Here is a 144,179-nt window from a genome sequence, read left to right as displayed (position 1 = left end):
TTAGTCAAAACAGAAAATCATCACAGACCCACAAAACCAAATACGATACCTCAACTGAAGCTAATGAATAAAGTCAAACTCCAAGGTCAAAGTCACGAATTCATGTCATTTGACAAATTTGGAAAAGTGAAACTAACTCAAATACTTGTCCTATTTTCTAGGAAAATTGGCTTAAGTTAGAATTTGGACTCGAGAGTTATCTCCCCACTTATACCATTGAAATATTGTGATAGGGTTCGCTCATCCCGACAATTTAGGGAAGTCGATACCTAGTACCTACAAATTTGCATAAAATCCACGAGATCATCGCCTGGGGGTCCCTACTATCAATGTACAAACACATGTATTCTAAACTAAATAGGCAATGGTAGGAAGTGGTACATCGTGTAGACCCTGAATAACAAGTGACTATGACTCACTTCCTCAACCACATCAGAAACGTCAAATATAAAGAAGACATACACGTACACCATACACTTTCAAGTATGGGGTAAGTAACCATAGAAACTACATATAAATCATTCCTCTAACTATAATCATGAAATCATTGAAAGCCATTAAATGAACATATATATCATCATCAAAATAATCCTAAAATAATTGAAATAACTAGTACCAAGGTAACTCATCATATAATCAACTGAGTATGAAATAATATCCAACAATCTGGAAAATAATGTCACTAATCATCAAGCTTAAACATAAAGCTGGCCTAAAAGAGTTCGGCAATATAGTCAAAAAAGTCAACTAGGGGTAGAAATTACATCCACTCCCCCTAGACTTAGGCTTACTCCTGGAAGCCTACAAGAAAAATAAAGCTAAACTAGGGGTAGGCATTACAGCTTCTAATTGAGTCAAGCATCTGACCATAAAATAACTCTTGCAAGCCTAAATAGGTGAACACATCCAAAATACCAAAAATGATGTATTGAGTTGCATTAGAAACCTTGATCTTTGATCATTGATTTAGAATGAATCTTCCACAAATCAATCACTCATAAAGAAAATACTTATAGAAGAACCCAACCTTTGAGATCGAGAACTAAACTTTCTTGCCTCTTGTATACTCACGTCAAAAGATTTAACTTCCTCTATCTTGAATGAAATTAGAAATCAAATTTAGTGTTTCTATCTATGGTTGATAATCTTACTTGTGACATTTTCTCTAGTGCACTATTTGTCACTTTCTAGAGAAGTATCCCACAGTCTTGCATCTAGATTAACATTTGGTTGTCAAACCAAAAAAGTTAGTTCACTAGTTAAGGCTATCAACCGTGCTACTAGAATTACCATGATCAAGTGTAGTAGCTTCAACTTCAATACTCCCTACTTCTTTTGTTGCTAATTCTAGTAACTTCCAAATCTTGACCATCCTAGATGCTATAATATTCTATTTTATGAACAACATGCTAACAATAAGAGGAATCACTACCAAGGATAGAAGAAAAGGGTGAAATTTTAAGGTGCATTTATTATACTCCTCATAAGACTACTAAATCCAAAGAGGCATTCAATCAAAAGAACTAATGCAGTCAATTGTGGTCGTAAATGAGAAACCAACACTAATATGGATTAATTGGCATAGTTTAAGTTCATCCTAAATGTTAAATTAGTATAACACAAAACATATTCAACATAAAAGCTACAAGAATCAAACCTCACCATTCACCATAAACTAAATATCATTTCTAAATAAAAATACATGTAAAATCCAAGGGTTTAAATTATTCATAGCAGAATTATGGAGTTTGTTTCAATTTCTTTTTTGTTGAAGGTGACAAAGATCAGTCCCTACTATTTATCTTTTGAAAAGTCTAGCTAACAGAACTCTAGTGGCCACACATCAGTCCTTTGGAACCCAATTTCAAGTAACTTCCATCAAGGTGATTCAAATTCAAATAATTACCAATGATAGAGCTAAATTTCAGACCTTCACCATAACTAAAAATTCTAATTTTTGGACCTCTAGAAGTCTTTACAATTGATTGTAGGTCTCATTATGACCATTTATCAATAAGACATGATCTTGATCTCTTGTTGGATTTTTTTATAATGATTAAAATCTAATTACAACCTTCAGATCCAAGGAAGATAGCTAGATTTTATCCTTTCGTCACCATTTATCGAGGTCTATATTCATTTATAGAATTTGTTTTAACTTCATATCAGACCTCATTCTCATAATTTACTCATGTCTTTTGGGATAACAATAGGATGAAATCAGTTAGGCATAAGTAATAAGGAACTACAAATGAGAATGTATCTGTTCTTTGAATATATTAGAGTATCTCACATCTAATATAATTATGCTTTTCAATAAAAAATGCTACTTAGTATCATGTTAGGTGCACATTATTATTACTAGAATACATTTATGGCACCTATTTTGATCTTTGTTGTCCCTTGACTACAATGTACACTTTGTTGACATCTATGGAGGGCTTCATCCAATTCTACATTACTCAAGATATAAACTTAAAAACTCATGGCTGTAGTCCTGATATCAAGCTTATATTGATATGACAAATTTACAAATAAATTTGATAAAATATATGATATGACATATTGATATCAAGCTTATATTGATATGATATCATCCTTAATCCTTGAATACCACATAAATAGCCTTCTTTAGAATGACATATATATTCCACTTGCAAATTTTTGCAACAAAAACTTGGACAATCTAAGTTACTAGATTGGTACAAGGTATTTTATGCCAGTGCATCTTTGTTCTGAAGAGGAATATAGTAAGAGCAATAGCCATGGTCACAGCTAGAAGAGCAAAACCCAAACCCCACTCAACGTTTTCTTGAATGTCATGATCACAGGAACCAATACAAATAAACCATTGCATAAACCAAAACACCACCAGTTGAAGAAGGAGCTCTCACTTTTCCTCTCTTTTGGGTCTCTCTCATCAAATTGCTCTACCCCAAATCACTTCCAAAAGGCCAGACATAAATTTAGCTATGCATTGAACCACATGACTTTCTTTTGTATCTTAGTTTTAATTTATTGAACCTATTAGACTACAAATATTGGTTCTAATTTGGACTTTCCTCCATGATTCCTTTGTATGGTTCCAATATTTTAGTTCCTTGAATTTCATTTGAAAGTAAAGTTAGTTAAACAAGGTGATAAAATTGCATATACAGATGTATGTAGTATGTATGTGTATATATATATGTATGTATGTATATGTATGTGTGTATACATGTATGTATGTATATGTTACGGTGGGATGAAGACCAGATTAGCAAGAGTAAGGATTTTCCCACCAAAAGGATTGCTATTTCATTCCAAATCCATACAATACTATTCCAACCCCAGACTAGGTTGAAGATAATCAATTTATAGGTCATAAATCTTGACCTTACAACTTCATCCTTCCATATTTGATCAAAATAATGATTTGACTGTTACATTTCCAGATTGTAATAAAAATTGCAAAAAGTTGTTTGACAACTTTTACTGCAATTTTTGCATTTTTTACAATTTTTACACAAACTTCAAATTAAAAGATTCCACATGCCTTCAAAACTATACCACAATATGCAAAAAGATTAAAAACATAAAAATGGAGATTTTTGACCAATCATTGACCAACCTTTGACTTGCCTATAACCTTATTACAATATGTAAACAACTTGCCTAAATGCATGTTTGAGATTGTCTAACTTATCTTGTGTCAAATTGGATGCTTATTGATCACCTTCTATACTATCCCACCTAGGGTTTGACCACCTTATTTAGGACCTAGGGCCCTTGGACCAAGATTTAGGATTTTTTTGCTCTGCCCTTTTGATTGATGTATACGTATGTATGTATGTATATACATATATAAACATGTGTGTGTGTGTGTGTACATAAATATAAAATAAAAGTCACTCAACAGGTAGCATGGACACAAGCTTTTAAACATAGTTATATAAGGAATGAGGTAGGACATATATAAGTCAATCGGTCTAGTTGGCGATTAGCTGGGTTGATTACAAATTCCTATAGAACTGTCATTAGATTAGGTACAATAAAATGAACAATGAATGGTTCCCAACTAGTATTAACATGACTACTCTATTTATACCCATTGATTATTGTCACAAGCTTTAAAACATAACTATATAAGGAGTGAGTTAGGACGTATATAGGTTAACCCTATATTAATTATAAACTACAAAATAAATGTTGCACTAGGGTATTATAAGATTGTAATTATAGAGAACTTCCTAATTCACTCGAGGGGGTGTATGATGCCGAAGAGCCGTATTAGGTGAGTAAAGCTCACTAGTGGTTATAGGAATACAACTACATCAAAACAATTAGAAACTAGAACTACATATTCATCAGAGTGAGTAGTTCAAGGGTCTTGATCCCATGTATACGGGTATGTAGGCAACCTATAGGCAGAGTATGCCTCTAGTGTGCAGACACCTTGGACATAGTTAGGTAGCCTTGGAAATAGTTAGGTAGCATGGATTGTCACAATGTAGTATGCACTTTCTCTGGCCTTTCCTCATGGATGTAAAGTTCAAAAGCTTTCTACCAAGTTGAATGAAGTCTAGAATCAATGCTAATGCTATATCGTTCAAAATCAAAGCCAATATTTATATTTTTTAATTTATTTGATTTGTTTAGATGCCATACGTACTAAAGATATAGTAATATTTAATTATTTAATTATTATTGATTATATACAACAAACTACTAATGCTTGTATGTTTATATTTGTTATAATTTTATAGCTTGAATATTTGCTTCTAAACAAAGTCGATGCCTAACAATATGTACCTAGAACAAAATAAGTTGACAATTACTAGATTGTGATCTCAGTTCAAAAGAAATGGTGATGGATAATGTTATTGTCCTTGCAAAAAATGCAAGGGCATAAAGAATTGAAGGATTCTAATCACAATAGCTCAAAGACATTGTAGGCAACATGATCACATTGAAGGGGAAAGGATTTTTGTCCTTTGGTGAATGTGAATTTCGAATTGGTGGAACATGGAGGTGTGAATATCAAAGCAGAAGGTAATGCTCCCATGGAAGATGATCATGAGGTAGAGAACATAATTGAATATGTTGGTATTGGTGCAGCTAATAATGTGCCAAAGAATAGGATTGTAGAAGATGCTACTGGCACAACTAATGAAAATGATGAAGATGATGATAGTCATGCATCTAATGATGACAATGAAGACAACCTTGATATTCCTGCAATTGAAAAGGCATACAAGCCCTTGTACCAAGGCTCCCAAACAACACTTCTCTCTGCTATATTATTGCTGGTAAACTTCAAGGTTATGAATGGTATATTTAATGTAGCAATCTCATGTGTGCTAAGGTATAGTGTCATTTTTGTCATCTTCTATTTTAGTGTACCATTAATGTTCTTTATATTAATATCAATATTTTTTCCATAGGTTTACAGGTGAGTGTTTCTTACCACCATTAAACATTCTAGCTCACTCTCACCAAGAATTATCAACCATTGTGAAAGATATTGGAATAGTGTCAAACAATACATGCATGTCCCAATGATCATATTATATAACATGAATTTGCAATATAATTCCCTAATTGTCACATTAGTAGATATGGATAAGATCAAATAATGAAAAAAGTTGCCTTACAAGGTTTTTCGGTACATTCCCATTATTCCATGCCTATAATGATTATTCAATTGTACTAGCTTGACACAATTTATGGATTACCATGCATGCAATAGAAGTGAAGATGACATTATGTGAGTGCCTGCGAATGGTTCTACATTCAAGTACATAGAAGATAGGGGGCCAATATTCAAATAAGAACCTCATAATTTGAAGCTTTCATTGGAAGCAGAGGGTGCCAATCCATTTGGAGAGATAAGATCTATTTACTCGGTCTGACCTATTTTTGTTATTAACAATAATATTCCTCCTTGGATGTTCATAAAGAGGGAGCACGTAATGTTGGCAATGATTGTACCAGGTATTTTTCCATTTAGTAGTCATCTAAATTAATTTATAAATACAATACCAAATTGACCATAATAATTATGTTTTGTTTATATTCATTCAACTAGGTAAGTACCAAGTGAAAAATATGAATGAATATATTGAGCCCTTGATTGATGAGTTATTGGAGTTATGGAATTCAGTCACAATGTGCGACATCTCTAGACCAATTGGTGAAAGGCAATTTCAATTCCGTGCAATGTTGTATGGACTATACATGATGCCACTGGACTAACACAATTTTTTTCTATGTAAAATTGTTAATGCATATTTCTCATTGTATGTTTAAGTTGCGTGTGATAATTATAACTATGAATCTTACACTACACATATCATCCACTTATACACGATCTTGTAGGTCTTCAAAAAAGGTAAAATTTGCATGTCCAATTTGTGGTCCAAAGATGAAATCTTGACATTTAAAAAGTTTAGGAAAGTAGGTGTTTGATGAGCATAGACACTTTCTCCACAGAAATCATAAGTATCAAATTGTCAGAAAACATATTTTCAATGGGAAAGAAGAGACAATGTCAAAGCCACAAAGAATGACACCTCACATATGGAAGTTGGAATACAAAAGAATGAATCATCGAAGTAATGTCATTCCATCTAATGTAGGTTTTCATATAAAAATTAAATTTGGATACTATCTTTTGTTCACTAATGATATAATTGATGTTCATGAAGGTTTTAAAGGCACCGATGAGAAACTTCCAAAAGGACTTAAAAGCTATCCTAGAAAATTTAGCAGGTTGTTGTACTACAAGCACCTCCCAATGATGAATTTATTTGATGCTATGCATATTGGAAAGAATGTAACATAGACACTATGGAAAATATTGGATGGAAGGTGTGACAAAGAAAAATTGGTTAAAATTTGCATTAACATTGATGAATCCAATCATGCGTTGAAGTTTTTTGTTGAATTAGATAGAGATGGAAACTAGATTAATATGAGTGCCATTCCTTGGTTATTAACACAACAACAACCTGATGCCATAAAAAAAATTCCCACATAATTTGTTGCAAACATAAGCAATCTTATATCAAAGAAAGGTGATTTTGGGTCAAGGTTGAAAATGCATGATTCACGTACCTTCATCAAGGTAAGTCATGATTGAAAACATCGTGTACTTTTGATTATTTAATTTTATAATATATTGAAAAGATCATTTTATTATTACTACAATACATTCTACCTTTATCTCTCCCACACAAATTTGACAACATAAGTGTCAAACATGTTACATATGATCTTGGGAAATACATGAGGTTAGAAGTGTTATTTGTTAGATTTGTTGTATAGAAGTGTTATTAGTCTTGTTAATATATTTTTGTGTGATGGATATCTTCTAGGTGGTTGTCATCTAAAGAAATTGATAAAAAATACATAAAGCAATGGAAGAGAAAAATTCCTCAACTTTTGTGTGACATGCAAAAGTGTCTACCTTCAACATTTTTCAATGCATAAGCATATTACCTCATGCATCTAGTTAAGGAAATCAAAGTGTGTGGACCTACACCGACTAGGTCAATGTGGATGGTTGAGAAGCAATTAAAATTTTTGAAGGGTTTGGTTCAACAGAGAGCACATCCTGAGGGTTCCATGGTAAAGGGATATATGGTCTACTAGACCATGGTTTACATTAGTGAATATCTTAGGTCCATGTAGATCACATTGGGATCCCAACTCCATGAACAGATTCGAAGGGGAGTACTTAACGAGGAAAGGTAGATTGAGGAAAGTGAGAGGTAATCATAAGATGTTATAGTAGTTCGTTAATTCTTATCCATCATCAATGCAAGTTGTTTCTAACTAGTCTATTTATTTTATATAGTTGCTCATGATTAGGATGCACTTCATTTGTGTATTGTAAACAATCTTGATTGGATGATGCTATGGAATGAAAAATCTCAACAAAATGGACACTCATTAAAATGGGAAGATGTTGCTTCATTGGTTAAAGAAGCTCATCATAATGGAGATCCCAATGTTACACTAACGGTAATTGATCTAGCAAATGGTTTAAGAGGTGGAAAAGTGTGTATAGATTAATCTATCACGACCCATTTGATTAATTTCAACTCAAGGATGGATGCATAATTTTGACATGTTTGAAAAATAATAGGTCGAGCACCACAAAGCTATGTACTACAATGATCATAAATTTTGCATAAAAAATGTAGACAAGACTAAGAGAACTTGCAATTCTAGGTTAACTACAATGTTCGAGGTCACCAATATTTCATCTAGAAATGACATGCATCCTCAACAATTGAAAAATAGATACTATGGCATTTTGGATGATATAATTAAGTGCGACTTCAATTCCTTCAAACAAGTGTTTGGTGTCAAATGGTGCAGGCTACGATTGAATCAAAATGATCTTGAGAGAACTGTTATTGAATTGATAATGGATTTACAATGATTAATACGAGGTCATTTGAGCCAGTTGGAAATGAGCCCTATGTTCTTCCAAGCCAATGTGAGGAAGTGTTTTATGTTGGCATTCCACATAAATTAGGTTGGTCATTTTTTGTTAGACACGATCCAAGAGGAAAATCAGTAAAGTATAATGTGATTAAAGAAGAAGATGAAAGAGGAGATGATGATGATGATGATGAAACTTTTTTATAAAATTTTTTATAATATAACATTGAAGATATTTGGGCCCACATTACCTAAAAGGTACGTAGCTTGATATAATTGGTTGCTACATTTTTCCTTTCATCCTTGAACTAATTTTTTTATCTAACAATTTTATTTTTTTGTTAAAATTTGGACTGGCCAAGCCCCTAAATTAAAAGATCATCTCATAAAACTATGGAGGAGTTCTTTGGTCAAAATATTTTGAATAGAGCCCAACTTCTTAAAAATGTTTGCAAACATCTAAAGATTGTGAGAGACCAGTACAAAAGGGCTCTAAAGCTCAACCCAAAGTATGAGCATCCTCCTATGGTGCCACAGCTAAACTGGAATGAAATCATTGAAGATTTAATAGAGAAGAGACTAAGGGATAAAGGAATGAATCCACCACAAGGAAAAAATAGGTACATGTCTCATAAACTTTAGTCACATTTTTTTTCAAGAATGTTGATTCACTGCTTTTGCTTCCAACAATAGTTAACATGTTGATTCATGGTCAATTCTTCAAAAGGAGTGATAGTTATGATTCAAACCCATAAGATAATAATCAAGAAAACCAAGAAAATAATTAACACCTTCCCTAATCCTCGTATAGTGAGAATCATACAATCAATGTATTTTTCATTCTGAATTTGCACAATATTTGTTGTTTAACAGTGAGCAGTGATGCCTTTTTCCATTACATGTTATTTTTTAAGAAGGTTAGTGCATTGTCCTAAAACAAGTGCCATGATGAACATATGCAAATACAATGGGAGGAGGCAAGAGAAAACTTTAGTGTGACACATTTTCTACCACAACTACAAATCATTTTGAAGGTATTTCTTATCATGTTTTCTCGTTCTCTTTTCAACATACTATTAACTCATCCCAATGTGAAGTGATGGAAGCCATTAACATATTTGTTTTAGGAAAAACTTAAAACTTCCTTCATCAATGTTCAAAAGCTAATCATCTCTCTAATCCATACACATCAAACTTTGCACTAACTCATCGTACATGCATCGTGGTTGGAAAACTCAAAAATTGGAAACTTCAAATGTCCCACTATGGATTCCCTTTTATCAAAACAACCTTAACTTTCTTCTACAAGAAACATTTAAAACTCTTCAATTTATGTATTTTATTTATGCGAAGAGTGGCACTTCTCATCAACTCTAGATTTTATCTATACCTTTTCTCACATCCACCCACCACACCTACTTGGAGTTGTAAAATGCAAATGGGTTGTTGGAGGCTATCTTGGGCTTCGAATTTCAAACCAAGACTACTTAGCCTTGTGTAAATTCAATAGACCATGCCTCTTGGTTTTACATGAGCATTTTAGTAGGAAGATGCTTTAATGGCATAAATCATTATCAAATATTGTCAAAAAAAATTACACCACAACTTCATCTAATATCACTAAAACAAAAGAATCCTAACTCTATGATTGCTATCTCTGTATAAAAAATGGTTAGATTCACGTATTAATGTCTTCATTGGAAGTTAATGTTTTCAATTGGATCGCTAATGCTCATGATGTTGCATAGCACAAGAAAGGTCACCTTTGTGTCTCATCACACATCATGCTTTGATAAAAGATCACCTCTTACAATTCGCATATCAAACATGTTTAATTCATTTGTGGGTTTATATAATCTAACCTATTATTGTGGATTTATATAATCTAAAATTTTTATAATATATTTCAAAATTTACATATACAGGTTGCAGGACACATCAAAGGCAACATAAGCTCGGAAAGAGAAGGTTGGTCAACACCAACTTGGCTCTGGTCAATATATGAAAATTCGCTCACACCTCGTAAGCAGCATTAAATGAAATTTCATATCAAAAATTTAATATAAAATTACAAATAAGAAATACATCAATTATTGATGATATTAAGAAAAAAATTGCAGGGCATTGAATTTAATCTAGCACCCACAAAAGAAGGCAAAGAAATTGGCTTCAACCAAGGCTACAAAGCAGTGGTTGCTTGCCACCACACAAATTCTAGTGCCCAAATAGGTGTAGAAGATTTTGATGTAGCAGTTGACACACATGTAAATGGGCCAAATGAATAATAAAAATAATTGAGAACTTCATGACAAATAATATATATCATGTTAATTTTGAACAATGATAATAATGTGTGCATGAATTTTCACTGCAGCCTACTACTCCCATCACAGATCTTACTCATGATGACAGAAGCATGGATCTTACACATGACGAAGAACTTTATGTGCATCACAATGATGCAGGTACATATTCAATTTCTATTGAAGATTAATCATGTAACTATTAATAAAATTTAACATCTTAAATTGCATTTAGTGTAACCTTTATGTGATATTTTTTGAGTATACACAGCATGATGTCAATGTTAAGCATGTTGAGTTTGGGGTTAAATAAAATGTGATGGTAGATGATGTGGCACTATCAGGTAAATTAAAATTCCTATTATGTTCTTTAGATTAATGAAATACTTAGAACATTAAAAAAAAGTTTAGGATTAAACCAATTTATTTCTTATTGCAGGGGCACATTAGTCTTGTCCTTAGTGAAAGAAGAGGAAGCCTTGTATTGTAAGATCACAGCCACAAGAGCCATAGGATGCTGAAGATAGTTAGGATGTGCCTGTTAGTCTTTATCTTCAAAAAAAGAAAAAAGAAATGAATGTTAAAAACCTTGTTTGATGATTAATGTGTTGATGGATATTTATGAATGTTGCTTATTAATGGATTTTTATGAATTTTTCTTATTGATGACGAATGTTGATGGATTTTTATGAATATTGATGAATTTAATGTCATATTATTGAATATTGTTATGTGATTATAATGATTGTCATGCTCACAAATTATTGATGAATGTTTATATGTATGTTATGTGATTATAATGATTCAATGATATACTTCTAAAATGAATGAATGAAACATTTATTTAGTTGTTAATGAGGAATTTAGAGTGATTATGGGGGGGGGGGGGGGGGGGAATGAGCTTCCATCTTCATGTGCTTGGCCTTGTTAAGTAGATAATATGAAAGGATTCTTGAAACCATGTGAAGCTCAAACTAAACTCGTTAAAAGCATTTTAGTTACAACTTTTTTTTATATCATGTCGTTATTGACACTCACATGCATTATTGTCATTATTGTAGATCATGGGGCTGCTTGAACTTTGAAGTCTCCAACATGATACTTACACAAGAGATTGTATATCACACTTGTCCACCAAGGGGGAGAAAGTATTTGATTGTCAATATTAAGGTATATTAATCTTCTAAGTTTAGTGAAAATTCAGTCACGCCTTGTCGGTATAATGTTTACTTCATAGATATCAAGTGGTGAGTTAATAATAATACTTGAATCTATTTATATGTTTTATGTGCTAGACTGAAAGTTATCAACATCAATATGGTCTTGGATGATTAGTAGCTTAATGTGCAGGAAATGTTTGTGAAGTTTTGATGCTTATTTTATTTGTTGTATGGCATTTAAGAAATATGCTACATTTGTAATGCTTCATAGTATTATGTTGCAGGCAGATCTTATTAATATTATCCGAGATTGAGGTTGTGGGATCTTTCCAGCTAGATCAACCCATTATGAATGCATTGTATTAGATTTTTGAGCATTTCCAACATGGGATATAGTTTTCATTTGGTTGTTTGTTCCATATCTCAATGCACATGATCTATTAAGAGCAACAAGAGAGTTTTCAACATTTCTGGTTGGTGCAACAACTAGCTCATTTTGATATTCTTGTGATTAGTAATCATACTATAGGAAAGTAAATGAAGTTCCTAAATTAGGGATATGAAATGGCCATGCAAATGAAGGCGAAGTATGCTGGTGAATGCCATTGGAATAGATTGAGGATGACTGAGCCATTGAAGCATTGGCGACTCAAGTATCAAGCAATTTTAGTCAGGACCATGAAGGAATGTATCAATAACAATACTATAGTAGAGACTATTCATTCAGGTTTAGTTTATTTGATATATGACTATTCATTCATGTTTAGTTGACCATGGTGTGGTTTGGAGTCGATTTTCTAATAGTACTTAAATTTTCCTATTAGATTTTTATAGAGATTTTTTTTTTTTTTGTGGTGAATTTCATCTTCTACAATACCACCCAACTTTATATTTGATTATCTAAAGTATGCCAAAGGCCAATACAGTGGCCACCTATTCGTCATTCAAAATCTAGTTTTTACTATGGATCATCTGTAAGTATAAGTTTTTGTTCATTGGGGTGCAGTATAAAGGTGGCTAGATTTCAATGTCATTGTATCTAATTCAATAAAAATATATACTATATTCACATAGGAAGTCTAAATGTCTTGCTATTAATTACTTTTTACAATTTCACCAGCCTTAAATAAAACAAGCATTTTTCAAATTATCACAATGGTTAGAAGTTGATTGCACATCTTACTTACTGATTAATAAAATAAAGGCATATTGCAATACTTGTTCAAGTAGTTGCACCAAACAAGACATAATGTTAGAAAATAGATGAAATATAATGTTAATATAAATTTAATGTAAAAGTTTTTCCAATGCTTCATCTATGGCTCGTGACTATTGTTTTTTTTTCTAGAAACTTGGCTGTACCATATATCCATATTATGTCCAAAATATTTTAAGATCAAATTAATCTATATAATCATATCACAAAGATATTATTTGTTTTCCTTAGTCTAATATTTATATTACTCAGAAAAGGATTACATCAAAATAAGGAGCATATTCTCCAATACAAAACCACTTCAACAAACAAACCCATCCTACTATCTTAATGAAACAGATAACCTATCTCAAGCCAATAGAGATAAGCCTTTCTAACACTTCTAATGACAACAGGTTCTTTTTTGAAGAATAAAAAACCTTAAAATTTCTCATGTCGAACTCCTCCACCACACATTTCTGAAACACCTTCCAAGCTTTTTTCATCAATTTTTTCTTACTTGCCTCTTCCATACAAAATAAACTCAGAATCATGCCACCTAATAATCTTGTATCAATCAATTACATTGAAATAGATATTGTCTCATAAATATCTTCCACCAACATTTTATGAATCATACCATTAATAGGCACTGGGTGACCAAACACTTGCACAATAGGATGAAAAAGCTCAAAAATTAGTTTCCCATCATTCACATACCCAACCGACCAATAATCCACCACCAAAAGATCAATAATGGTAACTTTCTCTTGATCATTAGCTTTCTTAAAAAGTCTCACAATTTGCTCCTCTAGAGCCTCCTCCGAGTTTACAACTTGCATATATTTGCACCTTATCCCTAAAAATGACATGAGCAAAAGAAAGTCAACAAAAGAAAGAAAGAGCATAATTTATTTAAAAAGGAAACAAACCAACTGACTATCACAAGCTCTTAAGACAAAAGAAAGAGCACAATTCCTTTAAAAAGGAAACAAATCGACTGTCACTAGCTCTTAAGCCAAGATTCAATAAGGTATTCAGCCAAACTTATTATCGGGATGCTGAAACCTTCTAGAAAAGTAGTGGTCTAAAACTGCAAAAGGACTAAGTTCAAGAGAAACACTCCTTTCAACATATGATGTGACTTCTTTTGCATCAGAGAGTTGGCAAGAGAACAAGAGGAAAATATTACTATGAATATTTGGTGAAGTGGAAGAACATACCTATTGAAGATGCTTCATGGATTTCCCAATCTAAGTTGGATTCAGCTCAAGTTGTGACATCTCAATGATTTAGGGGAATCATTTCTTTCAACCCTGATTATATGATGCAGAAGCATCCTGTTTTGCCTTGTTGTGCTACTCATCTTTGTTCATTCTACATGTTAGATGTCAAGTTACTGTAGCTCTAGTAGATACCAAGTTACTGTAGCTCTAGTGGATTCCAAGTTTCTGTAGCAATTTAGTGTTGACTAGGTGTTGTTTCATGTGCTGAATGAATTTTTTGGTGTCGAGTGTTACTATTGATGTTAAGTGTTCTTGTTGGTGCCGAGTGCCAGTATTTGTCTTGGTCCTTCTTTGACCGAGTTGTCTGTGTCTAGTTCTGGTTTGGGCTAACCTTACACATATTTAATTTTGATATTGGTAGTCAATATTTGATGTGAGTCAACTTGTGGTTGTGCATGCATTTAATTTAAGGTTTAATTTTGTGATAGGTTGACTTGTGGCCGCATAAGAATTTAAGGAGGTCTAGGATTGAGTTTTTTAAAGAACTTGGAGGATGTGAAAGTTGGAAGCATTTGTGTCTAGAAATCTGAATTTGAAGTTGGATGGAAAATTTGAATGTATTTTGTATCTGGTCATAACCCAAAAGTCCTTACAGTTGGGCATGTATGCTAATTATTTGGTGAATCAATAAAGTGTTTGCTCTTATTCCTTCTCTGGTTATTTTTCTTTGTGTTGTGTTAAATCTTGCATGGGGGTTTGGATAGTTATTCATCCCTTCCTACATCAAGTGGTACTAGACTAGAGGTTTGTCCTTGTAGTGATTGGATCATGTATAACCCTGAGAGAATTGGGTTGTAAGGTTACAAATTTGCAAATTTGACCTATAACTTGTAGAAGGTTATGATCTTGCAGGAACCTGATTTATAAAGATGGTTCGAGGTAGAGGAAATGTTGATAATGCAATGTTGGACACATTGAGACAAATTGTAGCCAGATTAGATGCTATAGAGATCACCCAAAGGAGAGGAGAACTTCTTGATAATGTAAGTGATGATGAAGCATTAGCACCAAACCCTAATCCATAACCTAAAGAAGACCAAGATGAAGCAAGGTTGGTGAGAGTGTTGTCTCGGGAAAATTCAAAGCCTATTGTAGAAGTTATTCATTATGATGGAAAATCGAACACCAATGTTGTGTTGGATTAGATCTTTGATATGGAGAAGTTCTTTGAGTATGAAAATACTCTTGATAATAAGATGAAGAAAATTTATGTTACAAGGTTAAAGGGTCATGCCTCACTGTGGTGGGAGCATTTGCAAATTGACAAACAAAGGAGAGGAAAGGAAAAGATCAAGACTTGGCCAAAGATGGTAAAAAAATTCCTTCCTACTAATTAGCAAGTTAGTTTGTTGAGAAAGATGCAAAATTTGAGGCAAAAAGACATGAGTGTGAAGGAGTATACTAAGGAATTCTAGAGGTTGGACATCAAATCTAACATGTGGATGATGATGTTGAAAAAATTGCAAGATACATAAATGGATTAACATCTAGAATTCAAGATGAAATAAGTTTTATAAAGTTGGAAAGTGTGGAAGAAGCATACCAATATGCCTTGAAAGTTGAGGAGATCTTGACAAAGAAGCATGAACGAAGACAAAGACGTAGAGGTGGTAGATTCTAGAGAGGCAAAGGTAGATCTTATGGTGAAGGTGGCAAATCTGATAATTATATACAAGATAAGGACAAGTCTGAATGGAAGAATGATGACAAAGGAAAGACCGAATGGAAAGGTGTAATTCTTATTGAGGAAGAGGTAATTCTTATTCTAGAGGTAGTTTTCATGGTAATTGTTTCAGATGTGGTAAAGAGGAACATATATCTTTTGAATGTAGATCCTTTGAAAGTGGGCAAGGTAACATAAATGTTGTGATTCAAGGAGATGACAAGGCTTCACCAAGTGGACTTGAGGTTGGAGAAAAATTGACTATGAAAAGAACCATATGTAATAAGGGAAGTGATGAGGAATCTATTTAAGGAGAAGTCTTTTCAAGACAGGATGTAAGATGGCTGAAAAATGTTGAAAAGTGATCATTGATAGTGAAAGTTCTACAAATCTGGCATCAAAAGAGTTAGTTACAAAGTTTCAATTGCAAAGGCTAAAGAATCCTAAACCCTATCATGTTGCATGGATCAAAGATGAGCATAAGATATTGGTAAGTGAGCAATGCCTTGTGAAGTTCAAGATTGGACATTACTTTGATGAAGTTTTGTGTCATATTATGCCTACAAATTGTTGTCATATTATGTTGGGTAAACCTTGGAAATATGATAGATATGCTATACATGATGGAATATTTAATCAATATACTTTTTGGGTAAATGGGAAGAAGCAAATATTGTTGCCTTTGATTGAAAGTTCAGCTGAGGTTAATTGTACTACTATAAAAATTTGCATGGTTAATGGGAAATAATTTTAAAAGGAAATGAAAAAGAATCAAGTTTGTTTTACTATAATTCCAAGGAGACCGAGTTGTGTCAATAGTAACTGATGCCAAAAAATAGTGTTAACCAAGTGCTAGTCAGTGGTGACCGAGTGACAACTAGCAGTATTGATCAAGTACTAGAAGAAACTGTAGAATTATTGAATAAGTATAAAGAGATTGTTGCAGAGGATATACCTGATGGTTTACCTCTAATGAGAAGTATAATTTATTGTATGGATCTGATTCTTGGAGCTAGTTGGTGGAACAAAGCACCACATAGATTGACACCTACAAAGAATGAAGAACTTAATAGACAAGTGCATGAGTTATTGCAGATAGGTTTGATCAAAGAAAGCTTGAGTCCATGTGTTGTACCTACTATATTAGCACCTAAAAAGAATGGAGAAAATATATTGATTCCAGAGCTATTAACAAGATCACAATGAAATATAGGTTTCCTATGCCGAGGATGGATGACATAATGAATTCTTTAAGTGGAGAAAATTATTTTACAAAGATTGATTTAGAGAGTGGTTATCATCACAACTAAATTAGAGAAGGTGATGAATGTAATACTTCTTTCAAGACAAAAGATGGTTTGTTTGAATGGTTGGTTATGCCTTTTGGTTTGATTAATGTACCTAGTACTTTCATGAGGTCAATAAATGAAGTTATGAAAATATTTTTGGTAAGTTTGTGATTGTTTATATGGATGACATTTAGATACTCGATAAGACTAAGGAAGAACATCTTGAGCATGTTAGATAGGTATTGCAGAGATTGAAAGAGGAGAAGTTGATGATTGATTTGAAGAAGTGTTCTTTTATGCAAGAGGAGATTGTATATTTGGGATTTGTGATTTTAGCTAATGGTTTGAAGATGGATCCTAAGAAGGTATAAGAAATTTTGGAATGACCTACACTTGAGAATGTGGGTGAGGTAAGATTATTTCATGCTTTGTCTAGTTTCTACAGAGAGTTCATAGGAAATTTCAATTCTATTTGTAATGCTATGACCAAGACGATAGGAGGAGATAAAGAGGAATTTAAGTGGAAACATGAAGCTTATAAGAATTTTTAGACTTCCAAACAAAAGGTTGTTGAGTCACCTTTATTGGCTTTACCTAATTTCAATAAGGTATTTCAAGTTGAATGTGATGCAAGTGGTAGTGCAACATGAGTTGTATTAAGTCAAGAAGGTAAACATGTTGCTTTCTTTAGTAAAAAGTTGGATGATGCTAAAAGGAAGTATTTTGTGTATGATCAAGAGTTTTATGCTATTGTTCAAGCATTAAAGAAGTGGAGACATTATTTTATTCCTAAGGAGTTTGTGTTGTATATTGATCATAAAGCTTTACGGTACTTGGGAAGTCAACATAAATTGAACCAGAGACATATGAAGTGGTTTGAGTACTTGTAGAGTTTCACATTTTTCATTAAGCATAAGAGTGGAGTTACTAACAGAGTTGTTGATGCATTGAGTAGAAGATGTTCTTTATTGACTGAGATGATGGTTGAAGTTCTTGGTTTTGAAGATATGACATTGACCCTAATTTTTATGAGGTGTGGAGAGAGTGTAGAGCACCAAATCTAACAAATCACATAAGTATGCTGAGTATTTAATTCAAGAAAATATGTTGTTCCATGGTATTCAGTTGTGTATTCTTGGAAGTCCTATGAGTTTGAATTTGATTAAGGAAAAATATAGTGGTGGATTGACTAGACATTTTGGAATTGATAAGACATTGAGTTTGCTAAAGGATAAGTATTATTGGCCACATATGTATAAGGATGTTCATAAATTTGTAAAGAGTTGTGGGGTTTGACAAGTTGCAAAAGGAGTGAGTCAAAATAATGGTTTTCATACACCTATTACTACTCCTAAGAAACCTTGGAGTGACATCAGTATGGATTTTGTTCTTGGATTACCTAAGATAGTGAAAGGGTATGATTCTATATTTGTTGTGGCAGATAGATTTTCTAAGATGGCTCATTTCATACCATGCAAGAAGACATCAGATGCTAAGCATGTTGCTGAAATTTTCTTTAAAGAGATTGTGTGATTGCATGGATTACCAAGAAGTATCATTTATGACAGAGATAGTAAGTTTATTGGTCATTTTTTGGAAGACTTTGTGGAAGAAGATGGTTACCGAGTAAAACTTTAGTTCCACCTTCCATCCACAGATAGATGGAAAGACAAAGGATGTGAATAGAAGCTTGGGTAATTTACTGAGATGTTTAGAGGGAGATAAGCCAAGTAATTGAGAAGTAGTGTTGGCACAAGCTGAGTTTGTATATAATAATTCTATGAATAGGAGTATAAGGAAAACACCTTTTGAGATTGTTACTGGAATGTAGCCTAGAGGTATATCAGATTTGAGAGACATTGCTGGTGAAGAAAAGAGAAGTGCTGTAGGGGAAGAATTTGTTGATCTTATGGAATCTTTGCATAAGGAAGTGAAGTTGAGGATGGAATAGAGTAATCAACAGTATAAGGAGAATGTTGATGAATCTAAAAGACATCATGATTTTGAAGTTGGTGATGAGGTGATGGTTCATTTGAAGAAAGAAATATATCCTATTGGAACATATAGTAAGATGACAATGAAGAAGTTTGGACCTTGTAAGATGTTGAAGAAGTTTGAGAGTGGTAATGCATGAAGTTGAGTTATTGATGACATGGATATATCTCCTATATTAAATATTGCTGATTTGTATAAGTATCATTAGTCAGATGATGAGGTTGTTGTATCAGAATATTATCTTAAAAAGTAGATTGAAGAAGTTGAACAGATATTAGATCAAAGAGTTGGCAAGAGAACAAGAGGAAAAGATTACTATGAATATTTGGTGAAGTGGAAGAACAGACCTATTGAAGATGCTTCATGGATTTCTCAATCTGAGTTGGATTCAACTCAGATTGTGACATCTCAATGATTTAGGGGAATCATTTCTTTAAACCCTAGTATTCTGATGTAGGAGCATCATTAGTTACCTTGTTATCTTGCTCATCTTTGTTCATTCTACATGTTGGATGCTGAGTTATTGTAGCTTTAATGGATTATGAGTTACTATAGCTCTAGTGGATGTCGAGTTACTGAAGCTCTAGTGGATGTCGAGTTACTGTAGCTCTAGTGGATGTCCAGTTACTATAGCTCTAGTGGATGCCAAGTTTCTTTAGCAATCTAGTGTTGACAGGGTGTTCTTTTATGTGCCAAGTGAATCTATTGATGCCAAGTGTTACTGTTGACGCCGAGTGTTCCTATTGGTGCCAAGTGCATGTATTTGTCTTGGTCCATCTTTTACTGAGTTGTCTGTGTCTAGTTCTAGTTTGGGTCGACCTTGCACATATTTAATTTCAATATTGGTAGTTAATATTTGATGTGAGGCGACTTGTGTTTGTGCATGCATTTAATGTAAGGTTTAATTTTGTGATAGGCTGACCTTTGGTCGCACAAGTATAAGCCAGAGGTTTAGGATTGAATTTTAGGATAGAACTTAGAGGATGTGAAAGTTGGAAGTATATATGTCTAGAAATCTGAATTTGAAGCTAGATAATTGATTTGAATGTACTTTGTATGTAACCATAACCTATAAGGGCTTACAGCTGAGCATGTATGCTAATTATTTGGTGAATCAATAAAAGTGTTTGCTCTTTTTCCTCCTTTAATTTTTGTTCTTTGTGTTGTGCTTCTATTGTGTTAACTCTTGCATTGTGGTTTGGAGAGTTGGGTGTGCCCTTTGGCCCTAGTTATTCATCCCTCCTTATGTCAATAATTTCCAACATTTTTTTTGGTCAATATATCGACACTAGTCTTGGCTATCAAATGTTTGACTGAGGTTTAGGATTGAATTTTAGGTTTAATTTTGTGATAGGCCAACCTTTGTTTGCACATGATTGTAAAATAATTAAACCAACTTTATATTTTCAATGTACAACTCATTCAAGTGCCCGTTGAAAACCAATCATGACTATCATCATCATACTTTCTTCAAATCCTCTTCATCCATCAAATGATATGTCACTCTGCTGAATTAGTATAATGTCTAATCAACTAAGACTTTAACATCAATGACAACATAACAATTGATATGACTCTTTCACATATATTCATAGCGTTCTCAATGGCATCATTAGTTGGGTCTAATACACACACACATATGCATGTATGTGTATATATATATGTATGTATATGTATATATAGATATACATACATCTATACATACATACATACATATATATGTGTGTGTGTGTACATATAAATGTATATGCACACACACACACACACACACACACACACACACACAAATATATGTTGACAGTGTGTGTGTGTCTGAGAGAGAGAGAGAGAGAGAGAGAGAGAGAGAGAGAGAGAGAGAGAGAGAGAGAGAGAGAGATCTTACACATATATAGTGTTCAACCCTCTTATTTTTATATGTATATAAATATTTATGAACATGTGTTATATGTATACTCTTATCATAAAACCTTAAAATGCTTTATCATAAAATGGTATCCTTGTAATTCATCGAAATAGGTATAACCATTAAAAATTTGCCTAAATTAAGTCCTAAGATTTACTCAATAAATGAAATGCTTATGAACCTTGAAATGTTTTATCATAAAATGATATCCTCATAATTCATCAAAAATGGCATAATCATTAAAATTTTGGCCAAATTTAGTCCTAAGTTTTACTTATTAAATGAAATGCATTATGAACCTTGAAATGCTTTATCATAAAATGATATCCTTGTAATTCATTGAAATAGAATAGCATCTTGGTAAACTAGTAAAGAAACTAGATATAGCATAATAATTAATATCTTGGCTAAATTTAGTCCTAAACTTTACCCATTAAATGAAATGCATTAAAAACTTATAAAATCCATATCTCTACATTGATGACATCAAAGTAATAAAAAACTCCCACACATGAATTACCAAATCCAGTTACATATCTTTAATATAATTTAGCCTTTGAACAAAATTAGAAATTCATATTAAGGAAAACAAGGGTGTCATATGTGAAGTAATGGAACATTTATATAGTAATTTGAGTGGGAGTTAACAAGTATTTAATAACTTGACCTCTTTCTAGCACTTAATATTAAACTACAACTTGGATTATTTAACATTCTAAATTTTGGAGACATTGCTTATTGGTATACAATGGATACCCCTATCAAGCTCACTTTTAGAAATTGATAAGCCTCTTTCTGACACTCAGTATTAAACTACAGTTGGTAACCTTTAGCATTCTAAATTTTTGAGACATTTCTTATTGGTACAAAATGGATACCCCTATCAAGCTCACTTGTAGAAATTGATAAATGACTATCATTGACATTGTGAGGGAAGAGTGACTAGATGGTATTGTTAATTCACTCATAAATTATTTATAGGATATATAATGAACATGTTTGGTGATGACTACATTTTGAATTGGGATAGAACTAGGGATAATACTAATGTTTCATCTGTATTTCTAGCACTGGCCATCTATCTAAGCATGATAGATAGGTTGTTGAGGATCTCTATAAGAGTATATTTAAAATATTCTATCTGGATAGCTTGGATATAGTTATGTTGAATATACATGATAATATTAGAATACCCAAAGCTAGGCATTATGTAATATTATGTGGAGAAACCACTCAATTCCTAGAGTTGCTATTTTGACAATAGCAGAATGAGAGTAGTTTGAAAACTAAATTCCAATAATCAAAAGGAATTTAAACTTCCTACTTTAGCTTCACCATGTCAAGAGGGCAAGCCACTTAAACTTGTTTGGACAATACCTAAAACAGGAGGACATTGAAGGGTACAAGGAGGTTTTGGATATTTCCAACACTACCATCTTTGAAGATGAGGAATATTTTGGAGAGAGGCCTGAAGGTGTAGGGTGTGGCTCTAAACGAAACAAGAAAGGTAAGAGAAAAAAAAAGATACAAGGGGAGGTACAAAAAATAATGGTAAAATATTCCTCTAGTCAAGCGAGGTAGTGTAAAGGAGTAGTCATTAACTAAGGCAATAATATCTAGGTTTTTTTGGCTTAAGACACCATGTTTATAAACTTATTATATACGACTTCATTTTTGTCCTTTTATAGACACTTCTAGATAATATGGTTACCAGGATTTTAATAAAATATGCCAACAATATAGTTGGTTAGTCTATGATTTCTCTTAGGTAGGTTGTTCATTTGGTGGCTAGACTAACCTCAACTTTACAATGTTGAAGATTATGATGCTTTCTCTCTATTTCCACGAGGTAGGTATATACATATATACACACACTCCCCTCTCCCCCCCTCTCTATATGTGTGTATGTATGTATACAAACATAAACATATACATGTGTATATATATGTACATACATACATATATAGATACACACACATAAACATGCACATACACATACACATACGCATACGCATACGAATGCACATGCGCGCCACACACATACATGTTATAAGGTAGGGTTATTGTTGCACCAAATGATCATCTTGTTAATGTCCAATAAAACCACATGAATTGTAGAACACAAAAGGTGGTTAAGCCATATAACGAATCTTGAAAGGGAACATTGGCAGTTAGTCCAACAATTCTCCCTTAGTTATCCTAGGAGATTCAAATCTATAGCAAAGCTGTAATACCACTTGTTACAAGCTAGGGTTGTCGTTGCACTGAAAGATCAATCTATCAATGCCTAATACAATCACTAGACTTATAGAACATATGAGGCATTTTGGAAATGTCACAAATATTGAAGGGGTACTTTAGTGGTTAGTCCAACACACACACACACACACACACACAATTCTTTGCAGCCATATTTATTGATATCCATTGAGGTCTTTTCTTTGTTGTTTTCTTATAATTTTGACAAATAGATGTTTTCTCAAGTTATACTGGACTATTATGGTTTTATATTTTCAAAATTATTCTCTTGAGATGTTATAATTAGCAATGATTGAAATGTGATGTAATGTATCACTTTAATAATCAAGCTTTACATGGATAATTATCCATTATTTCTAATTTATAATTAGGAGTGATCTTGACTCCAGATATAGATACATAATGCTTGGGCAAGTAGGTTTGATTAAAAAATGGCTAGATTTTTATAAGCTAATAAGGTAGAATCGAAATATATCTTGTTAGACTTTTGCCTAAACTTATGACAAAGCCTATGCTTGTTGTCTTTCTATATATTTGTCAGCTAGGCATGACTATGATTTGATATAACTATTATGGTTTAATATTGCAAGACTGAATAAATGACAACTCATATAACGTGGTGAAACTGAATAATTAACTAATACTAGAGTTAGTTACACTTGGCCTCTAATCATTAATTAGAAGGTAATTACTATGATTTAGAATGAATAAATAATCACTGTTGTTTAAAGATGGAAGACCTGATTTATGCTGACAACTAAAGGTGAAGAAGTGATAAAATAATGAGGGAATAAAAAGGCGTATGTTTGTTATTACATTGTAGGTATGAAAATAGGGAATGAGCAAAGCTTTGAAGCCAAAATATCAATGATGGGTTAATTTGGTAATGGATTATACAAATATACTTTGAAGGTTTATCCAAAAACATTAAAGATTTTGATCAATATTGTAATCATCATTGTAATTGTATTCTCTTGGCAAAATGGTAAGGGTTCTAGAATTGTAATAAGTCATGTATATAATCTAACTTCTAAAAGCAAAAGTTAGGAGATAAAATTGCATACTTTATAAAATACAAATAAAATTGGAAATGAGGGCATCCTCATATGACAAACCCACAATATTAAGTCAAGACGTGTAATCTTTTAAGGTGCAAATTGACTTGAGGTTTTCTTATTTCTAATTTGTTATTTTCAATCTGTTTAGTTGGACCAAACTAAAATTGGAATTGTAGGTTTTTTTTGTTTTTGCTTTTTTAAGATCTGGGCATAGATCTACCTGATCTAATAAAGCTTGAAAATGTTAAAAATGTTGGGTCCAAGGAAAATAAGAATGCATTTTTTTAATTGATCTAAATTAACCATTTAAATTTCATTAGCTGCCTTCTCTCTATTTATTTGTACGACGATGACAATGAATATGAGGTGACCCTTGTATTTGTCTAATTTTTGTTTCCATAGATTTTGATCCATTTTGCTTTGGCAGAAGATTACGTAACATATTGCTTTGGTAGAAGGCCCCTTCATCTTCTATGGTTATTTTTGTAATGGTAGTTTCATTGGATTGTCATGTTGTTGATAATAGAGTTCCTAGTTGTTTGTAATCAATTTTTTTGCAATTGACAATTTGATTTTCACACAATTTCCCTTCATGTACAAATCTGGAATGCTATAAAAAAAAATTTCTACTAAACTTTATCCATACTCAATAGTGAAGAGACTATTTCCTTCTTGCTCCACACTCTCACTATATTGAAACCAAATTTGCAAAAATAATCGTCGTTCTGCTATATTTCAAGGGAACCGTAATCATAATCATTCACAAGCAAGAGCTCAGATTCGATTGCTTCTCATTTTTTTGACCACAAACACTTGTTAACTCTATTATCTTCATTGCTAAGAATGATGTTCATTCGAAATTTGTGACCACATAACTTTTGTGAAAATTCGTGCCTCTACTATTTTTGCAATCGAAAATGAATGGAGTTCATATGAAATTGCAGGCTTATGCAACCTATGATCTCTGTCATAATAATGGATTTGAATTTTTTATCAAATTGGAAAAAAGAAAATGGGAATAGGAATGGGCATTTGCTATTCCACCTATTCTACATATTTGGGTGGAATAGAAATTGCTCATTTTGAGGTTAAAATTGGAATACATATCCCTATTTTCAATTCCTATTTGACGCACCTAAACAAAGGATTACATTTTTTAGATATTTACAAATGCCTATTCGATCTAATTCCCATTGCCAAATAGACTCTTAGCTCTAAGTCAAAGGAGTTTCAGGTTGGTACTGGGAGGCCTGGTGCCTTCACTATGTTGCTTGGGAATCCTCTTTAAAAAAGTAAAAAGAGAAAAAATAATATTATATTATACTTATAGAATTCTATATACGCAGGCTTGGTGCCTTCACTCGATTGCTTGGGAATCCTCTTTAAAAAAGTAAAAACAAAAAAAAGAGTATTATATTATATTTAAAGAAGTCTATATAATTGAAAAGAGATAAACAACCAATATAGTCATCACACTCTAAGCCTAAGCTGTGGCTTCGAGGGGGAGCTGGCATTTTGTATTTGATGCTCCTGCCAAATTGATTTGACCTTGAACTCAGCTCCACAAAATAGAGCGGTTGTCTCTTATCTGGCGAGTACATATTGTTTTATGATAATTCGGCGCTCCACTCGATTCATTCTCCAGACTTAGCACTTGGAGCTTCTGCAGCTTTGATAAAATTGGTGAGTCCAGTTTCTTGTTTGCTATCTAGAAAATATTAAATATCCAACTGATACTATAGTTTATGTAGAAAATTTGGTGTTTCATTTTGATCGTCTACAGTAGGATCAAATAATTTCAATTTTAGTGTTTCGATACATGGGTCTTTACTTTTCCATGGGAAGCTGACAACTGAGATTGGGCATGAAAAACCTTAACAAATAGCTGACGAAAGCACTTATTTCTCTTGTGATATAATTTCAGACAAACTAAGTTAGGAAATATTCCTTATAATGATATAGGTTATTCAACTACTGTGGTTTCAATGCTATAATCATGATGTGTGGTACAGAAATATTAGAAATTGGTCGTAGAAAGCTTGGTCACATTCTGGTCGACGTAAGTTTGAAATCTTGCTTGGCTTCTTGAGCTCTGTTTCAGCTATGCAAATTGAGGGTAGACAGATTCTATTTCTAGTAAAAAAGCTCTAATGAAATATGTGACTCGTCAAACACACGGTTGGAGGTAAAGCATAGCAAGCCATTCTAAGATTCAAAGTTTTGAGAATTAATTTCTACCCATGTTTTTTATAATAATTGTTATTGCCTTCAATCTAGAAATTTCATTGAGAGGATGATGTATGTGTTACAAACTTACAAGCTAGGGTTGTTGTTGCACCAAAAGATTGACTTGTTAATGCCCAAGACAATCAATAGTCTTATAGAACCATAGGAGGTGGCTAAGCCATGTTGTGAATCTTGTGAAGAATGTTGGCCCATTGCCAACAATCCTCCTCTGAGCATCACTCACTACATCTTGAATGGAATCAAACAAGTGAGCAAGCTTTGATACCACTTGTTAGTAGCTAGGGTTGCTATTACACCAAAATATTGAATTGTCAATGTCCGATACAACCAATAGTTTTATAGAGCCACAGGAGGTGGTAATGCCATGCCGCAAACTTTGTGAGGGATGTGGGCGCATTGCCAATAATACTAGGTTCAAATCCTACCAATAGGGCAGTGCACAACTTAGAAAAGATGCCACATAGTTGATGAAATTGAGGCCAAGGACAGTGGAGTTGGGTAGTAACGAAGGGTACTTTGTAATGTCAAAGATGGGTTACCTTGGGTATGCATGTGGCATAGGCTCAATTCTATACTATATGAAGTGGAACTTCAATCTTTAAATTTCATCGATGAGGAGGATGTGCAATGGGCGATTTAGGTTCAAACCTGTTACATCCTAGTTTTTGACCTAATTTAAAATGTTCATATAGCTGCTAAGGTTCACATGAAGTTAGTTGACAGATAAATTTGTTATAACCTTGTGAAATGGTAAGATGGTTAGTCGTTATAATTTCATATGAAGATAACATACTAGTTGATAATTTATCACAAATTCATGGAATTGAAAAGGTGGTTAGCCATTATGATTATTTATGATTAAATAACTTGTTATGGTAATATGATTTAATTGTGGAGAATTTTCCTATAGGAAGCACTTTAAAGGGGTGAAAGCATTGTCAAAAAAGAATTGGGCATAGGAGCATCGCCATCTCTAGGAAAATTGGTATGAATTGTGAATCACCATAGTTGAGGACCTAGCGAGTTGAACATCAAGATAAAATCGATGGAACCACATGAGCTATTAAATAATTATTTAAAAAATTAATTATTTTAATTAAAAAATTATAGGTACCTTAAAGGTTTTGAATGATCTTTCACCATATTATTTTAATAAATGTTCACTGATAACAATATATACCTATGTACATACACATAGATATAAATATAAAGTGACACCATAATATTATTTTGTTTATAATATAATGATGCCACCTCGCCAATATATCTACATGTATGTAGATAGATATAAACCATAATTATTTTCGAATTATAACCTTCAAATCTTTTTCCATCCTTTTTATTCTTTTCTTGTTTACTGATTAAACACTTGGGACATTTATTTGGCATCCAAGAGCCAGGACATTTCTTTTATGTTATGGCTTCTTAGAAGCCAAAGAGACTTATTATCTCATTATATATAATGAAGTCAAGGAAGGTGGAATACATTCATATATTTCAAGCACTCGACTCCCATTTTATTACCCGTCTTCTTCCATAAATCCAATCACATTTATCTTAACACCGATATGTAGTGTTCCTTTACATGATTTCTTGGTTATACTGATGTTTTGTAATTAAACGTGAGAAATCTTTATATTGGTAATTGTGTTCAGGATCTCTCCTACAAGGAGTGAGGCAAAATGAGTAAGCGTCTAGCAAGACATCATCTTTCTTCCATATTATATCAGATTATGTGGATAACTGGAACCCAAGTAATGTAATATGTTTTCCTTTATTAGTTGTTATTGCATTCTAATTATACAATAGTAAGCTATAATTTACAACATGATGCAAATCATTTTACTTAACATCATATGATTGACCTTCTCTAATTAGAGTTGTTTATGGAAAGTAAATGCCAAGTAACCATGTTATGAAATCTTGATTTGTTATGCCATCAGAGATTAAAATTTAAAAGATATTTTTTTGCAAGAACACATTATTCAAATCATAGATTGTGATAAGTTGGAACCATATAATATTCATAAATCAGTTGAAGATCAGTGGACAGAGTCGATTTCTTTGAGATTTGAACACGTAGGACTCACTCGACTATATAGCCAAGGAAAAGGGTGAAGAGGTGAGAGAAATGAATCTGCATAACATGAAACAAAATTAGACGTGATATAAAAATGTTTGTTTTTAAACTGAATCATTTAAAAGCTCATGCATGATTATGTTTATTGCATTCTCCTGCTGTCAAGTTGAGTGGTGTGATTAGATACTAGGATGCTCAGTGGCCAGTAAGGTGTTCCATGTCTATTTTGAGTAGGGAGGGACTTTCTCATTAGAGATTGTGTGGGGATAAGTTTTGGTCCAAGGTTGGGTGGTTAAGCCCTTGACAATGTTTTCCCTCTCCACAAGATGTCAGGACGTGCATTTGATAACGATAAGTTGAGCATTCAAACATTTATTGGTAACTAGTATTTTTACTTTTATGATATTTATACAAATAGAAGGTATGATGGATTAAGTTATATTGTCGAATTCAATTATTTCTTCTGATGTAAGCAACCTTTCTCATCAATGTAATTGGTGACCAATAGTTTGGATGAATTTCCAATTAAATATAGAATATATCTATAGGATTGTTATTTCAGTCTTTCTTTTATATGGATAGTGAATAGGAACATATCTTCTAATCTTATGTTATTGCCACAATTAGCAACAGGAAGAAAAAGAATGATCCAATGGTAATTGATGCCCTAAATGAAATAGTGGTATTTGAAGCCCTAAATGATATAGTAGTATTGACACCTCAAATGATACAATGGTATATGATGCCCAAAATGATCTAATGGTAATTGATGCCTTAATTGATACAATGGAATGTGATGCCCTAAACGATATAGTGGTATTTGATGGTAATTGTGATTTGATTGTGATATAGTGGTATTTGATGGTAATTGTCAATTTATCCTAAGTGATATTTGTGGACTAATCTGGGTGATTGCAAAAGTACCCCTACATTGATTTTTCGGTTCAAATTCCATGGTCTGTAGATTTTAATTTCCATAGCAAATTTATTGATGGTATTTTCAGATGTTGGTTATGAGTTTTCCATTTAAGTATTTATAACTGCTAATCTCATTCACATGAACATAACTGATATAATTATCTTCCTATCAAAATGAAGTAATAACAGTATTTCTTTGATATGTTAGTTGTTAGTTAAGATCTGGGAAAAGTGGATGTTACAAAATCCCTAATCATGCTAAAGTGATATGTAACCCATAATGCATGACATGACATAGAGTTTGTGAAATTAATGCCAAGGACACAGTGGTGTTGGGGAGTATTGAAGATGGAGTATTTTGGAAACATGTGATATGGATTCAACTCCATCCTTTTCCATGTGTTTTTGTAGTCTTGGGTTTAGCCGTAGTAAGGTGATCCATGGTTTCATTCAACATCTAAGGAAGCCTATAGTATGGTGTTGGACCCTGTGCAAGTATACTACAGACAACTTTTGAAAATTTATTCAATTGTTTTTATAGACAAAATCAGTTCCTATTTTTCTTTTCCAAAAAAGTTTTCTTGCACTAGAGTCAAAGTTTTCATATCTAGACAAAATCGAGGTTGATCTAGTTATGTTAAGTTACAATGGAACTTATTAATTATTAGTCTTCATGTGTTAATTCCTTTGAGTCATTTCATCTGCAAAACTTTACATTTACATACAGCTGTAAAGAGTTTGTGATTTCACTAGTTTTAGAAAGACAATTGGAACATTTCTTCCATTTTGTTCATATCATAACATATTTGTTAACTTTTTAAATTTAGCCACTATGGACAATGTCTGTGTTGATATTCCAATTGTAGAATCTCTGTGTATGTATTTGGAGGAAGTGAATGCCCGCAGAGTGTTTCTCATACACCTTTTTAATTCTTTTCTAGATGGACCATGTGTTGATGCAAAAGCTTAAAGTGCAAGACCTTCGTCATGAGCTGGCTAAATGCGGTCTTGATACTTCCCGATATAAGCTTGATTTGGTAAGTATTTTCATCAACTGTAATTACAAGTAGGTGGAGCTGATGCAGTTGTTAGGTCATCTATCTAGTTGGTTGTAAGATATAGTCACCCAAGATATAGGTCATTTTTTTTTTCACAATATATTATACAGATTAATCTAGACTTGGATCAGAAACTCTAGAAAGTGAAGACACATTTAGACAGAATTTATTTTGAGATTAAAAATAACCTAATCAATTTGTAGGTAATCAGACTTAATGAAGCTATTCGAAATGACTTAAAGGATGACAACATGTCTAGTTCCAATATTAATATTGCTATTGTTACAAAAGCAAATGACACAGACCCATACAAACAGTACGAAGATATATATAACAAAGTTGGTACAAGGGCTACCGCTAAAAGAGACTCAAGTATTTGCTCCCTAGATAAAGAGAACAAAGATGGAGCTATTCCTAAAAAACATAAACTTGAAGATGTTGGGGGCACGACAAGTCAAGGTGCTGACAACAAGAGATTACAGGGGATAACTAGAAAAAATTGACTTCCACATTGAAAGATGAAGATTGTAACATCAGGTTATTCTACAAGTACAAATCAGCTGAATTTAATCTTCTAATTATTAGATGAGATATATCTAAACTAATATTGAAGTAAATCTAAAGTTCTGAATCTATTTTAATTACTGAATATCAAATTTATTCTAATGTTTTAGAATACTGAATTTTAACCCTAATCTAAATTATTGTAAGAAAAAATCCATCTAATCAATTTATGTTACATCTAAATACATGGAAAGAATCTTTCAGTTATATACATATATAAAGAAACTTAAATAAACAAAGATACGTACTGATTTTTGTGAGAGACTCTTCCAATTAATTGACCAAGCTCTGACTTTGGTGAGGGGAGAAGCATTAACATAGGCTTAACTTCCCAACTGCGAACCTTTTTACTTATCCCCACAAGTTCTAATTAAATAGAATGGCCCTCCCTACCCTGAGGTCAGGCTTACGACGTTCATTGATCCAGTCATCGAAGTACTCAAGTGGGTTGAGGTCCCAATAGCTATTCGATTGAATAGTTGAAGTATCAAGACAACAACGCGATCATTTTGTTGTGGCATGAATGCCCTTTTATTGCCCTGGCCAGGGATTTCAGAGGTGGGTTTTTATAACCCGATCTCCACCGCTCAGCTTGATAATTAATTATCAAAGTGGATTTACATGAGCTAATCAGATTATTTTGATTAAAATTAATTATTGATATCTTTCTTTTTTTTCTTGTGTCATGTTCATCTACACCTCACACCATCAACAGATCTTTAGATCTGTGATTCCTCGGTGCCTAAACTCGTTATATCTTATTCATAAGTTTATGATTCTGCATTCTAGGACTTTCCTTGGTTTTTAGAGTTGATCATTATTACTAATTTTGGTTGATTGAGGCAGAATAGTTCATGACACAATTCTACAGATTCATGACACGGGCTGATAATGGTATAGTTCTATATTCAAAGTATTGTTGATTGAAGTGGTAATATCAGACAAAAATGAGATCAGAAGTCTTAATACTATCGTTGTTAAACAAATATTTACAAACTTTGTTGGTTTTTCTACAATTATGATGAGCACAAGTGTAATATTATGACTCCATCTTTACACATAACTCCTTCACTCCGTTTCAGCCCAACTCATAAGGAAAGAAGACATAAAAAGATAGAAAATCATGAGCAAAGGAAAATAATAACATTTTTAATACACCCTTACTTGTCTTTAGTTTACTGAGCGCCCTGCTTGTGAAGTCTTCAACGTAAGTTGAATCTCGACTCTCAAAAAATGTGTAACATTGGCTTCACGTCTGCTCAGATAAATGATTTTGTGGTTAATCAAAACGAGGTTGTAGGCGGTGAATGTTTGGCAGGAAGATCGAGGGATCTAAAAAGGAAATCTAGAATGGATAACTGATGGTAGAGAGAGACTTTCACTTATCACCAACTTAGATTATTGATAGACAATAGCTGAGACCATGGCGAGAGCATGAACAGGTGGGAACATTTGTTACTGTCCTTTGAAAATGACAAAGGCAGTATATTAAAGATATTGGTCGACCTTTCATCTCCTGCCATTACAAGATTGAAAAACGATTGAGATTCCCATCGATTGAAAATACGAAACGTTGGGATAAGGGGTGAAATTTTTTATTAATATAATTTAATGTTATATTATTATTTTGGTTAGATTATAGTTAGATATATTCAAAGTGACATTATTGTATTATAGATCCCAATATAATAGTGCCACTTTGCAATAATTTAATTGTGATTCTTATCAAAATAATGATATAATATTAAATGATATTACTTATTTAATAAATAAAGGTAAGAATTCTTTTTATTTAAATTAATAATCTTGTATTATTTTAGCTCATGTAACTTTCCACTTTGAACTTTAATTGTCAAGCTTAATAAACTTGCCATGGTGTCTTTTTGATCAGATATTCCTGATAACTAGGTCACATGATAATCCCATTCTAAATGACCTCATTTTGTAATGCGTCCCCTCCTTCTCTAGTCTTTATCCTGCAACCTTCAAAACAATCATTCTCGCCAAAAAACATCAATTTCATAATTCATAATTTGCTCAAATAATATTCATTTCATATGAACACAACAGCTATATTCATTTCATATGAGCACAACGGCTATAAACTATATTCATTTCACATGAACACAATAGCTATAAACTATATTCATTTCATATGAACACAACGACTATAAACTATATTCATTTCACATGAACACAACGGCTATAACTACCATGATGGAACAACAACTAACTTCACATGAACATGAAAATTTATTCTGGTTCAATGTCTATTTTTAACTAAAGAGAAATTAGGGCAAAAATTGGGATGTAACAAAGATGAACTAGATTCTTCCAAGCACAAAGAAAAAAGAGATATCAATGAGATGACTATTGACGAGCTTCGACAGGAGCTTTCTATGCATGGATTATCAACTTCTGGAACTAAAAAGGTTCTTATTGGAAGACTTGGTAAAGCTATGGACAAAATGCCATTTATAACCACAACAGATGATTCAAGCACTTCACAAGATGTGAAAGGTAAGGGCAAATTTTTAAAAGTTGAATTAATGAATTTAGTTCAAAAACAAGTTTTAAATCTCTATAATGTTCTTATTAGCTATTTTTTATGTATGATTATTATTTCAAGGATGTTTGTTTTGATGATGACATCAAATTTCTGTTGGTCAGGTAAGAGTTGCGTGTTGGATATTTATATGATCTTTGAAGTGTTTTTGCTATCTGTAATGGAGTAGTAAAGAACCTAGACAGAGACTTGTCATGTTTGCTACTGCAAAATTGAATTATTTTTAACTGAGTATAGACCTCAGAACTCTAAATCAGGAAGGGTAGCATTAAAGTTTCAACCATCACGTACTTCCATATATAAATGAAGGATTGATGTGCCCCTATTTTAAGCATTGTTATCTATGGAAACACAGTAATGGTTGGATGTTTTTGTGGATGAGTGGCACAAAAATCTCAATTGTGATCAGACAGACTTAGCTGATGGTTAGTAGTGTTCCTGAATATTCATTGTGTGTTCTTGTAAGTGCTGATCTGTCCAAAATTAGCTCAGAAAATATGAGACTGTAATGCAAGATATATAGAGTGCTAAGATGACATATCTATGTATAGAAGAAGATAGGCTTGATTTTAATCTATTCATAAGCTCTTCAAATAAGTAGCAAATACAAAATGACCTCTGGTAGAGATATGCTGAGGACATGATTAATTAATGGAATATATATTGTAAAGCTGCCCATTTCATGGTCTCGCTAGGTTTTTTGTTTGTTGCATTTGATTTGTTTATATATTCTAGGGAGTTCCAATACCTAAGGGTAATGTATTATGCATGGGTCAGTGATCTTGCCATCTCATTTTTCTTTTACTTGTAAAAGTAAATTGGCTGTATCTCCTGTACACATGAGAAGATTATATATTGATTCTTTCTTAGTATTGATTATATTGCTGCGCAGCATTTGTAATTTCAGAGACTCTCTTGATTGCCATCATAAGACTTTAAAAGACAGTGGATGGTTGCCTCAAGATCTCTCAGGGGATGTTAGATTTCATTCATAGTATAGTTGGGGTGAAGAAGGGCTGCCCTCTGTCTCCTACTTTGTTTGGATTCTACATTGAAGGGCTAGAACAGTTCCTTCAAGTGCACTCCCTCCTTTGGGACGATTGTTTCTTATACCAAGTTTTTATTTCTATCTTTCTCTTCATAGATGATGTGGTCCTAATGGCCTCTTCGTAAGGCTCACAAAGAGCCCTTGATGGCCTCACTTCTTTCTACGATTTACAACAATTGATGACGAATTTGAGTAAGACTAAGGTAATGTCTTTAGTTGTCTCAAGACCTCTCACTGCCACTTCTTGTTTTAGGGTGAGGAGATTGGGATTGCTTCTTCATACACTTATTTAGGAGTCAAGTTTTCAAATTGGCAGGTCAACCTCATATCAAAAAGGTTTATGGCTCCTTGACACTTGTTTAAAGACAATACTTCAAACATCAGTTCTAGGACAACATGTCTAACCTAACTCTTATGGACATTTTGATTATACTGATTACGCTCTATACTTCAATTGTTTGGGGGTCGTCCTTAATGGAGTAAGATTGGGCTTTAGTGGAGCATGTCCAAACTCTTTTCCTTAGGTGTATTATCAAATATATTGAGTCTATTCGACACAACCTTGTTAAGTTCATCTGCGATGCTTCACTGACTCCTTCGAGGGACATTAAAAATATTCATACCTAGCCTATTGCTCTTTTGAGGGTATTGCATGTTCTGATTCCACTGATTGGGCTTGTTAGTTCACTCACTCCTTGACTCTTCTTGGCTCTATTGGGATTGATATCGATTACCTTCCCCCTTTCCACTATTCCCTAGATGTCCTATCTCATCTATTGCCACCCCGACAAGAGTTGGACATCCATATCAAGATGGACATCTATAAATGACATATCCTTTCTTTTCTTGCACTATTGTCTTTAGGGGCCTCACTCGAGAATGATATTCTATGTAGAGCACTTTCTTGAGTTATTGGACACGATCATTGTTTGCTATCGTACCCATCTCATGGTTGGTCTCATGCACATCGTAACACGCTTGGCTCTTTTGGAGTGGCTTCACATAGACTTTGTATCCAGATTGACCATTATTTGGTGATGCAGGAGCATCCAGAGGTATATGGGCAATCCTGTGTCACCCAAAAAAATGTACTTAGACTTAGTTTCTATTTTATGTCTTTGCATTTTTGGATACCCATTTGGCTCAAATAAAGGTTCCAACTCTCATAGTTCAACTATCAGTGCATTTAAAAATCCCGAAAAAATAGGAGCATGTAATTTGACCATCATTTTGGTGACCTAGAAGGTGTGACTTGGCCAGATGAATGTAATCAGGATTTACAGCATTCCAGAAAAAGAATCAGGTCAAAAGGCCCCACGGTTTGAAAGTTATTGCAGTTTTTCGGGTTTTGGAGACCCCCTAAGAATGCTTCAGAGTCAAGTTTGGGGCATTAAATGACCTCGAAAAGGGTCGAAAAATGGGGGACGAGCGAAGCTCGTCCATAGGGCTATAGAGCGCTTCGAGAGCTTTCCGAAAATGTAAACGGTTCGTCAATCGGAGTTACGGTTCAAAAGTTATGCCTCCCGGAAGTTCGGCTACCGTTTCTGGATTCTTCTAGAATTGCACCGACTTCTAACGCAGCTTCCGGAACCTTCCATTTTGTCGGTGGATGCCTACTAGCACTTTCTAGAATGTACTCCTAGTCCTTAACCCTCCAGGGTCTATTTAAGGAGATTTCTGGCATTGTAAAAGGCAGTTCGGATTGGAGCTTGAGAGGAGGTGCTATCTGGAGAAATATTCTCCAGATTTATGCTATTGTAAGCCCGCAGGGCATGTTTTGAGTTTATTTTCTCTGCACTATTTGTACCAGCTTATTTTCTTAGTTAATGAAATTCCCCCTTTCTATTGTGTCTATTCTGGTTATTGGGTTGTGTTCCCATCATTTGGCTAGGGAGGATACAATTTTCCAAATTTGTCATTAGTGGGAGGTTAAGACATAAACTTCATTTTTTTGTGCCCCATGTACTATGAGATCAGAGGGAGTCTCTATTCCTTATTTAGGTTGGGTTAGTCTTTCCCAACCTTTTTCAGATATAAAGACTAGACATGCCTTGTAATCTATCTTTAGGAGACATGGAGGCTCTGGGACCTTAATTGAGCAACAACTTTTCCCCTTGAGTTTGCATTTTGATCAACTCATCACCTCATTCTTCATAATGGTTTCCCCCATATGGGGTAGCAATTAGGCGATGGATATTTGGGTCTCTTAGGGATGTGAGACCTCATAGACCTTCTAGTTATCAATATCCTTCTAGTGGTTTTAGGGCCCCTCGAAGTTGGCATGGGATTTTCTCTCCTAGGGCTTATTTGTAGGTTCTAGACTTTTTCTTGGTTTGCTCAGAGTAGCTAGATGGGTTGTTTGGTTTAGTGGGTTCTTCTTACTCTAGTTCTTTGCTTTCTGTTCTATCTTTTTTTTTGGATACAGTTTGGTGTTCCAGCTATACGCTATGTTACTTCTTTGTTTCAAGTAGTTCCTTGGCCCCTTTTTTTGGACATTAATAAATTTATCTTTTTATTTTTCTTATCTTTGTGCTCAATGCACTTAATATATTGTAGTGTAATTTTCATTATCTAGACTAGAAATTTTCTAAAAGTCAAATAGTTGGCTTTCCATTTATATACATCTTTTTCCCAAATCAATAATGTGGGGGGTGACAAGGTTCAAACTCATGCCCGTGGATGATAAAATTAACGATTAAATATTTAACCATGAATTTTGTAATTAAATATTTATAAAATTTCATATATTATATCATAATCTTAAATATATTAAATCAATAATCTCATTGTGATATTGCTATCAAGATTTAAATGTGATATTTTTGAGTCAAACTCATTGACCCATATTTCATGAGTAGTGACTCAACATGAATCCATCTCTCATGAGTTTGACTCAAAAATCACATAATTAAATGGATAGCAATATCACAATTTGACTTGCTGTGGAAATTATCTCCTACTTATCTAATAATCTCATATTTAATTTAAGTTTTTGACTATTAATTATTTTAAACATATCTTAAGTTTTTATTATTAAATAAAAAATATTATAATTATAAATTTAATATGGTAGTTTTCAAATATTTAACTATTGAAACAAAAAGGAGTCAAGAAATAATGTTTAAATTTAAATATATAATATAACATGTATATATATATATATATATATATATATATATATACTTTTAAGGCCACTAAATTTAAAATTCAAACATTCATTGGAGGATCCATTTCTGAGAGAGGGAGATAGCGAAAAATGATTCTAAGACTTTGGATATTTGATAGCTAGAATGAGGCTTAGTTTTGTAGGTTCTGCTTGTAGATTGATATATTTTGATCTTTGAGACTTTTGGATACATGTTTGAGATGTATTGATTTGGATATTTATATTGAGAGACCATGGTTTTGATGTTTGAGACAATTGTTATATAGTTGGAAAACTCACAAAGGGCAAGAACTCACCAATGCTTGAAAATAATCGGGAAAAACTTGATCATTTTTTGTGAAAAGCTTGGTAAAAAACTTTGGATCTGAAAGAAATTGCATAAATTTGATTAGAAATACATTTTCTTTCCAAAATTTAATCATAAGATGCATCCAATGAATTAGTAACTATAAATTAATGATAAATAAAAGAAATAAGTTGAGTTTAGATATATTAATGCAAAGTGGGTACAAATCGCATTCTCATGAGGAATGCTGACAACAAGAGGCGTGGAAACAAAGTAGTAAATAGTTTCTATATAATTAAAAGTAAATACATCATTATATTTATATCTTCCTCTTCCCAACTCTAGTAACAAATAATGGAGAGGGTCTAGTCCTAGAAGCTTACTATGGGCGTGACTATTCCTCCTCACTCGATATCTCTGGTGATGTATGCGGCTTGTTCTCCATCTTGGATTTAGCTCCTCCTAGAATTGGTGATGACTCATTCTCCTCATTGTCCTCAATGTCATCCCATGTGAAACCAAATCCACCACCCTCCTCCATAACCCCCCTCTCCAAATTGGTGATGTCATTCTCTGTAAACAATGGTGGCTACTCTCATTGTAAGGGTCTATATCGTCCAAATCGATTAGACTTGCTGCTGCTCCTTGGGCCTTTCTTATGCACAATTGAAGATTATATTGCACAAATAAAAGGTCATTAAGACATTTTGGGTTACTTGTTTTTGTTCTTTGTGTGGATAGCCACACATAAGCTCCAATTGTGTGCACAATGCGATAAGCTACAAGGTTGGCATTAGCTTATGAGGGAAAATATTTTGAGATGGACGGGGGAGGGGTATTTCCACCCCGATGTTGCCACTAGCATTTGGAAAATAAAATATTGAGAAGTTAGAAAACAAAGAGAAAAAAAAACTATAATTTATCAATTACTTCAGATCTAAGTTGTCTGTTTGGATTTGAGCTTGGATGTGGGTTTGAGATTCAAGTTCTAAATTTGTTCAATTTTTTTGGGGCAGGTTCAATTTTGTTTAGGGTTCGTTCGTACAAAAAAGGTTTATATATATGTATGCATTTGTTGTGTATGTATATGTATATGTTTATGATATAGATGTATATACATGTAGTAGCAAATAAGTGCATACACCACTATGCTAATAGTAAAGCAACATAGAAAAACACACCACCATATATATTAATGTTCTACTCCAAATAACATATGTTTTACCTTTTTGGCCTTTTAAGTGGTCTTTTTTAGGGTTGGATGGTTGGATTGACTAAAATAGACCCCACAAATTTTTAAAAATGTAAAAAAATCCATTTTTCGGCCAAATTCAACCTGGTTCTTGTTGCAGATTTGTATATTCATGATAAAAATGGAAAGAGTTGTGCCAAATTCATTTGCTATAATTTGGATAGACTTTGAAAGTATTTGACAAACTTTTGCAATGATTGGATTAAAATTTGAGGTTGATGTTGATGTTAGTTTTGTACCACTACTTAACATATAGCAATTAAACACTGGATATGGAATATTGAGTCCTCAATTCCTCTCTTGAAAAGATAATATTTATGAAGACATAAGAAAAAAATCCAATGTTCCTCACACTTGTGGATACTAACAAAGTATATCAATGTGATTTTTTGGTAATCACGTAGGCGGCCTTACGCTATTTCTTTATGGATAGCTTGGACTTTTGATGAGATGGTGGTGATGATGATGGTTTGGTATGAGTTCCAAATGATGTTGATGGAGATGGTGATGGTAATGGGAGGTGTGTATACCAATGATGTTTTTCTTTACTTCCCTCTTCAAAGCTCCAATCACTTAACTTTCTGCTATTGAGAAGATGCCACCTCATCAAGGGACCAATGAAAAAAGTGAAAATGGAAACCAATGAGAAGGCACCAAAATGGTTGCCAATCAGAATAAGACACTTGTCCTATCCAAGAAGAAAGAGAAATTTCCACTTGGGCTTACATCAAATGGTCTTCTAATATAAATCTACCCTTTTCTTTCATCTTTTTAGCCAAGGCAATGAACTTGGCTAGCCTTTTGTTGACTTCCTTCATGGGATGACAAGGTGAATGTTTCATCTTGAGCTTAGCTGAATTCATCATGCTACTTGTTGCTTGTAGTGTCTTCTCATGGTCCTTCTCATACTCTCTTGCGTATTTGATAAAGGCATTGAGGGAGGCAAGGGTGCCCAAATGTTTCTTTTTGATGGCAACCTTCCTCAACTCATCCAACCTTGATCCCAACTCTATCTCATTGATGCTCTCCTCTTTGATATCTTCAAAATCAAGTGCCGCCCCAACATCACTCATCATGGTTGAAATGGAAGTGTCCACGCCTGGGCTATGTTGTGCAATCACATTCTATATTTCCTCAAATGTTCTCAATCTGGTAGTCAAGGCAACAAACCAAGACTCTACTATACTCAAACCTCCTTCATTAACCAACTTGGCTCTTTCCAAATATTTTTTTGGTAGCTCAATGAATGCCTGTAACTTTAGAATAGCTAAATACTTGACTGGAAGGAAATCCTTCCACTCCTCTTCAAATAATCTAAATTTATCTCTTGTAGCCACTAATGACTTGAATGTTGAGATAAAAGAAGGCAATAAATTTTGCCTATCTTGGATTGTATCATGGATCCAATCCTTGAGTTCATGCAGATGAGCTAGTATCTCTTCTATGTTACTCCCGTTGTCTTAAGGAAGGGCTGCCTGGTGCAACTATTGGATAGGCTGGAAATCTCTCCAATATTTGTTCTCAACTTCTAACTTTATGATCCTTTCATTTTCCTTTCTCATCCTTTATCTGATTGAAACTATGCCCTCCTGGATCTCCTCACATTCCATGTCATCCGTGTTTCTTCTCAATTTATGCTCTACTATTCCATATTCCTAAGTTGCAATCTCATCCAATGCCTTGCTAATCATTGGTATAGCAATTTCAACCTTTCGGTGACCATCACTGTTGCTCCTAATCACCTTTTCCATTTTTTTTTAGTTCTTGCTATCACCCTTTTCCATTAATCCTTGGATGTCCTCAATGGTTCAGGCATTTACTACCTCGCCTATTGGCATAAGTATTTTCCTTAACCATAGTGGTGCAGTGCATCTCCCTAAATTTGAATTTGGTTCAACTAGCAAAGCATCACCAACGGCCTCGCATGCCTAACTTATTTCCTCAATATCAATCGGCCCATCTGTTGGATACAATTAGTTAATTGAGTGTTGTCTTTGATGTTACACAAATGTCATATCAGTCATTAGACAGAGTCTACCGAGCTCAGAAGGTAAGCATAGTAGTTTATAGAGTCTACCGAGTGTTGCTATATATTACACTGTAAAGATAGCTTCTACCGAGCTAACTTGGTTAATGAAGGAAGTCCAGTACTTACCAAGCTCACTTGGTGATCGAAGGAAACTGTGACAGAGTATTTATCAAGCTAGGAAGGTAAGTGAAGAAAAGTTAGTGTTTACCAAGCTGGGAAGGTAAGCGAAGAAAAGTTAGTGTTTACCGAGTTGGGAAGGTAAGCGAAGGAAAGTTAGTGTTTACCGAGTTCACTCAGTGTCCAAAGGATTTTTGCACAATTCGCAGTGCTTACCAAGCCTCACTTGGTTAACACTAAAGATCATTATGGTACAGTGTTTACTGAGCTGGGTTGGTTAGCGAAGGATTTTTGAAAAGTGTGGAATTAAGGCTAAAATTGATTTATGTGATGAATGTAGCTGACTCACAATATAATTATTAATAATTTTAACTTGTATTTAAGGCCGACTTGATAATCAGAAAGGTATATATGAAGGATCAAGTTGTGAATTCAAGTGTGCATGTGTGGATAAGATGTATGTGTGAATTGTGAAGGTGCAAGCAAATTTTTGAAGGATCAGATATCCTTGTGGAGCTACAAAGCTTTTATGTGATCAGAGAGGATCTAGTGAAGTAGAACAAAGATCTGTATCAGCAAAGATAACTTGCATTATATTCAGATCATTCATTGTTACTTTCCAACAATTGGTATCAGAGCTTTTTGGTGCTTGCAGGAAAGGATTTCAAGGTTCTAAGAAAAAGATCAAGATGTCTTACAAAAGAGAAATTCCAAAACTTAACAAAGATAACTTCTCAGCATGGCAAGAATTGATGAAACTTTATCTGGCTACTGTTGGTGATACTGGACTAAAATACCTTGAAGAAAAATATGAAGAACCTTCTGGCACATTGTCAGTTAATGATATTGCTAAAAAGAAGACTCACAAAAATATGATGATAGACATAGCATCTGCTCTCAGCTATGAAGAATTTGATGACATTAAGGACTGCAAAACTGCCTTTAACATGTTGAACAAGCTAAACAAGATCTATGGAGGGGATGATAATGTGAGAAGAGCAAAAGCAGAAAGTCTAAGAGGACAATTTGATCAAATGAGGATGAGAGAGGATGAAAACATTACAAAGTATGTTGAAAGAGTTAAAGCATGTGTAAGTACAATCAGGGCAGTTGGAGGTGACATCAAAGGAGAAACAGTTGTAAGAAAAGTTCTCAGAACCTTGCTTCTTGTTTATGCAATCAGAGTCTTTGCAATACAGGAAAGAAGGTGTGAAGCAAATCATAACATAAATCTTGATGCCATAGTTGGAAGACTAACTGCATTTGAACTAGATAACTTTGACAACTATGTTCCAGCCTCCAAAAACATTGAATTAGCATTTCAAGCCAAGCTCTCACTCAAAGAGAAAAGAAAAAAGAAGATAGAATCATAGTCAGAAAGTGAAAATGAATCAAGCCAAAGTTCAGACAGTGATCTCGAAGTGATCGAAGCTCTACTAGCCAAGAAATATTCTAGAGGTAGAGGAAAATACAAAGGTAAAGTTCCTCTAATCTATTTTTCTTGTGATGAAATTGGTCATATTGCAGCAAGGTGCTCAAACAAGCAAAAAAATGATGAAAAGAAAGATCACAAATGGAATGGCAAGAAAGACTTTAAATCATCCAAGAACAAAGGTAAGAAATCATTTTTCATGGCTGAAAATTCTAAGGATTCTGATAATAGTGAGGATGAAATTATTTATATTGCTGTTAAAGATGACTCTGATAGTGATGACGAAGATAAAATGGCTCTTATCTCTCATGTAAGTAAGAATGATACATGGATTATAGACAGCGGTTTCTCACATCATATGGCTGGTGATAAAATTAAGTTTGATCAGTTTGAAGACTATGATGGTGGCAGTGTGAGGTTTGTTAATAATGAACCTCGTTTCATAAAAGAAAGAGGAAGAATCTGTCTATCTAAAGAACTTATATGTAATAATGCCTACTGGGTTGAAGGTCTCAAACATAATATGCTAAGTGTTGCACAGTTACTAAATACTAGATTCAAGGTAGAATTCATGCATGGAAAGGCGAGACTGTTGAATGAGCAAAGAAAACTGATAGGATCTGGGACCCAAACTAAAGGTAACTTGTTCTATCTAGAACTTGGTGAATGCTCATGTTTTATTGCTCAAATTGAAGAGAGTTGGTTATGGCATAAAAGGTTGTGTCATGTCAATTTTGATAATTTGGTAAAAATAAGCAAATTCAAGAAAGTAAGAGGCATTCCTAACATTAAGAAACCTAAGGCTGGTCTATGCAAGAATTGTCAGATTGGTAAAATGGGAAAAACTAGTTTTAAAGGTAAAAACTATCAGTCTGAAGATATATTAGAAATTGTGCATACTGATTTATGTGGACGCATTGGAATAGAAAGCTATAATGGAGAAAAGTTTTTCATTCTTTTTGTTGATGACTATTCAAGAATGATTACTATCATGTATCTAAGGAATAAATCAGAATCATTTGAGAAATTCAAATGGTATTTGGCAAGAGTTGAAAAAGAAACAGGGAAAAGGCTGAAATGTTTAAGGTCAGACAGAGGTGGTGAATTCATTTCACATGAATTCAATAACTTTTGCATTGAAAGAGGTATTAAAAGACAGGTTTCAGCACCAGGAACTCCAGAACAAAATGGAATAGCTGAAAGAAGAAACAGATCCATTATGGATTGTGCAAGAACCCTGATGATAGAAAAAAACATTGCTATCAAATACTGGAAGGAAGCTATCAACACTGCCGTTTATACCTTAAATTGAGTACAGTTGAAGAAGGACTCATTCAAGACTCCCTATGAATTATGGTATGGCTACAAACCCAATGTAAGTTATCTGAAAGTATTTGGAAGCAAATGTTATATTTTGAAAGAATCTAGAAAAGGAAAATTTGATGTAAAAGGTGATGAAGGAATATTTTTAGGTTATTCTTGCAAAAGCAAAGCATATAGATGTTTAAATCTATTCACTCACAAAGTCATAGAAAGTGCACATGTGAAAGTTGATGAGTTTGCAGACAAATCAGAAGAAGAAAGCAAAAAGATACCTGAAGACTACAAGAGATGTGTTTACATTGAACCTGATACTATACCAAGTATACCATTCACTCAAGAATCCTCAACTCCTAAGTCTTCAGTAACCGAGTTGCAAATAGTTCAAATCGAGCCACAACAGCATTCAAACACTACCGAGCAAGTGCCTACCGAGTCTAAAGCAACCAAGCTAGAACAACCTGAATATGAAATTGAAGCACAAGTAGATATCAATGAAACTCATTCAAGAGGTAAAGAACCTGTATTAGCTAAATATGTCAGAAGACATCATACACCAGATCAGATCATTAGAGACAAATATGAAGGAACCCTGACAAGAAGTAAGTTGAAAAATACTTGTTTACTTGCTAATTTTGAACCTAGAAGTATTAAAGACGCATTGGCAAATGATAGTTGGATTGAGGCAATGAATGAGGAAATAGAACAAATAGAGAAGAACAAGACATGGACTCTTGTACCCAGGCCTAAAGATAAGAATATAATAGGAACCAAGTGGGTATTCAAAAAAAAGTTGACTGAAGATGGTAAGGTATCCAGAAACAAAGCTAGATTGGTATGCAAAAGATACTCTCAAGAAGAAGGCATAGATTATGGGGAAACTTTTACTCCTATTGCAAGATTGGAAGGAGTCTGAACCTTACTTGCATATGCTGCTCACAAAGGATTCAAAGTTTATCAGATGGATGTCAAGTCAGCATTCCTCAATGGAATACTGGATGAAGAGGTTTACATTGAACAACCTGAAGGTTTTGTTGATCTAGATAAAAGGAACATGGTTTGCAAATTACACAAGGCACTATATGGTTTGAAACAAGCCCCTAGAGCATGGTATGAAAGATTGCATAACTATCTTATTCAGATTGGTTTTCAAAGAACTAATGATAATAATAGCTTGTATATAAAGGAAGGACCAGATACAGTTGTTATGTTCTGTGACAATAGTAGTGTAATCAATATATCTAAGAATCCAGTGATGCATTCCAAAACCAAGCACATAGAAATAAAATATCATTTTGTCAGAGAACTGGTGCAGGACAAGGAGATCAGACTGGAATATGTGCATACAAAGGAACAAATTGCTGACATATTCACAAAGCCATTACCTAAGGATACATTCTTGTATCTCAGAGGTAAGTTAGGGGTCACTCCCCTATCTGAAGTTCACTAAAATAAAGTTTTAAGTGATGCATCAACCTATGACAAGTTGAAAATCTATAATGTTGATGCAACAGAGTATTGAAGTCATTGCATATGAATCTATACATAAGGTACATTGTAATCCAGTTGAGAGTACTTTTGGCCTACGAGAAGAACTTTTACTGTGTTTTATTATCTTTGGCATGTGTTGTCAAAGAGGGAGAGTAAAACTATAATATCTATTCTAAAATTTGTAAGCATTTGTAAAGGGAGAATAAAACTGTCATATCTTTCTGTTATACAATTCCTTCACAGAGGGAGATTACTAAAAGAGGGAGAAGTTTCTATCTAAGAGCAATAAGTGTTATGTTGACATATTGTGCTGCACTATAAGAGAAAGACTTGTTTTCAAATTTCATTCTGCTATGACATGTTGTGTTGCCATCAATGCCAAAGAGGGAGATTGTTGGATACAATTAGTTAATTGAGTGTTGTCTTTGATGTTACACAAATGTCATATCAGTCATCAGACAGAGTCTACCGAGCTCAGAAGGTAAGCATAGTAGTTTACAGAGTCTACCAAGTGTTGTTGTATATTACACTGTAAAGATAGCTTCTACCGAGCTAACTTCCTTAACGAAGGAAGTTCAGTACTTACCGAGCTCACTCAGTGATCAAAGGAAACTATGATAGAGTATTTACCGAGCTAGGAAGGTAAGCGAAGAAAAGTTAGTGTTTACCGAGCTAGGAGGTAAGCGAAGAAAAGTTAGTGTTTACCGGGCTGGGAAGGTAAGCGAAGGAAAGTCAGTGTTTACTGAGTTCACTCGGTGTCCAAAGGATTTTTGCACAATTCGCAGTGCTTACCAAGCCTCACTTGGTTAACACTAAAGATCATTATGGTACAGTGTTTACTGAGCTGGGTGGGTTAGGGAAGGATTTTTGAAAAGTGTGGAATTGAGGCTAAAATTGATTTATGTGATGAATGTAGCCGACTCACGGTATAATTATTAATAATTTTAACTTGTATTTAAGGCCAACTTGATAATCAAAAAGGTATAAATGAAGGATCAAGTTGTGAATTCAAGTGTGCATGTGTGGATAAGATGTATGTGCAAATTGTGAAGGTGCAAGCAAATTTTTGAAGGATCAGATATCCTTGTGGAGCTACAAAGCTTTTATGTGATCAGAGAGGATCTAGTGAAGCAGAACAAAGATCTATATCAGCAAAGATAAGTTGCATTATATTCAGATCATTCATTGTTACTTTCTAACAATTGTAGCCGTGATTTCAAATCTCTTAATAGAGTGGGTTTAATAGCCTTATTGTAAATCCTCTAACAAGGTAACAGTTCAGTTGAATTGTTCTAAAGACCTCTAGCAAGGCCACTCCTAACAGGGTGATTAAATCCTCTAATAGGGTCACACCTAACAATGTGTTTTTTAACCTTTAACAGGGTTGGCTCCTAACAGGGCTCACTTCAGAAGAGTGAAAAATAGTAACTAGTTACATTGGTGGTTTTTCCCATATTGGGTTTCCACGTTAAATCTGGTGTCTCTAGTGTTCATGATTGCTGAATTGTTTTGGTTATCAGTTCTTAATAATTATTAGTATTTGCTGCATTATCAAGTTTTAGTAATCTGTAACTAAGATCAAAATTTTAGACATCTAAGGGACTGTGAAATGTTTTTGTGGTAACTAATTCACCCCCTCCCCCTCTCAGTTACTCCATTCTCATTTTCAACACCATCTTCTTCTCCACTAGTAACTGCCATGTCGTCCCCACATTCGTTCTTTTAGAGAGGAGAGTACTCGGTGCTATCACTATAACCACTTGATTCTAAATAAGAGCTCACCTCTACCACGACCCATTTTTCACTTGTGTTATCTTCTTGGCCTCTAGCCTCAATTATGCTTTCCCTTGATGGTGCTGCATTTTGTCTCTTTGCTGGAGGTTCCTATTGTTTGTTACTTTTCTTAACCTCCAAGGCTCTCTTCTTGCTTCTAACTATTTTTTGCTACCGGCTACTTCACCCTTCTGTCCGACTCACTCTGCTGGACCTTCCTTTGGCTTTATCTTCTCATAAGTAAGGTGTATTCTCTGAATTTTTAATTTTCTTAACTTTCCATTGTACCATGACTCGATGTGTAGATCAACTGTCCTTGTAACTACCTCCAAGGAAGGATCTTGATGATTGTTCCAATCCACTGGATTTAACTTCATTCCCTCCACTCTATCATATTCTTCTCTTAGCACATTTCCATCATCCTCCAGTTGATTGAGAATATCAAGGCCTCTCCATCTAATATATTTCATCATGTTCACTAAAAATCTTGAGAAACCTAGCTTTCTCACATGAAAGTCATCCTGGGCATTAGCTCGAAAATCTTTTATATTAGGAACATGTTTAAATGCATTTTCGTGAGATACCTTGATAAGACCGTTAGGATCAAATTCTTGCCTTGCTTTATACTATCCTAGATGATACCATTCCAATTCTTTCTCTGCAGCTACAAAGGTGACAAGATTGGGGCAACTATCATTGCCAATTTTGAATGAGAAGGTAATCCCTATCTCACCCTTAAGTTTCATTATTCTGTCATAATGCTCAAGTTGTCTAGCCAATTCCATCAGAACTACTTTGTCGGGTGGGTACCTTGGAAGTCTCTTGGAACAAATTGTGCTTCCTACTACTCTAATGTATGTGAATTGCGAAAACTGGATGAACCAACTCCCATATTTCTTAATCTTTGCTTTTGCTTCTGATGAGAGCCTCTTAGTAGGTATCCTTAGTAATATCCTTACTATCTTCATGGCAAAGGCATCACAAAACATTTTATAGTCTTTTTTGTTTTGCAAATGAAGCTATGGATAGCATTCATGTACCACACATTGCCTCAGCCCATCACCAATTACTCCTAAGGCCTTAATCCCAAGATTTTCATATAATGTCACAATCAGATATAACAGATAGGACCCCCATATAGAATTGCTTTTGATTTTGCACGGTGCTAAGTTGCAATTCTAGATTCTTTCTTATGATCCTAGCCCAATCAAATCTTCTTTTTCTTTTTTTAATTTCATCAATAAAGAAGTACATCCAATTTTTGAATTGCATACCTTGAGCTAGGCCCATGATCCGATTGAGAAGCACAATGAGATCACCATATTCTGATATGAAATCTGACACGGTGAGCCTTGATGATCTGGTAACTCCTTTCTTGCCCTCGTGTAGCCAATCTTGCTTTAGATGAATGAAATAAGCCACTTGGTTATCCTAAAATGACTTGGCTGTCTGATCCATCATTACTACTGTCATACTTTTGTACTAAGGGATGTTAAATGCTTCTTCGATCACTTGTCTGCCAATGTTGGCCAACACTCTCTTCCCTTCATCAAAAATGATGGATTTACTAACCAAATCAAACTTGGATGCATATTCCATGACCAATTTTGGACAAGGCAAGGTAGGAGGGAAGGCTACCACATGTATAATTCCACTTTTGTAAATCTTCTTTTCCATGGGGGATTGTCCTTCCTTTAGTTTGTCCTTTAGTTGTATCATGTTTATTGTGCCAATATTGGTATCACTTATTCGCCTCACTTTCGAGAAGAAGGTGGTCTTAGGCATCATGTCTTCCTTGTCTCTTTTGGTATCTGTTCTCTAAGGGTTTTTGCTTGCACTAACATCTACCATCCTAAACACTTATTTCTGCCCCTTCATTCTATGTGATATGGACTACCTTTATCGATCTCCAACCTTCTATCTATCAATGGATTCTAACTTATTTCTGCCTCTTTGTTACCTTAGGATGGACTACACTTATATCTCCCAACTTCATTCCTAGGGTGGTCTAGCTTATTTTTGCTTTGCCAAATGTCCTATCATGGAATCTACACTTATCTCTCCAAACTACAACATATAGATGGGATGATGAAGTGGTGGATGATGAATGCAAGAAGAATATAAGGGAAATGAAACCAAGTAAGAACAAGGAGTAAAATCCGATTTAGACCAATCTTTAGCTCTAAAATGAATTGAATTTTACCTTTACCAATAGCTGGGCCTTCTTTGAAGTTCGGATCAAGCTTTAGGAAATCAAACCTCCTTGCAAAAAATTAGAATTTTGATCTTATTGAAACCGCCCACACTTTACCAAAAATTAGACTTTCGATCATGTGTTTCCTCCTCCAAGTAAAATCACTCAGATCTGGTGCAAAAAAAATCATAGCCCTTTGCAAGAAAATCAGTCCTTGAAAAATTTCCACACACATGAAGAAGTTTTAGATCTACCACAAGTTGCCTAGGGTAGAAATTGCAGCCCTTTATGTAAGTAGGAAATTGATGCCAAACAATGACAAATCTACTCCAAGGGAAAAAAAAATGCCAAGTCTGAAATTGTCCTCCAAGAGAAAAATTGCCTAGTGAGAGAGCTGCTATTCCAAGGGAAAATCGCCAAACACATGAAAGCTGAGATGGAATGAGAAATGAAAGAGGGGGAACCCTCTTATACCACACTTCCTTTACTCCCTAAACCTGGCCGACTAGCCCTGGAGGAGACAAAAAATTAAATTAGATCATTATTGGTGGTCCAAATTTAAATGCCAAGCCAAAATTAATTTTTCCTATAGTGAAATTTGCACATTTAATTGCCGGTTAGAACCAAAAATTGAAAAATAAAATTAAGAAAGCCTTCGAGATGTTAAAACTTTTCATTTAATAATGTTTTAGGTAATTAAAATATCATTTAAAATCAGATTTGGCAAGCTAACATCGATTTTTCAATTTTAATTTACCAATCATTTTTAATGTTTTTAAAATCTTCAAGGTAATTTTTTCTAATTTAATGCAAAATTTTGCAATTTAATCCTCTTTTTTTTGTTGATCGGTAAACGGCCAAGGCCATGATAAATTTTATCAATAGCAAAAAGTAACAACAGCTTTCTCCATTCAAACAGGCACTGGTAGGAAAGAACGGAGAAGAAAACCTCGAGTCTAGCCCAAGACCGAAGTCCTATATTATTACATCTCATGAAAGGGGCATACCCCAGTGACCTACATACTATTTTATTATAATTACATTAAGATCAATGTATGGATACACCTTTGACAATTTATTTCATCCATTCTCCATAAAGTTGCTGCTACATAAAAGAGGACCGAATTTGTTACATCCAATTTCCATAGAGATAGTTCTATCTTCAAGTGGATCAACCTTGATTGCACCCTGCAACATTACATCTCTACCAAAATAATCTATCCAGCTAGCTAAACACCACAAGAAGTTAGAATACAAAAAAAGGTTCTAAATATATTCCTAACAAATAATTGCTGAATCGGATCTCAAATTGACACAGCCAGTAATTACAGCGGGACCAAAATTCTATCAGATTTTGGAATGCTATTTGAGAAAAAACAAACTATTCTAGCCATATTCCACCTATCAAAGACAAAATATAGACCAAAATTTTGGCTAAATAAAACCTATGTTAGAAAATAAGTAACATAGAATTTTGATGTTATACCCATAGATGATTCCAATATAACCATAATCTCCTAGACCACCTAAATTAAGCACATAATTATTCTTCCAACATAACCTTCCTCTATGTCTTTAAACCATTACCATAGATAAGAACTTACATAATCAAAACCAGACATGATAGAGTTATGTTAAAACAAACAAACTAGATGGAAATGATCCACTAACCCTTCAAACCGCTCCTTAATACACCTTCCATTTAAAATTACAAAGATTCTAACCAAAGAAACCACCTCACGAAAATACCAGTCATCCAAGATAGTAAAAATGATGTCAGAATCCCACTCAGAATTCAGGGATCGTACAACTTGGTAATGACTCTGGAAGATACAATAAAAGGCCAGCCTGAAATCATAAAGTAATGAATCGGTCATCAAGAAAATGTCCATCTTTGTAATGCTTTGAAAGGATTCCTCCTAAACATTCTGAAAAGAGTATTGTCAAAGCTTACAAATCCTTTACCAAAAAAATGAGATCCATTCTTTAATAGATCTTGGGTCAAATATCTGATTTAATACTTTTGAATAAATTTCAAGTCGAACATGAACATTAAATAGACTTATGATGGTCGACGCAAATGAGAAAAAATATAAACATAACCATAGCCGAGACAACGACAATTATCCATTTGCCAAAGAAATATCAGATAATGAAATACATCTATATTGCCTTTGTGAGGATACATACCAATCTATAGTATGGATCCTAGAATAGAACTATAGAAGCAAAATACAAGACTTGAAACAAACATACCCCATTCAATGTTATAAGGATTCAACTTTGTATTCAAATCCAAATACCATACTTCAACGTATCTTCCTCTAGCTACAAACCTTCTAACTCTCAAAGAAGCATAAATCCTACTTCATCATATTAGACATTAAAAATTCTAGGCTTCAAAATTAATACCGCAGGTCCCAAAACAATCTTTGACCAAAAAAAAGGAAGTTTAAGGAAATCATCCATAAAAGCATTTGCATATATGACAAAACCCACCATTCCATATATATATATATATATAAACACCAAGTTCTGTTACCTTTAACTACATTTAAGCATTCTCTTAATACATCTGATGCTACTAGCAAGAAAACCCCTAGCGGGTCAAAACAATCAATACTTAATTTATCTTTAATGTATCTATATGAGATTAGAGTTTTAGAATACTTGATACCTTTCCTATCTAATATAGAAAAATTGGGCTCTGAACACAAACCCAAGAGCTTAAATACTGTATTCTTATGAAAAAAAGTTCAAACCCTGATTCAACATTCAGTTCTCTTTATTCCTGTTCCTTTCATGTTTCCTCTATGAAACCATGATCACCTCTAGAACATCATCAAATTCATCCACAGCCATATAGGGAGGCAATTCGAATGAGACCTTGTTTCTGCTCATCTTTTTCGTGTTAACAGTACAGAATTCTAGCTCACTGAGGTCATCAAATTTCACTCCTAGCTGCACATAAACATTGAATAGTTTAAGGTAATCTAAGACTCACTTGTTAGTTTCCTCTACACCTATCCTTCTCCATCATAGAAGAAAATTAACACTAGCCTCCATTCATGGCCATTCCCTATAGAAGGCCAGGCTTTCCCTGACTATGAGGGATTGCTGACGAGGGGCTGTCTCCAACTCTGTAGAGCCCAAAGGTAACCCCATATACCTTTCAGGTAATGGCATTCTAAATTTATCATCAATGCTATGTACCACCTTTTCAACTCCTTTCCTCCATACTGAGTTATAGAGATCAAAACAGAGTCCCACTATATCTTCTTTTCGGATTTTTGCCCTTATCATTACCCCTATGAAGGACCCAATTATGGAGTTGTTGGTTCTCCAGGTCACGCTATAGTCAAAAACACCTTCTCCTATAGCCTTGATCACCATGAAGCAAGTCATATCATCTACCACCCTTAGGAGATGATTCCATCTCTCAGGTTTGACCTTCCCCAAAAAGGCCATTATCCTATTTTCATTTTGAGTGAAAAACATGGATATTTGTCTCCATCCAAGTTGAAAATAGGGTGTTCAGGGATATCAATTTAAGAGCTTATATTGAAATGAATTCAACAACAACTACCCTAGTATAAATCCTACTTCATCTCTACATCTAATGTCCTTATTATCTGTCCTCTAACAAAGTGGTCGATAAATACTGTCGTCATAATGGATTAACACATATCACTTCTTAATAAACCTCACATGTAGAATCCCTTACCTCATCATACTCGATTAGCATGAGATCCTTTATGTTATGGAAATCATTACTAGTAGTGGGATCCTTCAAGTGCCTTCTAATGATGCACTTTGTACAAAAGCTGCAGTAAGAAAAGATGCATTAGGATAAGACTGCAAAGAAATACACATGAGATACTTAATTAATTCAATACCTTATGCACATGAGATACCAAATTAATTAGACTCCTTATAGCTCTATTTTATTATAACTATTTCTAATTGTAATTAAACCTGGATGGTCTCCAGCTACTAGGTTGGCTAAGTATTGGGGGAGAAGTTCTAATCTATATATTACAAATTATATGTTAAAATTGAGACCCCATCCGCACCCTTATTAGCTAACCCGTTAGCTTTAAAATTCCCTTCTCTAAAAATGTGAGTAATATGAATTTCCTCAAATTTATTTAATAACATGAGGACTTCTTGGAGCTTTGAATTTAGCACGCAATTTGGAGTCTTTTTCTTTCTAACCGCATTAAGAACAATTTGAGAATCGTCTTCAATTATGATCTTGGACAAGCCTATTTTCTCACAAAGTTGTAATCCTTTCTCTAGATCTTCTAATTTAGCTATATTGTTAGAAGATGAAGGCAATGGAAAAGCCATCTTTTCTAACCATTTTCTATGCTCATCGTTGATAATGTAACCAATTCTGGCTATCCCTGGATTGCCCCGAGCTGCACCATCAAAATTCAATTTATGCCACCCTAGGGGGGGGGGGGGGGGGGGGGGAACCCACTTGCAATTTGCTCTTGCCTCCTTATTGTGAGAAGAGTGAACCAATGGAGGGTTGATAATGGTGGGCCAATTTTTCTTCATGAACCCATCCCACATTGAGAATGAGCCTTCTTCTTTAGATGATTTCCTAAGATCAGCATTAAGTACTTCCACTATAGAAGCTTCTAATTTTAATATAAACCTTTTGGTGTTCAATGATTTTTCTTGAAATATGCAGAGATTTCTCTCCTTCCATAATTCCCAAACCACAATCAAGGGGCAAATATTCCAGAGCTTTTTATAAACCCCACCTATCAAATTCGTGGGCCATGAGCCGAGCAACCCTTTGACAAAGTTTTGCAAAGGGGTAGCCCAGTTGAGATGAGCCCTAAGCCATTCGCAGCAATTGAGCGCATAAGGACAATTGAGGAATAGGTGATCTACATTTTCATCACTTTGCTTAAATAAAACACAACAATGAGGGCCTATAATACCGAATCTTAATAACATATCCACAGTCAAGACCCTCTTTTCTAGGACAAGCCATAAAAAGAAGCCAACCTTAGGAAGACATGCTGCATCCCAACATAGATTAAGCAAAATTTCAATCTTAGACCATTTTTTAGATTGAATGATAGCCTTATATCCTTGTTTCACACTATATGAGTCATCCTTAGATCTAGCCCAAATAAGATTGTTCGACTTTGCAGCTTGTTTGATATTTCTGCTGGAAATGATCTTCTCATAAGCCTTTATTAGGTTTGGGTCAAATTCTAAATTGTCCAACGAGCGCCACTTCCATTTCAGGACCCTGTCCAAAAATTCTTTAATTTTATAGTCCTTAACTTTACCACCCCATAGAGAGGTCAACCTTTGCTTAAGAATATCATTAGTGGGGGAGGATTCAATCGGAGGAAGTCTATCCCATGAATCTTCCCAAAAGAATGCCTTGTCACCTGACCCTACATCCCAAGTTAGAAATTTACTTATAAGACTTCGACATTTAGTCATAAAGTTCCAACATTCCAATCCTTTAAGGAGTCTATCCATTCTAAACAAGGATTCTGGGTCTGTCGGGTTGAGATATTTGTTAAATAAGATTTTAGCTCATTTTTTATCAGATTCCTTATATAATCTCCAAATTAATTTTGCTCCCAAGGCCTCATTTTTCCATTGGGGCTTTTTAATACCTAAGCTCCCATACTCTTTTGACTTGCATATATTATCCCATTTTATAAGGGCCAGTTTCTTATCTTCTTCTTTATCTTTCCATAAAAAGTTCCTAAGTTTGGACTCGAATGACAAAGACATCCAATTAGAAAGAGGTAAACAAGCCATAGGGAAGATTGGGATGGCTGAGAGGATTGACCTGATCTTTGTAATTTTACCAACCTTCGATAGCCATTTGTTTTTCCAACTTCCAATTTATTTATCTACCTTTTCAATTGTGTCCTTCCAAACTTTGCAATGTTTCAAGCGTTTCTCTAGAGAGATTCCTAGATATTTGCAAGGAAACAGACCCTTTTTAAATCCCATGATCCTACAAATCAAATTCTCCTTCTCTGGACTGGTATTCAAAAAGAAAATCTTAGATTTCTCTTTGTTTAGTTTTTGTCCTGAGGCATCCATATAGGTTTGCAAAATATTTGTATAGCCCAAAGCCTCTTGAACTGAGCTTTTACCTGGTAGGATGGTGTCATTCACGTATTGTTGATGAGTAATGTTAGGAAAATTTCTAGTTACAGTGATACCTGAAATCCTTTGTTTTAAAAATGCATCCGAAATAGCCCTTCCAAAAACTTCAGCCATAATGATAAATAGTGAAGGAGAGAGAGGGTCTCCTTGTCTAATACCCCTAGATATCTTGAAAAAGCCTTTCGGGGTCCCATTGATGAGAATAGATATTTTAGGCATAGAGATAAACTTAAATATTAGGTTAATCCATTGATGAGAGAAGCCGAATGCTTCTAACACTTTACAGAGGAAGTGCTAGTCAACCATATCATAAGCCTTTTGTATATCTAGTTTCACTAGCATACATGGATCCTTGTCTCTAGTTTCTGAATGAATAGTTTCCTGAATAATAAGAATGCCATCCAAAATACATCTCCCTGGGACAAAACTTGTTTGTTCTTCTGAGATTAGTTTTGGCAAGTATTCCTTGAGTCTGGTAGCCATAATTTTTGAGAAGATTTTGTAAATTGTATTAAATAGAGCTATAGGGTGAAAGTCACCGGGATGTTCCGGCCCATCCTTTTTAGGAATCAATGTAATAAAAGAAAAATTAATTTCTACCAACAAAGATCCACCATTTCGTGATGCTTCAATGGCTTTCCATAGGTCTGTTCCTAAAATATCCCAACATTTTTGAAAAAAAAGCCCTGAAAACCATCAGGCCCTAGCGATTTGTTAGGGTTCATATTAAAGACTGCAAGTTGAACTTCTTCAAGGGTGATTGGGCAGTTGATATTTTTATTATCTTCAGGGGTTATGAGTTTCGAAATGAATTTGAGTGTATTGGACTGGGCTTTCCTATTCGATCCTTCATAATTGTTGAGTAAATTCTTAAAATGGGAGACTAACTTATCTACTATCTTTTGTGGATTTTTTTTACAAAAACTCGACATGTTAGTGATACTAGTGATTCTAGATCGGGCTCTATTGTAAATGGTTGAGTTATGAAAAAATTTTGTGTTCTGATCTCCCTCGTCCAACCATTTCTCCCTAGATTTTTGTCTCCAAAAGGTTTCCTCTTTTCAAAGTATGTCTTCTTGTTTTGTCAAAAGTTATTTTTCTAAATGGTATTTGTCATAATCCATACCAGATCTAATGATTTCCTGGTTTAATTTTTTAAATTTTCCTTCCACCTTCAATTTTTCTTTAAAGATATTATTAAAATGTTCTCTATTCCATCTTAAAATGTTTTCTTTTAACATTTTGAGCTTAGAGACAAAAATGAACATTTTGGAGCCCTCAAAGTTTGCTTGTGCCAACTGTATCCTAATTTGTTCAAAAAAATTTGGATCTTGAAACCACATTTTTTCACAGTTGAATGGGTTTTTGGGTGGTTTAGATGGTTTCAATATTTCCATACATACTGGAACATGGTTTGAGCCTGCAAATGGCAGGATGGATGATATGAGATTTTTATTATAATCCTTAATTTTCCCTACTATAAAAAACCTATCTAGCTTTTCCACAATGAAAGCATGGTCCTTCCTTCTATTATTCCAAGTAAATGTACCATTACTTAATGGAATTTCTACCAAACTTTGTTTATCTATCCAAGATTTAAATTTCAACGAAGCAGATGTGAGATGCTATATTCCTCCTATTTTTTCATTTAGGCTGATAATGGTGCTGAAATCACCACCCATTATGACATGGCTATTTTGGTGATTATGCAACATCATACCTAATTCGTCCCACACCTCTTTTTTCTTTATTGGACAGGTAGGTCCATATACATTAATTAAGATAAATTTTATATCATATTTTAAACTCTGTATGCTGACACACATCCAGTTAAAGCCACTAACTAAATACTTCAATTCTATTTTTTTGGGGTTCCATATGATACCTAGACCACTCGATGCACCCATTGCCTCTACAAATATTGAATCCCAGAAACCTAGGTTCCTTTTAAGTTTGGAACCTTCTAACTTGTTTAATTTAGTTTCTTGTATTAAAATTATTTTTGAGTTAAAATTATTTAGGTATTGTTTGATTAGTCTTTTTTTCTAGGGGCATTTAGACCCCTAGAGTTCCATGTTGTGATCCTCATGATGCCCTGGGAAGGCACTTCCCCTTCCCCATATTTAGAAGCTCATCAATTTTCTTTTGATCCTTGCTTAGTCCTTCAGTCTCTCATAATTCCTTTAGAGTTTTCCTTCCTCTTTTTCCTTTCATCTTGCCAAAATTAGGAGAGCTGAGTCCTACCTGATTCATATATAAAAATAGCTCTTGCAGATTATCATCCAAATCATGCACTGATGAAGTTACAGTGTCTCCTATTGTTTGGAAATCCTCTTTCTCTATTTCTTTGCATATCTCAATTCCAATATTTTCTTCATCCAATGCCTCCAGCTTATGTTCTACCAGATTTCCTTCTGATGTCCTATACTTCCCTTTAATGATTTTTGATTTATTTCCGCTTAGCTTATCCGGTTCCATAAAATTTTCCTCCATCTAAATTTGTAGTAAATCTCTTCGAAGATCATTAGCTGTATAATCTTTTCCCCATAGTTTGATGATTTTTTGGATCAGTTCCTCTTTCTAGTGTGCAGTACTATTGTTTATATTATCATAATTGAAGACCTGAACCAGTTCTTCAGATAGCTGCTCGAGCTGCTTATAAACATTCTTTGGCACTTCTGCTTCTAGAGGGGATTTTGAGTCCTTGTTTAAGAAGTTCTGAACCTCTTCCAAAAGTAAGCTATCTGAGTTTATGTCCTTTCCCTGCATCTCTGTCTTGTTTTCCTCTGGAGTAAAGGGTGAAGTGGACAAATGACTGGGTGTTTGTCAAAATTTGGAGGCTCCTTCAGATCTCTTATTGCTAGGAGTTGATGGATCTGCCTCGATATTCTTATTTGTTGTTTTCTGCAGAGCAACCTGATTATCATTTCGCATAGTGCCTTCATTCAATCTGTCTGTCGGAGATAAAAAGAGAAGATCAATTTCTATTTCACCTATATCAGAATTCTCAATTATTTTTGAGAATTTGGCTTGAGTATCACTAAGTTCCTTATCTTTGAACTTAATCTCTCCTTTTTTACTTTAAGTTTCCTTGATTTGGTTTTCTTCCCCTATTTGTTTTGGGATCAGAGAGCAGTTATCTTTTTCCTCCCCTTCAGATCCTAGCATCTTCTTCTGCGATTGTGTATCCTCTGACTGATTCCTCATTTTGTAACCGTCTTTAAGATTTGGTTGAGTTGTATTTAAATTTTCTTCTTGCGCCTTACCCTTTTTTATGATATCTCTAATAGGAGTCACATTTCTATCTGAACCAATGTTTTCCATATTTCCAGAATTATGCTGTATTTGTAAGTTGCCATCTTTTCCATTCTTAGTTTTACTTGCATCCCTTTGTTTCTTATCCATTTCCTTTCCCTTTTTTCTTTTCTATCTTTTTATGAGTATCTCATTAGCCTCCTTCTTTGACTGTTCCATAGGCTTAAGTACTATGATATATTTAAGCCTTCTTCTTTTTGGGGAACTCTCTTCTATATCTTTGAGTTCCCTCCCTTCCTTCTGATCTATTTTTGCATCTTACTGCTTTGTAAGCGAGTTTTGTTCTTGAAGTCTTTTGTTTTTCATGATTCTTAGCCAGGGGAACTTGCTTCTAACATCCAAGGTTAGGGGGAGTATCTTGGGCATGATCTTATGAGCTTTAGGGAATTTTAAAATGTCAACTAATCTCCCTTTATACATCTGAAAAAGGATATCATACTTAGCCTTACTAGTTATGAATTCCTTTTTAAATTCAAATGGGTGATTAAACTTAACATTAATTAGTATCTTGAAACTGTTACAACAATAAAAGGATGCATCAATACCCTCCACCTCTCCAACTACAGACCCTATGGCTTAAATAATATCCTCTTGACATAGTTCTAGAGGAAGAGAGGGCAGAATAAACCATGAAGGCATCTTACAATCTATCTTTGCTTCACTAAAATTTTGAGACCATTCTATGAATTTAACACAATAACCATTGAACAAGCATTTAGAAACTAAAATAAACTCCTTTTTTATAGATTCATCTAAACATTGAACATATGGCACCTTATCCGAAAAATGTGATATACTTACCTGCTCCTCCTAGATTTCCTCCAGCCAGTCAGATAAAAGAGGGAGATCATGCTATGGACCATTCCAAATTGCGAATACTCCTCCCTTGAGACATTTGTCCCACGTATTATCAATTTCTTTTATCGATATCCTTGTCAGATCTTCCAAGTTTTTACACAATCTAGTGGTCACTTTAGGGTTTGATGCCGCTTTTTGGTTATGAATTCGCTGGTGTGGAGGGATGTAGGATAGAGGAAAATCATTTTTGGTGGACATTCTTGCCATTTGAGGTGTTGCCGGATATTGCTGGCTAAAGGGTTTAGTGCAAGGCTCCATGAGTGCGTATTTTGTTAAATTAAAGATCTGAAATTGGTTATCTAGATGCTCAAGCATGAAAAACAAGTGCCGATTATTGGAGTAAATTACCTCTGGGTTTTCGAAAGAGACTATCAGACATGAATCTGTGGATTGATTAATCTTCTTCCCTCTATTATTTGTTTGGCTGGGAGGCTCTTCTTTGTATTTATTTAGGACCTCAAAACTATTTCCTATTTTGATTTTGAATTTTTTGGCATGGTTGTTTTGAGGTGTTCTTTGATGCCAATTTCGACCTTCAGCTAGGTACAACCCTTGCCATTGCTTCCCCTGAAGAAATATACTCCTTTTCAATTTTTTTTGCAAAAATTTCTTCCCGCGATTCTTCACTAGTTTTTTGAAGTTCGGCATCTTCGAAAAAGCAGAATGTTTTATTAATCTATTTAAAAAATATAATGTTAATTTAATCCATTTTTGATTTTGCAATGCAATTTTAATTTTCTTTTTCAAAATAAACCATTTTTCTAGCTTTCAAAATCAATTTTTTAAATTTAATTTCACTATCACAAAATTATCTTTTTTTATCAAAAAAAATTAAAAATTTTTCGAAACAATTAAATCTAAAAAACTTTATTTTGAAAATGGTCAAGATTATACAATTACATCCAATTTTCAAAATCTAAGTCCAAAAATTTGTAAATTTTATCCCACCAAGTATTGTTCTAACTATCAAAAAATGTCATCTTTGAAATTTTTTTGGCCTAAGGATAAAATTACATGCCACGAAAAATCAAGTAAATATTGGGTGAAAACAAATAAATCTTTCCATGTCCTTGAAGGCGTCCAAGATGTAAAATTTTCTAAATCTAATTTTTTTTGGGACAACTTTGAAATTTTTTGCCAAGGTGACCAAGAAAAAGTGGGTCACCAAAAATTTTTGGGCAATGATGTGAAAACTTCACAACAGTTGCCAAGGAAGAATTTGGTAACATAGCTTGAGACTTCAAAATCCAAATGGCAAATGTTTGACCTGGGTTTTTTCTACCTCTTGATCTCTTTGCCAACTTTGATGAGAACAATTTATCCCTTGCTTCCACATAGTTTGTTTTGGCCACAATGTGGGGTCTTACCGCATCATCAAGTATCATCCTTTGAATGCATAAAAAGAGGCTCTTCATGACCTCTCCATTAGGATCTGAGTAAGAATCATGAAACTTGAATTAGGAATTGAGGAAGTATCTTGTTGCATGAATGGGTTGGTGGAGTTGATCATTCCACCTCCCATCAATAATTTTTCAAATAGGATCAAATCTGAGTCTATCACCCTTGTAGGAATTTTTTATAGATTCCTTGGTCCTACCATGGCCTCATAAAGATACCCCATTGGGGTTTGGTTGCCCTCTCCCAAGCTTGGAACTTTTATCAAGGGCTCAAACACCTACAATTGAAAATAGCAAATTACAAAAAAAATAATTAATGAAGTTAGTAAGCTACAAATCAATAATGAGAGACTTGAACCAAGAATAATTAAAAATTCAAGTTTTGAAGGTAGCTTCACAATCTCTATGGCATTTTGTGCAAAATGGTTTGTCGAAGACTGTGGTCGCGACAACCTCTCCTTCAACCTTCTTTGAACCTTCTTTGAATAGGGTGAGTCTCACCATGGTTAATTCATAAATATTCATTTCAAAGAAGTCAATGCATCATTTGCAATGTCAGGCAAATTGTTAAAAACCTTGTGACATTGGATCTCGCCAAATTTCATCCATGAGGATGCTCTCTCGTCAAATGTAGAACCCAGTGGTGATTGTAGGTATATTTTGTGATCCAACTTGCCTCTTCCACAATTGGATTCTTCCAACTTCCAAAACTGGAGTCATCTAAGAAAGTTTACCTGTGTTGTCAAAAAGAAGGTCAAGGACATGTGCTGCACAAAGGGTCCAAAAAAGAGTGAGGTGCCTTTTTTAGAGGATTCTACTTGCTACCACATGTGCCATTGCATTATTTGTGATGATTTGCTTCAAATTCTCTTTTTCCACCTTTATGACAATAGTCTCAAACATTAATGCCAATTTTGTGTACTTTTTACCTTATTGGGGGCATTGATTGATTTCAAAAACATTACAATGTCCTTCCAAGCAACCAAAAACTTAATAATGGTTCAATTTTTACCATATGTCGACTCGTTATAAAGAATGGTGCAGCCAAATTTATTCCACTCTTTTTTTCTCCTCAACCACTTCTTTTTCCCTATCAACTGCATTTGTTAGCAACCTACAAAAAAAAGTGAAAATAAGTATTAGTATACAAATTTAACCTAATGAATGAGAAAAACAAAAAAAGAAAGAAATCAATTGGACTATTTACTGATCTCCTACCCAAATCCTTGCGAGAAGGGGCCTTGTACCCTTTTCCTGAAACTATCATTATGGTCACGAAATTAAGCCAATGAGGATTTCTGCCACATTCAACAAAATGTTCAAATACCAAAAATCAACATCAAAAATGTCTATCTTCTCATGTACCTCCTTATCCCATCTAGGAGTCTCTAATGATAGTTGTGCTCCAGGTGTGTTCCTAGACACAAAATAACTCCCTATAGGTTGTGTCCTTAATGATGATGTAGCAGTTTACTCTCTACTAGAGGAAGGGAAAGTGGCAAAAGAGATGATGCTCATTTTGTGGATAAGCGGGCTATGACTTGTTGACATAACTGATGCAAATTGTGTTGAGAGATGATATAGTGAGTGTTTGATGGTTAAGTGATCAGTTATTACGTTGTCATCAATGAAACACATAGACTCGCACCCCCCTCCCAAACCTCAAAGTACCCGTCCACGAGATGTCACCACACCAGGTACTAAAGTACCCAAGTAACTCCACCTCTGTCACTGCAACCATGTCGCCATTGGGATGAGTTCTTGAATTTCTATTTGAACTTCGATTTTTGAATGTTTCTATTGGGTATGTAATATGTTACTATGTTAAATGTTCAATGGTTCTAGTTAATGTTCCAATTTTGCTATGTTTAATTATTATAATTTGGTATGTTATATTGGTACACCATTTTATAACTAGCATTTCAAGTTCTATGTGTATACTATACAACACCACTCCTTGCCCCATCCTCCCCTTGTCGCCATCCCCTGGCCGATCCCTTACTGTCTCAAAAATGAGGCCCATTATCCCCCTATCTAAAAAACTCGTCCCAACATACCAACATACCCTAACATTGGTGTTACATTGGTTATCTTTGATGTCAACTTGAAGTTTTTTATAAATAGTTTATTGGGAGCATTGTTCTAGTATTTGTATAGTAGAAATCTAGTGTGTGATTGCTCTGTGTTGAATTGGAGTGTGTGGTTGGTATGAGAGGTTCAACGATTCTCAAGAATATGTATGGACAATTTCATGTACTGCGCACATGTACAGAGCAAGCTATGTTGGATTGAAGGGTGATAGTGTAATTGGGTTGAATAATTAGTGACAAACAGTGAAGGATTTGATTGGTCTGTTAAATCTGTGATGATCTAGATAATATAATTCAAGATATATGGTCTATGCGCAGTTATGAGACCAATGTTCCAATCATGCATGATTTGGTTTATAGAAAGACATGTTTTGGATCAATTGAAGTATGTTTAGTAGAAAGTGCAAGAACATTTAGAATAGTTCAAATTTGATCCTTAACAGGCAATGGCTTTGCCTACTTCAGTAGATCTTCCGTGTTGTAAAGCTAAGTAATGATGTGACTATTACTAAATTTCTACACATGCTATAATTTAGCTCTGATTTCAAAGGTTTCATACAAATTCATAGACAGTTTACATTTTTTATTTGGTTCATGCAAATTGAGATCATGTCCATTATGTGCCAAAAGAATGACCAATGTTCTTGTATTATTCATTTTGAATATTTAATCGATATTTACAAAAGAACTATAATAATCAAAGAATGCTGAAAATAAAATTCTCTCACACAAGTGACCGTGAGAGTAGTCCCCTATTTACTGATATACATTTTACTCTACAAAAGTAAATGATAGAAAAGAAAGCAAAAGAGTAGAAAGTTATGGGCACCAGTCATTGCTTGTAATGATTGGGTGTCTTTCGTCCATCTTTTCCTTGAGCCATGCTCCATCCACACATCCAAGTCCTGCATTCATAAGGCAATTTTTTAGATCCAATGTATCTAAGAAATGCAAGTGCCTCATTCATCTCATTCATTTTCCTAATGTGCAATTCATTTTCATAAAATAAAATATATATCAGCAAGGAAGGAAAACTATTAGACTGAAATGCTTTACTACTAACATCTTTGTTCCGTGTGCAACATTCTATTTCTAATGGGTACGTGGATATAATAGTAAGCTCACATGAGGGTTATTGAGCCTGGCATATCCGTTAGAAATAGAACCTATGAAGCTGATCAAGACAAATAAGACAAGGAAGCATAATATTAAAGGGACATGTATTCATCATGATGCAAGAGCATCCTAGGCTTTCTTGCAATCCTGCATGTTTGGAGGGATTTGGTTAAGTATTGAGGAACTTCGAGCTTGGATTTTGGTGGATTTATATTTTCATGGTCAAGGATGTGTTGGAGATACATTTGGTAACCTTTTCTCATGATTGCGTAGAGATTGGATGGATTGATTTGAAGTTTGAGCTGTTTTTACCTTGCTGCTGGAACTGTGTTTTTCTAGTTTCTAGGTGCTTGTTGCAAGCCGTGTAACTAATTTTCCATAATGAGTTAGAGGTTGTTCACTTTAGTGATTGAAGAGGACCTAGATTATTTCCTTATGTTCAGTGCGGAAGTTCTAATTCCTCATAAGTTCAGAGTTATGGCAATTATCCTGGAGTATTGATTTTTGGCAATTCTGCGTGATAGTTTTATGTGCTTGACTTTCGGAGTGGATGTGCACTTTTTCGTGGGGAATCAACCTTTGTGCATTTAAGGGGTTGTAGAGGACCTAAAATACTACCTATGAGTGGAAGCACAAGTTCTAATTCAATTGGAGCTAGGAGATATCATGATTTTGATCATATATCAATTTTTGGACACTTAATTGCTGTTGTAGGCCGACTTGTGGCATTTAATTTATGTATCGATATTTAATTTGTGTTCTAGTTTGACTTGTGGTTTAGATTGGTATAATTAGGGGTCTTGTGGAGTCTTTTAGTGATGGGGGGGGGAGTTGCGATGGAATGTAGGATATATGCAAATTTGAGGAAGAGCTAGAGCTGTGGCTTAGGAACTAAAGGATCTCTTGGTGGACCTGAGGGTACAAGTGTGGATTCTTCTTGGTGTTCTTATCCAATTGTGTATCTGGATTAGCTGAGATTGGTTGTAAGTTGGATCTTGTTGGATTTGTACAACTGATTTTGTAATTGCTGTATGTATTTGGCTCTAACTCAGAAGGCCTTACAACTGGGCATATTGCATGTAATCAGTTATATTTTATGAACGAATTGTTGTAATATGGTATTAGATCTTGCATTATTGTTTATTTTTTCTGTTGTGTTTTTGCTATGTGGTTATATAGCTTGGGGCTAGGACATCTCCTTTGGGGATACTCTTTCCTTGCACTGTTTTAGATGGTATTAGAGTGAAGGTTGTTCCTGAGTGTGTTGATAGATTGCCGAAGTTGAGGCAGTTTACACTAGGATTTGCAAAGAAGGTTGATCTTGTGGCTAATTGATCTTCTGGTTTGGTGGACTTTTTGCTTAGTGTTCGCTAAAATTTTGCAAGATGCCTCCAAGAAGATTGGACCCTAGGGCAATTGCTGATCTTAGTGATGTTGTAGAAGAACAAATCTCAGAGAAGGTTAACGTAGATTTTATATCTGAGATGGAGGAGGTTAAAGTCTATTTCAGATCTCAAATAACATTAATGAAGAGTGACATGGTTGCTGAAATTCTACGTGCTCTAGGTGGCCTACCTAGGCATGTGAGTATTGAAGGTAGTTATGAAGAAGTTGCTGGATCGAGTAGTGAGGACAGAATTTTTTTGTGTGGAGAGAACTATTGGAATTAGGGCTGGTCAGTTTGCTTGACCTGGATCTCAGTTGAAGCTAAAGTATAAGATGGAGGTTTCTAATTTCTCTGGTACTTTGAATCTTGAAGACCTGATTGATTGGATCGGTGAATTAGAAGACTACTTTGAGCTTGAAGATATTGAGGATTCACTCAGAGTAAGGTTGCCACAAACTAAGTTGAAGGGACATGCTACTCTTTGATGGAAAGAATTACAAAGAGATAGAGAAGAGGAAGGTGAAATGAAGATCACTAGATGGAGGTTGATGGTGACTAAGTTGAAGGCTAAGTTCATTTTTGCTGATTATGAACATGAGTTGTTTAAAATGTTACAAAATCTAAAATAAAAGGATATAACTGTGAAATATTATACAGAGGAGTTCTACAAGTTGACTATTCGGTTTGGGCACAGAGAATTGTCAAAGGAGAAGGTAGTTTGGTACATTAATGATTTGAGATTTAATATTCAGGATGAGGTTGGTATGTTGAATATTTCATCAGTTGAGGATGCTTATCAATATGCTTTGAGAGCAGAGGAGAAGCTAAAGAGGAAGAATCAAGGTAGTTCTCGAGGGAAGAAGCAGGATATTTAAGCAGAAGGTGAACCAAAACCTATTGAACAAAAAAGAAGGATAGGTGGAGATGGGTTTAGAGGTCATTGTTTCAAGTGTGGTCAAGAATGGCATAGATCTTTTGAATGCCCAGTTGGTAGGACAACTGCTGTTGTGAATGAGGTTACAATCTAGGTCAGTCAACCTGAGCAAGGAGAGAGTTTACTGGCTTGATGAGTATTGGTTGTTGAGAGGACATAGAATTCTTGTTCAAGACTTGTTGTAAGTCTGGTGACAAAATCTGAAAGGTGATTGTGGATGGTGGTAGTATTGATAACCTTGTTATTGAAGAGATGGTTCATAAACTTGGTTTGAAGAGAGTGAGACATCCTTATCCTAGCTGGTTGCAAGGTGAGTATGCTTTGGAAGTGAGGGAGCAATGCCTTGTTGATTTCCAGATTGGGTAGTATAAGGATCAAGTGTTGTGTGATATCATGGATATGAATAGTTGTCATGTGTTACTTGGCTGACCTTGGCAGTATGATTGTAGGGTTGTGCGTGATTGTGTCAAGAACATGTTTACTATTGAGAAAGGTGGTAGGAAGTTTTCCTTGATTCCTTTGCAGAATGAAGAGCCTGGTAGGAGGAACCTGAGTATTGCTAGCCAAGTTCAGTTGATAGATTCTGAGAAGGTTGGAGATCAGCATGAAAAGTAGACCTATTGAACACCCATGGTGGATTTGAAGAAGAAGAAGAAAAACAAGGGTAAGAGTGTGCAAGTTGAAGACTTGGAGGACATGTATGTGAAGAACCAGTTTGGGATTTATGTGTTGAATCCTAGAAGATGTTCTTCCAGTTGTTAGAACATATTTTTGAACCCGACATGTCTGATGTAGGTGCATCCTATGTTTGCTTGCAATCCTACATGTTTTGAGGGATTTGGTTAAGTATTGAGGAGATTTGAGCTTGGATTTTGGTAGAGTTATGTTTTCATGGTTAGGGATGTGTTGGAGATACATTTGGTAACCTTTCCTCATGATTGCACAGAGATTGGATGGATCAAGTTGAAGTTTGAGTTGTTTTTACCTTGCTATTGGAATTGTGTTTTTTAGGTTTCTGGGTGTCTGTTGCGAGCCATATAACTAATTTTCCATAATGAGTTAGAGGCTGCATAGTTCAGGGATTGAAGAGGACCTAGATTAATTTTTTGTATTTAGTGTACAAATTTTAATTCCTCATAAGTTGGCAGATATGGCAATTCTCACAGACTATCGATTTCTGGCAGTTCTATGCGATAGCCTTTTGTGCTTGACTTTTGGAGTAGATGCACACTTTTCCTTGGGGAATCAGCCTTTTCAAATTTAATGGGTTGTAGAGGACCTAAAATAATACCTACGGTTCCAAGCGCAAGTTCTAGTTCAATCAGAGCTAGGAGATATTGTAATTTTTCTCGAATATCTATTTTTGAACACTTAATTGCTATTGCAGGCTGACTTGTGGTATTTAATTTATGTATGGGTATTTAATTTGTGTTCTAAGCCAATTTTTCGATTATATTGGTATAAGTAGGGGTCTTGTGGAGTCTTTTAGTGATGGGGGAGGGGGGGGGGGAAGTTGGGATGGAATGTAGGATAGATGTGAATTTGGGGAAGAGCTAGAGCTGTGGCTTAGGAACTAGAGATCTCTTGGTGGACCTGAGGGTACAAGTGTGGATTCTTCTTGGTGTTCTTATCCAATTGTATACTTGGACTAGTTGAGATTGGCTATATGTTGGATCTATAGAACTAATTTTGTAATTGCTGTATGTATTTGGCCCTAACCTGGAAGGCCTTACAGCTGGGCATACTGCATGTAATCAGTTATATTTTATGAATGAATTGTTGTAATTTGGTATCAAATCTTGCATTATTGTTTTTTTTTGCTGTTGTGTTTTTGTTGTGTTGTTATATAGCTGGGGGCTAGGACATCTCCTTTGGGGATTCTCCTGCCTTGCACTGCATCACATCATGCATGAAACCTTTTATTATCACATTGCAAAATGACAACAAAAATCAAAGAGGAAATATTTTATAGAATATGTAATAACCTATATGCATAAAAATCACATGGAAAACTCATCTAAAACAATCAGGTGTTTAACCCTATAAAAGGAAATCAACAAGCTTTCTTTCATACATGGTGGTTTACAACTCATGGCTAGAATATCCAACAAGAAACATGCAAAATACTTATCCAATATAGAAAACATAGGGTGAATTCATTTAAGCATGATGGTTTTTCTATCAAATACCATGGAATGTATGAATAAAACAACTTATAGCTTGTGATTTCCAGCTAGCATTTCATCAGCCATGATATGAGTTAACAAATATGGTGCGGGTGTCAAGTGCCAAACAAAAATACAAAGTAAAAATAGACGGTATAATATCAATGACATTCATAGAAAAGATTAGTAATGGAGGCTTTAATATCCAAAAAATGCTCATAAATTGTAGCAAATTCCAACAGTAGTAAGTGACAGTCACAGCTGGAATGAAAGTTTAGAGATAGATAACATAGATACCCAATAGATGTGCAACTATGGTAGTAAGATTCCAAGCTAAAATCATGTCATATTACAATATGCCAACCCCAGAATGAGGAATCATGATTCTTAGAAGTAGAAAAGGCAAAGAAATGTCATGGTATCAAGCAAAGGATGGAAGATTTTATGAATAGCAAGAGTTAAAGTAATTGTAATGTCCCCTCTTTAGTATGAAATAGCATTGTTCATGGATTTTCCTATTACAAACTCTCATAGGAAGATGGGATTGATGAGAGAGTCATTTTGGCATTTATTTGGTGATTGGATGGCTTATAATGCTCTTGGAGATATTATTTTATTTATATGGGGCCTACATGTTATAATTCTAAGTTAAGTTGCACATTTTATTTTATAAAGTTATTTAATTATAAAAGTGCATTATAATGAGATTTTATAATGAATGCTTCTAGAAGTTCTTAGTAACTTCTTAGAAAAGTGAATAAATAGAGGGCTTGGCCTCTCATTTGCATATGCGGGATTTGATAACTCAACTACATCTTCTTTGAGCATTTTGGAGCTTGATATTCTACAAATATTTGGCATAATCCTTGCGAACAATACCTCTCAAGAGATTGCATAACTGAGGAAGTGAAAGACCTTCTGAAGAGTTGCACATTGGAAGTGGTACTCAGCCATTTCATGTTGATCTTCATTGGTATATTCAGTTTGGATAGAGATTTGATTAAGAGTTTGAAGGTTTTTGTTGCAAGAAGACTAGTGATTATTAATACATCAAGAGGATCAGTTCTTTGATATAAATTAGGGCATTTTTGAGGCGTTTTTGACAGGTCCTGTTATGCAACAACGAAAGACATTTTTGCTCATAACTTCCAATAGGCTAGGAGTCTGATTTTACAATTTTGGGAGGTCATTCTACCACCCTAGGCGCCCTTTTACTTGGCATTTTTGGCATCTAACACTCTAGCAATTATTTTTGCCAAGGGTCGTACAGTCTGCACAGGTATGACTGTACCTGATGGCCGTATAGGGTCTAATTTGGAGCAATTTTTTGGGCATAGCATTGTTATTCCAGTTTCAATATTTGACCATAGCATGTTTGGCAGTAATCAGGTTCCATTTTGATTGCATTTGGCTCAAAAAATTGCAAATGTTATATTCAGATATAAGGGTTCAAAAGTTCAGTCACTGTGTAATTATTTTGCAATAATTTAGTCATTTGTATTCAGTCAAAGCCTACTGTGAAATCATAATCAGTCCATTCAATAAGGACTCTTAGTGTTGCATATTTGTAATAGTTTCAAGTGTCAAATTAATTGCAAATTATTTGAGGTAAGTGACATCTATATTGAATGCATATCCATTGGTATTGTTCAACATCATTGTTTTGTGTGGGTTCAACATTAAGAAAATTTCAATCAGTTATTTACTATCAGTAGTTTAGTTGATTACATGCCAAGTGTTTGATGGAATTTTCATAGAACATATTTAGTTTCGTTCTACAACAGTACAGTACAGATTGCATGCTAAGTGCTTGACAAAAATTCCTTACTTCAGCCTTCGTAAGTTTAGCAGTATTTTAACAAGGATCTTTATAGTAATATGTTTTAAAAAACCTTTGCAAATAAAAATGTTTTTCAGACTACCTCCAAGCACGAAGCCAACTCCATATCTAAAAAAGTAAGAAGGTGGAGTAAAACTTTCAATGATGGGCTCAAATCAAACAAAAAATGTGCCCAGAATCACAGCTCACATCAAAGCCTCCTAATGAAGAATAACATGGAATGTCCAGCAAACATAAAAGAAGCATTTTTCTTACTTATACAATTTGGAGTAATTGCAAGGAAACTACAGAAATTCAAATCCTTCCAGATGATGCCAACAACAAATTGCAAAATATTAAAAAAACCCAGGAAAAGTTTTGATATTCATGTTTTCAATAACACAAAAAACCCACAAGAAGATGCAATTGAAGGAAATTAAATCCCATGAAGATACAACAACAAGCAAGGGCTTCATATTCATTTTAAATAGATACAACTATGGTATGCTATATACTTACAAGAAATCGTGCCAGGAGACAAAAAATGATGGCTTTGATATCAAAAGTTTCTAAATAGTCAGCATAAGTAAAGAAGTTGAGTGTTAAAAGCCTCAATTCCATCATGGAAGATGAATAACAACAATACCTTCATCTTCAAACAACAACAAACAAAATATGGTGACTGCAACTCTAGTCACAACAAGAAAACGTGCTAGCACATGAGGATTGACAAATCCAAATTTCCTGTCATGATGACTCTAAGCTATAGAAGCTTCCAACACAGAAAATGATAGCATGAAATGGATCAAATAGACCTCATGGTGGCTTCAAATGGAGTTGAAACCCTACATTTTTCTCATTGTCTTCTCTCTAGAATGTTCACGGTAAATGAAGGATAAAATGAATGATCTTAGGGTAATCGGATGAAGAGATAATGACCTTCATCATATTGTATAAAATTTGAGATTCAATGTATTTGGTGGGATTCTATTTCCCAATATATTTTCCTTCTATATGGTCACAGGTTACGGGATTTGACTTAAGTGTTATTAACACCTGTCATGAAGGCATATCATATGTGAAATAAAAATATACAATAGTGCTTTTATAAGCTATTTTATATTTTTATTATATGTGTTAATTCTTTCTTATGACTTATTCTTTTAATTGGGATTAGTACTTATGATAAAATTGGTAGGTGTTTAAATAGGGAAAGGAGGAGAAATATGAGGTGAAGACTTTGTATTCCAAATCATTTTAAATCATGAGGAGGGATTGTAGGAGGTAAGTGTAGGGTCAAATTTTGAATTTGACTAGGCATCTTGAGGGTCTTTATGATTTGTTGGAGAACATTAAGGGCGATTAGGAATGAGTCATAGGTTCCCTTATGACTGAGTGAGGTTATGGGGTAGTAAGTCATCATTTTTGATAAGATTTGACTCCTTTTTTGGAGCCTTGTTTCATGGATTCAACCCAAGAGGATTGTTACTCAATCTCTTGGACTATTATTGTAAGGGGAGATCTGATTATGTAGAGGGATTTTGTTGACAGTTTTGTGTCTTAAAGCATTTTTCTGAATTTTTTTGTAATTGGTTTTTAGAGGATATTTGATACCTGTATTGAGTATTTTAGTGATATTTTTCTAATCCAGCCTTAATCCTTTCTGTTACTGTGTGAGTACTATTTGATTGATTAAGTGTTAAGTGAGTTTTCAGGATTCCTTATCACTCTGTCTCGGTTATCACCTAGTTGTAGTTTGTGCTTTTACTTGCAAGTTGTACTTTGTGTCTTCTATTTTGAGACTGTTTTGTGAATGTTTTCATGTTCCTTAACTCTCATTATCAAGACCTTGTTATGAAATATTAATGCAAGTTAGTATAGGATTTAAGTGTTGATCAATAGGGAAAGTTTTGACTGTGTTGTTAACAATTATGTCCTTAGTATTCGTAAGCTTTTGGTGCATCACCTATTATATAAAGTTTAGTTCTAGGTTTATTTCTACATATTTCTCCCTTTTCCTACCAAGTTTTCAGTTCATTTTAGTTGCATGAGCTTAGGTGATTATCCCAAGGAGCCGGCCTATAACCCAGAGATCCACTCAGTTTCATAGGAAAATCCTACTACCTATGAGTGGTTCAATGTTACTTGAAATTTCTAGTTCTTTTCACTGAGTTTGGTTGGGTGCAAATATCAAGACTTATCAATGACACTAATGGGTTATGTTGAATTGGTTATAAATTGGTTTTTGTGATTGAATTTCTTGAAGTCATGCATGTTCATTGGGAAAAGTGCAGAAGGACAATTTTTTTTTGTTGAATCAACATGCTGCTCCAATTGGTGATCGAGAGGATCTAGTAAATGATGGATTAGGGCTTGGTGATATGTTTTGGTTGGACTCAGGTGAAATTCAAGTGTAAAACATTTTTGTCAAGGTGGCTGCTGACCTACAAATTTAAATGTGTATTTATATGACATAATTTTGTAGTTGCAAGTGTGATTTTTGTGGATGGTGTGTGTGGTCAAGCTAGTAGTTGAATTCCTCCAAACAAAAGTAGATGTTGAGTTGAATTGGATTTGCATAAGAAATTGAGAAAATTTATCCCCAGATCAGTTTCCTTGTTGAATCCTAACAGATTCTCAAGTCTAAATCCCTTAATTGGGTCACTCTTAACAAGGTGAGTAGGATCCTGATAGGTCTGAAGATTAATTCCATTAATCAGGTTGCTCATTAGCTTGAGTTAGAAATCCTCCTATGAGGTTACTCCTAACAGGGTAAAGTGTCTAATAAAGCTATAGGCAAATACCTCAATCAGATGACTTTTAATAGGGTCTGCCATTTTTGTAAGCTCCTAGTAGGGCTATGTTTTAACAAGGCTCATTTCAGATGAGTGCAAATATTTATGGGTACTAATTCTCATTATGTTTTTTTCCCTTTGACCAAGGGTTTCCATGTGAAAAATATTGGTGTCTTTGTGTTACTTGTGTGAATGTTTTATAAGCTATCTTACTTTAGTTTTACAAGTTTACATTAGATGCATGAGATCAATGCTTAAGAGTTTAGATCTGGTTTTGGTTGATCTTTGTTGATAAGATTTTTTAAAGTTTGAATTTGATAGATTATTGATTCACCCCTCCTCTCAGTAATCTTGGACCATAAGTATATTAACATGACGAGAGGCCACTATGCTTTGAACTACCTCTTCTTCTTCTTCAATGTCAATTGAAACACCTTGAGATTTAGCTATGGATGCCCTCATAGCTAAATTTTCTCTCCCCCTTTGCAATTTTTTCTCTACCCCTTATGTAATTATGGCATTAACAAATCTTCTTATCTCTTTTGTGGTTTTATCATATTTCATAGTATCATGTTAATGCTTGCAAGGTGGTTTTTGAGGCAGATAATGTTCCCAGAAATTACTTTCTTAGTTATTAGCAAATCACCTTCCTAGGCTCTACTCATTCATAGGCATACCTCCATGTCTTATATTTAGCACCTTTAGGATGGGTGCCTATAAATCTAGAAGGGCATGGTTCTAGTGGCCCCTCATTATTTGAATCTGCCATGTTGAATCAATGGTTAATTTCTAACCTCCACATAGAAAATGAAAAGACAAAATAAGTATTTTAGTTAAACAATTAAATGAACTATCTAAGTTAGTTTCAATATTATTAGACATCGTTTAAAGTTACAGGGTTTGAGCTTAAAAAAAAAACTAGATATTCTTCAAAAAATAGTGAAAGATTCAAGAAAACTTGTCAAAAATACTCAATAGTATTGAATCTTGCTCTAATTATTAAAATCATTTCTAACTACTTAGGAATGATTTTGTATTCAACTAGATGCAAAAAAAATTAAATAGATTGTTTTAAAAGCATAGAAACAAAATTAGAAAATCTACATGGCAATGTGATTTCTCTTCAAAAACCACTTAAAATCCACTCAAATCCTCTTCTAATCGATTTCAATGTGCTACCAATGGCTTGGAAGCCTATTTTGGCATGGATAAAACATTGTCTTTAGTAGGTGAGAAGTACTATTGGCCACAAATGCAGCAAGAGGTGAGAATATATGTTTAGAGTTGTAGTTTGCACCAAGTTGCAAAGGGTGTAAGTCAAAACACCTGTTTATATTAGCCACTTCCAATACCAAGAAGACCATGGAAACACATAAGCATGGATTTTGTACTTGGTTTTCCTTGAATACAAATAAGACATGACTCAATATTTGTTGTGGTTGAAAGTTTCTAAAAAATGGCACATTTTTTTCCTTGTAATAAAACTAATGATGGGGTGATTGGCATAGATTTATTCTTTATGGAAGTGAGATTTCATGGACTTCTAAAAAATGTTTTTTTGATAAAGATACCAAGTTTGTGGACTACTTCTGGAGGACCTTATGGAAGAAGCTCGAGCCTGATTTGAAGTTTTTCTCAGCTCACCAACCTCAAACAAATGACCAAACATAGGTGGGAAGTGGAAACTTGAGAAATTTGGTGAGGTGCTTGGTTGCTGAGAAGCCAAAGATGTGGGATTTTGTACTGCCACAAGTTGACTTTTCCTACAACAAATCAGTCAATAGGAGTATAGATAAATCTCCATTTCAAATTGTTTACGGCAGCAATGCTGTGGGTATTTTAGATTCAAAACAGATTGAAAAAAGTATGAAGAAGAATGCAAATGCTAAGGACTTTGCTGAACATATGAAGGGGTTACATGAGTTGGTAAGAAAACACATCAACAAAATGAACATTTCTTACAAAGAGAAGGTTGATTCGAAGAGAAGGTTGTGATTTCCCATTTTTTGAAATGGATTTTATTGATGATAGAATTTAAATATAAGATTAAACAAACAAATAAATAAAATAATAAAATATAAAAATAATAATAAATACAACAATAAAATAATATTATAGACTTTAATATATATCATTTTAATTATTGATTGTGAGAGAAGGCTGATTTGAAGAGAATATTATCCCCTTTCCTGAAATGGATTTAATTGATAATAGAGTTTAAATATAAGATTAAATAAACAAATAAATAAAATAAGAAAATATAATAATAATAATTACAACGATAAATTAAATTTATAGACTTCAATATATATCATTTTAAATCAATCTCAAACTTTATAGAAGGAGGTTTAGTAATGATTGATAATAATATTAAAAAAATATAAAATAAAATATAAGGAATAATAATATTTCAAGAATAACATAATAATAATAATAATAATAACTAAATTAACCACATAATAATATATAATACAATTAAAGACTGTGAATGAAAGGACATGGGCGAATAAATCATATAATTATGAAACACGAAATAATTAAGGGAACATATGCTTGGAGGCTAGAGATTTTTATGCAAATTATTAACTCTTTTAACTTCAACATTTTTCCTTTGCACATAGATTAGACCTTCAATCCATAATAACCTTACCCAAAACACGTGTACCATTGGTGGTGTCTTCAACTTGGCTGTAACTACCATCAATCACCTTTAAGAACATAATTGGATTGATGTTTACAATTCATTGACTTGGAAAAAATAGAATTAGGGTAAAATGAATTATGATATTTGGAATCTCTATTAGAGATCACATCTGTAGTGCCTCTCCCATTTGATTTCTGTAAGTCATCCTGATGGATGCGATCTTGATGATCTTGCTTGGTGAGGGATCGTGATTGGGACCATGAGTGGTCTACACCCTTGAGGTGATTGGATTTATGTTTCTATATCAGTTGCTTTGATTATGCTTATGGATAATTATGAGATTGATGCGTTAGATGGTTCACTGAGGTTTGCACCAGTGATAACCATGATCGATGTGGTATCATGATGTTGTTCCATGATAACCATGAGATGTGTGTAGAGATTGTACGATGTATTATTATCTTGCTACATTGGACTAGGTTCTTGTAGCAGTGGTTAGTCATGTTTATGACTGTGTTAGCTTATGTGTTTTAAGTGCCTTTTCATTTTGTTTAAACAACTATTATTAAATGCTTTAATAATTAGAAATGAATTGTCCATGTTGGATTCATTGGTTATATGCTGTGGATATTTACCTTGTTATATTATGATCCGAGAGATACCTATTAATCATGTTATGTTTTACATTTGAGATGATCTGAGAGTCAAATGTTATACTTTGATTTTGGTATCATAGATGTTAGACTACTATGTTCTTCAGTTGATCATATTGCATGCTGATGCCATTTTGAGATGACAGTATGTTTTATCATGATATCTAGTTATCCGATATTTGGATATATCTTTGATTATGTTATGTGATGGATTTAATGCTATGGTTATTTACTTCATTCTTGCTTTATTATGCTATATGCGAGCTTGAGTGATGTAAATAGATTATTTCAGTATAATTGAAAAATAGTTAAATTAGGTGATTTAATGCATTTATTGCTTCGGCTATGTTATTATATGCAATTGCACTTGATCGTGTATTTTAGTGTGCAAAATTTATATCCCTGGCAGTGGCACATGGAGTTAGTGATTTTGTTGTTTATATTTACCAATTTCGTCCCTCTATGGTTGACGTATCTTATTTAAATGTTTAAATTAAACCTTCTACTGATTTGATAAATTTGGACTTATTTAGATTATGTGACTAGACCTGTGAGCGTGTTTGTGTATTTAGAGGTTCACATTATCGCAAAGGTTGTTAAGGAAATTCTGTGATTTTTGGAGTTTTCAGGCTTTATTTTATTTTATTTTAATTTCTGGCAGCTTTTCCATAGATGAATTCTGATTACTTGGAATAGCCTGCTTTCGTTTGGGTTGATTCAGGAGTTCGCTAGTTCTCCTGGTTATTTGTCTTAATCTATTATTCACTCGAAAAGTGAATAAGTATTTAAAAAGGAATTTAATTTCTTACTTATCACTTTTGAATTAGAATGTTTGAGAGTAAAACCCAAAATTCTCTTCATGAAGAATTATTATTTTGTTCTCTATAGGAGCTATGGGCGTGGGATCGTCGTGAGATTGGTCTTGTTGGATCCAACTCGGGGAGTCCTTAGATTGCTGCAATTTTTGGCTAATTTTGTGAGATTTTTATTTTATGGTTCAGATTCCCATTTTGCCCTTTTGGCTATGGGCTAGGGCTCTCCCATTTTATTGTTTCAGCTCTATTTCTACTTCTTTTTTTGGTAGTCATTTGTTAGGAGGTTGAGAACTAGCATTCTCCTCTATTTTTGTATGCTAGCTCTACTCGGTTGGGCGGGTATGAGCATTTTTCTATTTTTTAGGATGAGGATTTGGGTTTTCCAACTATTATGCTGGCTATTTTTGCATACGAACTCCAAACCTAGATTTTATTGGATTTTTGTGGCTTACCCTAAGACCAAATTATTTTTATTTTCAAAGTTTTTGAGTTTTGAGGTTTTTATCTCTCTTTGCGTGTTGCCCTATTTTCTTAAGTTTTCTTGGCATGATGTTGGTCATGGGCCTGGATCATTCATTGGGATGCCAGTTAGATCATTGCTGCACTTTTATGTTGCATTGGGATACGTGCTGCATCTGCACTCTCGACTTTGTGTTTGGTTGAGTGATTTTATACCTAATGTTATTGCTTCTTTTGGTCGCTTGTTATTTTGTGGACACTAGGATTCATGCAGAATCCATACTCTCAGATTGAGGCTGGTTGAGTGAGTAAATGATGTTTTGTCTTGTTGCATCATTGGGATTCGTGTAGAATCCATACTCTCGGATTGAGGCTAGTTGAGTGAGTCATGATGTATGGTTTTATTGTTCTTTGGGATTCATGTAGAATCCATCCTCCCAAGTTTTTTTCGATTGAGTGATATTTTGCTTGTGTTCTGATAGAGTCCTTGTGATATGATCTTTGTGATGGTGGTGCACCACACACAAACATGTGCGCGAGCATTTGTCGGGAGACTTTTGAAGCTTGATCTTTTGTGGTACTTCCAGGAGTTATGATCATTTTGAGTTGCATTAAGAATGTGCATGCCTACAAGCACTCATCGTTGGATGAGCATGGGTAGGGTAGGGTAACTTATAGAGGGGTCTTCTAAGTCCATAGCCCGGTGTCTATTTCTCGAGGGTTGACGTGCAAAATTTTTTAATCAAGTGATAACTAAATAAAATGTGAGTGGTAATAAAACTTAAGATAATAAAAAGGATTCCAAATGTGCTCTTTCTATTGGGAAGTGGAGAGCTGCGAGTACCAGCTGGGGTTTTCTGATGCTAAGCGACTCTCCATGATGTTAGCGCCTACATAGTAGTCGATTGAGTGTTTGACCAGGACTTGTAGTACTTGCATTGTCTCATGATCTTGGTTGTAGTCATCAGTACTGTCTGGCATGAGTGTTAGCTATGGACATTGTGCTTTTTGTGTGTTTGTGGTTCGATCACTATCTCCATCAGCATGGTGGGAGTGGACCTAAAGGTTTCACGTGGTTGGGAGGTATAGCTACCTTCACTACTACTGGGGATTGGTGTACAAAGACGGTCTATTGTCCTAGTGTGACCATTGCTAGATGTTTTCACTTGGTACTTTGGGTCTCAGAGTATGCTTCCTTGTGATTTATGCTTTCATTGGAATGTTTAGATATCATGTTTGGATGATATTAGTTTATTTGACGCATTCCCTTATGATGTTTAGTATTTGATTAGATGATTTGATTTGCTTAGTGGATTATCTATTGCTTATTGGATTAGCATGTTAGATTTCCTATTTTTATGATGTTATTATGCTTTAGTATTGACATCCTCATAAGACAACTCCGATTATCTAGTTGGCAGTTTGGAATGTTATGCGCAGGATATGGCTAGGACCTTCGAGGTCTCATGATTCTATTATGGTTGGGAGGAACTGAGCATTAGTTTTAGTTGTGTTGGTGCTTATATGTTCCTATTTACTTCATATGATGTTTGGTTTTGTTGATGCAAGTTTTGTATCACTTACATAACCTATTAGCAATTGAACATTTGATACGGAGTATCAAACATACAATTCCTCTCTTGAAAAGTTATTGCTCATGGGATATGAGAATAACTCCAATGTTCCTTACTATTGTGGATACTCGCTCAGTTTTATCGATGTGATTTGCTGATAATCACGTAGGCGACCTTACGCTATTCTTTCAAAGATGAATTTGACTTTGGTGGGATGAAGGTGATGTTGGCTTAGTTTGTGAAATGTGCGGGTGGTAGATAATGTTGATGTTAATGATGATGGAGGATGTGTTTGCCAATGGTGATGTTGATGGGAAAGTGATGGTGTTGGAAGGTGAATGGATGTGTTCTAATACTCGACCAACTCTAACTTCTTTCCCTAAACTTTGACTACCCAGTTACTCACTATTCTACTCCTACTCCTATGAATGGAAGGTTAGTAAATGGATAGCGATCGAACCTAATGAGAGCTGACTAGCGGCCTCACTTCCACAGGTGAAATGATTTGAAGGAATAATAAACTAGCTTACCACACAAAGCTTCCCAACCAGCCGCTAGGATGCTAGTGGCCTAGTATTGATCCCTATCAAACATTTACCAATGCTACCATACAACTATCCATCTACTTCACTCCTACTTAGCAACTTGAAATGAAACCAACTTTAACAACTTGAAAGGAAATCTAACTAAGTGGAAGTAGAAAACATGCAATAACACCCAATGTTCTTAATCAACATGCAAATCGCAACAATGAAAAAGAGAGCAATTTTGGTATCATCTTTGCAACAATTTCTCCAAAACTTTACAAATGAGAGTAAATGGCCTTATATAGGGGCCAAAAATGCAACGGACGGTGGAGATCAAAACAAGATCAATGGTCCAGATTGGATCCTCAAAACCCTAATTAGGGTTGCCACCCCATCAGCTAATTAGAAGGTGCCACCTCATCAATGGACCAATGAAAAAAGTGCCAAAAAGTGGCAACCAATGAGAAAGCACCAAAATGCTGGCCAATCAAAAATAAACACTTGTCCTATTCTAGAAGAAAGGGAAATTGTGACTCGGGCTTACGTCAAATGATCTTCTAATATAACTCTTCCCTTTTCTTTCATTTTCTTAGCTAAGGCAATGAACTTAGCTAGCCTGTCATTAACTTCTTCCATAGGAGGACAAGGTGTGTGCTTCGCCTTGAGTTTCGCTTGCTTCGCCATGCTACTTGCTGCTTGTAGTATCCTTACGTGATCCTTCTCATATTCCTTTGCAAATCCAATAATACCATTGAGAGAGGAAAGGGTGCCCAAATGCTTCTTCCTGATGGCAACCTTTCCCAACTCATCCAACCTCGATCCAAAATCTATCTCATTGACATCCTCTTTGCTAAGGGAGATTGTCCTTCCTTTAGTTTGTTCCTCATCCGTATCATGTCCACTGTACTGATAGTGGTGTCAGTTATACTCTTCATTTTTGAAAAGAAGGGAGTTTTGGGCATCATATCCTCTTTGTCTTTCTTAGTGTTTTGGGCAAGTAGAACCAAGAGGAGCAATCCTTAGACTATAATGAAAGAATAAAGTTAGCTTAAGGACCCCTTGCAACTCTAGATGATGAAAATTCTCCTTAACCAATAATCTTAAGTCTAATATAAAGAATGCAGTCCCAAATGGAGAAAAAAATCAAACCTTCTCATAAATCGCCCATGTCACATAAATCAGATCTGCCTCAAAAAAATGCTAAGAGTGGAAAGTTCTGCCCTCAAATCACTTTGTCCAAGCATGGGAAGTCTCCAATTTGCCCACAAATATCACCTAGGGCACAAATCATAGCCCACAAAAGGAGAAAAAATCACCAAATACTGCAAAAAACTACCCTCTTGAGGAATCGCCAAGCACCAAAAATGGCTAAAAGCAAGCAAAATCGCCCAACAAATGCAAGAAAACTGCCTTCCACAAAATCGCCAAGTAACAAAAAATCTGCTCCCAAGAGAAATTCTCCAAAACAATGAGAAAATCTGCCTTGAAACTTAATCTTCAAACACCAAAAATTTGCTCCTTAGGAGAAATTTGCCAAAGCATGGAGAGGAGAAATGAAGTGTGAGGAAGAAATGGGAGAGAGGCCTCCTCTTATACCCAATTTGTTACTTCCTCTAAGCTAGCCGACTTGGTTCTGGAGGAGACAAAAAAAAAAAAAAACAAAAATTAAATCAAAGTCATGGCTCATAATTAAATACCTAGCTCAAAATTTAATTTTTCCAAAAGGAAAATTGCACTTTTAAATTGCCATTTAGCTCCAAGTTGCAAAAATAAATTAAATAATGCCTTGAGGGTGTTAAATATTTCCATTTAATGAGGGTTTAGTAATTAATATGTCATTAAATTTGGATTTTAGCTAACGAAAAGCCATTTTTTCCAACATTAAATTACCAATTTTGTTAAAGGCAAAAAGCTTTCAAGGAAATTTTAATCTATTAAAGCCAATTTTTTGCAATTTCTCTCTAAATCAATTTTGCTATGCCAATAAAAATAAAATAAAATTGCATCTAGAACCAAAAATTGATTTTTTGCAATTCAGCCCCATTTCAACAAAATTAAAATTTTCACCAAAGAAAAATTTGAGATTTTCCAAAACTTAAGTCTAGCAAAATTTTTTCTTTTGAAAGATTTTTTAAATTTATGCATTTATATCCAAATTTTCAAAAGAAAACATCTAAGTACAAATTTGCAATTTTATCCTGCCAAATATTGCTCTTTAAAATTTTGTCCTGTCTACAGATGAAATTAGTTCCTTTGGAAAATCAAGCAGAGCCGGGTGAAAATAAGCTAAGCCTCCACACATTTGTCCTAAAGGTGCCAAGGCATGAAATTTTCAAAACTCAAAAATTTTGGGCAATCCAAAATTTTTCGAGGCGATTTAAAAAAAGGTGTGGGGGGGGGGGGGGGGGGTGGGTGTCCCCAAAATTTTGGGGCGATGGTGTGAAAACCTCACAATAGGTTTATGAATAATGTATGTTAATTGCGATGTTTCTTTCCGCATGTTCTTTTATATGTTGTTATGGTTTAGATGGATAGATGTTCCTCTTTCTTGTTTCATGGCATCTTGTTGTTTATGCACTCGAGTGTTCATTCCTCGATCTACATGGATCCAGTACTCCCCAGTATGGAGGAAATCTTCTTTCTAACTTTTTTTTTCATGTTTTTCTGGCTTGCTATTTTGTATCCTCTTGCAAAATTGCATTTTGTCGCGTGAGAATGCAAAAGGTCACATGGTGTGTTGGGTTTCCTTGTGTGGCCTATAGTGCATCCTCGCATGAAACCCAACACCAGTTTGGGGTGTTTTGGTTGTTGGGCCAAGCAAGTCCTCATGTGAAAGAGTAGATCCTTGCATGGTTTGTTGTACATCCTCCCACAGAGGAGCACTTTCTCATGCGGAAATTTGTTAGCTATGTTTCCTCATGATAAAAACAAGGGCCACCTCCACTGGTTTTCAGGGAAAGCAATTTGGTGTTTTAAGTACCCTTTGGGTTTACTTAATTTTCCATGCTTCGACATATCTGAGATGTTTTGTTTTGTTGTCGTCTTTGGTATTCTTTTCTTTGTTTGAGTGTGTTAGGTTGGTAGTAGCATTTGGAGATTCTCTAGTGGCCAGGATTGTGGTTAAGTCTTCTATTGCAATCTTTGTGATCCTTGTATGTTGAGTGTTTTGTACATCCATACTTATATAATTTTTAAAAAAAATCTTGACTTGTATTGAATCCTTGTTCCAAGGATCTGCAGGCGAGGTATTACAACATCAAACCCCCAATGGACATAAAATATATATTTATACTAAACAATCTCACATGACTATATCTATATTAATATCTACTAGCACTTGCACCAAAAGGATGTGCAATAGTTAAGTCAATAGTAATATGTAATTTAAATGATATATTAGATGGTATTAGTGACAATTGTTTGAGACGCAATAAGTGATTAAACTGTAGATGACCTTGTCATTTAGAGAAATGGTTCATTAAGATTATATTTAGCGCTTTCTCCGTGATGGATGAGTTGGATGCCTCTTTATTAGAAACTAATTTTTTCTACCTAATAATATTCAATTATACTCAATCATTATCAATTTTCATCTTTGTTCATGTGAACTATGATTATTGTACTTAATTGTGCATTTTTTCTTTGAATTTTGTATTCAAAACATTTGTGATTAATTTTTTTTTTAAATTAGAGTTTGCATATTTGACATATAATCTTTTAAAAAATTATATGGATTTAATAATAAGAATGTTTGATTTCACAATACCCTTCATAATCAACTTGTTAATATGAGATTCCAATGTCCAAAACATATCAATATGCCTCTAATGAAAGAATTGGAACTGAAAACAATGTGCAACAAAAGATGCTTACGCATTTTGTTTTGAGAGGATGTGTACAATTGGAAAGCAAGTTGTTTAAGAATTGTAAATAGAATATGAAAGTTTGACATTTTAAGATAGTTTAATCTTTATTATTCACTTTTTGTCAATTTTTTTGGTAACCCATTGTATTCATAACATTGCAAATAAATGTTAGGCAACAACCTACAACACAACATTTTTAGCTTAGGAATTAAGCTAAGCTAAAGTATGTTTGTGATGTTTAAGCCATCCAATGGTTTGAAGGAGTTAATACATGGAAAATGATCCTATCTGAAGAATACTTTTGTTTTGAGAAATCTTATTTGTGGTGCTTTAAGGTTTTGACACAAGGTAGGGGCATGTAGTAGAAAGTAGAATTTGGAATGAGATGATAAAGAGGTGGATGAAGCTGACGATCTAGTTAGAATTTAGGATGCTATTGGTATAGAATACCTAATGATCATTAGGTCAAATTTTGGGGGGCATATTGTCAAGATTGTAGCTTGAAATGACTCTCTTAGAGAATGTATAAAAGTTTATGATGTGTACAATACGCTGGAAGGACATGGAAATGTTTTGGATAAGGCCTTACCCTAAAAAACTTTGTTGAATGGATTGACATTTGAAGATTGTAAATTTTTTGGAAAACTTAAATATTGCTGTCATGAAAGATTCCTGCAACCTTCTTGGGGATTGCCTATGAAGATATATTTAAATTCCATGAATTCTTTTAATTTTTCATTTGCGACTCTTCATTTCCTAGAAAAAATAGCTATAAAGTATGTACGAATGGCCATCCAGATGTAAAAATTAGAGAAATTTTGTGGCAAAACAACTCTTCTCGGTGATTGCATTCCTTTTAGGGTGTTTTTTAGTGGTGAATATTTGTAATTTTGTGAATTTCAAAAAAATTTTGCTAGTAATTTGGCTAATAATTTAAGATATAATGCAACCTAAATCGCTACGTTTTTATTAAGTTTAGTTTTAAAATATTTAAAATCGCTCAATAATTTATTTTATTAAAAAAATTTAAACTCAAAGATTTGCCACAATATTCGATACATGATTAGATTTGATTCACCTAAATATTATATATTATCAAAGAAATTAGAATTAATTCACCAATAATTATCATAATTATTAGTTACTTTAGGGATATATTACCTATTTTTAGTTTTCACTATTGATTTAAATTATAATTTAATTATCCTCATAATTTTCATGAGTTAAAACATGTTCAATTTTGATTTGTAATATTCCATGATGATTAGCGAACTTCCTATTATTATTGAGATTCACTAATATTTTCTACTCAAAAATTATGATTCCAAAATAATCGCCACTGTAAATAATATTTAAAATTAAAAAATTGACAGATTCATCGATAAAAATAATTTGATTTTTCAAAATAATGAAAGATTTGCCAATAATTTATATCTTTTTTTGGAATGGAGTTTCTTAAAGTTTACCCTGATACCTTTTAAAAGATGAAAAATGATTGTCAAATGACCTTTCAGATTCCAGGTTGATCTGTTTAATTTTCTATTTTTGGATTGCTCATTTCTTGTTAAAGAGTGCAACAAATCCCTTCCTAAAGGTCTTCCTTTTGTTGTGCAGCTTGAGGTTTTGCTGCTTCTTCCAAGTGATTCATTTTTACCTTGTATTCAAAGTTCTCGCTTACTAATTTTTTACATAGATTTCGATTCACTGAAAGCAACTGATGAAGGCTTAAATATGCATAATGAAGAAAAATGTCAAGAGGAATGGCATGAACATGAAGCTAAGGAATGTGTAATAGCAAGTTCTGAAGAAGAATATGATATATGGGAAAAATTTGCAGCCATTGTGGGAGAATGGAAAAGGCATGGCGGTAGTATGGAAACTCAGCTTGAAGAAGAAAGGAAAGAGTGCAATACTGTTATTGTTCTTGAGCAAAGTTGTAATAAGAAAGAGATATTTGAAAGTGAGATTACTACAGAAGATCAAGATGATGATAAATGTTTAATAAAGGAAGAAGAGATAAATACGATTCTTAAGATTCAAGATGTGAAACTGGTTGATAGTCAAGAGGCAGATAAGTTTATGGTTACTATTGATGAAGATAGATATGCTGCACATTACATGGTGTATAAGGAAGCTCATATTCAAAAAGAGAACTCAAATAATCTTAATGCTGATGATATTTTTTCTTCTAATAATGTTTATGCAGGGATGCAAATTTCATGTATAGTGAATCATGCTGGAGAATTTTCTGTGACATTTACAGCATTAAAGAATCAAAGCTACAATGTGGAGAAGTTGGATATTATTTTTGTTTTTCTTGTAGATATGCTCATCCTAGTTCAAAGAAATTGGAAAGTTCGAAAGAAGAATGAGATTCATTTCTACAACACATCATCTCAAGAGGACTTGAGATTCATTCTACAGGGGAGTATGCTGCAGTGGCAGAGAAGAGAAATGCTACAAGAGGCAACATTGTTGAAAATGTAATAGGAAATTTAATGTTATGTTTTAAATGCTTTTAGTTTTTGAAGTTTGTAATAACGTCCTACATGTGGTGGCATACCTAGAGTAGTAGTTCGATAAGCTCTCTAGATATAGCCACCTAGGACCAGGTGTGTGGATCTTAAATTAGAATAGTTTTTTTTTTTAGTTCGTAGGTGGAGTGTTTAATGATTTTTAGAATCCAATAATAGGTAGTAGGCAGTTTTTGGAATATTTTTGATTTAGAAAATGACTATCTAATATTGGTAGAAAAAATGTTTTAGATTCTTATCCTTTTTTTTGGATAGAAGACGTTCTTCTTTTCTAAATAAGAAGAAAATGTTTCACATCCTTTAATTAGGAAAAGAAAGTCAGTTTTAAAATGAGAGCCAGTCGGCTATGTAGCAGGGGAATCGAATTTGGAGAGATATGGAATGTTTTTCATTTTTTCTTTGTGCAATTTTTCGATGGTCTGAGTTTTGAATGGATTTTTCTTATCTTCTCACTAGAAACAAGTTGATAGTTTGCAGAAGATTAAAAAGTTTTAGTTTTGGGTTGAATTTGTTATGTTTGCAGAAAATTAGTCTCAGTGCATGGGTAATATCTCCCAAATGCACCATTGGGTTTTCATGAGCTTTGGATATGTTATTATAGGCCTAATTATGCCCATCTTCACTAGAGAAATTGAAGAGTTATTCATGTCTGAGTGCAGGCCTATCTAGAGACAGCAAGAAACAATGTTTTGCAGAAAAATGTACTCTGATGCGGGGTCAATATCTCAAGTTTGAACCATTGGATTTCTCTCAAATTTTTATATGTTGTTTGAAACCTAGTTACACAAAATCTCAATGGTTGGATTGAGTAAATATTTTCTAGTTCGAAAGTTATTCATTATTGAGTGCAGGTCTATCCGGAGGCAGCAAGAAGATATTTTGGGGGATTTTATTTTCAAAGTTTTGTTTTGAATCTGATTTTAGTGTGTGATCTTGGAGGTTGTAGATGCCCCTTGAAGCAACTCAGTTGAGTGTCTGATTCTTTCTGAGTTTTCCAAGGTGTGGCTCTGCATCAAACAACACCTTATAGTTTGCATCCATTCATTCATGGCAACCACATAGAGATGCTGGCTCACCACATGCGTGATCCCTCAACTCTTAGCCTGTTCTTACAAATGGCCCAGAAGAATTTGTTCTATTTACTAGTTTGGTAATTGAATGCATCCCTCTGTAGAGGTAAGAAAAGTAATATACTCTATAATTTTCCTTAGTGTCACACTGAGACCGAATGACCCAAAAACGTTTAAACTCCGCCTAAATCATTTTTGGTAATCATGAACATAATTTGGTAATCATGAACATAATTTGGCTAAAAATAGACATTACTTTTATGATACCATTTTTCATCACATTCTCGACAAAAGTCTACTAAATATTGGGTTTATCCGATACACAATCAATTTGTTTTTAGCGTTTGACAATACGTCAAATATCGTGATAATCTTTCCCACCTAATTAATTTGTTAAAGCGCCATTGGTTTTTGAAAGTGATAACTCTAGAAAATTTCTGCCGGATTTCCATGACCATGATCAACCGTAATGTTTAGTAATTGGCAATGTGTTTTTCGATAGCCATGCTCATACAATCCAAACTATTTTCCCTCTACCAAACTTTAGTCATTACTCTTCTCCAAATTACCCTCATAGTATCCAAGATTGCTTGACAAAAAATTAGACTCTTCCCCAATTTATTTGTTTTTCAGCGCCATAAATTTTCCACCATATTTTGTTCTAGTATGAGATATCACGCCATCGTCCAAAGTCTCCCATATAATATTGTGTCGGCTAATTAGTTGATGAATCTACACTTACGCACTTTGATTAGCTAGTTAGAGTTTAATTTGTTAGTACCCATACATGGTGGAAATCTTATGTATCAATGCTATCAACTATAGAGTGCCAAGAAAGACCTTAAAGTACTGTTGGGTGGATATTTTGCAACCGAAAGTTTGTTTAAATTCAATCGCAAAATCGGTAGATCAGCCATAACACATGAGACAAAGTCTCTCCTACCTTAAAGGGAAGGCTCTCCCTTCTCACCGTTACTTGGATAAATTCAAAGGAAGCAAGAAGTTGAGAGATTTTTGTAAGAGATGTTACTAATATTCTTTCCTCTTAAATTTCAAGAAAGAATCCCCTTATCCGTAGAGTGAGTAATGAGCAAGATTAGATCTTTAAACTACACTTCTATCTAATAGCTAAAAATGGTGATACCAATAAACCAACACCAACTCAAAGGCTAATTAAAAGTGTACCGGTTTGGCTCTAAGTTCTGTTTGTCTAATGTATTAAAAAAATCACTACCATCGAGGCGCAAAGACTTCCAGAAGTAGATGATTTCTATTACATAACTTATTTATAGTTTTAATCTATTCTATAAGAAAAACCTCTACCATTGGGGTGTAAAGACTTCTAGATCTAAGTGAATTCTAACTATTTTTCAGGAATTTAAGATGGTAATACAAGCTACAGTCGAAGCTTCTAGTCTATGTATCACCACAATCACTCCCATTTAAAGCTTTGGCTCTGATTGCTTCTTAACTACTATGCTCTATTTTTGAACACACATAATAACATAAATCAAAGATAATAAACACACATTATAGTCAAAACTTCTAATTTTCTCTATCACAATTGCTTCCAGTCAAAGCTTCAAATCTAATTGCTTCTTTAATTCACTTTTCTTCTAAATTGGAACTGCACAATCAAAGTTACGCTTGCACAAGTTCATCAAAGCTTTGTTGCATACAACAAAAGATAATTTTTACAATGAGAGAGACACTTCTTTAATAGTAAAAGAAGTGAGAGAAAGGAGGAAAAAGTGCCAGCAACTCAACCACTTTGACCAAGTAAAACTAGGTGAGAAGAATGATTGGATTACATCTCATGAGGACATGCAATTGAATTACATGGAATTCATCTTTTGCAACTACAAAGTTGGAAAACACTTGAAGAAAATATTGAAGCTATTGATTATGAATGAATCAATCCTGTAGAATATAAACAAAAGCCTTGTTCTTCGTGATGATCACAAGATTGGGGATTCATGTATTTTACATCATTGCATTCTCTTTGATGAGTTTCTAGTTGTCATTTGAAAACTTAATGTGATCAAGCTTTTTCTCGTTCGAGTTGTTGTGAATTCTCCTTTGTAAATTGACACATTTTGGAGTCTCCGACACTTTTAAAACCTTCTTGATGATGTTTGGATGTAAACTCGAAACAACTTTCCATTAGCACCTTTAACTCTTTGTTTTTTGGTTTTTTAAGCAAAGTTCTTGGCACATTCTTGCACGAACTCAGGTTCTTGGAGAACCATCTAAAAATGGAGACCAAATGAATTACTACTTCTTTTGATTTAAAGCCCGCCTTCTTTACTAGATACCTTTATTCTTTGTAGTAATTCTGGCATATCTTGACTTGCTGCAACATGATTGTTTCAATGAGATTGAATCTATTAAAGATTTGAGATTTTGAGTGTGGATGACGGGTCTATGAATGAACAAGGTGTTCTGAGTATTGATTAGATACTCATGTAATACATGTGATGTCTGGAAATGAATTGGAAAGCATATGTATTTGAGCGAAAAGGGCCAAAATCAAATTCTGGAGGGTGGATTGCATGTGGACGAAGATGAGTTTTTGTGGGCATGGACAAGAATGCAAGTTGGGATGCATATGGATGTGTTCAAATGACGACTTTGATGTTTAAAAGTGTAACCTTTTACCAAAATCGGGTTCTCTAGACATAATTATATGTGGTAATTATATGTAGTAATTACCTGAGGTACACGTAATCGAGTTCAGAGGATGTAATTGCATATGTAGGAAGATGGATGTGATGTGTAATAACATGAATAGATGAAAGGTGAAAGGATGTGGATGCACTTGCATTCTTGAGTAGGATTCTTCAACTCTCTTAAAAAAAAGGAAACCAAAACAAGCAAGCAAAACAAAAACAAACCTTTCTTTGACTCAAACTTTGACAAACTTCTAATGTTTTTTTACATGTAATGTCATTTTTTTGGAGTGTGGGAGGATTTTAAAGAAATTGCAATAAGAAAATTTTAATTTATTTAAAGAAAAATTGCAACATATATGACATGCTTTTGAAAAAATGGACAAAAATAAGCCAAAAAATGCAACATAGGAGCAAAACAAGCAAGAAATATAAGCAAATTTGAAATCTTCTACTTACTTGGAGCTCAATGAGCCAAACATCGAGGAAAGAGAAGTTGAAATGAACAAGTCTTCTCCAAAATCTAGTTCTCTAAGTGCAAATGCATGCAACAACTAACAACCTTTGAAAAGTTCAAACTTTCAATGCAAGATCAAAATGTTTGTTCCAATCTTCTTTCTTCCCATGTTTTTGGTGGAAATAAGATTTAGGAATCCTAATAACATGTGCATTTTGACTTGCAATCTCCAAAATGTGGTCTCCAAACTTACATACATGCAAAACGTCTTTGCAAAATATATGTATTTGAGCATTTGGATGCAAAAATGTGCCCTAGAAATGCACTAAATGGAGGCATTTTTGCTTTCTTTGGCAAAAAATGTGGTTTCCAAATATATTTACATACATTCAAACTCCAAAACGCCTCCTCCAAATGCAAACACATGGGCTGGAAATGCAATTTTCTGGGTGTTTTTGGTCAAAACGTGGCCAATTTAACAGAATGGGAAATTGTTAAATTTTGCCATTTTTAAGAAGTGATCTGTAAAATGGCTGGTGGTTGAAAAAAGCATATGAACATAGGAAACTTGTATAAGTAATGCATTTTAAAAATATTCTTGTAACGTTGTAGAGTTGATTTTTCTATTTTGGTGAAGATTTGTAACTTTTGGGTTGAGGACACAAAATGGAATAATGCACAAGGCAAAAAGAAATAAATATTTTGATTTTTATCAATTTTTTAGAGGGAATCTACATTAGATGGTCATTCCATCTTGTGAGATAAAAAAAAAATGAAATCTATTGCCATTGGGGAGCCAGCGAAGATTGCTTTCATTGACTTTCTAGCTTGGCTAGTTTGGCAATTTGTGGAGAAGAGAAAGGAGAGATTGAACCGAGTTGGGAACTGGTTTCTTGAGGTTGGATACAAGGTATTTTTCTCGATTTTTGCATGTCTAGAGCAGAAAATAGTTTGAGACTTTGTTTGTGTATGTTTCTTTAGGTTACAACTTATTTCAGCAGTTTTTGCTTGCAATTTGGTACTGCCTATGAGCACATTGTAATCTTGAATGTATGAATGCATAATGGATGTAAACTTCAGATTCTAAAAGAGGATTTCACACTATACTCAGTCCTTTGAGGCTAATTTAAAAGTGTATTTCAGATTCAGTTGTTGATGTGGGAAGTTGTGTGCATTTTCAAGTTGTTTTGAATTTCTTTGAGAAGTGTTGTAAGGGTTTTGAGAGGGATTTTGGATTTATCCAATCCTCCTTCATTAGGCTTCATGCTTATATGGAATTATTACAAAATATGGAACACAATTTTTGGAAACAAAATATTTAATCTATTATTAATATCTAAAATTTAATAAATTCAAATATATAATTTATTATAACTTAATTAAATAGGTCAAGTTTACAATAACATTATTTTATTTTTAATAATTATAATTTATTTTGTATAATATAAAAAACAAAATAATATAAGGCAATTTTGATGATGACATTTTTTTCAAATTTTCCCCCTTGTCAAATTTGATTCGAACTCAATCGTCGTTGAACTTGAACTCGAATTGGAACCGTATGACATAGGATTTGAACTTTAGATTTTTGTCGACACGCTTGTTAAATTGTTGAATATTTAATATATAATATACACGATTCATTTAGTGACTTGAACAAGATTTAAATATCTATTTTTAACTTTTCAATGGACTATTGTTACATTGTTTACATGTTGAAATTCACATGGTTTAGGGGTGGGTGATTATCACAAAACAACACATAGTGCTTTTATGGCCTTTGTGGATGTTGATGAATGATGAAGGTGCACCCAAATTTATAATTCAATTTAAATAATCTTTAATTTGATCATCAATAAACTTGTCACACATATATGAATAAGTAGATAGCGAGGAACTTCATTCATATAAATCAAACAATTTATTAGGTATATGGATCCATTTTTCAACATTTACAGTTTGGGCATAATTATATTATCACTATAATAATTTCTCTATAAATGATGCCATGGAAGTCACTAATTTTAATTTTGGTTAACAATAATCTTACTTTTTCATTAGATTAGCTTTTGTTGCAACTATATACTTCCCTAGTTGTCATATTGAGCTTAAAGAAAAATCTCTTTGGTTTCCTTTGTTAAATGCTTTGTTAGCTAGGTTGGTATGAACTATTATGTGTTTAGAGCATATCATTATATTTTTTTTCATTCTTAATAGTTTTGATTTGAATGAGTATTTTCACTAATCATTATCCTTTCCTTGGAAATACCACTTACATTTATGACATAATCCTCCTAGTTTGAGTTGATATTATCTTATAGGGAACTAATAACAAAGGGAAATATTGCAATATTTTTTTGACAAATTATTGTGAACGATGGCAGTAATACTTGTGTATTCTAGTGTTCTAACTTGCCCTTTGATACATGCTTGCAGGTGGAGGAGTTCAAGAAAGTTTAAAGGAAAATTTGGTTGTAGCGACTAAGAAAGGGAGGGCTGTTTTGGATAGGTGGCTTCCAGAGGATATAAAGTCACAATATCATGTTTTATAGATAGTAAGCGAACAATACCCTTTTTATCCAAATTCATTATTCACAAAATCACATTCAAAATACATTTCCTCATAATTGCATATTAAATATCTATAACTATATTTGTAATGTTTGCATCAGCATTACAAGCCTCATACTCGACTAGACGAGATTAAGCTTTGACTCTAATTTGGCCAATCAAAAAACCCAAGAAATTCAAAGATTTTAAACAATTTATAGTTTTTTCATGTATCATTTAGTTAATTAACATCTAATGCACAATAATTGAGATAAATAGAAGCTATTTTGCACCCATACACAACTTTGCATAGATCACAGAAGTATAACTGCAAATTTTTGAAGGAAATTAGTTAATGTTAAACTAAATAACATAATAGAAATATAGTGTCACTATCAAATGTCTACAACATTCATAGAGTATGAAATTCATGGAATCTAAAGCTCAAAACATATATTAAAATAAAGGCTCATAGTAACCTATGTCCTACAAGTATGCATAAGATAGGTCATAGAAGACTCTAAAGCCATCATCTCTCCTTGTGTTTGAGGTTGAACCTCAATGACATGCTCATCCTCCTCATTGTCATTGTCATCCTCATAATCCTCATCATCAATGTTGGATACATCACTCTCAACTTCAAGGTCGTGCTCTGCATTTCCTCATGCTTTAGCCTCCTCCATTACCAGCCCTACTGCATCTGCCTCTTGATCCATTTGATCTACTCACTCCAAGTCTTCATCATTGAAGACAAGATCATCAATCTTAGTATTTCAACCTACTTGTGGACCAACCTTCTCTACTACAATAGGTGATGTGTTAGTGCCCAAGATTTGTTTTTGGTGAAGGTGAAGGCTGTAGTGATCAAACACAAGATCATTCAACTTCTTCACTACCAATCTATTGCACTTCTTGGAGTGTATATGCGCAAAAAAACTCTAATTGTATTCTCTTCTTGAAGCACTAGATGGATGACTCAAGATACAAATTACTATACTCTGTAGATTTGGCACCTTAGTTTAAACATCTTTCACCATGCATCTAAAACAATAAAATTTTAAATCAATACTATATCTTTAACTTTATCAATCTAAAGTGGTAATAAAATTAGAAATTACAATTTAGAATAATAGAATTTTGCTAGGCATCAGTTCTTTCCGATTTTTTTTGTATAGCCCTAGTGAAAATAAGTTTCCTTGTACTTTCTTATACATTTATATCTTACAGATTATAACTATTTCATCGGTTGGCATTTTCTCTATAACATCATAGAGCCCACTCCACACCTCATCATCAACCTTGAAACTTAGGTTGAATTGGAATGCATGGTTAAGGAAATGGATAGCTGCATGTATAGGCATGTAAGGTAGATTGTGCCATCGTCTATCAATGAAAACCCATATGGGACCATGTTTATCTCGATTCCCTACATAAAAGCTTGAATGGTCTCTTTCACCCTATCTATGACCTCAATAAATGTATTTCATTAAGAGCTTCTCTCCATCAACAATACATAGGAGAACAATAAGAGGCTCTATGAACTGTAATCATTGTTATAGGTGAAACATTAAGCTTTAAATTTTAAGTTTTTCTTTTAAAAATGAACAATGAACATAAGCAAATGTTTAACAAAAATGATGAAATGAAATGGAAATGAGGACAAGAAGGAAAATTACCTCCACAATCTCCTTGGACGGTTGCCAAAAGCCACTTTCATAAAAAACCTGATCAACTCTCTCAACCCCTACATTGGTCTTTGCATATGATGATCTTATCCACTCCTTACATACAAACATGCCTTTCAAACCGACCTTTAACTTAAGCAAGGATTGCAACGTGATAATTTTCTTTTGCAAATATAGTGACCCTTGAACGAGACAACTCTTTTTTCTTTGTGTATTGTGTCATAAGGTTGAGGACCCAAGTATGATTATATATGAATTTACAAATATTCTTTCCTTGCTCTGCACATGTTTTTATCAAAGGAAATTTACCAAGATCGTCCAACACAAGGTCAATGCAATGAGCAACACAAGGGGTCCAAAACAAGTGGTGGCACCTCTTTGTAAGAAATTTACCTGCAGTAACATAATTTGCTGCATTGTCTAAGACTATTTGCACCACATTCTCCTCATCCACCTCCTTTGACACTTCATTACCTCACAAAGATACTCTGCTCTTTTTGTTGTCCCTAAGGCATCAATTGATTTCAAAAACACTATGGAACTTGGAAAAAAAAAAGCAATTTACTACAATGATAAATCTTGATTCATAACATAAGTCTTATGGGTTAAAAACTTAATCAATACTTGACTACTAGCGAGTACTATAGTACTACTACTAACTTCTAACTTTCTAAGTACAAGTTTGAATATCTACAATTTCTTGATGAGAAGAAAAGAAGATTTGGTAATGTTCTATTTCTTCTATTAGTCCAACTATTGGTCATGATGATGCAACCTTTCATCCTCCACACCTCACACTACTCCTCAGTTTCAAACTTTTACATCAGCCACCTATTGGGTTAAAAATATGACCTTTTAACTCCTCGTTATTAGGGGTTTTCAACCCTGGACCACAAACTGTAACATCTATCATAGTTTTCCAATAAGGAGACTTAAAACAATTAAGTAAACCAAAAATTATACTTATTAATTTATTATTATATTACTAATAAGTTTTAAATCAAATTAAATAAACAAAATAAGCATATTCTTGAGTCTTGATAGGAAGAGAAGTAAGACATGGAAATTAAAATTTAAAATAATGACTTACTACATTAAATGGAAGGTGGTTATAAAGATAGAATTCTCCAAGTTCCTTTTTTCCTTGCTCATGCTTCTCCTTATTTCAACCCATGGCCTTAAGCAATGGATGTGCACCTAGAGTTGTGCGTAGAAAAAAGATAGAATCTAGTGGATTTTTGCTTACAAACCCGAGGCCCAGTGCTCACACTCGTAGAAGTAGCAACAATAGTAGTAGATGGAACAAGAGAATGATAAGTTGAAGAGCCCTGACTAGCTAAGTATGCTATTTCTTCATGTTTCTTTTTTCTTAATTCTTTTTTCTCTTGAGATGCCTCTAAAAGAGATATTTCAATCTTGGGGTGCTACTTTGCATTGTTTAGCATCACACCTCAGTTTATTTTGAAGGCGATATTTCAAACTATTAATGCCTCCCCAATAATATGTTAACATACAGTGCCATTATGTAACAACTCCTTTTTCTGGCCAGGGATGACATGTTTCCAAGCCTTATCCCTTGATATTACAATATGGTTTGCACCAGGGTTAGATTTAGGCTCGGATCCACTACTCTCGGGCTGAGGCATGATGTTGCTACAGCTGCAATATATCATAAGTAATAAAAAAAGCATCTACAATGTAGAAAATCAAATATAAAAATACTAGGGCTTCTTACTTTTCAAGTTTTTCATCAACAGAAAACGGAACAAATTTAAAATCTAAAACAAATGTAAACAAATAAAGATTCATAAATATAGAAAAATTACAAAACAACACAAAGAAATGTAACTTCTTCAAATTTTCTCTTAAAATGGAAATGCAACTCATGTTTGTAGAAGCCTCCTCCAAATGCTTCTCTAAGTCCTCTCCATGGTTAGATGCAAGTTACAAACTGGCACAAGCAATCAACAATTGATATATGAGAGCCAAGTGATTTGCTAATCTATTTTGTAAAACCCTAATAGTCTTCTCTCAAGCCCTTTTTCTCTTTTGTTTGTGTGTGCAAGTGATAGAATGACCTTTCTAAGTCTTAGACTTAGCATGCATACCCCCAAAAAAAAATTAAAAAAATTTAAAATTATTATTTTTGCACTCTTTTTTGCCTAAAGAGGCCACAAGCCTCTAGAAGGCTGCCTCACAAGATTTGTCCAGTCCTGTAAGACTAATTTGCATAGATTTGCATATATCTGTGTGTGTGTGTGTGGATTTCCTTGAAAGTGTTATGTTAGCCATATACTGAATGCATCAATTACTATTGAGCTTTCCCTGCAAGAGTTTCCTCATTGGAATTGTTTATAAAGGTTCTTGTTGACATTTCTGACTAAAATAGGCACATATCAATGGAGCAGCTGTCATCTACATAGATGTTTCTTACCATTATCTGAGAAGGAAATCTAAAAATATTCAGACTATTTATTGTTGTTGCTTGCTAACTTTTGAAAGGGGTAGCTATAACTATGAAGATATTTCAATTCTCTTAATATTTTTTTTCATAACTATGTTGTTGTGCCTAAACATGGAAAGAAGTTGTTAGAGACCTTATGGAACATCTAATATTGGTCCTCTTGAGGATTATTGCCTGCAAAATGCAATATTCACAAGGAAGCTGTAGGGTGTGGGATATTCACAAGGAGTGTAATTTTTTATTTTGAACAAAGGAGAATTATGTATGCTCTTTTGGTGTAGAAAGGTTAAGATTCAACTAATATTCATAAAAGAGTATGCCCGTTAAAAATAAAAACAAATATTCATAAAGAGTATGCTGCCTGGATGAGTGCACATAAAACTGTATGATACTTTGGAAAACATGAGCAACTGTCCTAGCTTGTAACGTAGCTTTTAATACATAATTAAAATTCAATTCCTAGTCCCATTCAATTTCTCCCGTCATTAGAACTTAAAGAAAATCAATTTCCCAGAAAGGGTTTGGGCTTCACAGTGAGTTCCAGATCAAATCTTTGCTGTTTAGTATTTCCATTGTTGTTGATTCCCCTATACTGAGCCGTACAACCCTGGTATAGATTGCTAGTTATTGTTCAACTGTAATCAAATCATATTTTTTTGGTGTCCATGCAAGTTGTTAGTTGTAGTTAATCTATTATAAGCATTTCCTCTTATTTTCTTAAGCATTATATTTGAAGATCACAAAAAAATTCAAAGAAATCAAAAAACAAGAAAAAAATTAAAAAATCATAAATAACAAACACCACAGGAAAACTAGATTTTCTCATCATACACTGGTCAAATTAAAAATCCAAATGCAGTTAGCTATTTGTCTTAGAATTCCTATTGGAGATCTTTCATACAATCATTAAAATTCTTTTGTTGGGTGTTCGAGTCAATTAGTGTTTTTATGGGAAATTTAAGGGTTTATTTTTGATACATTATGTCTAGTTGCCATAATCTGAAATAATAACCATATCTTTGATGTACTGATATATTCAGGGGGACAATATTTATGATGCAATGCTGAATCAGATGAATGTTACTGAAAATAATAACAAGTTTTATGTTATTCAAGTTTTAGGTGCGCTCTTTATCCTTTTAAGATGCTTGAAAAAGTCAAAAGAATTTTTAATTTTTACTTTTACATCTGTCTTAGTTTGTTTTGTCCTGAAGAAATTTTAGGGTGTTTTTATTTTAATTGGACAATGATAAGTGATGTTTTTCTTACTGCCATCCTCAATAAATAGTTTTAAGTTTTTCTTCATTTTGAGTTTGAAAACGATAATGAAAGTCACTTTTTCACTATAAGTTTTAAGCTAATAGCTATTGGAAGTTAGTGATATGCCAGAGTAGATTGGTATAGACTTTTCAATAATTCTTGCCTCAATTGCACTCCTTGTGGTTCACTTGAGCCAAATTTGTGCTGGGCAATTTATGTTAGGTCTAGCATCATGTGTCCTTATAGAGATTTTTTTGTTAGTTTGTTTATATTTAATATTTTGATCACAATATTATAGATTTAATATGTATGAAACTGATTTCTGTTTTCCCCAACTCCTTTTCTACACATCTATCTTTTAGTTATTAGATATTCACATGCAAAGGGCCGCTTTACAAAGCTGAAAAATTCTGCTCTACCTATACACACTCTTCCAATCAAGCATTCTAGTGCTCCATTTTTTTGAAATAAACATTTCCTTGTATATGAATAACTGAGAAATTAAATCCTCTCATGAACTATGCTGGATCAATTATTTTGACATGGCAACAATTGGGTTTGTTTGCATTGAGACATAAAGGTTGTCCAAAGGAATTAAGCTAAAGAATTTGACCCAAAAGGGTGTATAAATACTTTTCGAAGGGGTCCATCGGCTACATGACAATTACCGAAGGGCCTATCAGCTACCTAAAAAGAACCTTCTCGAAGGGACTCGTTGGCTGATCGTACTGGGTAAAGAAATCAACGCATACAGATAATAGACAGGAACAACAAAACTCCTCATATTATTCGCATATGCCAAAGACATCACATACAGATGATTTACAATGACCCAAAAGGGTGTATAAATACTTTCTGAAGAACCTTCTCAAAGGGGTCCTTCGGCTACATGACAATTACTGAAGGGACCATCGGCTACCTAAAAAGAACCTTCCCGAAGGGACCCATCGGCTGACACACACACAACAAGAACCTTCCCGAAGGGCCCTATCGGCTGATAGACAATTTTATCAACAACATCATCCCCCCCCCCCCAAAAAAAAAGTCATCTCCATACGAAAATACAAAAAAACTCAAATAAAAAATAACCCAGTTACATCAAAATGTTAATACTAAAAAACAGGATGGGTCCTTGGTGTAGTTGTCCACGCTCTCAACTCGTTCAGCTGATTCAGCATTAGTCTTCATCTGTCTGCCTGTGTACCAAGTTCATTGGGCAATGGCATCAAATGTTTACCGTAGTGGGTAAAGAAATCAACGAATACAGATAATAGACAAGAATAGAAGAACTCCTTATATTGTTCACATACGCCAAAGACATTATATATAGATGATTTACAATGACCTAAAAGGGTGTATAAATGCTTTTCGAAGAACCTTCCAAAAGGGGTCTGTCGGCTACATGACAATTGCTGAAGGGCCCATTGGCTACCTAAAAAGAACTTTCCCAAAGGGACCTGTCGGTTGATACACACACAACAAGAACCTTCCCGAAGGGCCCTGTCAGCTGATAGACAATTTTACCGATGACATCCATCAAGCTTCAGACTTTCCTTTCTGAATCCCATGGATCTCCTTAAGCTGCAAAGCTTCTTGATCAAGGACTTGATGCTTTGATACCAATTGTTTGAAAGTAAAGTCCATCAATATAATTGAAAGGGAGGGAGGGTGAATCAGTTGTATGCCAATTATAAGTTAAATCCAACTTAATAAATCCAAGTACAATAACCAATAATGTGCACAATGCCAAGATATAGAACATACACAATGATTTGTCAACTATGGAAACTCTTGATCAAATAGAAATCCTCGGTGGGGATGGAACCCATAATATGATCTACTAATAGCGAAGTTCCTTGTGAAAGGATGTGACTTTGTTAATAGCCAAATACAATACAATCAATACATATAGTTCCTGTTAGAAGATTCTAACCCTGTTAGGAGCAATAAGGAAGACAGTTGAACCCACTATCCAAATTGATTCACCATTGTTTTAGAAAATAGATTTTAGAATAAAAAATCTAATTAATTGCCAATATCCAAAGCCACTAACCAATCGTGCAACATAATTACCAATATCGTTCTCAAATCAGCATCAACATAATCTTCTACTTTGCTCTAATAAAATTCACATCCTTAGACTACATCTGCATCAATACAACACAATGTGATACATACAACCCAAGGAAACAATATTTTATTTATACCTTGTCCTATAACTAATTTAGTCAGCCTTTTGGGCTTCCCAGATGTATAATTAATTATGTAGGACCTCATTAAGATATTACAATAAAGTTCCACATGCTACAACACACTTCACAACTTCCAAAATAAATCTCTATACAAGAGTTGACTGTTAGTGAACATATCACATGTTACACTTTGGCGACCTCCATAGAGAAGTCTCTAGAATCTGGTAACACAAATATAGCATCATGAACATGTCTTCAACCATGATCTAAGCTTGCTCACCTTGATTCCATCTCGCTCATCAGATGCAACTGAAATATCAACAACCTATTTCCTGTACATTGACCTGCTATCAGTCTTTACTAAATCAACTGTAACTAGTCCAATCCTTCATATTAATATATGCGAGCACAGATATAGCATCTGAACATATTTTCGAACAGGAATCAAAGCTAGCATATTTAATCTATCATATTCTATCCTCACTCATCAAATTGACCTTTGCAATTTATAGAAACACTGTCATTAGTGCAACACATAAACATCCAATCCAAGTGCCAACCACTCTTGTAATCCATACAATATCCCCTTAATCCTAGTAGTTTCAACCTAATTATTTTACTTTTTGAAGTGGTTTATTCATGGAAAGGGCTTGGACAAAATGATATATGTACCCACACATTACCTTTTTATGTGAAGTCAACCTGTGCAACATTTATACAAGTAGTTACACAGGCCCCATCCATGGGAAAAATTCAGTCCTTAAAACCATAAAAATGCATACTATATAGTATTACCTGTGAAGTTTTAAAGAACATAGCTTATGATTTTTTCTTGAAAATAGATGATGGTCACATTTTTTAATGTCTTTAGCTGTTGGTTGAAGTGTTCAATAGATGTTATTGGTTGAAGAGTTCAATAGATTTAGTCAATATTGCTTTACTTGACAATTTGCAGAAGATGACAGTGGTGGAAAATTTATGGTATACAATCGATGGGGCAGAGTTGGTATTAGAGGTCAAGATAAGCTCTTTGGTCCATTTGGCTCATGGAATGATGCAATTTCAGAATTTGAAATGAAATTCGTAGACAAGACCAAGAACTCTTGGTCTGATCGACACAATTTTGTTTCTTACCCAAGAAAGTACACATGGTCGGAAATGGATTATGAAGGAGATGATACAAAAAATGTAGGTGGATTGATCTACAAAATTGTGATTTGTTAAATTCTTATGTCAAAGATTTCAATTTTTTTGTATTAACTCTAAATTGTCACTCTCCAACAGGTTGAAATGAATGCAACTGATTCTTTGTGCAAATATGAACCTCGAAAAAGCAAGCTAGATTATCGTGTTGCACAGTTTATATCTATCATTTGTAATGTTGACATGATGAAACAACAAATGATGGAAATAGGTAAATTCTTTTACTCTCGTGCTTCATGGATATATTTTTTCTGATTCTAAATAAATTGAATATTTACAAAAATACAACTAAATGTTATTGGTTTTAAAGAACTTAAAAAAAACATCTTTGATGGCTAGATGCATATTTGCTTGTAAGTTGAGAACTACAAAAGTGGAATGTGGAACTTTCTCTAACAGATTGTAGGAATTAATATTTTATTATTTGTGATTCTAAGTCAATTCTGGATTTCAGTTTAGAATTACAAATTTGGTAACCCTTATTTATTGATTTAATTATGTGAATGGATTTGTAAAAATATTTAGTCTATTTTCCCTAGTTGAAAATGATAATTGTCACAATAAATTTTGTCAATGAGTCGTTAATGATGTGCTCACTTTGTTTTCCCTAGTTAAAATATAAAAGCCAAGTAAACAGTCCAATTTTATGCATATTCAGGTTATAATGTCGATAAACTACCTCTTGGCAAGCTAAGCAAGTCAACCATCTTGAAGGTAATTGTTATGACATTTTTAAGGACTATATATATATATATATATATACAGACACACACACGTGTGTGTGTGTATGCATATGGATATGGATATACACATATATACATGTATATATGTAAGCACAGACATGATTTGACACTGCTGGGTGCACAAGTAGATAGTACATGGCCACAGATTTTCCTGAAATTCTTGATTTGAGTTATCTGCAACTAAGCAATATATGTTGCATATGTTATTCGCAACTAAGCAATATATGCTGCATACTTTTCTTCATAAATACCATAGTGTTCCTAGGGATCTTGGGTGGTAAGCTTATATTTAAGGAATATTGATGCCTAATTTTGTATTGGCATCCAAAGCTAGCAGTTTTGTTTTCAACTTGTGAGACTCTAAAATTGAGCTTTTATCAGTGGGATACCTTTTTTATTAGTTTTGAAAATATTTAAAGTTATTATATATTGCTTGTTTTTTAAAATGAAAAAATTGGCTTTAATCTGATTAAACACTTTGCAATAGGGTTATGAAGTATTGAAGAGAATTAGCATTGCAATTGAATGTCAGAATAGAAATGATATTCGATATCTTAGTAGGTATTGATTATTTCCTAAATGCATGAAGAGAGTTGTATGATCTCCTTCCAAAATTTCCAACCCTTTTTCATTTCTCAAAGGCACTTATTTTTGAATATACTGAAACACTTTGCTTCTGTTTTCAGATTCAGGTTTGCAGGTTTATTGTTTATTGAAATTTGAAATCTTCAGCATAGAACATGATATATTGCATAATCTAAAAGATGCACAATGACACACAATTGTATTCATGAGTAAAATACCATTTTCTATCTCCAACTGCACTCCAACAATTTTATATTCTAGAACAAAATATAAAATTTTGACCTCATTTAATTGCAACATTAACATTGGTAGGTAAGTTTATATATATATACATATATACTGATTATATTCACACATTGATATCAAAAAGATGTGTATGCATGGCATTGGAAATATTCTAGCATACATGACTTAAAACTCAATTTTTTTTTAGAAATTCAGGCATTTTTGATGTAGAAGATTAAACATAGTTTTAAAAACCACAACGCATGCCATAGATGAGTTTTTAAAAAACTTCTGAAGTGTAATATCCATGGTGACACCACCTTGGAGGATAGGGGAACGACAGAATGGGGTAACAAGTTTTTGTTACAGGGGGATAGAGGGGCCTTAATTTGGAGATGACAAGGGGATGATGGCAGGGGATAGGAGGTTGTATATACTATACATATGGTACTTAAAATGCTAGTTATGAAAAGATGTATTGCATTGTAAGATATAAAGATGTAAAAGAGTAAAATTTTGAACATTACATTGAAGTGGGACATTGAACGTTGAACATAAATAGTTGAAACAACAAATAGTCAACACCGGGACGTCCCCCATCCTTGACACAGGTGGTGGAATTTGGTGATGCTGCTGAAGATGGAGTCCCAAAGTCCCATGTGCATCCTCGTCTTCAAGACGTGGGGCAAAATGGGGGGTATGTGTCTCCATGTTACAATGGTAATATCCCACCCGAATTTTTATAGTTCAAAATTATAAATAGATGGTTTTATGCAACAAAAACTTCAGAATATTCATTAACCAAAAAATACCCATATTTAAACAACTTCACATTTGTTATTGCATTATAAATTCAGCAATACAGTAACATAACTTATTCCCATCTTAAATACAATAGTAATAGTCAGACTAGATAGTAAAGATAGAGTGAAGGCACAAGACACTTGGTGTGATGTCTCCAACGAACAATGGGGTTCTCTCCATTGTATCCTGGCTTGAGGGTTTCCATCCTTAGGCTGGTTGAAAGTTGAATGGTTCCCAAATATCGCTTCAAGAGAGAAAATGATAAGCGAAAACCATAAACCAAGCATGAAGAGAATGAACCTCTAAAGGTCCTCTTGTAGCCATTTTTGTGTCTCGTCATTTTCCTCTGCTTGACTATTCTTATTTCTTTTTTTTCTTATTCCACTTTCAATTAATGTTTCCTTTTAATAATAAATTCATATAATAAATATACTATTAAGTCTTTTGCCTTTAAAATAAATGCCATGTCGAACTAAGAGATCCATCTATTAACAGCTTGTCAGAATGCTCTCGACAAGATGTTTTAGGTCCAATACTGCAATACCAGAAATATGGACCCCTGCTGACTTACAATAAATAGTAAGTATCTAGAAACCATGCTGAATTACTATAAAATAGCTTGTATCTCGACTCCAATTTATTTGAAATTGAAGATGCCTATGTCGAAATGCACACTAATCTTACAAATTCCTAATTAGCCCACAAAACCATGGTGAAAAGGGCTAATGACGCATCAGAGAATAATGGCTAGAAAAAGGGGACATTACATGAAGCTTAGGAAAGTGTTTTGTATTCTCTTTTACTTGTAATATCATCATGTTTTTGCTTCTAGAGAAGAAAAATGAGTTCTCGAATGCTCAAAACATGCCCTAGAATGCAATTGAAAATAGAGGCATTTTTGCATACCCAACCAATTAATGTGCATGAAGACCCAAATGCATGCATTACAATTTGCATTTTTTCTCTAGGAAGCCCTATACGGGTTTTAGAAATGCATTTTTGCATATAAATGAATGTGCTTGAGATGCCACAACCAAGGACGGTCTTTTTAGCCTCCAACATAGATTTATGATGCTCTTTGTCATGCCCAAAATTCAAGGCAAAAAAACACCATTTTTTTTTTTTAAAGGCTAAAATTGAGTTAATTACACACATACTAGATTGAGTTGCAACTAGGTTATGACTAATTGAATATTTTACAAGTTTCCATATTGTATGACTACGTTATAGTGTGTTTAGGTTTTAGGTTTTCAGTTGACATTCGATATTTTGATGGTTGGATTGAGGCATGGTTGAAGGTTTACATTTTTTTTTCGTGAATTAAACATCATGCTTTAAGTTTTCCAATTTACCTTAAGGTTCAATAATATCAAATTCCAATTAAACATTACCTATAATGAAATTTCTTTAACGAAGCTACCATGAGGCTAAGGTTTCCATTTGCTTTAATATTCATTTAAATGAACATTTCTTTATCAATCTGGAACCACCTTGAAACTCTTGGAAGACCTATTTGACAATTTGCATTATTAATAATTGGGTTCACATGTATTGCTGATACAATTGACACATTAGATAATTATGAAAAGTTAGGTTGCTAAGACCAACAAGTCCTATAAATAAGGTGACACTTAATATATAATTGATCTTATAAGTTAAGTACATAATATATAAAGTATTAAATATATATTAACTCATACATTATGCATTATGTAAATAACTAAGGTATTAAGTCCACATACAAAATAATATAAGTAATATATTATATATTAATATATAATATCTATATATATAAATAATTATTTAAATCAATATATAGATACAAAATAGTATATATGTTAAATAACATATTATATATATATATATCTTGATATATTGTTGGGTGGATATTTTACAACCGATAGTTTTGTCAAAATCCACTCACAAAATAGGTAGACCAGCCATAGTGTGTGAGAGAAAGTCTCTCCTACATTAAAGGGAAGGCTCCCCCTTCTCGTTGTTCTTTGGATCAACTCAAGGTAAGCAAGAAGTTGAGAGATTTTGTAAGGGGTGTTACCAATATTCTTTCCTCATTAAATTTTAGGAAATAATCCACTTACCTATGGTGTGAGTAATGGTCAAGATGAAATCTCTAACTACACTTCTATCTAGTAGCTGGAAATAGTGACATTGATAAACCAACACCAACTCAAAGGCTGATTGAAAGCATATTGGTTTGGCTTCAAGTCTTATTTGTCTAATTTTGTAGAAAAAAACACTACCATTGGGGTGCAAAGACTATCATAAGTAGGGAAATTTTAACTAGTTTTCATGAATTTGAGATGGTAACACAAGCTACAGTCAAAGCTTCTAGTCGATGTATTACTATAATCGCTCCTAGTCAAAGCTTCAACTCTAATTGCTTCTTAACTCACTACGCTCTATTATTGAACACACAAAAATTACATGCATCGAAGACATTAGGCACAAATTATAGTGAGAGCTTCTAATGTGCTCTATCATAATTGCTAATCTAAAGTGTTTCTTTGTCAATGTTCAAATTCTTGAAGTCAATTTTATATTAAGAGGAGAGGCCTTGAATACTCTTGCAGCTGCACATACATTGGGAATTGAAATTGAAGATGATCTTATTCTTGATGGGAAGATAAGAATTCTAGCAAGTGGGTTTGAAGAAAGTTATTATTCTTCTAACTCATTTTCCTCTAGCACAATGATGGATCCTGCGGTGCAGAGATTAGCAAATGAGATACTTGCCCTCAAAAAGAAAATAGCTCAAGGCATATTCTTTGTTCGTCATGAAGATATACAAAGGAGGCCTCTTCCAACTATTCCTCATAGGTCTATTGATGGGAATCAATAAATTGTTAGGTTCACCATCTAAGAAGCTTGTAATTGAAGCACCATTAGTGAAGGTAATAGTAAAGCATTCTGTATCTGAAACTAGTGATCTTGCTATTCTCTTCTAGGAAAAGGAAGAAGATATAGCTAGCAACTCTCATATTTGGCGAATGCAGTCTCAAAAGGCTCATGATGAAAAGATGATGAAATTTTTTTCTTCCAAGGTTTAAGATGGTTGTGTCATAAAAGTTGGCATGCAAGCAAGTTATAATCAAGCTAAAAATGATGTATTTGTGTCTCAAGGCCATGAACTTGGGAACACTTTGCATAAATGTTCTATCTGGGAGCTTGAAAAGGAATTTCTCATAAATTATAAATATTTTCCAAAGTTAGAAGTTTGTGAGCAGCATGTCGAGGCAGGCAATACTGTTATGTCATTACTGAAATCATATGATCAAGGTTTTCTTGATCATGCTGAGGTGTCGGTGATTAATGAACCAGTCAAGAAAGTTGCAATAGACATGAAAAATTTAGAATTTGTTTGATCAAGAGGATGTCCAATCCAAAATCTTGCTTGGTTGAAGGCTTAATAGAAAGCTAGAGATTCCACATGTATCTGAACATGGAAATACCATTCAAAAATACAAAAAGAAGATTGTTCAATTTTGGAGGAGTAGTTTCAATTCATGGACCTTTCTTTGAGCAATAGTACAGATGATTCATCTCAAAAAGGTGAATTTGTCCATCTCTTCCAAGAGGCGTTACATCAGGCTTTGACATCATTTCTCTAGTTATTTGTGTTCCATCAATATGAAGTTGCATGTGAGCATGCAAGGTACTGCAAGATATTGAAAAAAATGAAGCTATTTTGTTGAGCCAGTAAATGGTTTCATCTAAATTTTTTCATTTTTGGCTAGTTTTAATTAAGTAGGGTTTTTCTTTGTTTTCAATAAGAGTGCTTGCACATTTTTGTTTTATTATATTTGTCTTGCTTTAGTCACATTAGATTAGTTTTTCTTTTGTCGCCTGACTCTATTGCCTAATAGAGTGGATGAAGGCACTTAGAGAACTGGATTCTATGTCACTCTTTGTTTCCAAGAATGAACAAGTAACATTCCCCAGATAGAGTCAGTTGTTGTCTTGCATTTTGTCACCACAAAATTTAAGTAAGAGTATGAAACTTTTTCAAACTAATTTCGCATTTCTCTGAGTTTAATTCATTATTTAATTGGTTAGTATTGATCAACCAATCAATACTAATTGATATAATGGATCCTTTTATTGAAGGCTTTTGTTAAGTCTTTTTTATTTTTTTGTTTGTTGAGCCTATGCTTGATTTTTTTAGCCTTCAACATTCTTTTTCTTGTTTTTGAGTGTGCGTTTGTTGGCTTTTGGTCTTTTGGTTTTGCTCAAGTTATTGCTTTCGATTTTTCCTTTGATTCATATATCTTATGGCTTAATCAGAGTTGGCAATCAAAAGATATGGTCATTTTTGTGCCCGAATTGTGGACTCTCTACGTGCAACTACATGAATTAAAATATCATGTTATATTTTAAAGTTACTTTATCATTTTAATTTTTTATTAAAGTAACTATAGTGCACTTTAAGTTATATTTTTATGTTCAGTTACTTTTTAGTTTTTCACTTAAGTGACTATATTAATTATATAATTTGATTTAATTTTTGAGTTTTAATTCAAAACATCTTAATAAATATTACTTTTTGAATGATATTTGCACATTATATATTAAAATATATAGTGTAAATATTATTTATGACTCAATTAAGTGATATTTCTTCAAAAATTAAATAAACATTTGCTTAATTGATCACTTAAGTTGTGCAAACATGTCCTTCAAACCCATTTGCATGTAAATATGCAAATGCTCTTAGAGAATGAGTTTTTGAACTAAAAGCATGTAAATGCCTTTGACTTAAAATATGCAGTCACCCTCCTAGAGTGAACAATGCATATTTGAGTTTTTAAAATGTGCAATGACCTTCCTAGAGTGAGTTTTGCATGTTTTAAAAATATGTAATTGCACTTGGAGAATGTGTTTTTTCCTTGAAACATGATTTTAAATATGTAATGGCACTTGGAGAATGTGTTTTGCATATGTTTCATACATTTGCAAATGATGAAGCTGAATTTGAAGAAAGAAGGGCAAAAAACTTCATGTTTTTCCTCTCCAAGAACATGTTTTTCACTAAAAATGAGTAGATCTGCCCATGATATGGCTTGAAATCCCCAAGAAGAGGGTCATTTTTGTATCTCTTGGCATTATGATGCCCTAAGTGTTGAATCTCATGCAAAAAATGGTTCATTTGATGACATTTTTGAGCCATGTTTTTGTGAAAAATGCACAGATTTGGGGAAGTTTGATCATTTTTTTGGCTCAAGTAGAAGTTGTTTTGAGGTTTTCATCCATATATTTGCTATTGAAGAACACGTTTTTCCTTTCACGTTTTTGCTAAAAATGCCCAAAAAATTGGGTTTTTCATTCACTTTGTTGTATTTTGGAGCCACATTTTTGCATTTGGGTACATTTATATGCATTTGGGAAAGTTTTTTTTGCATTCAGAAGAAAAAAATGATCAATATATATGCATTTGTGAGCCACTTTTTTGCAAAAATGACCCAGATTTTTTGCATGAAAAATGCACTTTTTGTTTAAAAAGCTCAAAAAATGGCAGTTCCAGCCCATATGTTTGGATCAATAGGGGTTGTTTTTGAGTTTTAATGCATGCTATTGCCTTAGGAGACCATGTATTTGGCATTTTCATGTCTCATTTTAGCCCTTCACATGTACTTTCTATTTCACATCCAATTCATTGCATATGTTCTATGAGTATCTAATCAGTACTTCGAATATACTGTTCCTCACAGATCCATTTTGCCAATACTATCATGGTGTTGGAATCCATATCTTCTAATGATGGAGTCAATCTCATTGAAACTTTCATGTTGCAGCAAGTTAATATATGTCAAAATTTCTAAAAAAATAAAGACATCTAGTAAAGAAGGCATGTTTCAAATCAAAGAAGTGGTAATTCATTGGTCTTCATTTTTCCAATGGTTGTTTGAGAACCTGAGTTCATGTAGGAATGTGCTAAGCACTTTTCTTAGAAGAAGTTAAAAGTGTTGGTGGAAATTTGTTCCAAGTTTACATCCGGACATCATCGAGAAGGTCTTTGAAGTGTCAGAGACTCCATAATGTGCCAATCGATAAAGGAGAATTCATGACAACTCGAATGAGAAAAAGCTTGATCACATCAAGTTTTCAAATGATAATGGATAATTTGTCAAAGAGAGTCAAAGACTATGAAAAGAAGCAAAAACATGGTTATCAAGGTGAATGCAATGACACAAAATATAAGAACTTCCAACTCTATGATCATCTGGGATAACATCACCAAGTACACGCGATTCAAAAAAATCCCTAAGATTGTTTTCTTCTTTTCTGTCTTCTTTCTTCTTCGTTCATGTTTGTAGTTGGAGAGGATTTATTGTAGGAAATTGTGTAATTACATGTAATACAATTTGCATGTGTAATGACATGTAATCCAATAATTTCTCTTGTTAATCAGACCGGGATAAAGTTAGTTGAGTTGCTCTCACTTTTTCCTCCTTTTTGTCAACTCCTTTGCCTATATAAAGGAGTGCCTCGTCATTGTGAAAATCAACTTTTGTTGTATACAAAAAAAAAATCTCTGCTACACTTGTGCAAACATAATTTTGATTGTGTAGTACGAATTTGGGAGTAAAGTGAATAAAAAGAAGCAATTGGATTCGAAGCTTTGACTAGAAGCAATTGTGATAGAGAAAATTAGAATCTTTGACTGTAATTTGTGCCTATCATCTTTGACTCATGTTATTATTGTGTGTTGAATAATAAGAGCATAGCGAGTTAAGAAGCAATAGGAGCCGAAGCTTTGATTGGGAGTGATTATGGTGATACATAAACTAGAAGCTTTGGTTGTAGCTTGTATTACCATCTCAAATTCACGAAAAATAGTTATCATTTTCCTACTTTTGGAAGTCTTTGTGCCCCAATGGTAGAGGTTTTTCTTATAGAATAGAGATCATACACTTCTGGAAGTCTTTATGCCCCAATGGTAGAGGCTTTTCTTATGGAATGGATGAAAATGAGACCTAGAGCCAAACCTGTACTCTTTCAACTAGCCTTTAAGTTAGTGTTAGTTTATTGGTATCACCATTTCCAACTACTAGATAAAAGTGTAGTTAGATATCTTATCTTGCCCATTACTCATTTTGTGAGTAAGTGGTTTCTTTCTTGAAAGTTAAGAGGAAAGAGTATTAGTAACATCCATGACAAATCTCTCAACTTCTTGCTTACTTTGAGTTGATCCAAGGAACGGTGAGAAGGAGGGGCCTTCCCTTTAAGGTAGGAGAGTCTGTCTCACATGCAGTGGCTGGTCATCTTATTTTGCAACTGGATTTTTCACAAAATTGTTGGTTTCAAAATATCCACCCAACATATGGCCAAGTAGGCAATTCTGCTTGTCCGCTGGGAACCCTGCATTTATGACTTCATCTATTTTCTCTCGATTGTTGCGCTTATAACCGATAGTGGGTGCACCTACAACCTTGGCATGTGTACTCTCCAAGTGGGTGGCTCTTTAAGAGGGAGACTGCATTTAGCAAAGGGGGAACAACAATAAGGAGGGGCCCCACCCAAGCAAGGGTACACCAATGACATCTTTATATATATATATATATATATATATATAAAACTTTACTAGAAGTTGTAAAAGGTGGTGTGAGGGAAAGATAAGAAAAGGAATGTTGGGAAGTGGGAGAGGTGGGGCCCATGTGGGGTCTCACCCTTCCACACAAACATTCATCAAAAATTTATTTTATATTATTTTATTTGATTTACTTTCTTTAAAAGTGTAACATGCTAAAATTACAATATGTTTTTGTTTTATCTTGGATTTTCTTTTGAATAATATTAAACTATGGGGCTTTTTTTGATGGGAAAATATTTCAAAAGTATATTCTCTGTGAGTGACCTTTTTCTTGGACAATGGAATTAAATGGTTTTCCTATACAAAAGCCAAAATCTTGTAGGTGGTGTTTTTGCTTGTCTTTGGAAATTTCCTTTTGTATTTGATTATATTTTTCATCATCCACTAGGTTGACTTTATGGAATAATTTTATAGTTTCATTTATTTCAATTGTCTACTTTTATTAAGATCAATAATGAACATAGGTTTAATTGATTAGCCTTTCTTCATTCTAACAGTTACATTACTACAAGAATATTAATTTAAACCAAATATTTATCTCTTCCATAGTGCAATTATTCAAATACATCTACCAATCACTATAATGCAACTTTGCAATTAATTCAACTACATGGTATTCATTTGAATGCAACTATATATCTTTTATACATCAAATTTCAACCATTTCAAATGAAACTTTAGTTATTTCAAGAACTATTGTCTATAATGACATGAAATCCTTAAAGATACAATACATTATCATTCAAGTTTCACAATGAAGCATTACTGCTTTCCCTCTTTACTACTGCAATGATAGAGAGATTTACATGGTGTTGCAAGCCAAATGATTTCAACATGAATACTATTTTATTTGAACTTTTATGATACATACAATACAATGAGGATGAAATTAGAATGGAATTTCCATCACTCAACAACAATCATGCAATGAGACAATGATGAGAAATGGATAACTAACATATACAAAATTTGATCACAATGCAACATGAACTTTTCCTTCACAAGACCGCAATAGGAGATCCAAAAACTTCCAAGCTTTCTCCAACTTGAATCCACAAACGTATAACAAAACTTGAGCATAACCATGGAGTTCTCACCTCCCAACCTAAGTCAGTAAGAGACCACCCCCAAGCTTGGAGAACCAAGGCCTAACGGGAGACACACACAACCAACGCACAATGCATAAAACATCACAATAACAAAAAATACACCCTTAGCCAAGGCTTCACAATCAGATCACCTAAGAAACTCATGAAAGAGGGTGAAGGTGGGCCAACCAAGGAGGAGATGCTAATGATAACATAATCAAACTCATGTCTTCAAAAGGCATGTACAAATCACAATTTCTTCATGGACATCCATCTCCTTATCATTGACAAAATATATTAAAACATCAATGGAAAGCAATAGCCCATATTTCATGCTTCTTTTTCCTCTTTTCCTTGAGAAGAAACTTTGCACAATAGAGGCACCAACTAACCCCTTCACCTAAGGCCACTTCTTCCCTCCCAAGGGTGAGTAATGCCCTTCACACCCAAGAACAAAACACCCTCAAAATGCAAGAAAAACAAGGAATCAAGAGTCTTCGTACCCATCCCTTAACTAAAACAACAATAACATACAGGATAAATGCATATAATACATGTTCATGAATCCATTCACATACTAATCTACAACAAAATTAAAGAGTTTCTCTTGGCAAGAGCCACACATGTTGCTCAAAGTAATGGAAATGAATAGTTGAGAAGAGCCCCTTTTTTTTGCTTCTAATCTCCAAAACCCTAATGTCTTTAAAACTAGAGAGTGAGTGAACACCCACTAAGTTTTCCAAAGCCCTCTAAAAAAGACCTCCAAATTCCTATCCACCTGCTAGCAATAAGTGCAAGCTAACTCTTAGTCCTTGCCCTTCTTGTTTCCTCTCATAAATCTAAGCTTGGGCAGGTGAGTGGGCAAGTTTCACAAATTTTGAAAAGTATTTTATTTGGAGGGCCACTAAAGTTGTATAATCCTTCTAGTACTAAAAATTAGGTTCCTAACTCATAGTACTACCATATGGGTATTTAAATTCCTCTAAAATGACACCCTAGGACCACTTTTTTAGCCCTCAAAATTGCAACTAAAGTTTGAATTGGAAATTCTACTTGATGAGACTTCACATAATAACTCTTTTTAAGTGGGATTAGCTTAGGTACTCTATTAGGTTGAATTTTAAGTTAAGTGTCTTGCCAAACCCTAATTGACATGTTATTTACACATGGACATTACAAGTGTCAAATGACACCATAAAAACACATTATACATTACAAGTGACATGCCACTAATTACACAATGAATCTAATCTAATACACACTTAATTTATCTTTACAATTTAAAATACATAATAACGAGGTTCAAATCTCTTCAATAGATTCAATTTTGGCTTCACTATTTGTACATAGGTTTAGCCCTTAGTTCTCTAATTTAGTACCATGGTTAATTCCCTGCACACTCAATTCAAATATCAGTAGCTCAAGAAAAGTCACACACACACATATCAATTTAGCTTGCATAATTTACTTCATCATTACACATTTCTAATTTCAATTCAATAAACTTTTCATTTTTAAACAATGATCATATAAAGCACTTGTGTAATTGAAACTCATGATATATCCATCAATTCAATTCTTAAAATTTTAACCATAATTCATCTAACATTCTTAATTTAATTGCAATTCAACTTCCATCATTAGAATGAACAACCAAATGCATATATAATTAATCCTAAATTGGGCATAAGGTAAATCCTAATTAGCATCATAAGTAAAGTCATTATAAGGTAAATCATCACAAGAATCTGACTAATACCCAGTTCCATTTAAACACTTGAATCATAGAACCTTGAATTCATTCTCATGGTTATTAATATCCAAGTCCTTTAATTTTGTAACACCGATGGTATACAAATGTGCTCTAGGTCAACATGCTATATTATGATTAAATCATGTTTTTGCACAATTGGTAAACTCATCTCAACCTAGAATTATAATTTTTTCTAACACAATACTTTTATATTATTAAGGTACAATAATTCACTATTTCATTTTCTAGTTAAAAACACAGTTCATCCATATTTAAAGCCTATAAGCATTACATTATATTTTTGTTTAAAACTTCATATAACACCTTAGCAACACCAATCTTATCTCAAAATATAATTCACATACTAATCTCTATTTACCATTAGTTCAATCTACAACATCACAATAATCACCCGAATGGATATCATCAACACATAAACAATAGCTTCTAGCATTATCAAAAGATCACTTGAGTGGATAAATATTATCACATCTGTAGGGGGTCCTAGTCCCATCCTAATACTCTAGCTCCTCCAATTATAGGATATACATATATAGATATAGTGTATACAAAGGTGCCTTGACCCTATAGCCTCTAATTCATGTTTCCACATAGTTGGTCAAACTCAACACAATGTTGTATTTATCATTTAATCACACAATATTCTCCTACAATCACTTGTATAATTGTTTACCCTAACTTCTAATATTATCTTATGAACACTTTACAATGTGATGATAATTTAATCTTAGAGATTCTAACAATCCTTATGAGAGTATGTATTAAACCATAATAATTGTTTATTCCATCATCTCATCCCACTCTTCTATCCATTCTATTCTCCTATAAAGAGAATTACTTGAGAAATTCATGTTTAGATAAGTACATGCGAGGAGGGGTCCTACACTCTTTTACCTTATACTGCCCAAAATGTGCTTTTTATGTGCATTTGCACGTGATAAGAAACATTTTAAATCACTTTATGCACTAAAACGAGCTTTTCTTATGCATTTATATGCATGAATAAGTTTATATCTTGAAAAAATTCTTAAAGTATTTTCTTTTGCTCTGTAAGAGGCCGAAGCCAAGATTAATTACTATTATTTGTTAAGTTCGAGTAGACTCGATTCCACAACCTCCTAAATAAGAGGCTCACAATTTACCGTTGTGTTGTAGGCTCACAATTTAATAAGTCATTACTTACCTTTTAAATGCATAACAAGCTTTTAATATGTATATACATGTGTTTATATGGATACAAAAGTGATAAAAATCACTCCTCCGGGTTATGGCTTTTCTTTGACATATAGAAGAAGGAATTATCACATGTGAAATGACTAAAAATCTCCACCTTATGAGTAATAATGTGTTTTAATATGAATTTTACGTATGCAAGAAGTCATAATGTGCTTTTAGACTCCATAAACATGCATTCCAGAGTATTTTGATACATGTAGTCATGTTTATTTACTTTGGCCAGCTAAAGCAATGACAAGTTGTTTTGACCATTTTACATGTGTTCACAACTTTGTTTTTAATACATGTAAATGCATTAAAAATTGCCATTATTGACTTATAATGGATTTATAAAAGATAACACATGCTAAAACATGTTTTACAGTCATGCAATAGATACAAAGAGCTCCACCCTTGTGCATAGGTCTCTCATGTTTTAAATATACATGGAAATTTTAATTTTAATGAAGAGATATATAATGTGTTGAAAAGGTCCACCTTTATATTAGAACTTCATTAAGAACTATGTTAAATCCTCATCCAAATCATGTGAAATTTTAATAAGTGGTTCTAAACCGATCTTACATATAAATTACACTTCTTATTGCACACAATTATCAATAAAAAGTCCACATGTGAGTGATTTTAGTTGAAGAACAAGAATATGAAGTCATGCCAAAAAATGCCACCTGCAAAATGCTTAATTCCTTAGTAGCTTTGGTTAGACAATTTCATTTGAGGACTAAGATAGATTGAAATGAGTGGAATTGAAAATGAAGTCAACCTAAGATAAAGAAAACTAAAAGCCAAACTCAAGATCAAGAAAAAACAACTAAAGAAACTACTTAGAAAATTTATTCAACGGAATTTTCTATACGTTTGCCCCAATTTTTTGAATACAAAATTGAGGATGACAAGATCATTGTTCCTAACACAAGTTTGCTTCAATGTATAGTTCAACTATTATTTCAAAGCTTGTAGATGTGAAATTACTTATGCCCATTTGGGCCTAAGCTTCAAATTAAATATGTGCTTATTATATGACTGATAAATTCTTAGAGTGTAATATGTAGTGACATGCTTATAGTTAGAAGTCTTCTTGTTTCACTAGTGGTCACAAAATTTAGATTTGATTTGAAAGCTATAGATTTGAATGTTCAATTATTTTGACATATGCCATGTTATATGTTGTTACAAAAATCTTGTAATATGTTATGAGCCTTTGATTTATGTGCGTCATATGTCATTATTTCTTTGTCTCATAAAATAGTTTTAAGAAATATTAAAGCCAAATTTCTATTGTTTTTTGTTTTTTTAATAGGTAATGAGCCAAAGCCTACATTACTTTTTATTATTTCTTGAAATTAAGTATCATTATGTGTTAAGCTCAAATTAACTAGAACCCAAAACCTCCCACATGAGAGGCTCACAAGTTACCATTGCATTGATGGCTCTTCCCTCAGATTTTTGTTATTCCTAATACTCATTAAAAGGTTTCCTAAGAAATTTTATGGTCTTAGACTTTTGTTCGTCTATTGGATATCATGTTTCATGTTCTTCGTTTGAAAGTTTATTCCCCATAAAATGAGTTTTATTAGTTAATTTATATTGTGAGCGTATTTATATTATCATTAATTACAAACATGATATAATAACATATTTTTAATTACATTTCGTCATCTCACAGTGAATTGTATATAGTGATTCCTCATGATTTTGGCTTCAAGAAAATGTGCAAGTATTCAAATTTGATGTTTGCAAATTTTAAGTATATACTGTAGTTCATATGGTATTTGTACTAATACCTTTACATGATGACAGATGACTTTGTTATTGACGCACCTCTTAAATTGAAGCAGAAGGTGGAAATGGTAGGTTGATAGAGATCACCTTTTGTTGTGTTAGTTTTCTTTTAATTTTCAAATTGTTTATTTTTTATTATTTTTGATTAAACAATAATGACCAAATCGAATAAATGATGTAAGAAAATTGAAATTCATTGAATGGAAGGTATAGTGTAGTGCACTTCATCATTATTGATGTCTAAATTAAGAACACGAGACAACAAACAAATTAACCATGAGAAAAATATTACAGTTTAAAATATAATAAGTGAACTACATTTTTGTGAAGCAGTCAATCCTCTACATGAATAAAAATATAAGATTTTGGGTTCTTTGATAATGTCTGTCATGTAGTGGGTTTGTAGCGAATCAATGAATATGTGCAATATTGACTACAAAGGTTATGGATGCTTGCACTAATTGTGTTCGAGACCAACTGAAACTACATTAACAATAATAGTATAATACTTAATTTTTATCCCTTACTCCCCCCCGCCGCCCTTCCTTGCTAGCGCCACCGCCACCTCCCCATCCCCAAAATGCTATGGAATACATTGAAAACCAACACGAGTTAATTTTTTTATGGCAAAAAAGTGGAAACAAATTGATGTGGTCTTTGACATTAAGTAATGGGTCTAAGCTAGCATCAAGTTCATTCATTCATTCTATGTTTCAAATGTCGGAGTTGCAAGCTTAATTTGTCTCTTAGATAAGACATTTTTAAATTTCACCATAATTTTTGTCATTATATGCTATATGCTATATAAAATATTTTAATAAATTCCAAATAAATAAATAAATATATATATATATATATATATCCCAAACCAAATATTTACTTGTCTTTCCTCAAAGTATGTTCAAAACTAAACAGATGCAGATGTATTGCAAAAACATAATAAAAGCTAGCAGAAACCCCAAAAGATATTAGACCGTTCTTTCTCAAAATGATACACAGGATTCAAGCCTATAAAAATGCATTACAGACCTACAATATAAGACCAGAAAGCTCTCATAAAAGTCCTTAAAACAATGTTACTACATTATACAACAACAATACAATAACCAACATTCAAATCCAATCTTTGAACAAAGATTTTATAGTTACATTGGAACACTTAGAGAAGAACTTGTAAGCGCATACAGGACACCTAAAGTGATGTCTCCACAAACAAAAGGGGTTGTCTCCACTATCTGCCAGCATGAGGGGCTACACCCTCATGCTAGCTGAAAGTTGAAGCTTTCCAAATACTCTCGCAAGAGAGAAATTGAAATCTTATTAATAAACCAAGCATAGCCAAATGAATGAGTCTCATCTCCTTTTATCTTCATAGCTGTGACTCTTCAACTCCCATCTTGGCCTTTCGTCTTATCTCTCTCTGTCCTTTTTAGCCCACTTTATAATATTAAATTGACCTTTTATATTTTGGGTCCATGTTTTGCAAGTCAATTTTAATATTATATATAATATTTATTTAACTTTTTTGATGTCCCAAAAAGGGGACATTACACACACACACACACACACATATTGCGGTCCCTTGCTGCACCCTATTTTTGGTCCCTTGGGAAACAGTCTAGAAATTCATCCCCTATTGTCCTCAAAACATCATGGAATATAGGTATTGATAAATGAATAAGATTTGAGGGATCATTGATTGATGAAGATTTGAAGAAAAAAATTCAGAAAAGAGTATCAGATGATTGATTTGCTGTGATGAGTGCTTCAGGGCCAATAAGTTTTTGGCATTGAGTGCTCAGATGATGATTCTAAAACAGTATAAGTTATATCTAGAAGATGGAATATGTAGAAAGATTATTTGAAGATCTTATTGAAGAATGCTTTGCATTCCTCCCCATTAGATGATAGCTACCTGTGGTTCTAATCATATTGGTTTTGGGCTATGAATATTGCACTATCATGCTTCTAGTTTCTCAATTTTCCTTTTGAAGAAATAATGATGTGCTCTTTGCTGCCAGTGAGGTTGGCTATCAAGGATGGATTGCAAGCCTTTGCATTGCTGCACATTAGGATTTCAATTTGTATGGTTTGGTGAACATGGTTAGATGGTTTGTGTAGTATTTCAATTTAGGTATCTTTTGATGGTTTTCTCTGCAGCTTAAGATTTGTTCTCATATTTGTGATATTGTTGTGTGTATGTTTTTGGACAACTCAGGTTTTTGTGATGTCTAAATTTGAGTTCTTTTAGCCTAGACAAAAATATAAGCTAAGACTTAAGGGATCAAGGAGGAATGTGTTGTGGTGTGTTGAGCTTCGCATGCCATTCAGAGAATGTTTTGGAGCTGTTTGGTAACACATTTTAATGACTTTCTATACATGTAATATTCCCTTTTTGAGACATTAAAAATCATTTAAAAATTTAAAACTAAGTGTTCAAATATAATGACAATTAATTATTAAATGGAGCAATTATGGTGGTTTTTTGTGTCAAGCAGAATTATAAAATAAAAAGTCACTTTATTCAAATTAAAAGATAGAGAAACAAAATGCCAAGAGACAAGTTGATGGAATGTAAAGAGTTCCACAATTGGCTTTGAAAGAAAAGGGAGGGAATCATTATTATTATATATGGTTAATTATTCTATTAGAATAACTTTGACAGCTACTGATTTTTTAGGAAGGTTGAGGATGGAAACCCTTGGGAGTACTCTGGAATTGGACAGAAACCCAATTCCATCCATAGGTGAATTTATTTTAGAGTTTACATTTGTGCTTTAAAGGACAATTTGTGAAGATCATTGGAGCTTCAAGATATTGTAAAAAATGGAAGATCTTGCAAAATTTATCCAAGCTTTATAAAGGTATTTTCAAAATTTAGATGGGTCATGAAATTCTTGTATTGATCTTATTTGAAATATTGTGGATAAAAGACTTTACAAAAGGCAATTTTCGTGTTTAATCCTAATAAACTCATAGTCTTCTATACTTCCATGGATGGAGCTAATAGTAATCTCTGAGATTAAGTTTAGTGGAGAATACAAAACAATAGAGAAAAAGATTTGAATTGACTTGCTCTGGAAAGGAAAAAAATTATGCTGGCACTTTCTACGTATATATTTATATTTTTTTGAAGCCTGATATTGTAAGTTTGCTGAAATTTATTGTTTCTACGAATTTTTGAGAAAATGCCATCGGAATTATTTATGTGGGACTAGATATAAGAAGTTATTTGTTTCCATTGCAAAGGGCATTAATGTGGATATAAATGTCCATTTGGTAATTTATGAATTAAGCCTAAATTGTGGTGGACAAATAATTTATACACACAGAGACACAAAGAGTCACAATAACAAGAATCACAACGATTCACGTGATTCGGAAATTCAATTCAAGCCCAACGATTTTTTGTGAATCGATGAATCAAATCAGCAATAAAGGGTTTATGAAATAAGTTACTCACTAAATTTCTAGGGTTTTTTAATTTATCGATTCATGACTGATTTGATTCCGATTCATGGCCGATTCGTGATTTGATTCAGCCTTGCTAATTCTGATCCAATTCTGATTCTCATTACTTTGACAGAGACACTAATATATATGTATATGTATGTATTTAATTCAATTCTTTGTCTTACTATTAGGTATGGAGATGATTTGGAGGTTTGAGAAAATTTAAGTTGAAGACTACCATGAAGTCTAATATTTGGGGCAAACATTTGGAAAGTTCATCGGATTGATAAAGGATTGCACGATAATAACAAAAATATTGATGTTTGAACTTTGATGACCTTGAGATACTTATAATTGCAGCTTTTTAATTTTCTTTAGGTGATAATAATATGTGTAGGCTATTTATATTTGGCTCTCTCATTCAACATGAGTCTTCTTGTGACAAACTAATTTTCATATCTAATTCATAAACGGTTTTAAGTAAAAACTCCTAGCATAATATGTAGATAACTGAATCCTTTTCCCATGATATTAATTGCTTTCAACATTTAACTAAAATTAACTGTAATCATATTCAAGATGAATGATGGACTATTCATAATTGTAATTCAGGATCCGCTGAAATAAATAGATTAACGACTAACTATTCATAACTGTAATTCATGATTAGCTAAAATAAACAAGTTAACGACTAACTATCATAACTGTATACATGATCAACATAAAATAACTGTAATCATATTCAATTGAATAACTAGATCAATGACTAACTATTCATATCTGTAATTCATGATCAGCTGAAATAAATAGATTAACGACTAACTATCATAACTGTCTATATGATCAACTGATTAACAGTAAAGTAAATGCTTAACAAGAAAGAAAGGAACATACAAGTATCATCAGAGGATCTTTAGCTGGTTGTGCAAGCCTCAACATTGGTGAAAGGAGAAGCATTGATATAGGCTTAAGCTCCCAACCTAAGACCATGATTATCCCCACACATTCGACTATATTAGAATGGCCCTCCCTACCTCAGGATCGAGCTTGGGATGTTCTTTAGTCCAACCACCTAAGAATCATGGTGTTTCAAATATTCGCGCAATTATGAAATGAAAACACTTACATAACTTGTGCTACTGACATCAAGTGATCATTAGATGACAAACATGCTTGTAAGCTGCTTTGCGGTTCACCAACCCGATCACCACCACTCAACTTGACAACAGGTTTCATTTTATGGATAAGCATGAGCTATTAAGTATTTCATTAATTAAGTTATTCATGTCTAATATCTTTTCTATTTCCTTGCAAGTTCATTCCACCTCTTCACCATAGGTGGCTTCATAGCCAGTGATTCGCAGGTGCTTGAAAGATTATGAGCACTCTGCCTTTTTTACACTTCTTCACCATTTCATGGCTACATTGAATCCCAACTGTTTTGGAAATGTTATGAGCACCCTGCTCTTAATATCTTTTATCACAAATTGTGACATCATAAAGCATATTCTTGAGTTGAGCATTACTCATTCAATAGTGTTTCTAGTTTAGATTTCAAATGTTCTTTAAGACACTTACATATGAGTTGTATCCAATTGACATATGGAAGTTTAAGAAAAAAGGATTGATAATAATGAAATGAATAAGAAGCAACTCATATTGAATCTTGAAAATAAATAAATTTGAAATGATAAAATCTTAGACGCCTAATTGGCTGCTTTGGAAGTAATAAAATAATACTGACATGTCATAACATGACCTGATGTAAACACTGGATATGCTTGAGTCCTTGCAATTCGAATTGGGATTTACTCTTCTTTTGTTGCAGACATATCAATAAAAATTTACTCCAAGGGCTGAGTTCTTACAGCAGGATTACTCATGTAGTGGATGCATAGACTAGAAGTAAATAAAAAGAAACTTTTGCTTAAGGAATTATGTGGAATCAAATGCTGGAGATGTTAAAAGAAAAAAGAATGCAGTATTAATAGAAGGTTAATGATAATGCAGATGCAAATGTTGAATGTGTTAATACGAAAAGGTAGACGAGTATATATAAAAGGTGCCAAACTTCATACATGACTTTAGTTTAAAGGAGAGCTATGCCTTCTTGGCTTCCGTTGGTTATAGAACATTTATCATAACGAATTACCATGTGTGTAAATCGATAAAGAAAAGAGAGGGAAAACAAAAAAGGTTGGAAGGAAGAGTTGGAAAGACTATAGTTTCAAATATTATTATTATAATATATACTTATATATGTTCATGTAAGTATATTAATGGGGTGACATTATTAAATTACGTCATTATATTTTATTGGTGTCATTTCATTTTTATATTTATATGTACATATGTAAGTATTTATTATAATAATATGATGAAGATTAATTTAAAATCTCTTGAGGTATGTTTAATATTTTAAATTATATTTTTTTATGTTTTCGTAGATTATTTTTCTTAATAACTCATGCGGTTCCAAAAATGTACCCTGTGATCAAGTTGCATCCTTTCCAATAAGTTTAAGGTCATACCTTGTCATGTCCCCTTTTTTGGAGGTAATTTGATTTAATTAATTTAATTAATTAAGTTGTCCAAAATAATGAATATGCTATGAGGATGACTAATTAATTATTTTAATTAAATAAATAAGTGGTATTAAGTTAATTATTTATAAAGTTATCAAATAAACAAATATTAAAAAGTAACTTTATATTTAATTAATTTAATAAAGTGACTTGAACTATAAAATATTTTATAAATTCACTTAATAAATAAAATAATGTTCTGAAAGTTTCTAGAGAAAGTGGAGAAAAAAGAATAAATAGGCATCTTGGGCTTCATTCTCGGCAGGTAGATTTGTTGTTGTAGAAAATTATTACAACCATCTACAATCAAGTTTCTTTGGATATTTTATGCATTGTTCTTATCATTTAGATGCATATTAGAAGGTAAGGTTATAGGTGAAAGTTTGTAACAGATTTAAGCATTATTCTTGCGGATGTAAGCCAAGAGTCTTGGCCATTTCATACTAGCATTGTAGTTGACATTTTATGTGCAACAAAGGAGACATAAGTTGTTGGTCTGATATAGTTGTAATTGAATATGTATTTATCATTCATGATCAGCTTATTAGTTTGCATGTCAATTGTTTGACAAAATGTCAATTGGCTGTAAGTTCTCTTTTTGGCATAAATAATGTTATAATTATGCATACCAAGTGTTTGTGTTAATATCACTTGGCTATAAGTGCATTAATGCCATCATAGGTTGCATCCAAAGTGTTTGTCATAATTACTATTTGTTGTAACAACATATTGCAAGTAGTTTTTAGGTACATATATGTATTGAATATTGTCAAAATAAGTTGCATATTCATGTTAGGTCATTGTGTAGTCAATTTTGAGTCTTCTTGCAAAAGATTCTCATTGATGCAAATTGAAGAAAGAGTCATTAAAGCAAACTGAAATACTATATCAGTCATATGACCTTTGCATATGAGTTGTTTGATGAAATTTCTTGAGCCTTTATCAGCATTTTGAGATCAAATTTGAGCAGGGACATTATAGTGGTATCAGAGCTATTGACCTGCCATCATGCTGGGTCGATTGGACATTAAATCAGTTAGTTAATCATGTTTACTTCAAGTACCCAGAAGCAGTGGGACAAGGATATGAAGAAGCTTAAACAAAATTTGAAAAGGTTGGATGAAAGTCAGAAAAGGATGCATGAATTGATGGTTTCTATGTTTAATAGGACTACATCACAGAACAAAGAGAAAGAGGAACAAGAGGTCTCTATAAGTGAGGTATCTAGAAACCTCTACAAGGAGTTTGCAGAAATTGGTGACCGACATATAGCCGAATCTAGGGCGGACAAAAATTAGACCAGCTTGGAGGAAGATGTTGGACACACAATACTTCAGGAGGACTTCAAGGATGAAGCTAGAGATACTCTACATGGTTTACACAGTTTGAGGAACCCGCTAAAGATGAATGAGGATGAGGTAGAGTCTGAGTGCTAAGAGTTTTTTTTAGCCAGGGCTACCTTGTCAATTGAGGGAGTTACTTTGTCAGTGACCCCTGATGATATTTGTCAGGATCTGGACTCTCAGTTAGTTGCAGAGGATGAGGGAGCTAGAGATTGTGATGATGAGATAGTTTCAGCAATAACTTCTTCAGAGTTAGATGAGGATGAGTCTGATGCTTGCATTCAAAGTGTGGAGGTGTACTCAAATGGGAGTTCATTTTGTTTAGCTTTCTCTCATAGTGTGGACAACGTATTCGAGATGGTTCAGAGGAGGCCCGTAGTGCAGAGTCACCATGTGATCGGCCAGTTGAGATTTGGCAAGAGAGATATCACTACTGCTCTTGAGCATTTTGATACCACTCATTAGTTGTTGGCTGTTACTGGTTGGGGTGCTTCTATGATAGATGAGTCCAGTGGTGGTTACCTTTATTTGGCAGAGTTTCATGCCTTGCATGAATTTTTTAGGGTTTTGAGATAGGATTACTTATAGTTGGTAGCCGACCATGATCGCTTGGTTGAGTGGGGGAGTACAACCTATGAGGCACTCTTGGATCGTGAGAAGGAGGTGAGTGAGCTTACCCAGGAGCTCACAATGAATACTGAGGCTTTACAGGTCACACAGTGAGATCTATAGGAGTCACAATTCCAGTTGAGGAGGTGACTGTGGAGTTGGAGCATTTGCGGTCTACACTAGCCCTAGTCCCAGTTCATTTGTATATTGAGGTCGTTGGTGGTTATTACGGTCCTATAGTTATTACTGAGGAACATGTTGTTGGGGTTGACACACATGTTTAGGATTTGGGAGTACTTGGTCTTGATGAGTGTGGGATACCAATGGAGTCGAGTCTCTAGATTGATTCTTCTCACACATATGACAATGTGGTACAGTTGGCTGTGCCACCTTTACAGAGGGATCAATTGTGGTGTGCGGGGGAGTATGTTGATGCTTCCTCATATAATTTTTACTGCACTGAACCATTCATGGAGTATTTGCTAGATAGTGCGGCTGTTCATCTAGACTCGCATAAAGTGTCAGAAGATGTTCTTATTCGAGGTAATAGTGCTATTCATAGATTGGTTGGGGAGATTATAGTGATCCTTTCTACTACGCTACCTCATAACAATTTTGAGGTGGGGTTTGTTGATTTATCTTGCTGAATATTGTTCTAACCATTGAAAAAAATGTCATCTTTGAAATTTGTTCAGCCTAAGGATAAAATTGCTAGTTCTGGAAAATCGAGCTATGAGCAAGTGAAAAATAAATTTAACCTCCTCCCTCTTGATCCAAAGGTGTTTGAGGCGTAAATTTTTTAGAAATCAGAAATTTTTGGACAACTTCAAAAAATTATTGCCAAGACGATCAAAAAAAGGGGGTCACCAAAAATTTTGGGACGATGATGTGAAAACTTCACAACATCGTGCATTGCCATTTCCACATCTTTTAGGATTCCCACTATTTTAACAGAGCTACCATTTAACTGGTTTATACTCAATACTGAGGAGGTTAGCAATACATTTAGGCATCACAGAACTACTAGTTCCAAAATCAATCATGCAATTATGAACTAGTTTTTCCCCTATAATCAAAGAGACATAAAAGGAAGGAGGCATGTTTTTCTTACTTGTATCTCCTTCCTTTGTTGGCTGCACCCGACTTGTTGCACCATCCTCTTTGGCTGATTGATTTGACACCTCTATACTCTTTAACTCTTGTTGTAGTAGCTCCAACTATGATGGCATAGTGGTAACATCCCACAAAGGAATATTAACACTAGTCCTCTTCATCTTATCTACATAGTTGAGAGGGGTGCCAATTGCTTTGACTGGAGCCTTGGAAACTGATGACTGAATTTGAGCAACATGAGGTTCAGTAGTCTTCTTGATGTTTATGTCTTGGTTCTATTGGTGAGCAGCAGTTGATTGTGCATTTGTAATTGGACCTTAGGAGAAACTTCTGAAGTTGAAGCTTGATTTGGTGGAGGTTTAGCATTCTCAATAGCTCTTATTTTGCTTCTGGTATGATGAGCCATAGCAACATATTTATCATGGTTGGCATGGCAATGTTCCTCTAGCTGATGGTTCATAAAAGAACAATCACCCTATTGTTGATGAGAACCATCTGTAGGTGGGGTGGCACTATATTGTTGTCCTTTTGCTTGATCTTCTGTAACTAATGTTTGGGATGGTTATGCCTTATAACACATACAATATTCATATGAATAATTGCAAGGAAAAAAATCTTGCTCTTAAGAAAAGTTGTTTTGAGGAACTAATGCCCTTGTTGTATTTGTGCTTGTATTTGCAGCAAACGTATTATCCATAGGTCTATTTTGGTTGTACGGAACATAACCTTGACCTTGATTTAGTGGCCTAGTATATGTGGAGTTTTGATAATGAGGTCGGAAGGGCCTACTATTTTGAGCTTGTTACCTTTCTAAGGACACCATCTTGTTGCTCATCTTTTGCACCACTATGAAGTTGTCTTTCGGCTTCTTTTCTAGATTGGAACTTTGGTCTTATAGCTTCCTTTCTATATTAGAGCTATGTTCTTGAAACTTTTTGTCTGTATTTTGCATCATCATTTGCATCATGGCCTCAATCTTATCTATCCCACTCGACAATGTGGGAGTTGAGGGGCCAACAACAAGAGGTTGACATTTAGATGTGGTAGGAATAGGAGCTATTCTAGGCTAATGAGTAGGCATATCAGGAAAGAAAGGCATTGGAGGCCTTGGAGCTAACTTCCCTCCTAGAATTAAGATATTTTTTGCCCTTATGGAAATTTCATATGCAGCTGGTAAGGTATCCCCTCACATGGCTTGTAAGGTATTAGCAATATCACTATTGAAAGCTCTAAGGTAATGTTAGAAAGCATTACCAGGGGAAGGTTTTACTGTAGTAGGTATTCTATCCCATGTCTTTTGGAATCTATAACTAAAGTCTTCCATTTACTCATGGGGTGCTCTCTTAATGGTAGTTAGCTGCTCTAAAAGTGATAGGTGATCACTTTTATTTTCAAAATGTTTGCATAATCTTTCCCCTAATTCATCGCAGTTAGTGATAAGAGTTATGTGACAATCCCCTATACCACTATAAGATTTTTCCCTTTAACGATGAAGCTAGAAGTCTAACAGCAACATCATCCTCTGTAATACCATGTATATTGTAGATGTTTGAAAGTTCTTGAATATGCTTTGTAGGAGAAATGGAAGATTCACCATTAAAATCAGGTAGGCTCTTAATAGAAAACACTGGGATATCATGTATTTGGGTCAAAATTGTAGGACTACCACCATTAAAGGTAGCAAACACTTGATTCCTATGGAGGGGCATATGGAACGACAATCCATTCAAATGAAAAGATGGTACCTTAGGTTGTAATCTACCAATACAAGGAGTAGAAAGTGATTTAAAAATTGTATGTGCTACTTCTGAACTCCTAACTGGTGGTATGTAGAGTCTACTTATTTTTCTTCTAGGATTTGAAAATGAAAGTTTAGTATAATGAAAAGTACCTGTAGAAGATGGCCTTGTTTGAGCCTTGGGCATGAATTATAGGAATTTTGGTTTAGAAACCAAGATAAAGAGATGGAGTCACCAAGTGCTTGAATGTGAGCCTCTTGAAGGCTTGAAATGCTAAGAACAACACTGTTTACTCAGTATAAGTTGAAGTCCTTTCTTGACACCATCAAACTAGTAGACTTCTTAAAGCTTGAATGTTCAATATTACTTTGACTGATGCTTTAGTTCAACATTCCTTGTTAGCAAGGGTGAAGTAATAGATTCCTTAATAGATACAAGAATATAGAATGTCTGTATATAACACATTATCTTACTTTAACACTCTAAAATAGTGACTTGTCAAATAATTAAAATCACCATGCTATGAACACTATCATAACATATATTATGATATTTAATTGTCTGAAAAAATATCTAGAGTAATCATAATGCATTTGTTATCAATGACTTCCGACATATCTAGAACAAATTGTCATCATAATAGGCCTATCATTTGCAAAGATTGTCACCTTACAAAGATTACCTTCTGAATATACATGTCCATCAAAGATTATCACCTTTCATTACATATCTGATGCAATTAAACAACCATAGAAGAATAAACACATAAATTAAAAATTAAATTCAATATTTAAATATTACAATTTAATCATACCAAGTTTTCTTTTAAAGTATTCCAACTTCACTTTAGCAAGAGGCTTGGTAAAAACATTTGTTGTTTTCTCATTAGTACTGATGTACTCTAGTTTGATAACACCCCGATCTACCATATCTCTAATGTAATGACAAAAAATTTCAATATGCTTAGAGCGATTGTGAAAAATTTGATTAGTAGAAAACTTGATACAACTCTAATTGTCGCAATGAATCACAGTGGGCTTCAAAGCCCTTTTAGAAAAATCAACTAGTAACTTTCGTAACCATATAACTTCTTTGGCTCCCAAGGAAGAGGCTATATATTCTGCTTTAGAAGAGCTTAATGCAACTGAGGATTGTTTTCTGCAAAACCAAGAAATCATCCCAAATACAATAATGAAGCAATACCCAAAAGCACTTTTACGTTTAGTAAAGCTGCCTGCCCAATCAGAATCTAAATATCCATGAAGATTGATTTCTACTCAATCATATCTAATTCCCATGCCAATAGTGTCTTTTAGATATCTTAAGATATATTTTCTTGCCATTATATGTATCTTCTTTGGTGCACACATGAACTAGCTTAAGGTGTTAGTAGCATAACATATGCTTGGACGAGTATACACCAAATACAATAAAGATCCAATAATCTACCTATAGTGAGTAGGATTCATAGATTTAGAGTTAATCATATCATACTTCATCTTGTGAACTCTGACTTCTATAGGAGCAGTAACTGGGTTACAATCCATAATTTCAAATTTTGTCAAAATATCAATAGTATATTTTCTCTGATTTAGAAAAATGTAGCTCACTTTTTGTTAGACTTCTAGTCCTAGGAAATAGTGGAGAAGACCTAGATCTTTCATATCAAACTTTGTTGTTAATTCTTGTTTGCACTTCTTTATAAGATGTTCTTCACCTAATATCAACAAATCATTAACATATAATACAAGAATAATCATGTCATCACCATCTATCTTAAAGTATAAGTAGGATCAACTTCATTCTTAGAGCACCCTAACTTTATTAGATAGTTGTCTATTATTTCATACCATGCTTTTGGAGCCTGTTTAAGACCATACAATGCTTTTTTTAACTCACACATATGAGATTTTCTATCATGAGTGAAGAACCTTTTTTTTTTCTCAATATAAAATTCTTCTTCAATTTCACCATTTACAAATGTTGTTTTAACATCCATTTGATGAACTTTCCATTCTTTGGATGTTGTGATTGCCAAGATAGTCCTAACAGATGTATATCTAACAACTGGGGAAAATGTTTCTTCATGATCGATACCTTCTTTCAATGAGAAACCATGTCCTACAAATCTGGCTTTCTATTTTTTAATGCTATCATAAGGTGCATGCTTGATTTTGAAAAACCACTTAGAAGAAACAATTGATTTGTTTTTAGGTCTAAGTACAATATCCCATACATCAATTTTTAGTATTGAATTATATTCTTCAATCATTGTTTCTTTCTAAGGTTTTCTTGATAAAGATTCTTCAACATTTGAAGGTTTTTTTTTGATAAGTTCAATTAATAGAGCTACATAACATGACTAATTTCTTGTACTCTTGCTTTCTCTAATTACTTCATCAGGTTCAACATCGTTGTCTTCTCACATTTTCCTAGCCCAAAGTGGACTCTTTTAATTGTTATCATTTTAAATTGTTAAATCCTCATAAGTTGATCATATAGATGTTATGATATTCTAGATTAGATAGATCAAATAAGCATGTAAGTTCCCTTAGATATGTCCTTATGATTAATACTTCTCCCTATACTGATCGGCAATTTGCTAGGCATTTTTATATGCCTTGTAATTTATTATTGTAGTTGATTATTAATTAACTATTAGTTAAATGAAAAGTTCGTCAATTTGTAGTTGAATAGGATTGTTTCATGGAGGGCCGACCTAGAAGGGGTTGTGTCTTATCAAAAGAACTGGTCTAAGAGTTCTTCATTTAAGAAATCAAAGTTGATTGGTCAAAGAAAGGGATGCTTATATAGATTAAATATAGAAGCTATTCAAGCCTTAATTCATGAAATTGCAGATATAAACAAAATGTAGCATAAAAGGTTAGGACATCTAAATTTTAAAGCCTTATTGACTATGGAAAAGATGGTTACTAGTTTAACTAAATTGAGTAAAATCATTCGAACACATGCAAAGGATGCACTCTAGGATGTCTATTCCTTCTCTTGGAGGATTCTAGTACCAAATACTTTTTATAGATGTTTTCTCTAGGAAAAAAGGGATTTACTACTTAAAATGTAAAGAATCAGAAGATATCCTTAAGAGATTTAAAGAATTCAAATCCTTAACTAAAAACCTATCAGGACACACAATTAAAACTCTTAGAATTGATAATTGAGGGGAATATACTTCAGATTTGTGTAAAGAAGTAGGAATTAAGAGGGAGTATACTGTTCCTTATAACCCACGGCAAAATTGGGTATGAGAAAGGAAGAATAAAACAATTATAGAAGTAGCAACAACTATGATATTTGATCAAAATTTAGAATATTATCTTTCGGCAGAAGCCTCTTGCACTGTTGTTTATATTCAAAATAGAAGTCCTCACTCCCACTTTAGAGATAAACTCCTGAAGAATTTATTTCCAAGGTTAAATCAAATATAAGTCATCTTAGGATATTTGGGTGCCCAATATACATACATGTTCCAAAAGAAAAAAGAACTAAGTTAGAACCCTTTAGGAGAAAAAGTACTTTTGTCGGGTACAAAAAAATAGTTAAAGCATATAGAGTTTACATACCTGGTCAGAGAAACATTGAACTCGGTAGGGATGTAATATTTGAAGAAAATTTAGCATTCAAAAGAACCCTAAGTTCTAAAAATCCTACACATATACCTAGTTATGAATAAAATCATGAATCTAAGTTTCGAAAGTAGAGCATTAAAGAAATTGAAGGTGAAATTCAAAATCTTAATCTTGAGAAAACTCAAAATCCTAAGAAAAGACCACTTTAAGCTATTAAAACTATAGAGGAAGCACAAGACTTTGTTGCACTATCTGGAACCTTTAGAGAAAGCAAAAGACCCAAAAGATTTTCTAGCTACGTAACAAACATGAGTGATTTCTCTAAATTAGAAGCAACCAATGTTTCAGATGGTATTAAACATACAGCTTAGAAGGATGCTATGATGAAAGAATACCAGTCCATTACTAAGAATGATGTTTGGGAAAGTATTCTGATGCCTAAGGGAAAATCCATTGTTTCTTCTAAATGAATATTTAAAATCACGTATGTTGCCAATGATAGAATTGCAAATATAAAGTCAAATTTGTAGCCAAAGGATTCTCTCAGAAGGAGGGAATTGATTATGAAGAAACCTTTTCTAGCTATGCAGAAAACATGAGTGATTTATCTAAATCAAAACCAATGAATGTTTTAGATGCTATTAAACATACAGTTTGGAAGGATTCTATAATGGAAGAATACCAATCCATCATTAAGAATGATGTTTGGGAAATTATTCCAAGGCATGAGGGAAAATTTGTTGTTTCTTCTAAATGGATATTTAAAATCAAGCATGTTGTTGAGGGTAGAATTAAAAATATAAAGCCAGATTCATAGCCAGAGGATTCTCTCAGAAGGAGGGAATTGATTATGAAGAAACATTTTCTAGCTATACAACAAACATAAGTGATTTATCTAAAGTAGAACCAACCAATGTTTCAAATGCTGATAAACATATAGCTTGGAAGGATGCTATGATGGAAGAATACCAATCCATTATTAGGAATGATGTTCGAGAAATTATTCTAAGGCTTGAGGGAAAATCTATTGTTCCTTCTAAATGGATATTTAAAGCAAGCATGTTGCTGATGGTAGCATTGTAAGATATAAAGCCAGATTCATGTAAAGATTCTGAAAATTCTTTGAATTAGACTTCTATTTCCTTCTTTGATTACTAACAATGATCTTCTACGTTCTAAATATTATGAAGTTTACACTTATAATTCTGACCTGAGAATTATATATCTGCAAATAGATCAGTCTAATAAATTTCTGAGAAAATAACCTTAATGGTGTAATATATGGGGAAAACCAAACTTCTCTTATGCTAATATAATAATTAACCTTGTGACTGAGAGTATCTTCTAAACTTTGATTGCAGGGTATTGGTGCTTAGAAGAGCAGACTTAATTGTTTCTGTGTGTTCTCTAACTACACCAATAACCTTCCTATATATCCTTACTAAAGGGTATGTCCCTCAAAGGGACATATCCCTTCCTAAACTAGCACTAACTAAACTCCCCTTAAGTTGGTGATCTGGGAAAAAAAATCTAATAACACTTAACTATGTGTTACTTTAATTAAGCATTATAATGTTGCTTCATGAGAAGTCACTGGCTCCTATAGGAAGAGTTATATCTAATATAATGCCAACTTATATTTATATATATATATATATATATATATATATATATAAAATAAGAAAAGGAAAGTATAGTCTATGCTATCAGACCTATAGGTTATCTGGTTAATATTCTTAATACTCCCTCTTAACCTGATAATCCTATAGAGAGATATTATATCTAGAAACACCAATACAGATGAATAAGAAAGAATTAATATTCTATATCTGTTTGATTCTTCCTAGTATCTGGTATCATAGAACACATGATACAAAGTCATATTACTAAACTTGTGATATGAAAAATCACTACTACTAGTGATATTATATAGGGTAAATCTGAAGAGTAATCTAAAACAACTTTTTCATATTTCAATCCAAAGTTAAGAGTGCCTTTTAAGTATCTCATAATGTGTTTTACTGCAACTGGGTGAATCTCCTTTGATTCACACAAAAACTGACGTAAGACATTAATTGCATAGCAAATATCTGGTCTTGTATTTACTAAGTACATAAGGGACCCAATCATTTTTCTATAGAGAGTAGAATCTATGGAAGGTGATTCTTTTGTTGCTTCCTTTAGTTTATGTAGATTAGTCTCCATTGGAGACAACAGAGGTTTACAATTCCACATTCCAAATCTCTTGAAAATGTCTGATGTATACTTTCCTTGATTAAGTATGATACTGTCAGAATTTTGTTGTACTTCTAGTCCTAGGAAGTAATGAAGGAGTCCCAAATCTTTCATATCAAATTATCTAGTTAGATCTTTCTTGCATTGATCTATGAGATGATCATCACCAGTTATTAGTAAATCATCAAAATACAATATCAAAATTACCATATCATCTTTATCTCTTTTATAATATAAATTTGGATCAGCTTCACTCTTGGAGAATCCTAAGCAAGTTAGATACTTATGAATTCTTTCACACTAGGCCCTGGGAGCCAATTTAAGCCCATAGAGAGCTTTCTTGAGCATGCAAACAAAAGCATTAGGATCTTGAGTTTCAAATCCTTTAGGTTTCTCCAAACATACTTCTTCTAAAATCTTTCCATTTAGGAATGTTGTTTTTACATCCATCTGATGTATCTTCCATCCCTTTGATGCGACAATTGTTAAGACTACTCTTACAGAGGTATATCTAGCAACATGAGCAAAGGTTTCTTCATAATAAATCCCTTCTTTCTAAGAAAATCTTTTGGCTACAAATCTAGCTTTATACTTCTCAACACTACCATCAGTACCATGCTTTATTTTAAATATCCATTCGAAAGAAACAACAGATTTTCGTTTAGGTTTTGGAACAATTTCCCAAACATCATTTTTCATGATAGATTTTTATTCTTCTGTCATAGCTTCTTTCCAATCTGTATGTTTAATAGCATTAGAAATATTGGTTGGTTATGTTTTGGATAAATCACTCATGTTTTTTGTATAACTAGATAATCTTTTAGGTCTTTCACTTTCTCTAACTGTTCTAGAAGGTGCAACAAAGTCTTGAGCTGCTTCAACTATTTTAATCGCCCAAAGTGGTCTTCTCTTTGAATTTTATTCAAGATTCATATTTTAAATTTAATCTTCAAATTCTTCTAAGTTCTCCCTCTGGGACCTAGACTCACTATTTCTTTCAGAACTAGACAAAGGAGAAGGTTCGTTAGAACTTATGGCTCTTTTGAATGCAAGATCTTCTTCATAAATTACATCCATACTAAGTTCAATGCTTTTTTGTCCAGGTATGAAAATCCTATATGCCTTAGATGATTCACTACACCCTACAAAAATACCTTTCCTCCTAGAGAGTTCTAATTTGGTTTTCTTTTCTTTTGGAACATGGATATATACAGGACTTCCAAAAATTCTAAGATGACTTATATTGAGTTTTAATTTAGTAAATACTTCTTCAGGGGTTTTATCTTTAAGATAGGAGTGAGTGTTTCTATTTTCAATATATAAAGTAGTAAAAGAGGCTTCTACCCAAATATAATATTCTAGATTTTGGTCACAGATTATAGCTCTAGCAGACCCTGTAATTGTCCTGTTCTTTTTTTCTGCTACCCCATTTTGTTCTAGATTATAAGGAACAATGTACTACCTCTTAATTCTTGATTCTTTAGAAAAAAATCTAAATAAGTCTAAGGTATATTCTCCTCCATTATCAGTTCTAAGGGTTTTAATTTTATGTCCTAAAAAAGTTTTACTTAATATTTTGGATTCTTTAAATCTTTGTACGATTTCTTTTGATTCCTTTCATTTTAAAAAGTAAATCCATGTTTTCCTAGAGAACTCATCTATGAATAAGATATAATACTAGAATACTGCAAGAGAAGGAATATACATAGGTCCACATAAATCTGAATGAATTAATTCTAGTACATTTTTTTGTTTTCCTAGTACTATCATGAAATAGACTTCTGGTGTTCTTACCCAAAGCACACCCTTTGGAAATACTTGGGTGGTCTTTATTTAGTTTAGGTAATCTAGTAACCATCTTCTCTATAGTTGATAAAGTTTTGAAGTTTAGATGCCCTAATCTTTTGTGTCATATTTCATTTATATTTGTAGCATCATGAAGTAGGGCTTGAATAGATTGACCAAATTCTATACTCAATTCATACAAATATCCTTTTCTTTGACCAATTAACTTTTCTTTCTTGATGGAGGAGTTCTTAGCCCAATTTAATACTTTGTCATCCACGAATGCAACATTGTGCCCATCATCTTCAAGTGTTGTAATTGAGATTAGGTTTCTTTTAATTTTTGGTACACAGAGTACACCTTTAAGAAGAAGAGTATTTCATGATTTTAGTTTCAAAGTACAATTTCTAATTCCTTGAATAGAGTGTGCTGAATTATCACCAATTGTAACTTCACCACTAACATTATTTAATAAAGAGTCTAGAGTTTCTTTGTATCCCATTATATGTCTAGAAGATCTACTATCAATTACCCATGCTTTATTTGAAATTTTTATTGATAGAGAGGAATACAATACACGATTTTTAGGATCATAAGTATCTTCTTCTCTAATAACATTTGTACAGTTTGCTTGTTGTTTGGAATTTTCAGGACAATTAGATCTGTAGTGTCCAAATTTTTCAAATTTGAAACACTTTATTTTAGATAGGTCTTTCTTGGGTTTTCCATTCTTTTGATTTCCATTTTTCTTCTCGAAATGCTTCTTCTTGCCTTTATAGGAGTTTGTATTAAGAATGTGAAGTTCTTCATCTTCTGCTTTCAGTTTCCCTCCTTTCTTTAGTTTTCTAGATTTCTCTTGAAGACAATCATTCTTGAGTCTATTAAAGTCTGAAATATTACCTTTGGCACTTATTCCTTGTGCAAATGTCTCCCATGAATCTAGCAATCCATCTATAGCCATAAGTGTTAATTATGTGTCACTAATGGCAGTTCCTCTACTTAATAGTTCATCTCTAATGCCAACAACTCTTAGGAAGTAAGAATTTATCGATTCTCCTTTCTTTATTTGAATGTGATTCAGTTGCCTTTTTAGTGCAAGAACCCTAGTTGCATTATTTACTTCATATGCAATTCGTAATGCATTTATCATATCAAAGGCAGTTTGATATTTTGAAAGCATAGGTACAAAATCATTTTTTACTCCATCCTAGATGATTTGAATAGTTTTTCTATTTCCTCTGCTCCAAATAGATTTGTGAGGTTTAACTAAGGGATGTTTAGATGCTCTATCAATGAATTTTTTTACATCATTCTCTTCAATAATCATCATGATTTTGAATTTCCAGGCTTCAAAGTGCTCTTTCCTATCAAACCTATCCTCAGGTCTAATTGTGTATGCCATTGGAGATAGAAGATAGTTGTTAGATATATATAGAGTCTGATAATTGAATTTTGTAGAGCCTAGGTTTGACTACAAGAGGTCTGATACCATGTAAAGATTTTGAAAATTCTTTGAATTTGACTTCTATTTCCTTTTTTGATTGCTAACAACAATCTTCTACATTCTGAATATGATGAAGTTTACACTTATAATTTTGATATGAGAATTATATATCTGCAAATAGATTAGTCTAATATGTTGCTAAGAAAATAACCTTAATGGTGTAATAAATGGGGAAACATCAAACTTCTTTTATGCTAATATAATAATTAACCTTGTGACTGAGAGTATCTTTTGAACTTTCATTGCAGGGTATTGGTGTTTAGAAGAGCAGACATAATTATTTCTGTGTGTTCTCTAACTACACCAATAACCCTCCTATATATCCTTACTAAAGGGCATGTCCCTTAAAGGGACATATCCCTTCCTAAACTAGCACTAAATAAACTCCCCTTAAATCGGCAATCTAGGAAAACAAATATAATAACACTTAACTAAATATGTGTTAATTTAATTTAGCATTATAATGTTGCTTCATGAGAAGTTTCCAGCTCCTATAGGAAGAGTTATATCAAATATAATGCAAGTTTATATATATATATATATATATATATATATATATATAAGAAGAGGAGGTACGATTTGTACTATCAAACTTGTAGGTTATCTGGTTAATATTCTTAAAAATTTGTAGCCAAAGGATTCTCTCAGAAGGATGGAATTGATTATGAAGAAACATTTGCTCAAGTTGCCAGATACACTAAGAGCAGTCCTAGCTATTGCAACATCGAAGGCATAGAAAGTACATCAAATGGATGTGAAAATGACATTTTTGAATGAAAAGATTACAGAAGAGGTATATTTGGAACAACCTAAAGGATTTGAAACTCATAATCCTAAAATCTTTGTTTGCAAACTCAAGAAAGCTCTCTATGGACTTAAATAGGCTCCCAAGGCATGGTATGAAAGAATTAAGACATATCTCACAAGTTTAAGGTTCTCTAAGAATGAAGTTGATCCAAATATCTATTATAAAAGGGATGAAGATGATATTATAATATTGATACTATATGTTGATGATTTACAAATAACAGGTGATGATCATCTTATAGATCAATGCAAGAAAGATCTAATCAAAGAATTTGATATGAAAGATTTAGGACTCCTTCATTAATACTTAGGATTGGAAGTGTGGCAGAACTTTGACAATATCATAATTAATCAAGAAAAGTATACATTAGACATCTTGAAGATATTTGGAATGTGGAACTGCACACCTGTGTCTTCTCCAATGGTATCTAATCTACACAAACTTAAGGAAGGAGTAGCAGAATCACCCTCCATAGGTTCTACTTTTTTCAAAGAAATGATTGGGTCTCTTATGTACTTGGTAAATATAAGACCCGATATTTGCGATGTTGTTAATGCCTTGAGTCATTCTATGTGTGAGCCAAAGGAGATTCACCTAGTTTGAATCAAACACATTATGAGATACTTACAAGGCACTCTTAACCTTGGGCCCAAGTATGAGAAAGTTGACTTGGAATTACATTGGTTCACAGACTCAAATCAGGTTAGAAATGTTACCGATAGGAAAAGCACATCAAGATGCTATTTCAGTTTAGGCTCAACAATGATATTATGGATATGTAGAAAGTAAGCATCAGTAGCATAGAGTTCCAAAGAAGTTGAATACATTCTAGTTGCAATGGCTTCTCAAGAAGTAGTTAGGCTTAGAAAGTTACTTGTGAGATTATTGATATGGTACCTACATTTAATTGTAAAGACAACTTAAAGTTAAAATTGATACATTATACATGACAAATTAACTTAAAGAGATCTTCATGGTACGGGAAAAAAAATTACCTTCTAAGCCATGTGCCTATCACAATAATAGATCCTATTGGGTGCTCAATATCCTCACCATCAATGATTGTATTTATTAGTTTCTTTTTTGTGCTCAATACACCAACATAGAAAGTAATTCACTCCTTAGTGTATGTTGATTGATCTTCAGGTGCCGAGTGAATATCAAGTGTCGAGCAGTCTTTAGGTGCCAAGTGAAGATCAGGTGCCAAGTAGCAGAAAAGATAATAAGTGCCGAGTAAATCTTCAAGTGCCAAGCATGATATAAGTGCCAAGTGATATTGAAGTGCCGAGTGAATTTTGAGAGCCAAGTTTCACAAAATTGATTCAGGTGCCAAGCATAAGTAAATCAATGATGTCGAGTTGCTGCATTATTTTGAAAAGTTGAAGATTCGCTAGATCTAAGCTAACATGGTAGTTATCTACAATTTTGTGAACTAGATAAAAGATAAGAATGATGAGCTGGTGGTACAGAACTCTATGCAAAACATTTTTGGTGAATGCTAATGGATTTATCATGAAGTTTCTATATAGGAGCAAGATATGGAATAGATACATTGTATCCTACCTAATCCATTGAAACCCTAAAATTGAAAAGAGAGATTTGAGCAGGAAATGAAGGACATAACTTCTTTATACGGAGTTACAGGTCAGAGATCAATAGTGTGTGCAAGAGAGGGAACTGGTCATAAGTGTGATCATGTGAAAAAGCTAAAGAGGAGTAAGAATAGAGCATTAAGACTCTAAGTTGATCAAGTGACCAAGAGATTGCATTGGCATAACGAGTGGAAGAACTCAAGGAGATAGATCTTGAAGGGTGAACAAGCTGTTAGCACTGCAAGAAAGAAAAGCCTATCAAAGAAAGGAATTGAAAAGTGATATGAAATCTGCACATTTAAGGTTGCAAATCTATATCAGGTTAAAACCTTTCTAATACTTTCTTACCATTGTATTAGATATTGAAATACTACATTGCTAGGTTAGCTTAATAGCTAGGTGGATAAGCCTCAGGAAAAAGGACAAAGAGATCCCCAGGAGAAGGATAAAGAGATCCTCAGGAGAAGGATAAAGAGATCCTTAAGAGAAGGATAAGAGATCCTTAGGAGAAGGATAAGAGATCCTTAGAAAGGGATGAAAGATTATTTTGAGTAGGTGACTGAAAATCCCATGGACTTGGGCGAGCCTAACAATTGAATGTTCTTAAATCCTTTAACAAGGTCACATTTAACAATGTGTTGTAGCCTTTAACAGGGCAGACCATCAGAAGTGGTTGAAATGAATTGCACAGTTATTTTGTGGGTATCATCCCCACTCCAGTTTTACCTTCTTATTCTTGGAGGGTTTTTGGGTTATCAAATCCTTACTGTTATGGTGTGATGCATGTTTACCATTATTTACCATTAAGGATTTGTAGAAAAAGTTTTATTGGACATCATTGGACCGTGGATAACTAATTCACCCCCCCTCCCCTCTAAGTTATTCTAAATAATTCTAACACAAAATATGTTGATGATTCAACCTAGTTGAGTTGTAGTGTTGTAGGAAGTTGATATGAATCAATTGGATGAAAAGGTCTGCAAGGCCATAATTTGCCAACCCACTCTTTTAATTCATATTCATCCCATAAGTTATGCATACACAAAGAGAAAATGCATGCAACCTTTCTAGTATCAATAGTTAGTGATGCTGCTTTTGAACTTCAAAATGAATGCATCTCACTTGATCCTATAGGTGTACAACAATCTTGCAAAAAATTTAATGTTAGGTTCACGTATCAACCAAAAATATCTAGAAACCATAGACTTACCTGTATTACTTGGTCCCATTGTAGAATTGCTCCATTGGACAATTACTTCAGCATTTCTAGTATTGTTCCACCTTTGTACTTTAATTCCTCTCTACTAAGGGCTATTTTCACACATGCTCCAACACCATCATGCTCTCCCTTTCCATGTCCCATGTCAATGAAATTCCAAAAATGTTGCACTCCTCTTGTCACATGCATCCTAATCAACCAATAGAACATCCTTGCATTCTTGAATTATGTAGTGCATTTGTCTGACCATATAATGTGCTAATTGCATCTTTCATCTCTTTCCCTCAAATTGTCATAGAAAAATCTAAAACATCCTTGCACAAAATTTGATGAATGAGTTTGATCATCAATAATATAGAAGTGATACTCTCTTAATACTTTTTTTTCCTCCTCTGTGCTATCATGTGCATGAATAAATGTTATGTGTACAAAAATTAACACTTGCATAGAGTTGTAATACATTGGTTGCACTTTATTTTGAAGTTTTGGTGTATAGTTTTCAGTGAAGTCAACAATTGAAACAATCATACCCAAGAGAAAAAATTTCTTACACAACTTGAATTTCTCATCTAACAATCTAGCTCTATGTGTATGACTTATGTAGTCATAAACTATTTTATCTTGAAACAATTGCATAAAATTAGTTACACATACATCACTTTTCACTAATTTGCACCTCTTCAATTCTTTTCCATCTTTAACACCATATATAACTAACTTGTACTTTTCAAGAAAAACTAGTGTCTTACCAATTTCATGTGTGCTATCTAGATGTAGGCATCTATGCAATTTTTGCAAATCACTACATTGAGGAAAAAAACCCTTTCAAACACATGGTCTTATAATAAATGCACCCATAATTTGTTTTACATAGTACACTTGCAACAAATTTTCTCAGTGACCATGGAGGTTGTAGACCACATTCCTACAATATTGTGTTAGTATGCAAAGTACAACATATACAATGATAAACATCAAAATGCATAGAAAACTCAACATGAACCCTACAACAACATGTAGTGCATGTATGATTTATCTTAACATAGAATGGTTTGAGTCATATGTAAAAAATGTTTTGCATGTGGCTCATGGTTTGTTTTTTCAATTCATCTTTTGAGAACATCTTTTTGGTTTGGTGAAGCCCTTGTATTATCATGCCAAATTTTTTCTATTAATGTTTTTATTGCATCAACAATAACTTTATCCTTATGTAGGAGTCTACCTTGGAATGACCAAAAAAAGGTCTCATTAGAATTCTCAACTTTCTTTCACCTCACTAAGACTTTGAGTAACATTGTTCTACTTATCCTCAATGATTTACTTTTTTTTCTTACCATACGAGTTTTTTCCATTTCCTTTCCCATTATGTTTGATGTGAGGACCCATTGACTTGTATTAGCATCTTTAGTACATGCTTTTGAACCAATAGATTAGTATACATCAAAGAGATTTCTAACAATGCTTCTTTCACTACTATTTTCAGATGTTCTTAACCCTAAAATTCTCATTGTCTCTTTGAATTTCAGATTTTTAACCATTTCAACAAGAAGTTGGCATCTTCCACTTTGATTTAAATTTTCAAAACAATTATTCCAAATCTTTTAGTTATCCTACAATTTCTTTCTGACATTTTATCATGCATTGACTTCAAAATATTTTCATCAATGTCAATTAGAAAACTTTGGTTTTCTACAAATTATCATAGGAGATGTTGATGTACACACATGCTCTATATTTTCATTACATACATCATGCACATTCATCATTTCAACTTGAAATGTTGCATTAGGGGCATCAGGTGATGTAAGTATATTTTTCATGAACATTTTTGTTTGTTAAATTAGGTGTGTTTGCAACATCAATATCAGTAGGTAGATTTTCATCACTTACATTGAATGCATTTGATTGTGTACCTTCATGTAATCTCCTCATATGTTTCCTTATTTTTGCCTTTGTGTCCTCTCATTTTCTAATAGTTCCTCTATTGTTCTTTCCCATGATTGTAGATGCAAATTACCCTACAAA

General features: G+C 33.6%; 1 pseudogene; it reads left to right on the top strand.

Annotated features, from left to right (window-relative positions):
* Positions 1-30,727: 30,727 nt before the first annotated feature.
* On the top strand, positions 30,728-126,856 carry LOC149570986 (poly [ADP-ribose] polymerase 2-like; annotated as a pseudogene).
* The last annotated feature ends 17,323 nt before the right edge of the window (positions 126,857-144,179 follow it).

This window comes from Cupressus sempervirens, chromosome 2 (genome assembly GCF_028749045.1).
Source record: "Cupressus sempervirens isolate cs-2001-9-10 chromosome 2, ASM2874904v1, whole genome shotgun sequence".
Taxonomy (NCBI): domain Eukaryota; kingdom Viridiplantae; phylum Streptophyta; class Pinopsida; order Cupressales; family Cupressaceae; genus Cupressus; species Cupressus sempervirens.
This window is presented reverse-complemented; position numbering and strand designations above follow the sequence as displayed.